Source organism: Gadus morhua, chromosome 17 (assembly GCF_902167405.1).
Source record: "Gadus morhua chromosome 17, gadMor3.0, whole genome shotgun sequence".
In the NCBI taxonomy this organism is placed as follows: domain Eukaryota; kingdom Metazoa; phylum Chordata; class Actinopteri; order Gadiformes; family Gadidae; genus Gadus; species Gadus morhua.
The window spans coordinates 8,149,747-8,293,925 of NC_044064.1; the positions used below are offsets into that span (position 1 = coordinate 8,149,747).

General features: G+C 45.6%; 5 protein-coding genes across 6 annotated transcripts in view; 2 read left to right on the forward strand and 3 right to left on the reverse strand.

Annotated features, from left to right (window-relative positions):
* The window catches only part of fgf11a (fibroblast growth factor 11a), a 74,265-nt gene extending 39,692 nt beyond the window's left edge, over positions 1 to 34,573 (reverse strand). For both annotated transcript variants that reach the window (XM_030337855.1, XM_030337854.1), the window contains exon 1: positions 34,280 to 34,573. In XM_030337855.1, the coding sequence (XP_030193715.1) occupies positions 34,280 to 34,472 (193 nt within the window). In that variant the 5' untranslated portion in view covers positions 34,473 to 34,573. The remainder of the gene's footprint in view (positions 1 to 34,279) is intronic.
* Positions 1 to 38,857, forward strand: part of lrch4 (leucine-rich repeats and calponin homology (CH) domain containing 4) — a 310,321-nt gene extending 271,464 nt beyond the window's left edge. The window contains exon 17 of the mRNA XM_030337837.1: positions 38,702 to 38,857. Within this exon, the coding sequence (XP_030193697.1) occupies positions 38,702 to 38,842 (141 nt within the window). The 3' untranslated portion in view covers positions 38,843 to 38,857. The remainder of the gene's footprint in view (positions 1 to 38,701) is intronic.
* A 38,425-nt stretch (positions 38,858 to 77,282) lies between these two features.
* Positions 77,283 to 101,469, reverse strand: tmem102 (transmembrane protein 102). Its single transcript, XM_030337986.1, has 6 exons — positions 101,217 to 101,469; positions 99,998 to 100,210; positions 86,992 to 87,333; positions 83,762 to 83,955; positions 82,180 to 82,392; positions 77,283 to 81,402 (listed from the first exon to the last, which is right to left on the reverse strand). The coding sequence occupies exons 2-6, from the start codon at positions 100,197 to 100,199 to the stop codon at positions 80,788 to 80,790; spliced, it is 1,566 nt and encodes a 521-aa protein (XP_030193846.1). The 5' UTR covers positions 100,200 to 100,210; positions 101,217 to 101,469; the 3' UTR covers positions 77,283 to 80,787.
* A 5,912-nt stretch (positions 101,470 to 107,381) lies between these two features.
* On the reverse strand, positions 107,382 to 109,970 carry tmem256 (transmembrane protein 256). The gene is made up of 4 exons (XM_030337987.1): positions 109,799 to 109,970; positions 109,574 to 109,611; positions 109,163 to 109,243; positions 107,382 to 107,853 (listed from the first exon to the last, which is right to left on the reverse strand). Exons 1-4 carry the CDS (start codon positions 109,878 to 109,880, stop codon positions 107,710 to 107,712), a joined length of 345 nt encoding a protein of 114 aa, XP_030193847.1. The 5' UTR covers positions 109,881 to 109,970; the 3' UTR covers positions 107,382 to 107,709.
* A 17,859-nt stretch (positions 109,971 to 127,829) lies between these two features.
* nlgn2a (neuroligin 2a) overlaps positions 127,830 to 144,179 on the forward strand; it is a 111,988-nt gene continuing 95,638 nt past the window's right edge. The window contains exon 1 of the mRNA XM_030339083.1: positions 127,830 to 128,877. The gene's annotated coding sequence lies outside the window, so the exon portion shown is untranslated. The remainder of the gene's footprint in view (positions 128,878 to 144,179) is intronic.

Below are 144,179 nucleotides of genomic sequence, written 5' to 3' on the forward strand. Positions count from 1 at the left end.
GCACCTGTCCGATAGTAACTAGGGGCGAGGCCAAAATACTTCTCATTAGTCCTTTTTCCATCTGATTTTCAAGCGAATTAACTCTTAAAGCGAATTAATTTGTAGCGACATAAGAAGCGCCTAAACGGTTTTCCATCGACAGAATGATTATAGCGAATTAAAATTGTGTCACATTGCCCCGTGTTGAAGCGCATTTTTCTGACCCGCTAGATGATTTTCCATCAACAATGCGCATGCGCGACATTCTATATCGCTTCAGCCGTTTTCCATTACTTTTATGTCGCTAGAACTTTCCCAAAACCACCTCTGCAGAGCGAATTAACTTAGTGCGACAAAATCGGCGTTAGAGCGATATAACCCTTTTTTCACTAACTTTTGATGCGCATCATTTTAAAGCGCATTATCTTTTTGATGGAAAAAGGACTACTTATACCTCCCTGCTAGTTGTTGGGGAGATTTGGTTAATCTACTTAATTGTCAAGCTGGTGTTGACTGGACATAGTTCTCTGGTTTATGTTCTTTAAGTTCTTGAAAGATGATTTCAAGTTGATGTTATTCATCATCATCTTCTTCTGATCATTTTCTGCATGACTATTTTGAGGATTATTTCATTTCAGCTCATTTACCTAACATACATTTTCTGTGGCTGTGTCCACGCACACGGTGTGTGTGTGTGTGTTTGTGTGTGTGAGTGAGACTGTCTGTGTGTGTGTGTGTGTGTCTTTCTGTGTGTGTGAGTTTGAGATAGCGTGAAGTACCTTGTGTACAACCTAACGTTATAGCTATTACGTAAATTAGGTTGCATCAGGGGTTTATTGTTCTTACCCATTGGTCTTTTACAAGCCTATTTGGTGTGTTGTGTAATTTCATTGAGGTAAGACACATTGCTGCTGTCATTGTGCTCTGTACATTGACCTTATGAGGTGTACATGAATGTGTGTGAGAGATATATGAAAGATGTTCCTTGTCTACCAAATAACGTCATAGTTAATAATTAGGTTGCATTTAGGTGTGTCTTTGTGTATTTGCCCTTGCAAAATTGCATGTGGTTGATCCGTTTACTGGCCTTATACGTTTTGGAAGGATTTTTGGCTGATTGGGTGGTTTTTAGACTGTAGTTTGGCTGGAAATTGCCAATCCGATCGGGCAACACTGGACAGGAATACAGGAGCGTGGGGGGGAGAGAGGGCATAGCCGACTGAATAGTAGTAATGCAGGCATATTAAAATTGAAGCAGAACGTAGTACATTGATGCACCACTGTGTTGTTTCTGATCCGTTCTTTTTTACTTTAACCGGTTTGCCGAGTTTATAATAACATTACTTCTCTTCTCTGTTCCTGTTGGAACCTGCACTGTGTGAATCTCGAAGCTGTATGTATTGCTCTGGCAGTGTAGTTAGTTCCCCTACCCACTGTGCTCATTGCAGCCTGGGTGTCACCAATAAGAACGCTTATTTGACCCGGAGTACATGAGGCTAGCATTCCCTAGTTAGCCTTTTTCTTGTTTGTTTTATATTCTGTCTTTTCAGCGTCCTCCAATTAGGGGAATTTGCTGGGAGGGGGGGGGTTCAGAGTGTTCAGTCATTTATTAGTTAGAGTTTAGTTTATTGGTTTGAGTGTGGATTTGGAACTGAATATTAGTTTTGAAATGATTTTCTATTCAGGTATTTTTATGGTTTTACACTTACGTTAAACATACACCTTTATTGGGTTTATGAAGGCAATAAACCAATATTACTGTGCTGTTCTGATGTTTATTTGGTGAAAGGGAGACCTTTAGTGGTCAACTTTTAACGCAATGTTTTTGTAGTAGCAGTCTTGCCGTAGTTCGACGATGCATGGTGAAGCAACAGTCACGTATTTTTCTCTTTTATATTGGTTGGCCAGAAAACACGTTTGCCTGCAAGTACGTGTCATACAGTTATCTTGACATGGAATTAAGTTTGTTCAGAATGTATATTTTGATCCTTTATGCTAATCGCTAGCATCTTAATGTAATTTCCCATAGACGTTAGCCCTAAGCTAAAGCATGTGTTATTTGTTTGTTATGAAACGTTTTAAACAGACAATATATGAATATTGTTCCTGAACAACGTCTGTATGAGATACTGAAAGATGTATTTTGCATCTGTCCAGTTTTACAGTGCTTCCTGAGTAAAGTTTGGAAAGGAAACCAGCTGCTTCATTCTTTATGAGGGAAAACTGTTAGCTATCTGCCGAGCTGATGTACCAGGCTAGACCGCGCCACACTAACAGCGAAGCGGGGGCAGGACAACTACATTTGAAGGTAGGATTGGCGGTACCTTGCAATGATTGGACAAAATGTTGCCTTTTCCTACACATACATACACACAAGCAAACACATATTCACACACACACTCACACACACACAAAAAAAATCACATACGCACAAGCGCACGCACGCACACACACACACACACACACACACACACACACACACACACACACACAGTCTCACACACACACACAGTCTCACACACACACACACACACACCGCCACACACACACACCGCCACACACACACCGTCACACAAACTATCATTCCCCTTACTGTGTATCCAACCCCCGGCCCCTCAGAAGGCCCTTACTTACCCACTCCCTTTCACCAGACATGATTTATCTCCTAATCAATACTTTTATTTACCCCTTCATATTCTTTTGAAACTTGTCCTGCTTACTTTGAGTTTGCACTCTCACCGCTTCAGGGATCACTTACTCCCTTCCCTTGCCTCTCTGCAACTCTCTCTCTCTCTCTCTCTTGCTCTGTCTCTTTCTTTATGTAACTTTCTGTCGACCCCTCTTTCTCTCTCTCCCTCGCTCTGCAGATTGGATCTATGTAAGTGTGAAGCCATGTATCAAACAATCACCATGGGATATTCATTACCCACCTCAAACTCCTCTGATGAGAGAGAGAGAGAGAGAGAGAGAGAGAGAGAGAGAGAGAGAGAGAGAGAGAGAGAGAGAGAGAGAGAGAGAGAGAGAGAGAGAGAGAGATGGATCAGGAGTGTGAAGGAGAAAATCCGCATGGGTGCAATTTGTTAAAAATGAAAGATATGTACAAATTTGCGTGTTCCTTTGTGCGCATATATGTGTTTGTGTTTGTGTCTGTCAGTGTATATGTGGGTTTATGTCTGTAAGTCTGTGTGTTTGTTTGTGTGCCATTCTGTGTTTGTGTGTGTGCGAGTGTGTGTGTGTGTGTGTGAAAGCGTGTGTGTTTGTGTGAGAGCACGTGTGTGTGTGAGAGACTGTGTGTGAGAGCGTGTGCGTCGAACAGTCTGTTACCCGCCACACTGGTCAGTATCAAACTGTCCTCACAATGCACTCTTTCTTGTCCTAAAGTGTGTCGAAGTGAATCAAATAGAAAAAAGATCTGTCTTTCGACACAGGGACGTTTGGCCCAACAGACCTTAACTGACCTTTGCGTCGAGTTTGAGCGCAAATTAGTATTCCCGCGAGTGAGTCTGCAAGATTATAAACCATGGTGTATTGCGAAACACTCAAGAGTTCTCTACTGCAAAGGGCTGTCTTGGGTGTTGTTTTCTATTTGGGATGTTTCACCACTCAAGCAAAGCACGACCTGTGATGCCGCGTTCGTAGCTTGACGTTCGAGTCTCTGAATTTACATTTGGGGGATTTTGCTGATGCTTTTATCCAAAGCGACTTACAAAGGTTCATTCACACAATCACACACAGACGGCGTTGTCGACCACACACAGCGACAGCCAGCTCGTCAGGAGCAGTCAGGCTGAGGCGTCTTGCTTTGGGACACATCGTCAAGGTTGCTTCTCCAGACTAGAGGTGGCAGTGGCGTCCACACTGTCAGACACACTGAACACATGTTTGGTATGGTCTTCTGGACGTTTTACCAGTGGCCATCACGGCGCTATCGCTCTGTACCATATAGTCATAGAACCGCCAACACTCACACTGGCAATGAAACCAAAGCAAAATGCCTCTATTCTATTTCTCATACCACACGACAATTTGCGTTGACGCTTGGGTAAGTGGAGTAAAATTACAAGAGTGGTTGCGCGTAGCCCAGCCCGACAGTGAATAATGTGGAGGAGTGCAGGGAGAGACGCTATGGTAATGACCATGTTACTGGGCCCCATCAATCATTGGCGAACCCACCAGCACACTCGGCCTCGTAGGACGTAAAGGAGGGAGGGGCCAGGTCTTCAGAAAACGAGCTGTCGCCCTCTTGGCCGTTTGATCACTTCTTCCCTCTCATTTTTATGGAGGGCTCTATCCCTCGCTCTCGATGGTGAATGCCCCTGTTCTCTCTCTCTCTTTCTGTCATCTCACTTCTCTATAAGGGGAATCTCCTTCTTTAATCACCATTAGCATTCTCAGTTTTTTCGCACTCACAAATCATAAATTCGATTGGCTTGGGGTATTGGTAGGCCAATGATGGAAAGCACAGCAAGAGAGGGGACCGATGGGTCTCAAGCTTGATTTGACCCAATGTTCTTTGCATTTTTGTGGCTTCCGATAATTGCCTCAGAAGCCGTGTTTCAACCACAGGTACTTTACCCCGGAACGAGGAACTATTTCCACTGCAGGAAACAGGGTCTAAATTAAGTCAGGATTTTACCCGCAATAACGTCCCTGCTCGGGATGCAGGACTTAGGTAGGACAAAGGGGGAGAGGCTTGCAGCGCTGAACATCTCTGATTGGTGGAAGACTTGCAGCATTTTATTTCAGCCATTTCAACGTCTGCAGCAGCAAACCTATGTTACTTCGACCTGCAATAGGCTAAATCACTCACAGTATTCTTATTGCTTCCATAGTGATGGATTCATATAATTCATATAATTACATTATGTTCATAATGTTGCAGTTGCCAACTTCCGATTTGATTTCATTTATTTGGTAGAGATGGGGGCAGTGATGGTGTTGTGGCAAGGGAGTTAAACTCCCAGCTGAAAGGTGCTGGGCTGAATCCCCACTGTGGTGCATGCTACCTGGAGGCAATATCATTCTGTGGTCACTGCATGTGGCTTTGGATAAAATAGTGTGGTCATTTTCAATTAATCAAAAGAGGCACGTAAAATGGATTACGTTGAGTATTTGAGATTTTTCGGTGATATCGTAGGGTAATCTACTGTTCCAAATGAAACACTTCAATGATTCATTTCTCCTTGAAGGGGGGTTTCACTTGAAAGTGTGAGTCAGCTAACCTTAAACTACACAAAATGATTATATATATAGGACATTTAGCCAAAAATGTAAATCATATTGTCTGCTAACATTGTATTAAGGGGTTGTAAGCCCTTTTTTCTTCTGCCATATGTCTACTTAGAAGTGTTCTATGACTGGTTTAGTAATAAGGTCTCTTTCTCAAAGTAGGCGCAATGCTTAAGCTCCATGTACTTTGTATGTATTCTGATATTCTATGAGATTTGCAATTATGCAATTATTCAGGGATTTCAGTTTACTAATAAACAGTAGTATTTTGCTTTTTAAAAGCTCTTAATTAGACAGCACTACCGTGAAGCTAAGCTTACTAGTTAGCACGAGGGGTTCCCAGACAAAACTTTAAATAAAAAGAATCGTAAATGAATTAAAATATATTTAACGCTCATATCATTATTGATAGATAAACAACCACATTGCTGCAAATCTGCATAGTTTGTATTTCAAACAACCATACCTATGAGGAGCAAATGTTACCATATTCTCGACATAATCAACTGTGTTTCATACCGCCCCGATGAGATGATCCATGACATATACGACCCTTAGAAGATTTAAATGACACCCTGCCTGCGATCTACCTGTGGCACTTTGGAACAACTGGCAAACGTTGGACTTCATAGAAGCCCTTCGGATAACTACAGGAGACAAGACACCCAGTTTACAATTTACACAAAGTACACACACACACACACACACACACACACACACACACACACACACACACACACACACACACACACACACACACACACACACACACACTCTTCCAGAGGTCAAAAAGAGAGGTAGGTTGAGGATTAAGTAAAAATAGTTGTGTGTTGACGAGAGAACACAGCAAGTGAGGGAAAGAGGGGTAGGGTGTGTGTGTGTGTGTGTGCGTTTGCGTGTGACAGAGAAAGAGATAGAATGATTAAACACAGAGAAAAAGAGAGTTATGAAGCAATATCTAGTTTCTATAAGCCAGCGTATCTTTTGAAAATGTTAAAAGGTATAATTTTAAACTTGGGTATCAGAATAGGGGAGAAAGAGGGCACCCTAGTATTCAGTCCATATCAGAGGAAATTCTTAAATGCGAGTTTGGGTTATTTGAAGTTATATGTAGAAGATTAATGAATTTGCAAGGAGGTTCCATATTTGGACAGAACCTGTGTTCACGTGACAAAGAAAACAGGGGGCTATGCGTTCCAAACATCGCCTTCATCCTTGGGTCTTTATTCTCTCTCTCTCTCTCCCTCTCTCCTTCTCCCTCTCTCTCCCTCTCACACCCAACCAACGATCCTGTCTTTCTTCAAAGGCAAAAAAGCCTATTTTAAAAATATGTAAAGGAAGCTGTAAGACGATGTACCGGAAGAAGATTGTGTGTTTGTAACAACGGGGTATTCCATTGGGAGGATGGGGGTGCTGAATGACTGATACCACAGCACTGCTTGGCTTCAGGAAGGAATAATCTAAACGTTTTATCAAGTTTCTTTGTGGGGCTGGCGTTCTTCTGTGTACAATTTGTTATGTTATGTTTCATAACCACTTTGTGTTATTGCAGTGGCAATATCAAATCATTTTCTGTAAGTCTAGAACATGTTCTGCTAAGTCAAATTCAAACGATGTCAACAGCAGCTGTCACTTAAGTTAATGCCAGTCGCACTGGTTTACATTTTTCCTACACTCTGAAACGCATGGTAGACATGTTCTTAAAATTTTAATATGTCTTCGCTTCTTCTGTCTTCTACTGTAAATCTCCTACTTTACTTCATCAGACTGAACTGAGCTCTAGGTCACTGTTTGATTTCATAGATGTATAATATCGACAATATTAGTCTATCTTTAAGCGTGTGGGCAAATAGTAGCCTATATTTTGTGTCCAATTGGATGCAGTTGCTGACAAGAACCGACACGCACATTGTGGTCATGTTGTGAAACGTTAATTTGTTTGTATAGCCAATCAGCCTGTAGACAACTGTGTGAAACCCTGAAGCCAATTGTATATTTTCAATTGTCTAAACCACGCAAAAGTTACAAAAAATTAGGCTATGATAATCAGTCGATGATGCAAAATCGTACACACACCCCTACCGCGCGCATGCAGTGCATGTTTGCGTGCATTGTGTGTGCATGCACGCAAACATGCACACACAAATATACCTCCATCCTCTCTGCTCTCCATCCTCGTCTCTTAGTTTTGCATTGCGTTACATCTTTCCACATTCTGCACACTCACTCACTTTGTCGTTTCCCACACCTCTCCATTACAGTCTTCATGAAACTTTGCATAATTTCTATAGTGTCACATACACTACCAAATTATTAGGAATATCCTGTTATAGGACTGTTATACTATCCTACACAAAATCATACAGCAGTATTGCAGTAAGATCAATACACACATCACATGTATGGATTGGTTGAATGATAATGTAGTATTTTGGAATAATTATCTTGATCTAACTGCAATACTTCTGTATGATTGTGTGTGTATGTGTGTCAAACACACGCCATTGTGCACACACATGCTTGCCAGGTTAGGTCAGTTGCCATGACGGTGTGTTAATCCTTGGAGAAATGTTAAAAACAGAGCACAACCGGACCCCAGATGTTGTGAGAACAGGAGCATGCATGCATGTGTATTCTTAATTATCTGTTGCCAAAGTGTGTAGGCGTGTGTGTGTGTGTGTGTGTGTGTGTGTGTGTGTGTGTGTAGGCGTGTGTGTTTGTGTGTGTGTTGGCATGCAAACCCTTCTGTAAGTGCATGTGTGTGTGTGTGTGTGTGTGTGTGTGTGTGTGTGTGAGAGAGTGTGTATTTGGCTGAGGTGCTGACAGAGATGGATGAGGCTCGGTGACTTCTGTGCATTCACCTCTGCGACCTTTGAACCTGGCAGGGTGGGCAGCGGTCTCCCAGCACACACACACACACACACACAGACACAGACACAGACACAGACACACACACACACACACACCAGTATTTCCTTATACATTGCACCAGTGTACTGCATCCGTTAGCTTATGTGTGTGTGTGTGGATTGTGACAATGACTTGACGAAACTTAACGTCCTTAAATAATCTGATGCATAATTAAATAAAACTATTCTCTCTCTCTTTCACACTCTTGATCCATTTTTCTCCATCCCGTCCTCTCTCTGTCTCTCTCTCGCTCTCTCGCTCTCTCGCTCTCGCTCTCTCGCTCTCGCTCTCTCTCACTCTCTCTCTCTCGCTCTCTTTCTCTCGCTCTCTCTCGCTCTCTCTCGCTCTCTGTCTTTCTCTCGCTCTCTCTCGCTCTCTCTCTCTCGCTCTCTCTCGCTCTCTGTCTTTCTCTCGCTCTCTCTCACTCTCTCTCTCTCGCTCTCTTTCTCTCGCTCTCTCTCGCTCCCTCTCGCTCTCTGTCTTTCTCTCGCTCTCTCTCTGTCTTGGACTGGCTCCAAAACGTGTCCAATATAAAAAAAAGAGAGGACAAATCAATTTGGGTTCGGCATTTATAATCGGGACGATCCCGCACCACCCCTCCCGCCCCCACCCCCCCCGCCCCCACCCCCAACAGCCATTCAAGGCCGCGACATGATGAATGGATGCACCGATGTCCCTCCACCAACGCGGGTCCGTTTCAGAGTAAACCCGGCGTGGCATGTCGCAAGGACACGCCTCCGCCGCACCTTTTTCGGTGATTCATCTCCAGCTGAGAGACAACGAATACTACGGCTTTTGCATGTGCGTGTGTGTGTGTGTGTGTGTGTGTATGTGTGTGTGTGTGGGAGTGCATGCATGCATGTTTGTGCGTGTGTGTGTGTGTGTGTGTGTGTATGTGTGTTTGTGTGTGTGCTTGTCAGACTTGTGTCATTGTGTTACGTGGTTGACACGTGTCTTGTTTCCCGGCGGGCGCGCTGTGATATCAGCGACTGTGTCTCTGTCTGTCAGGCCCGCCCCGTCTGGGGGAGGAGGGGGGAGAGAGTAGAAAAGATGCCCTGAATTATGGAGTTAAACAACATAAAGGATAAAAAATGGCAAAAAGTGGATGTAAGAATGAACACATAAGGGATAAGCAATAACATGATGAACAAAAGAATGCATCAGACAGAGCCAGAGAAAGGATAAGGGGGGGGGGAGTTAGGAAGGGGTGAGGGGGGGGGGAGTTAGGAAGGGGTGAGGGGGGGGGGAGTTAGGAAGGGGTGTGGAGGGGGGGAAGCGGTAGCCCTAAAAACATGCAGCCCGATGACATTCAGTGTAAATGTCACCGATCGGACGAGGGACAGCCAGTCCCACAGAGGGCCAGGCATGTGGTGTGTGGTTAAGAGAGAGAGAGAGAGAGAGAGAGAGAGAGAGAGAGAGAGAGAGAGAGAGAGAGAGAGAACATGTGTGTGTGTGATGCAGAGCAGTAGACACTGAGGGAGAGAGAGAGAGAGAGAGAATGAAAAGAAAGTGTTTAACCTCTTGCGGCCTCCTGCCATTTCTGCAAAGCTTACTCTCTCCCCCCCAACATATATATATATATTTTTACTTCACTCCTTTATCTTCCTCTCCTTGTCTCTTCTCCCCTCCTCTCTCTCTTCACTCCTTCCCTGTCTCACTCTCTCTCCTTCTCTTCTCTCTCTCTCTCTCTCTCTCTCTCTCTCTCTCTCTCTCTCTCTCTCTCTCTCTCTCTCTTTGGTGGTAGGGTGCTACAGCAGTGGGACATGGAGCGAAATACTGATCAGCCCCAATGATGGCACACGGCCTCTCTAGCTCCCTCTCTCTCTCTCTTCTTCACTCTCTATGTCTGTGTCTATCATTCCTCCCTGATCCCCATCTCGGTCTCCCCCTTCTCTAATGGCTCACGATACTCTCTCCCCCTAACTTGACACTGAACTATTATAAGTCTTGCCACGGTGTGATAAGACATAAAAGGAGAAATGACCCCAGTTGGACGGCACTAAGAACGATCTGTAGAGCACTACAGAGCGCTATGTGATAAAGGCAAAATGTATCGCTGTTTTGACCGTCTAAATATAGGCAGTATTCTCTGTTCTTTCATGTACGCGAGGTGTTCTTGGGGAGTCCCAGCATGGACATACTGAATGCGCACGTCAAAAAGTACAAAGCGATTGAAAAACACAACGCTTCACCATGCGGGGGATCAAAGAGGGCTTTGTAGCCCCGGGGAGGTGCTGCTTCCACTCCCATGAAGAGAGGTGTCACATAAAAGAACCGCCACCATTCGTAGGAGTACAGCGAGGCGTGGATGGGAAGGAGGTAGCGTGTCTTCAGGACTCCAGTGTTTTGTTCGTTATTTTGTCTTTGGTTGGTTTTATGGTCGCCCTACGCACTAGGAGTTGATTGTATAGCTATATATGTAAAATCATTTTGGATTAACCAGCTCCTACTAAATACTTTTTGAATCGACCGACTGCTCTGATGCTTGTAGCCAATAGCTTAACATTCTTGTTCAGCACAAACTACAAATGCAGTTTGTAATGTCGATGCTGTGCTTTGCTTGTTCTCGGCCTCAACTGTGAGTCACTTTGCATAAAAGGCGACGCGCAACGAGTTAAGGTCAACACAGGGTCAGGTTAATGTTTGAACAAAATGTAAAGTTTCGGTTCAAATTTGTAGAAGGTAAAAAAGAATCCGTATTGATGCATGCAAGTGATGCATCGGATGCTTTGTTATTCTAATGCATTAGGTGGCGCTCCATCGCACCCTTTGATTGTAATTTAAGTTAGTACCGGCTAGTAAAGCAGAGTTAAAATGGATACCGATGCCTCTCCCTGCATTCTTGTGTCCCTCAGTTAATTACACGTGTCTCATTATATTATATGACCAACATGATGCAAGAGGCTATAAATATTGAATGTAAAGGCGATGGAGGAGTCCATCACTCTAACGCCGTCCCATCTCTCTGTCCGCCTCGTCCTCTGTCACGCAGCGACCTTGTGTGTCACTCAGGCCTCAACGTTATCGCGCCGTTCAATTATTCAAGCTACGCTGAAGTGGCTTCAGTGGGAAGGAACGCAGGAAGTAGGAAGTGCCACCGCCCAACGGTACGCTTTAACTTCCTGTAACATTCTGACCTGTTTAGATTTTCATCTCCAGTCTTGAAACATTAATATCCCAATTGTTTTTATCCTTAATCATCCTCGTACATTTGGGGGATAAGGGTTTAAAACCAAGCGTGTGAGTACGAATGAGTAGGAAGGAGTCTGAATGAAAACAATCAACCTTTTTGGGGATTTTAGGCTGCTTATAGTTTGCAATAAAAAGTAAAAAAAGTGTTGTTATAGAGAGGGAGAGGTGGGAGGGAGAACACGGTGTGTGTGTGTGTGTGTGTGTGTGTGTGTGTGTGTGTGTGTGTGTGTGTGTGTGTGTGTGTGTGTGACGTGTGTGTGTGTGTGTGACGTGTGTGTGTGTGTGTGTGTGTGTGTGTGTGTGTGTGTGTGTCTGTACATGACCTAGACTTCCCCAGTAGTTGCGTCAGCAGATTCTGAAGGGAAACGACTAATTAGAGATGGTTTAAAGACAGGCTTTCAGAATCACACAATAAAACACACACATACACACACAAACAAATACACACACACTGGCACGCACACACACACACACACACACACACACACACACACACACACACACACACACACACACACACACACACACACACACACACACACAAACAAGAAAACCTCCTGCAAAACTGCTTCGTCAATACAGGAAGGAATCTCACTGGGAACTGCGGCAACACAATCACAACACACAGACACCCTGTTTGACCCCGGAAAATACCCTGACACCCTGACACAGGGATTTCCCACCTTTTCCCTCTCTGTATCTACCGCAGTCCTCTTCAGCCACCATTTCAAAGAATCCTTCCCCTTGTCCTAGCCCTCTCTCTCTCTCTCTCCCCCTCATTCCTACTGATCCCTATCTCTCTCGCTCGCTATCTTCAAGCGTTCTAACGTCTCGGGCTGCGTAATCGTATCCTTTACACCATAGGCTGCTAATGTAATATCACGCATCGCTGCTCTTTAATTCAACTGATTTACTCAACACTCCCGATCCCTCCCATTCTGTCCTCAGTTCATCCAGCACTCATCCTCACACACACACACACACACACACACACACACACACACACACACACACACACACACACACACACACACACACACACACACACACACACACACACATCAACAGACGCACACTCACACAAACTTATAAACACACACACACACACACACACACACACACACACACACACACACACACACACACACACACACACACTCATAAACACACACACACATCAACAGACGCACACTCACACAAACTTATAAACACACACACACACACACACACACACACACACACACACACACACACACACACACACACACACACACACACTCAAAAGGGAGGCAGATTTTCCGTATCAGGCTTGACATTTTTGTGTTCGCACTCCCCTCTTTCTCTCTCCCCTCCTCCCTCTCTTTGTTCCTTTCAAGGATGCAGGTGAAGACAGATGAGTTACATTTATTTGGTGGTTTCTTGTTCTTTTATCTCCAAAACAAGAGCATGGATCGATTAAATTTAACTTTGATACAAGCTCTAGAACATGATGGCCAATAGTGTATCAATTCTAAATGATACATTCATAACTAGGTACATGCACAGCGTTTTTCTGGTCATTGTCGGCCATGCCCCTTTACATGAGGATTAACAATAATCAACGAGCAGCCAATCAACAGGGGGTTCCTCTGGGATCGAAGGCCGGTGGGCGCTCATGGGGGGAGGTTGCGTCTGAGGGTTTTGAGACGATGTGGATGAAGAGAGCAAGGTCATTATGGGCAATGCTTTAACGATAAATCAATATAAGGAAAAACGTATGAAGCTGGTGTGTGCAAGAGCCTATGTGTGTTTGTGTCTGTGTAGGTGTATGTGTGTGTGTGTGTATGTGTGTGTGTGTGTGTGTGCTGTCATTGAAGGGGTACAAGGGCATTGCTAAAAGCCCCAGTTTATGCAAATGGAACCGAGATGACTGTGTGTGTGTGTGTGTGTGTGTGTGTGTGTGTGTGTGTGTGTGTGTGTGTGTGTGTGTGTGTGTGTGTGTGTGTGTGTTTGTGTGTTTCTGACAGACAGGAGAGATATCTCGCTATGATAAAAGATTTCTCCAGGGTGAGATACAGGAGCAGAAAATGGCAGCATAATAGACACTCAAAGCCTCAGACATACAAACACACACCTACACACAATACACCCAAACAGTTACTCAATCTGTCCGGTATCTTCTCACCGAGTAATGGCTGAGGCCACGGCGCCTTGCATGCAGCAATCATTCCAACCCTTTATGCCGAGCTCTTGATAATGTCCTCCCTATGGGTGTGTGAAGCCCCCAAGCTGCCATAGTAGACCCCAGCTAGACCCCCAGCCCCAGCCAGAGTCCAGATCCAGGGGAACAGGCATATATTCGTGAGTCCTAGCACGTTTAAGGATTCAAATGTTGAAATGGGTGGCAGAGGGCGGGTTGACTGGTAACCGGAAGGTTGCTAGTTCAATCCTCGGCTTGAGGTGTCGAGGTGTCCCTGAGCAAGACGCCCAACCCTGACTGCCCCTGATGAGCTGGCTGTCGCCCTGCGTGGTTGGCTCCGCCATTGGTGTGTGAATGTGTGAATGAATGTTTGTAAGTCGCTTTCGATAAGCGTCTGCAAAATCCCCTTATGTAAATGCAACTGGGAATGACATTCAATGACAAGTACTTTACATGGTTGTGTTATTACTTTTTTAAATCCCTGGTTTAGGTTATTTAAACGACAGGATAGGATGTGGAAATGGAGATTGAACCCAGTGCCTTTATGTCCTTAAGGCATAGCAATTGCACAACACTACCTCTTAAAACCTTAAAGTCCTTCCATCAGTTGATGTAATTCCACTTCCTGTCCCCCCCCCACACTCCCCGCTGCATCCTTCCAGCCATCCATCCCTGTTCCCTATCTGCCTCTATCGCTTTCAAGCACACCGAGACATAAGTGGCCCTTATCTCACGCAACCCCTTTCTTCTCCAAGCTGAACGGCAGCAGTCCAGAGCTGCAGTGCTACCGCCATTGCACGTTACAGCATTGTTCGGCCACACACAAGAAGTGTTATTGGACTTCATATCCAATTGTCTGTTTTGGTAATTACCCAATCTTTGCCATCTCTTAGTCTCATCATTGTATTCATCTTTCATTTTGAGGTCCAGAAAAGAAAACGTACAAAACGAAATTTGCCCTTAAGGTCTAACATGCTAGGTTACAAATTGAAGAAATATATACATCAGTCAAATGAAAACCTTGAGGAAAAACCCAATGACGTCTCCTCTAGTACCAGAGGACATGTCACAGTCAGGGCTGGTATACATCAAACCATGGCAGCCACGCAGGGAATATCAAGTCACCACAAGATGGTGCGTGAGTCACCCTACAAAGGGAATGGACTAAATCGACGTTGGTAGCTGATGCACCCTTTACACTCATATGTCTGAATACCCTCACATACCAAACACAATTTTTCGACATTCACATTTATTTTTTTGCGTTTTTCGCACATTTGAATTCCCCTCGATCTCAATACTTGATACTTAAGCACAAAATGTCTGCACTCCACCCATCATGATACAACACTAAACAACTGCACAATCAAACATGTGGAGAAAAACAAAGCCAAGGCATAAGCTCCATAGTTTAGTCAGAATTCACTCAGTGTGGCAGGATATCCCTCAGGCTGTTCTCCACCGGAATAGAGATGTAGCGACACCAGCTGGGTTGAAGCTGTTTCCCTCCTAAACCACTAAACTTTCAGGAGCCCTGACAAGAAGTCAATACCTTTCATGCCGGCTCCGACGCTGCACCGGAGACAACCATGAAGTGAGGACCCAACTGAAAGCAAGCCGATAGACCCAACCAACCACAAACACCACAGCTCCGGTGCTTTAACTCTGTTGGTTTATATTTAATGTGTGAGATTTGTTTCCACATTGACAAAATCATTAGGAGTGTTACGCTAATGAAGCTGTGTGTCTTTGGCTGTTGGTTTTAGGGGCGGCTCGTTAGCTGAACTCGCTAGTGTGCTAACCACATAGAGCCAGATGTATTTTAGGGGCCACAGGTTCCCGGGGAAAGGACCCAGGGTCCCCTTCCCTGTCCATCCCCACTGCCTTTTCCATACATGTACAAATAAAAAAATAAAATAAAAAAGATTCATAATAAATGTACTATATCGATAAAATTATCAATTGACGCAGCTTTGCTGTGGATCTCCACTTTGTTGCCAATGTGATAAAATTATCGTGTCAAACCCAACAGGACGTTTCTAGTCCAGATAACAAACAAAAAACCTCAGAAGAGGCCCATTACTTTGATTGATATTGTATAAAGTACTGCTCCACTCCACAAGATACCACTGCAAGACACTCATCTTTCCTCAATCCCTTACCACTGCCACTCTTCCTCTCTATCTTCCTCATCTCCTACCATCCTCGGCAGCACCCTATTCTCTCTCCCTCCCCCTCCCCACCCAGCCTCCACTCTCGATCTCTCGCTGCCTCTCTCTCAGTTAGAGGTCAGACGGTCTGTCCTTATCCTTTCTAATCAAAACATCTTCCAATTCACTTTGAGTCCCTGAGAGAGCCGTCGGGTTGAGGGAGGGAGGGAGGGAGGGAGGGGAGGGGGGGAGGGGGGGAGGGGGGAGGGAGGGGCTACCTTTCATTACACAAATTTCAAAAAAGAGGAATAGAAAAAAGATGAAGATAGCGATGTATTCATTTATCCAAGCCTATTTGACCTGCCCCGTAATTTATTACGACCACCATATTCTTTGCGGTGGTCATCAATTAACTTTTTCGACAGTTATTAACGTGAATATAAGTGTAGGTGCTTTTATCATTCCCACAAAATCGGCAGTGTAGGTTGAGCTGAGCGATTTTTTTAACAAGGGCAGTATAAATCAAGACATGCTTATGGATGAGAGGTTAAACCAAATGGTAAAAAGCCTGTCCCTTTATGGAGCCAACATGATTCCCTGATAGGACGGTAGACAGTGCCTCTAATGATGTCTGCACAGACACAACGTCAGACACAAAGTGTGATTTATTTGGACAGCCCGCTAGATCTCTCCTCCTGGACCAAGGACAAGAAGCCGGCTGATACCGGCACGGCCCTTCGCTGGGGAATCAAATCTCCGTCCTTTTGACTCATTTAATTTCTGACTCAAAAAACCTTTACTAATGCATTACCTCTACACAGATGTCAAGACGTCCCCCCACAGGAATGTAGGCGGCTCAGATGGACCGACATCTTTGGAAACAGTGGCACACAAACATGAGCTTACATAACTTTACATAGCGCAAAGATTTAGTTGGCCTCTTTGTACCAATGCCAAAAAACAGCAAATCTTTCAGCTAAAAGACTGGTGCAGACAGAATAGACTTTGTTAGAGTTTATTCTACCCTTCACTGTTTACGCCCAACTGTGCTTTACAACTCATTTTCCTTTCGAGCTTTTTTGTACTCTCCCTCTCTCTTGTCCGGTCTCTCGTTCTGTCTCTCTATCTGTCTCCCTACCTTTCTCTCTTCCTTGCTGTGTGCCTGATGGGAAGCTAAAATGGCGGCATGCCATAAACCATCCATGTTCCCTAGGCCTCCACAGAGCCCTACCCCCGTGATCCAGAGAGGGTGGAAACTCAAGGAGAGCCAACCCAATCTATCCTGGTCCTCTCCTGGCTCTCTCACTCGCACTTTCTCAGCCTTTTTAAACTTTCAAAGTCAAAATCCGATATATGTGTATGGTCCTTAATCATAGTTACCGTGTTTCAAAGGGCTTTACACATTACAGAAGGGCAAGGAAACACTCAAAGCCAGAAATCAGCGTGGGAGGAGGAAGGAACCTGAGGAGAAAGAGAGAGCCCTCATCTCTAGGGCGTGGGATCTATTGGTTCTGCCGATCAGTATCTATACAACCCAGTCTCACGGAAATACGTGACACTGTCACATCACGTCATTTAATCTAATCATTCATGATCTTGGACACGTAATTTAATTTCACAAATTTCAACTCATTCTAAAAAGAAGAGATGAAGCAGCTACCTTTTTTCCGTCGCGGTTTGCCTACAGAGCAGCGCACCTGCATTAAATACATCCGTGAATTGTCACAATTTCTCAGAATCAAAGGTGAAAGTAGAAACAGATGGCGAAAAGTTGTCATATTGTTAGAAATTTGTGCTTTTTGGCACGAAGAAGTTGAAATTACGTGTCCCAGATCACGAATGAATAGATTAAATGACGTGACAGTGTCACGTATTTCCCTGAGATTGGGTTGAACTATAATGGTTGTAACAATACCAATTATTAAACATTCATAAAACTGCACGTTTTTTTGTTAAATAAATGTTTCATGTAATTTGGTCTGTGCTATCAGTGTGACATGAAGAATAAAGGTCTAGTTGGGATGATTAAGAAGTTGCAGTTATCTGCCACTAAGGAATGGACTAGATCAGTGGTTCCCAATCTATGACTTTAGGTGTTGGCCTAAATTGTCATCAAGACCTTTCACGGACAACCTCATATGATAACGGTTACATTTTTTTATGAATACACATGCAGTGGCTGATCAAAGAGTACCCATATACAGATTTAGAACTTAAAGAAGGCCGTGGTCAGTAGGGTCAAGTCAGCAAAGCTGCTTATGGTCCCAGGTTGTTTATTCAGCATACACAAACTAGCACATGACATCATTGGAAAAATCATTGAAAAATAAAAACCCATGCAGTAACCACACGTACCAGTAATGCCCCCAATTCCACCCACCCATTTCAGCCACAGGTTGAAAAACACTAGACTAGAAGACATTTACAAAAAGCCTTTTGCTGCGTTCGATTATAACTCAGAGATCATAAATTTCCACTTCCCCCTTGGAGAAATAGTAGCTAGGAACTAATAATAATAGTTGTGTTATGAATATGAATTCATAACACAATTTTGGCACATTTTTGATTTTGAAACTGGTAGCTTTCAGACATCAGCATACCAATACAGATAGTTGAACTCAACATTTAAACCTTAATGTTATTAGTTGTTTTAAAAGTAAGTTTATAAAGCTAGCTAATATGTTAGCTAGCACAAAGATTACCCTGAACATCCTTCTTTTTCATACTTTGTATCTCGATGCATCGGAGACAACGTGTTTCCCACTTTCGCCCGTCTGAACTTGACAATTAAAGAACAATTCCGGTGTAAAATGGATTTGGGACATGTTTTGTATGATAACGAGTTGGAACGTTCGTTTTGGAGCACAAAAACACACATAGACGCATTCTTCAGTTGGCTGTTTTTAGCCGATTCTATCAAAACGCTATGAAATTGGAACGATAGGGGCATGTTTTATGGTAAAAACTAAATCGCTATTTTAAACCACTTAAAAGGATAAAAGTAGCCCGATACTTCTTTGGTAGTATAATAAGGGTCTTAACAGTTTTGGGGTAGTTACTCAAAAAAAGTAATTAGTTACTTATTACTAGTTACTTCTGTAAATTGTAATGAGATTACTTTACTAGTTACTGTATTTGAAAAGTAACTTCACTACTTATTATATTACAATCCCGTTTCTTAATTTACTGTAGATACATGGGCAAACATCATAGCCCTATCATCACTTAGTGTTTATTGTGTAAATCTATGCAAAATAGCATATAAAACCATATGAAAGGCAAGGCAACTTTATTTACATAGCAATTTTCATACACAAGGCAGACTCAAAGTGCTTCACATATAAACATTGTCATACAATAAAATTAATTAATAGAAAAGATGAAAGAACGATATCCCTGTCTGCACAAATAAATGCCTCACTGTAAAATCCACAAACAACAGGTTAATGTAGCCTAGGTTATGGTGAGGTCAATCAGTAGCAACACACAAGATTCAAAACACAGGATAATAATGTACGTACTATTTCGAAACAGAAGGAAATGATCCATGCTGCTTTGTTAATATCTGTCTCACTTGCCTGCAGCTTTCTTGTGGCATTAATCTAGAAATCATATCAATAATTTCTATACTGTAAATGGATTGAATATTTTATGCATAACATGTTAAATATCTGACAAGCTGCAATGAGAGAGAGAGAGAGAGAGAGAGAGAGAGAGAGAGAGAGAGAGAGAGAGAGAGAGAGAGAGAGAGAGAGAGAGAGAGAGAGAGAGAGAGAGAGAGAGAGGCCTCTGGGTGAAGGGTTAGGGAAGACGTGAACAAAGATTTGAAATCGTAAGGCATCCGTCAGTCAAAACAATTCTGATTGGCATAGCGAGAAAGTTTATATTGCGGCAATTTTATTTTTTTAACAAAACCTACAGCTTAACATGTAAGCAATGACAAAGGGAAATGGAAAAGCTTGTGACTTGCAAATCATTCAGATCTTTTTTCAGTGCTATGAGTAAATCTACATCTCAAGGTTACTGCAAAACTCTGCATTCAGTTCCCCCCCACCCAGCTAGTGTTGGATCAGAGATGGCTGCGAGGTGACAAGGCCGAATCCTACCTGCCAGTCAGGGTACATCCTTGTCTGATGCCATTTATTAGCTGATGGGACACACTCATATACTACACAGCCCTGAACAATTTAGTATAGTTTAAGAGTAAGTGAATCCCCTGTTTCATCTTTAATTCGAACACGATGAGATTTAGGACGACGCGTTTTGGGCTGAAGGACTAATAGGCTACGGACGAGGGCGTGTTATCACCATGGTAAAGAACCGTGGCAACTTTGTGTTAATTTTTTTTGTACGGTTGTTGTCTAACCTGACGTTATATTGACCGATGCTCTATATCAAATGAGCCACACACCCTTAACTTGACTCTCGCCAGATGAATTTCGTTCCACCTAAACAACCCTGCGATGCTGATGAGAGCGACGCAGCCGTTCTCTGATGTTTTTTTAAATAAAGAATACTCGCTGGATTGGACAACACGGATTAAATAGCCGCATCAATGTTGACGCTTGCTTCCTCGATGTGAGCCGCCATTGTTGTCTGAATCAAAACATTCGCTTCTCCGCCGCGTCACATCTATACTAATCCCGCCCGGCGGTCCTGATCGGCTCTACCATTGAATCTGGTCCCCAAATCCCGCCCAACGGGAGCGCTCCCAGATGGACGAGTGGAGCTGGGTGGACCGAAATTCATCTGGCGAGAGTCAGGTTAACACACCCTGGCGTTATCCGAGAAGCTTAACCCTCTCTCGGACGCGGCCATCAACATCCCGCCTCACAGACAGAGCTCCACACAGAGCTCCTCAATACACACCTTTTTCCTTGGCAGAAACGTTGAGGTGCCTTGGAAATTACATTTCAATGACCTGCAAAAAGAACGCTAACGGTGTTCGAAGCAGAGTGGATAGTTAACTGGTTGGCATGTTTTCTCTAAATTACGGGCTTATTTTAAGGCAAAAATTCAAAGATTGCTGTTTTCGCAATTTTGCCATGTGTGGACAATACACAAAAACAAGAAAATCCCCATTAAAAAAAGGGTTACGAGAACTATTGACATTCCGTGGGGTGTCTGCTTCTTTGACAGATTCCTGCTGCTCTACGTATTCCGACAAATTAAATAGCGCAGGTTGTGAGCGCGGGTTTGTGAATGTTTTCCAGGAAATAAAGATGCAGAATGTGCCTCATCATTTCACCTCATTCTCTGCACCTTCTCTCGCTCTTTAGCAATGGTCTCTTCAAAAGGAGGTCTCAGGTAAACACATCAAGCCCCTCAGTTGATCTGCAGCCAGAAAAGTTATCATGTGTTTATATTTGTGTGTGTGTGTGTATGTGGGTGCGAGCGTACGCAGTGTTAGGGTTGTGCACTGTGTTGGGAGATTGATGTCGCATTAAAGTGAAGGACTTGTCATGCACCTGTGTTCTGCAGAGGAGTATACGCACGGGCACACACACACACACACACACACACACACACACACACACACACACACACACACACACACACACACACAGTATATATGTTTATATGAATATGTTTTGAAAATGTATACGATGTCCCTAAAGGGACAAACATGTGACCCATCACGCCAAATGCGCCCTTGACTTTCTGTCTATGCGGTAACGTGCTTCCAAGTACATACACACTAGCAAACAGCTTTTTATGAATGTTCCTAGGTAACAGACAGCCACAGCAGAAGTGAACTATATTCAGTTTTTCTTTTTAATAAATGACTAAAATGGAAGCTTAATGTTGGTCATTTAAGTGAAGTCAGGACGAAGTGATGTTCATGGAGATGGATGGAATTTGAAAGCTTGGCCCTCAATCCTATTGCATCATTGTTATCTGTGTATTACTACAATTGCCTGATTAATGAATGGATATTGTTCTCTTGTACATTGTAAGGTATATGCATCTTCTAATGATCTGCAAATTATATTTCACTTTGAAGCCAAGCAGAATTGATTGGTTGGAAGGGAACAGGAATAGATTGTTGTGTGTTAATGATTTATATCATAAACAAATACATTATACACTCTACAATGTACGGCTGACTGATTGGAATATGGCCTGAGCTTGGACCATGGCCAATAATGCAGATACTTTGTTTATTTTACTCATATTTATTATTTATTTTACATTCATTGATGTCTATTTTTTTTACATTCATTTTGTTATAAATTCCCTCATAGTTAACTAACAGGATGACCAACCTCATTAAGCTTGTTAACCAACAACCTACCTGCCTTGAACTAGCTAGCTAATTAACAGCCTAGATTTATTCAGATAGCTAACCTTCGACTCATCAACAATAGCTAACTACCTTAAAACTGAACTTAGCCTAACTTACCTACCTCGCTAACGCTCTAGCTATTATCCCATCGGCCTCCCTGAGCAGACCTCCCTCCCTCTCTTCCCTTCTTTCCATTCATGCCGGTCTGTTCCCTGTGCTGTTATTGTGATATGCTGCACGTAGTGGACACGCTCCCCTCCGTACGCAAACCATGCGGCAAATTGATCATATATAAAATGCTAATGTGCGATTTACTGTCCCTGGCATTTTAATAATTGTGATTACGACACTGTTGTTGATGGCAAAAACACAAGACAGGAATGCTCTGTTTACTAAGTATGCATAAATACACACACACGCACACACGCACACGCACGCGCACACACAGAGTCTGAGCTTAGTGACATTGAACGAAGCATGGATATTAGAAAAACGTTGGTGGTGCTGGTGGTGGTGGTGGAGGTGGTGCTGGTGGTGGTGGAGGAGGTGCTGGTGGAGGTGGTGCTCGTGGTGGGGGAGGGGTTCCTACAAAGATGCTGACTGGGCGGTCGTTGGCCATTTGTCCCAGCGGGGCGTCCTGTGTTCTGCGTACTACGACAGCAGCATGGTAATTATCTGATGGAAAGTAAGACGTCTCAGACCGGACGGCTAATGTATGCATAAGTGCACAGATCACTTTTGACATTTAAACGTCGGAGCCTGTGTGTGTGTGTCGGTATGAATACACTTGGGCACAGGGGGGCGATCGAAGTGCAAAATGCATGGTCAGCTGGCGTTGTGTGATTGGATACCTTTCTGGTTAGTCCCTCCCCCTTGAGGTGTGCTGGCTCGTCACAACCTGTTGCTTACCGTGCCTACCAATGTCTGTGACACACACACACACACACACACACACACACACACACACACACACACACACACACACACACACACACACACACACACACACACACACACACACACACAAACTGCTCACTCACTGTTTTCACTTTCCCTTTCAGTCATGATGTCTGGTCTCAAGTATTGTCACGGCACAAAATGCTCACAAAAGGGAAATATCTTAAAACATTCTCATGTGAAAACAGCAGTGAAGCAAACACTAAATACTCTGAAAGATTATATTTGATTGGCTAATGATGAGTTATACCCCCTTCCCCAAATTGTTCTCTATCTTGAGAGAGAGAGAGGGAGAGAGAGAGAGAGAGAGAGAGAGAGAGAGAGAGAGAGAGAGAGAGAGAGAGAGAGAGACTTCACACATCAATCACCCCGGCAGAAGCCGCTGGCGAGGGCCATCATTGATCATTAGATGGGGCCAAATGTTGCCATCTTGCAACCGTTTATCCTGGGAATCATTTCATACACAACATCTGGTGCGTGGGCACACACAGAGAAGAGAGGACGGAGCATACAAACCCAAACGGTAACCAACCGGACGGCGACTACTAGAAAGGGATGTGGAGCACAGTGCTCTGATGTCCTCTTTGTTACAGTGCTGATAACCTGATGTAGGTTAAAGGAGCCCTATTCTATCGCCAGGTGTATGATGGATGGCCCAGCATACCAGCCCACCCAGTGGACTGTGCCAACTGGCAGACTAATCTGTCCATAATATTTCAGTGGACACTCCCCCACTTGTGATGTCACTAACGGACGGCTTTCAAAGTAGCTTTTAATGGCTAATCATCGTTACATCAAATTACAAATAACAGAGGCCCTTTGTAAAGGGTAGCGTTAACACTAATAGGCTGGCATTGGCGTCCTGCGATACAATAAAAACTCGCTCAAAGAATCGATATTAACATCAAAACAGAAGCGAGAGGAACCTCTTTTTTTTTTACTGGTGTAACTGGCTGGGGCAGTCCTCTCTTTGGTCCGGAGCCACTCAGCCGGACCAACTGCCGACCAGCCAGGGACAATACAGCCATCTTGGCTCCCAACTGTCTGATTGTGGACTCAGTGCCATCAGCATCAGGTGCATGTAGTTGAGTTAATTACTGGAAGGGTTGGAGTCATTCCAATCAGTGGCTTTTGATTTGCCCCTTGGCCGATTGAGTGTTTTTTTTATTATATATAAATAGTTGACTGTACTGCGCTTTGTTACTGGATGATGCTTTGTCTTGTAAGAGGGGAACGTGACAGTATAATGTTTAACAATTTGTTGAAATGTCGATGCATTACAACCACAGGGACAGGGCAAATATTGTGGCCGGCTGATTGGCGGAACCTCAGCAACACAGGCCACACACACAGCCACACACGCGCACGCGGACACGCACACACACACACACACACACACACACGTGCACAGGCACACACACATACACACACACACACACACACACACACACACACACACACACACACACACACACACACACACACACACACACAGCCACCGCCCGTCTCTTGGCCTGAGCTGAGCATTTCATTCGCTTTAGTTGTTTCACCATCGCAGAAGTGCACTCTTAGTATGTTGTGATACGCAGCTCGTAGTAGTAGAGTTATGAGGTTTGTAATATAATAATGAATTCAAATGTACTTTTTGTCTTCATGCCTAATATATACCTGGATACAAGCCGATGTCCTTGATAAGATGACGGGAGGGAGGGGGGGTGTAGGGGTCTAAAGTTTGCGTAACCGTGGCGTCGGGGTGGAGGCAACGTCTGGTGGGATTGTTGATTGGTGGTTGTGTGGCGGTTAATTGTCGTTGCTTGGTGTATGTGTGTGCGTGTGTGAGAATCCACTCTGCAAACATTATTGATAAATCGTTGGGCTTTAATGAGAGCGGCTGATGAGGACCAATGAATCACACCACAACATGAGCAGCACAACCACACACACACACAGACGCACACACAGACACACACACAGACACACACACAGACAGACACACAAGCGCAAACACAGACACAGGCAAACACAGACAGAACACAGAAACACGCAAACACAGGCACACACACATACACACATACACACATACACAAACACACGCACACACACACACGCAAACGCAGACACACACGCAAACACAGACACTCACACGCACAAAGAGAAACACACACACAAACACAGACACACACACACGAAAACACACACACACGCACGCAAATACAGACACACACACACACGCAAACACAGACACACACAAACACAGACCCACACACAAAACATACTGTAGTAGCATACACACAAACAAAGCAGGACCAAATATATTCAGTGACTGTACAGAGTGGATGCACAAAACCACGGAGGAATTTATATCGCCATGTAAACAAACACAAACACACACACACAGTCCCTTGGTGAGGTGCATGTGCTGTCATTCTGTCATGTTTATCTCAGAAGGATACAAACAAGACACCAGGGGATTATTGGAGAGTAAGCTATAGAGTAGACATGTGCGACTAGGCTCAGCAGGACTTTCAGTTTACAAATCTTTAGATAGGCACTCTATGAATGTTATTATTTCTTTTTTGTATGTTTCGTTTTACGTTTGTTTACCATCTAAAGGAGAAGACTGAGGCTCCGACGCAACCACACTTTACACTACACTTCACACCTTACTACACCTCATAACTTATTACCACTATCTTAGTTTATCTTATTATTCATTTATTTTATTTTATTATTATTTATTATTGTGATATATTCTGCTACTTATTTGACTTTTTTTTTATTTAATTTTTTTTACATATTTCCTTCCTAATACCCTCAGTCATTACAAAGCTTCTCAAATACTGCTGCTATCCAAACATTCCTGAAACGACCACAAATGACTGGACCATTCGATCGAATTATTTATTCATGGTAATGGCTAAATTTGGGTTTGGTCCATCTTTCATTTCATGGTTTAAATCGTAAAAAATTTTATACCCCCGCCTCGGTGCGCACAAACTCAATCAGATTGTATTATTTTGTATTGCAGAGAGGGACTTGGCAGGGATGCTGCCTTTCACAATTTGTGTTGAATGAATGATAACTTTTAAGTAGCTCTTTTATTGACCAAGTAATGCAGTAGCGTCCACACAAGTTACATTTTCTCAAGCATTTCTGAAGTTCCAGCGCAGCAGAGCTTTTTGCTAGCCTGGTCCTACCAGACTCTCTTACTTCATTTCATTTGTACAGAGAGTCTGGACCTACTCATTGGACAAACAATAACTCACATGTAGGCGGTTGTCTGTTGAAGTTTAAAACTATTGGATCTACCCAGTGCCGCTCTGGATCTGCCATAACCAATCGCTGACGTTTGGCCGGGAATCACGTTGCGCGCAGGCTGCAAACAAACCAATCACCGTGTGTGACGATGTCTGTCAACGAGAACGTCTTGGTCTCAGCCACTCACTCTGTTCGCTGAAAATTTAGACGGAGAAAACCCAGTAACATACCGCAGACCCAGACCTAGTACTGAATGGAAATTCAAATTGAGCGGAAGTACGTAGGCGGGCGGAGCCAGGCTAGCTTTTTGCTGCACTCTGAAATAAAACTCCAACATTTCCGCCCAATCTGGCAACGCTGGCGATCCCCATGACGGCAGAGGGAGGGTTATTTTCATTTTGAAATAATATTAATTATAATGTGTAATTAAACAATATATATTACTGATGGCAAATTCTAATCTTAAAGACAATAATACAGTTTTTCTCCTTTTCGGATGGTGTCCGGTGAAAACACAACCACGGCTTCACTCCTCGTCGGTTAGTGCATCCAATCGCACAGCAACTATCTGGCATATCGTTTCCACCTCAAAATACAAACTTTTGTTTCGTATGGTAAAACTGGCGATGTCCTGGCAGATCCTCGATTAGGTTACTAAGTTTCGTTGCTAGAGAACGTTGCTCTTGCCCGCCAGCCAGTCGTCGTGACGTCACATGCAAAGTTAATTTGAAATACTGCAGAAATATCATGATATTCCTACAAACCATTTTTTCAAATATTTCCAGGTCTTAGTTTTAGTAAGTATTGGTAAGCTGCACTTTCCATTTTCTACCACCTACAAATTCAATGGATGTAATACTGAAATTTGACCCTTCTGGGAAAGGGAGGCTTTGTAAAACGTGTAAAAGCATACAATACATCAGTGCCCCCACGCGTTGGATTTTGCTAAGCTGGCAAGGGAAGTCGGACTTGGACGTTTTACTCTCTGATGAGGTTACGTTTTAAAACGTATACATACCACCTCTTTCTGCATAAAACTCAGTCTCCTCCAATTCAAAGTCTTACATCGATGACACTATTCAAATGAGAAATTGGACAAAATACTGTATACTCTGGCACCAACCCTGAGTGGCCGAGGTCTCGGCAGAGTCCGCCTGGTCCCAGGCTGTGCACTTAACCAGGTAACTTTTAGGTGAGGAGTTTTGAAGTAATCTCCTACATTTGCTGTGCGGCAGTAGATCCTAGCCCCATCATTGCTGTCTTTGGGCTGTCTCTGTCTGAAGATAAACCTACTGTGTAGGCAAACGCCACGGCATTTGTTACGCTGCTGTCCCGGAGGCTAATTATTTTGCAATGGAAGTCGGTGAAGCCACATTGTTTAATCAATGGGTTAGGGAAGTACTCTCTATGATTCCCTTAGTGATATTGAGATATAATCTGAATGCCTACCGGGGTAGTGTATTAAAACCTGGGCGCTCTTTGTGGAATTGGTCGAAAGCATACCCTTAACTTTCTATAATTGTCTCTTACGCACTTCAATACACATGAGATAGCCAGTTGGATCCAATAATATATAATGTTATACAATGCTCCCATTGCAAATGCTGCTAAACAATGAACAAAACACACACACACACACACACACACACACACACACACACACACACACACACACACACACACACACACACACACACACACACACACACACACACACACACACACACAGAGACAGGGAGGCAGCCACACATGCACATGCTAAACAAGCACAATTTTATGTCCTCGGCACACACCCCACATAAACTATCATGACATCTTGTGTGTGTGTGTGTGTGTGTGTGTGTGTGTGTGTGTGTGTGTGTGTGTGTGTGTGTCCTTAGAGCATAGCTGTGTGTGTGTGGGTGAATATGGTGTACCTGCCTGTACTGTTTTATGCAATGATAGTGCTATGGCTAAGTAACCTTGTGCGTCTGTGTGTCTCCAGAAGCTTCACTTTGTGTGTGTGTGTGTGTGTGTGTGTGTGTGTGTGTGTGTGTGTGTGTGTGTGTGTGTGTGTGTGTGTGTGTGTGTGTGTGTGTGTGTGTGTGTGTGTGTCTTTGTATGTGTGTGAATGTTAGTGTGTCTTCATGGTATGTGTCTACATGCATGTGTGTGTGAGTCAGGCTGACCTTGTAATGAGCTGAATTGTCTCTGGTGCTGAGGTTGCCATTAGTATGGGTTAGGCAAAGGGTTAGAAGGTGTGTGTGTGTGTGTGTGTGTGTGTGTGTGTGTGTGTGTGTGTGTGTGTGTGTGTGTGTGTGTGTGTGTGTGTGTGTGTGTGTGTGTGTGTGTGTGTGTGTGTGTGGAAATGAGTAGCAGTGAGGGCAGGGGAGGTGATGATGGGATGGGTAGGGGTAAGAGAGTAAAGTAGTTTTTGAGAGAGCATATACAGCAGTTGGGTATGTGAGAGAGTATAGTAGTGTGTGAGAGGGAGTATACCAGTGTGATAGAGTATAATTGAAAAGAAGTTGGTTTAATCAAACAGGAAGACAGTTTAAATTCTCACTTCCTCATTGGCTAAAAGGGAAATTTGAATCATCATTATCTTTTGCGAAGTAGGTTGGGCCTCTATTTTTTTTAATTCGATATAGGCAGTACAGCAATTGTCCCAAAATTAAACAGCACATGATTTCATCACAGAGCAGACGATTAATTGCAAATAATAACAATAGGCTTCATTGATAAATAGATCAAACCTGATCCCTGAGGGGAATTTAACATGCATGCATCCATGGTTGAGAAGGAATTGGGGGGGAAAGGAACTTTGGCTTTGACTCCTTGAAGTCCAGATTGAACAGCGACATGGAGGAGAAAGAGATTGTTGCCGGTGTGGACTCCTGGAGTGTGTGCTTCAGATTGACGTGGAAGTGGAAGAACAAGAAACATTGGAGAACCAGCTCTAGGATGCCCGCCGGAGCTCCCGGATTGTTCTAGATTAGAATATTTTATAGAACACGGCCAAAAACTGAGTATAGTGGTGTGTATGCGAGATTATAATAGTGTGTGTAAAACCAAGTATGAATTATTATTGTTATTATTATAATTATTTCCTAGGCGGCCCCTCATACACAAACTCTCGCTCAAAGATACATCTGTGTGCGTGTGTGTTTGTTTGTGGTGTTTTAGGGAACGACACACATACATACAAACATGGACCAGCAAATTTCACACAACACACACTCCGTTTCTCTAAGACACACAAAAAAAAATATATATACATACACAATACAAACACAGTGTTTCATGAAGTCATATAATCCGCCTCTGCTACTGCCGAATCTCTCCTACTTTTGCCTGGTCAGGTAAACCACACAACTTTTGCAACGAAAGATGCAGTTGATACAGGTCAGAGAGGTGGGACTGTGTAAAACTCCAGAACTCACATATTTTGAAAGATAGGCGGCCTTTGAGAAATTAAAGTTTTGAATCAAGCACTGAAATTTGGTCAGTCCAAATATTGGGGGGATTTATAAAAATAATTATTTGAATTCTGTTAAAGTCAAAGAAAGCTAATTAAGGCCCAAAGAAATAATGCAAAAATTCACCTTACACACAAAAATGAAAGTTAATTAACAGTAACTAGTAATTAAATAATGAATACCTTATTTGACATGAACACATTAGTAATTAATAACAAGACCATACCTTAACTGTTAAGCTGTTCATTTCTACTTATAATTAGTATAATAATTATTATCACCTTAAATGTCAAATGTCCACAAGCACCCCAGACACACACACACACACACACACACACACACACACACACACACACACACACACGTACCTTCACACACGCACGCACACACGCACGCACGCACGGACGGACGCACAAGCAGAAATACACACACGCACACACACATGAAGAAACACACACACCCACACATATGTCCCCCATACATATCCACACACACACACACACACACACACACACACACACACACACACACACACACACACACACACACACACACACACACACACACACACACACACACACACACACACACACCTTCTCTGTCTCTGACCCTCCAGCATCCCAGATGGACTACCGGATCATTCTACACACAATCTTAGCCATGGGTCAACTGAGGCCCCAGGCAGAATCCTCCCTTGCGCACACCCACAGCACACAAATTTAACCTAGCCGGGGCAACCTTGCAGCGAAAGGTCAGAAATATTGGTTGTCTAGACACAGACACAGACACACACAGACACACACACACACACACACACACACACACACACACACACACACACACACATTCACACAGCCACACAAATTCAGACAAGTGAGAATAATGAAGACACACACTGCCACATACGGTACTTACCACCGACCCCTCTAAATCACAACCCCTATGGTTATACCCCCCTTCCTCCCCCTTTCTCTCTCTCTTCCTTTCGTTCTCTTTTCTTTTATGTCCTCCTCGTAAGCCATCTCTCTTTGCTTTCTGCTGACAGGCAAAACAGGCGAGAGAGAGAGAGAGAGAGAGAGAGAGAGAGAGAGAGAGAGAGAGAGAGAGAGAGAGAGAGAGAGAGAGAGAGACCAATCAACGGACAGGTAGAAATACATGAAGATGCTGTTCCACCCCCAATGTAGTAATTTACCACGATCAACCTGGCGCTCACAGGTAATAAATGCCATTGCAACACACACACACACACACACACACACACACACACACACACACACACACACACACACACACACACACACACACACACACACACACACACACACACACACACACACAGACAAGGGAGGTAAGTGGCAAAGCTGTACTTATGCAGCAAAGATTTAGGTGAGAGCAAGTGGTGTAATGGAGGTGTCACACGCACACACACACACACACACACGCACAAAAGCACCCTCCCACATACAGTACACAACATTTATTTAATATTATTATATTGATCTATATTATCATCATCTCAATATAAATGATTATCAGTAGCATCAACGATGAGTAATATTTGACTGCATTGATCCAACCCTCGAAAATAACAATGTTCATTTTGTCCGGAACTAGGCAACGAGGACCTGGGGAGAAGTAGGAATCCTATTCATCACCGTCATACATCAGCTCAGCAAGTCCTCCTCCTGTCCACCACGGAGCCACCGTGAGTCCACTCATCAAATCCACGTCAACAGGGACATATTCCAAACCGCTTGACTGCATCGCAATACCTTACCTTCTACAACACACACACAAGTACACACACAAACACACATACACACACACACACACACACACACACACACACAAACAGATACACACACGGATACGCACACACACACACACACACACACAAATACACACACAAATACACACACACATGCACACACACATGCACACACGCACTTACCACAACACAAATACACACACCAGAACTCGCAAATGCACACACACACACACGAATACAAACGAATACACACACACATGCACACACACATGCACACACGCATTTACCACAACACAAATACACACACCAGAACTCGCAAATGCACACACACACACACACACACACACACACACACACACACACACACACACACACACACACACACACACAAAGACACAAACAAATACAAACGCACACCACAACAAACGCACACACACACACACACACACCAGAACATGCAGTCACGTCACAAACGCTACCAGACACCAGTTACATATACTCTTAACAGGTAAGTGGAGAGGCGTGCAGTATCGGATGGTGCCGGTCTAGATTAGCAGATTAAGGTTGAAGACGAGCTGTTCTTAAAGGCACACCTTGATAGGGGTTTTTAGGTTAGCAGGGAGGTTAGCCTGGCCCTTAATACCAGAACGTCCAAGGAGAACATAAGTGGACACTGTCAATACTGAGCACCAATGCTGTTTTGATCACAGCAGTGTTTTCCTTAACAGCCATTTGATGCAGAAAGGAAAATATAGCAGAGCCGGAGTAGTGGATCCCGAATGTCCGCAGTGTGACCCGCAGTCTGCGTCCTGGAGCAAGATGCCTAACTTGCTTATCAGTGACAGGTTTCAGAATAAAAGAGAATTATATATGTCGTCATTAAGAGGCTTGGACGAAATTGACTACAAGTCTCAAAATGTCCTAACAGCTATCAATGAAAGCTTTCTACATTTGGTTTGGATAAAGGTTTGTGCAAAGTCTTAAGTTATTTTTAAATATTGAAAGAAAGTTTTTAATAATAATGAGGTTATTCATTTCTGTGTGTGTAACTGTGTGTGTGAGAGAGAGAGAGTGTGTGTGTCTGTGTGTGTGTATGTGGGACTCTTCGGCCGTCACGCAGCACCGCTTACACAGCATATTCTGTGTTCTCTGTCACAAACATAATATTGTTACGCTGACTGTAACCACAGAGCAAACTGCAATATCGCCCAAACTTATTCACACCAGAAAAAAAACAAAAACATTTGAATTCCACAGCTGCTACCACCAGCATGTCGCTGTAATATCATGAATAACAAAACAAAAGAAAACAAAACAGTTACAACAGTCTCATGAAAGGCAAGATCTGCCGACCCCACCCAGGCCACACACCCACCATGGTATTTTGTGATTCATCGTCAATGAATCATTTTGCAATTACATTGATTATGCAACAGACACAAAGACAAATTAGGCCAACCTCTGTTTCCCCACTCGCCTTCAGGGGACAATAGTGGGGTTGGGGGGGGGGGGGGGGCTGGGGAGGAGGGAGTAATGGGGGTCCCAGAATGGCCAATGAGGCTTTCTGGACGTTTTAATGTCACCGTAAATCACCTGGCTAACACACCGAGTTCATTCTATGCGTGTTTTTGAGCACGTTAGCCTGCGAGTCGACGGAGACTATGGTTATATAGGGGCGTGCAGGGGTGCACAGAGGCACACATGCGCACCACATATACCAACGCACACACACACACGATGTGTCTGTGTGTCGGGTTGGCCAGAAAGACGACACACACGCCTAATCTAATATAAAACAGGTAGCGCACACATGAAGGCACACACACAAACCACACCCACACTAACCTAGTATATAATAGGTTTGGGGGCCAACACTTGCATGCAACCCATACACATCTGCAATAACGGTCTTACTGTCAGCATAACAGCGCGTGTGTGTGTGTGTGTGTGTGTGTGTGTGTGTGTGTGTGTGTGTGTGTGTGTGTGTGTGTGTGTGTGTGTGTGTGTGTGTGTGTGTGTGTGTGTGCGTGAATCTGTGTCTATGTGCATGTGTGTGTATTTGAGTGTGCGTGAATCTGTGTCTATGTGCATGTGTGTGTGCGCATCCACTTGTTTATCAGGCCAAATGAATCCAAATCCTGTCCCATCTGACCTTTACACACACACACACACACACACACACACACACACACACACACACACACACACACACACACACACACACACACACACACGTTCTGCGGAGGCTGAGGGGGATGTAACCCCCCCCCCCAGAGTGTTTCTGGGAAGTTTCCCAACATTCCGATTAAGTTGCGAACGAAGAAATTACAGGCGGTGGACGTTCGCGATGTTCGGTACGGGGGGAGGGCGGATTAATGGAGATGTCCGGCCGAAGCCAAGATCCAAAATCCAGTTATCAATCGTGAGCCGAGCAAGCGGGGCTGAGGCAGAGCCCTGGAGGAGGTCAGGGGACAGCCAGGGGAGAGAAGGAGGAGCAGGGCGTGCGGTGCGGGGTTAAGGACACACGGCGCTGGTGCATCAACACGACCAGGGCTAAACCCGGGTTACGCCAGCTGCCCAACCGCCCGTTAATCAGATGAGGTCTGCTGAGGGCAGAGCGAATGGGTTGATGGACTGGCTTTCCATGAGACACATCCTAACACCCTCACATCTATCTTTCAGCAGAGGAAGAATGTTGCCGCTTTTCTCTGAGAGACATTTCATCGACCTTGGTATTGGTCTCTTTCTGTGCTCAAATTCTCCCCAACACCAAACGGCCCCCTGTATCTGACGCAATCCACTGGCCCCGGCATCCGGCGCACATTCTTACGACGAATTAAGTGCAGTGCAGCCCTTGCGTGTGTGTTTTGCGTGGACGTGGGTGTGTTTGGAAGCTCTTATAACCGGACTCACCCGGTCTTTTGTCCATCTTTCTCCCTCGACTGCCACATAGTCGAACCTTGGAGATCAAGATGAGGATCTGCTTCTGGCACAGCGACTTGTTGCTCTTGGGGCAGGGCTTGCGCTTGTTGGCGATCTGCCGGTTTGCCTGCGGGTCCTTGACCTCCCGCCGCTGCCGGATGAGTGAGCTGGCGAGGGCGGCCATCTTGTTGGCCCCTCAGGTGCAGAGGGTCCGGCGGCGCACAGGTGTCGGGGGGTTCCGTGGGCCACCCCCCTGCCCGCTGACCCAGGGCGACGGGAGCGGTGCTTGAGGCTGGAGGCAGGGGGGGGGGGGGGGGGGGCAGGCGGCGGTGGTGGGGCAGGCGGTGGTGGAGGCAGAGACGTCCGGGGGGAAGGGGTTGGTGAGAGGAGGGCGGGGGGGGGGGGGGGAGACGGAGAGGAAGGGACGAAGGGAGGAGAGAGAGAGAGAGAGAGAGAGAGAGAGAGGGGGAATGAAAGAGATAAAGAGATGGAAAGAACTAGAAAAAGAAGGAAAGGCAGAAAAGAGTTTGGAAGAAAGAAAGGCAGGAAAGAATCAAAGAGAAAGAAAGAGAAATGGGGCTACCTGTATCAATAAAAGAAGACCAAAAGCGTCCAGGGAACACAAAGTCCTGTACGGCGGGTCCAGCGGTGATGCCCGTACGCGACGGCCAGTCCTAGGAGGTCCTGATCTCGCGCCAGCTGTTACCTCCTCGCCCGTCCACCGTCTCTCTCTCTGAGCTGCTCAGCCCCGGCCGGGCCGCGTCTCCGTCTCCGTCTGGGCTCCGGTTCCGACGGCTCCGATCACGGCCACTCATGTCCCGTCACAATATCCACCGCGGTCAGAGTAGCAGGGGCCTAGCGTCCCAATGGTGTAGCACCCCCCCCTCCGCCCCCCGCCCTCTGGTGCCTCCGTCGTCCCCTCGTCTGTCAACACCCTGCGAGCGTCCCCACGCTCCTCAGTCCTATACCTCTGGAACGTGCCGGGGGGCTGGAAGTTGCACCTGACAGTCCTGGGACGAGGGGATCTCACGGCAGGACCTCCAGAATACAGACGGGAAAGATTTGAACTGAGAACCAGGAACCCCCGGCTGGGAGAGATCCACTCGAGTCTAGAGTCCGGCTCTCTTCAGTCCCTGGAAGAATGACTGGTCGCACTACCGGGCAGAGCAGTGTGACACCGTCCCGTCTTCTGGTGGGCTAAAGGTTGACGGGACGTCGAACGAGGCTCCGGCCGCTGCTCACGTCGTGGGGGACGCACCGCGACCTGGCTCTCCCCTCCTCTCTGTCTCTCCCTCTCACCTAGGAACACCTCCAGCTCCGACCGACAAGACGAGACACAGATAAGAGGGAGAGGAGATGGGGTGGTGGTGGTGGTGGAGGGGAGGAGGGTTTGGGGGGGGGCTGGGGGAGGATTGAGACGGGACCGGGGCTAGTCGAAAAATTTACCCAGAGCTCCCGGCGGCTGGTGGGACGTCTTCGGACGGGTGAAGAAATGCAAAAAATCCTTCTTCGTTTCTTTTGCGTTTCTTCCTCTTCGCCTGGTGTCACCCCTTTGCTCTCACCTGAAGAGACCGACAGAGAGAGAGAGAGAGAGCAGAGGAGGACCGACACAGCAAGGGAGACAGAGAGAGAGAGATAAGGGGGAGAGAGGGAGAGGTTTGATGAATCTACCGGCTTTTCCCACCGACAGGGGTGACATTCATGTATGAGAGCGCAGCGGAAGAGAGGGAGGAAGAGGAAGAGAGAGGGGGAGAGTAGAGAGGCTGAGAGAGTGAGGGAGAGATACAGTGAGTGTGAGGGAGAGAGAGGAGGAGTACAGAGAGAGTGAGGGAGAAAGAGAGGAGATTGGCAGTGCAGAGTCTATCCGCTCTTGTTCGCCCTCATCTATCTCTCTCTCCCCCCTCTTGCTCTGTCTCTCTCTCTCTCTCTCTCCCCGTCTCTCTCTCTCCCCCTTTCTGTCTCTCTCTCGCTGGTGCGCGACGCAAAGCCGTCAGAGGCAGTCTGTCCTTCAGCCAAACAGCGGAGAGGACAGGTGATCACCGGGCGAGAGAGGCAACATTTAATGAATGAAACGAGTGAGAGTCAGCAGCAGCAGCAGCAGTGGTGGCGGTGGCAGTTGAAGTGGTGATGAAGAGGAAGAGGAAGAAAGAGGATGCAGTTGTTCTGTGTTTCTAGTCGGCTCCCCTTCGCTACGCTTACAGATGCCCCGCTCCTGGCTTCTATCTGTGGGTGTGCGCTTGTGTGTGTCTGTGTGAGTGTGCGTTTGTGTGTTTGTGTTAGAATCTCCGTTAACAAGGTACTGGAGCTGTCTGTGTGTGTATGTAGTGCTCAGACAGAAGCAGTCTGGAGATCTGTGTGTGCGTGTGTGTGTGTGTGTGCGCGTCTGCGCATGTGGCGTGTGTGTGAGTGTGTTGCCGGATGAGGTCTGGGAGCGCACTTCACAATCTCTCCTTCGCTCCTCCACCCAGACACGAGACACCAGCACACACCCTCCCTCCCTCCTTTAATTCATTTCCCTCTCCCCGTCTCTCTCTCTCCCCCTTTCTGTCTCTCTCTCGCTGGTGCGCGACGCAAAGCCGTCAGAGGCAGTCTGTCCTTCAGCCAAACAGCGGAGAGGACAGGTGATCACCGGGCGAGAGAGGCAACATTTAATGAATGAAACGAGTGAGAGTCAGCAGCAGCAGCAGCAGTGGTGGCGGTGGCAGTTGAAGTGGTGATGAAGAGGAAGAGGAAGAAAGAGGATGCAGTTGTTCTGTGTTTCTAGTCGGCTCCCCTTCGCTACGCTTACAGATGCCCCGCTCCTGGCTTCTATCTGTGGGTGTGCGCTTGTGTGTGTCTGTGTGAGTGTGCGTTTGTGTGTTTGTGTTAGAATCTCCGTTAACAAGGTACTGGAGCTGTCTGTGTGTGTATGTAGTGCTCAGACAGAAGCAGTCTGGAGATCTGTGTGTGCGTGTGTGTGTGTGTGTGCGCGTCTGCGCATGTGGCGTGTGTGTGAGTGTGTTGCCGGATGAGGTCTGGGAGCGCACTTCACAATCTCTCCTTCGCTCCTCCACCCAGACACGAGACACCAGCACACACCCTCCCTCCCTCCTTTAATTCATTTCCCTCTCTGTTCCTCTGACTCCGCCCCCCTCCAGTCTGACTCCTCCTCCACCTCTCTGCTGTCTGGTCTTTCAAACTCCATTCATCCTTTACCGCGCACGCTCTGTCTCTGCCTCGCTCTGTCACCAGCATACTAAACGTCCCCGTGGAACAAGTAAGGCGTTGAGGCGTTCGCTCAAAACGAGGCGTTTTGAGCACATTTCTTTTTGCAAATGTGTCCTTTTGCAAGGCTTAGGGCTATTGGAAAACCAATTATCAGTTGTCTGATAGCTGACGCCCAATAGCTGATTTATTTTAACAATTGAAAATAAAAGCGGTGTGGGCTGGCTGACACACTGAAGATGATCACCTTCGTCTTCATTTCCCAGAGATGGTATGGTGCGGTGTAATGGGGTAAAACACACACACCACACGCACCCATCCCCATCACATGTAGACAGATACATCATACATGTTCTCCTCTAGCTGGATCTTGTCATTGCTTCCCCCTGTGGCCAACAAAACCAATTACAAACATGATGCCCTTTGTCCTCAATGACAAAACACACACACACACACACACACCCACGCACGTATGCACACACACACACACACACACACACACACACACACACACACACACACACACACACACACACACACACACACACAATTCCAGAGTCAGACCCATCCAAAGGAAATTTTAAAACCCACACCTATTAAAAATGAAGTCATTGGCATGAGATGTACGGCTAACCAATGGCATGGAGGCACTGGGCGTGGCGGATCATCATAATTAAATTCCAATAACACCCCTTCCCCCAAAATCCAGAATTTGCAACAGAAGCCGTAAAACTATTATTTGAACAACCCAATTAAAACTCAAACTATAGTACATTTCAGCAAATAGCAACTTAACTGTAGTCGTGGCTCGATAAGGACTTATGGTGCGTTTTAATATCCATCCGTCTCGGAGGTCCGAGGCCTAGCGACACGCACAAACACGCCCCTTTTCCTCGGACGGCGATCTCGCCATCTCGGTTGAACTCAGTGGTGACCGAGCGAAATTCTGAGACAGAATTCAAGATGGCTGCGCCCATTGGGACTTGAAGTATGAACTGTTTTCATTGTGCTTGGACCACTTTGGTGGTTTAAATGGTAATTTCAATCACTCGTATTACTGCAATACCTTACTGCGTCCGTATCTCTGCCTATGTACACAAAAATATTGTATTTGTGTACAGCACTTTGGTCAACTACTGTTGGCTCTAATGAAAAGCGACAAACATGCACCGATATGCAGTCCCTCACCCTTTTCCTTTCCTCCCCCAGGAATCCATCTGTGCCGCCCAGTTGATCACCGAGGACGAGGGCTTGGGTCGGCTGGCCCACACGGTGCAGGTCTTGGTGGACCTCGCGCCGACTGCTGCCAGCCACTGCCGCGCTAGCAGACCAGAGCCGCGGACAGGCTAAGCACTGCTCCATCCTTCTCTTAGCTCCACGTCGTCCACTGATTTTGCTGTCATCCAAAGGTCCAAAATGGTACCCCAAAAAAAATCAATGAAACACTTGGTTTGTAATCATTGGTTGTTGAAAGTGAAAGATGGATTTCTTCCGTGTTCACAAGTAAAAACAGGCGTTCGATTTTTTTGATTTTCAAGTAGGCCTATATAAATTATGCACTTGGCAAGTTGAAGTCGAGCAACTTGTTTTAAAGTTGATTCATACTTTTCTTTTGTTAGGATTTTTAACTTTGTGGCTGTGCAGAGTGCTAAACACTCGGACAACATTTGCGATTCAATTGTCCACATTTCCGGGAAATCATCTACGTAGAGGCACTCCTGCCGCGCCCCCATATGCCTGGTCAAATCTTCCCGCCCGCGCGCTTCAAGGAAGGTAACCAATCACAACAGAGTTGGGTTGGCAGGAGGGGGGCGAGGGGGCGGAGAAGGACGAAACCGAGCGTTGACAAGAGAATGATGATGATTCCAATGCCCAATCTGGCAACACTGGTCTCCACCACCCCCTCTAGGTGAACAACAACCTCCGCTTCCAGCAGTCACAACAGGCGGAACCGCCTGTCTGCTTGTGTGTGCTGACTCAATCCCCTGAAGAACGGTATGAATAGAGAGTCAGGAGGGGGGTCTATTTTGAGTTTGCATGATTGTATGATCATTGCTTTCTTTTATTTATCCCATATTGTATTCACCGGAGGAAGAAACAAAGTGGAAGTGGTAGTCCACAAGCCGGTGTTCACGAGAGTTTCAACTGCTACTTTGCAAAGAAAATGTTGCAGAAAAATCTGCAGCCTCATCACAGGGGGATGATGTCAAAACTCGTTTTATGGATTCGTTGGAAGAAAACGCTACATGGCAGCATTGATTGATTAAAGCCCAACAGGTGCGCAACCCCAGCGAGGCTGCTCGGTTGCGCACGGCACGTAGATGCGGCACGGCGGACTCAAAGTAACGAGACCTCATTGAATGAAGCTGAAGTTATTATTTTGCTTTTTTAAATCGAAAATTTGCTTTATGTTTTTACCTGTTTGCGACAAAGGACTGAATCTGTGATTTAATGTGACATAGTTAAATTGAAGAAGATTGTCATGCAAGTTATTGTATACCACACAATGGTGATTTAGCCAATGGCCCACTGATGAAAGCCTTTTCATTTGAAGTTTGAAGACTTGCTGAATAATAAAGTGCAATCAGGCTAAAATGTACCAATTTAGCCTGATTGCCTGGGGGGGGGGGCTCTTTTTTTGGAGCATCCTCCAGTTTATCAAAAACATCTGGAGATAAGTCAGTTTATGAACGTTAATCTATTGAATCGTGTCCCAGAGCAAGCATTAGTACAGTGCACCCTCTAGTTATGTATGCGTCAAAACAACTGCATCCAAGGGTAAATGTAGTGTATTAGGGATAAGTATAACCTCCAAGCACGCTCTGGTTAGCGTCTTGGTGGTGCAGCGGTCTATGGTTTGAGTCCCTGCTCACACGGCAACCAGCGGTACATTAATGGATATGTCTTATTTCTCTATCATGTGAATGGTAAAGTCAAGTATAACCTCCAAACAGGAACTGGATAGCGTTTTGGTGGTGAAGCGGTCAGGGCTGTTGGTTAACGTTCTGTAGACTCCGGTTCGAGTCCCTGCGGTACCTTAATGGATATGTCTTATTTCTCTATCATGTGAATGGTAAAGTCAAGTATAACCTCCAAACAAGATCTGATTAGTGTCTTGGTGGTGCAGCGGTCAGGGCTGTTGGTTAACGCTCTGTAGACTAAGGTTCGAGTCCCTGCTCACACGGCCACCAGAGGTACCTTAATGGATACATCTTATTTCTCTAGCATCTGAATGGTAAAGTCAAGTATAACCTCCAAACATGCTGAGGTAAGCGTCTTGGTGGTGAAGCGGTCAGAGGCAGTGGTTTAACGCTCTGTAGACTCCGGTTCGAGTACCCGCTCACCCGGCCACCAAGAAGGGAGTACCCCCAAACGGTCCCCAACGTGGCAGAACCCTCCCATCCCCCCCTTCAGAGGGGCTGGGGGGGGTGTTAGGACTAAAAGGGTCTTGCTACTTTTTTGAACATTCCTTGGCCCCCCACCCATTATAGAGCCATTATAGAGCCCCCTAATCACCTTTATTGAAAACTAACAAAAAACTCAATAAATACACAAAAAAACCTATTTTTTTTTTATTTTTTTTAAAAAAACAAAAAAAATCACCCAAAAAACTGCCTTTTTAAAAAACGAACATAAAAAACAACCTTTTTTCCAAAAAAAACAACACAATAAATACACACCAAAAAAAACATTAAAAAAACACAAAAGAAACAAAAAAAAAACACAAAATAAAATTATATATATATATAGGGTGGTGCTTGGTGATTTCTTTTTTTTTTTTTTTTAAAAAGCTTAGCAAAAGTAGCAAGACCCCTTTAGTCCTTACCGCAAGTAGCAAGACCCCTTTAGTCCTTACCCCCCCCCCCACCCCCCCCAGAGGACGGGGGGGGTGGGGTTCTGCCACATACCCCAACGTGGTGGTCTGCCTACCTTGGGGTACGCTTATCTTGGTGGCCTGGTGAGCGGGGACTCGAACCTGAGTCTACAGGGCGTTAACTAACCGTTAACCACCAGCCCTGACCGCTTCACCACCAAGACGCTATCCAGATCATGTTTGGAGGTTATACTTGACTTTACCATTCACATGATTGAGAAATAAGAAGTATCCATTAACTTACCTCTGGTGGCCGTGTGAGCGGGGACTCAAACCTTAGTCTACAGAGCGCTAACCAATAGCCCTGACCGCTACACCACCAAGACGCTAACCAGAGCGTGCTTGGAGGTTATACTTGACTTTACCATTCACATGATAAAGAAATAAGATGTAACCATTAACGTTACATCTTACGTTCGAGGGACTCAAACCTGAGTCTACAGAGTGTTAGCCAACATTCTTCCCGCTGCACCACCAAGACACCGACTAGAAATATCTCGGAAGATCTACTTCACTTGACAATGACAATTGTCAACTTGACAATTCAGGACTTAGAAATAATAGACTTAATTTAACACAATGTCATTGACATTCTCAGGACTTAAGCCCCAGTCTCCGGATTGAAAATCACAAGTCCTCCCTGCGGCACCAGACAATGAGTTCAGGGGCCGTATGCACAAAGGATCTTAGGGCTAAAAGTAGGTCCTAACTGGCGAATTTAGGAGTAACTCCTAAAAAGAATGGGCGTGTCACTCTTAAATTTAGGACTCCTAACTTTTTTAACTAAGAGCAATTCACAAAGTATTTTAGGCCTAAAAGTAGCACCTAAGTCTAGGAGAGCTTAAAAGTCCTCAAGAGGACTCCTAACTCAGTAAGACCTATTCACAAAGAATCTTAAATGCCTGTGAGACGAAATGTTAGGGTATTAAACTTGTTGTGGAGTTAATGCTCGATGCAATAACATCACCGACTAACAGGAATAATCAGATTAGTCCCGAAATAAAATGTTTGGCCACACTACGTTATTTAGCAACAGGGGAAATGCAACTTTGCAATGCCGACGATTTAAAAATATCGCAAACATCAGTCAGCCGTGCCATAAACTTTCCTTTGGACATTCAACAATTACACAGGATCAAAGCCAACTTCATGGCAATTGCAGGTATGCCCGGTGTGGTCGGTGCTATTGACGGGCGCACATAAAAATAATTGCGCCATCAAAAGACGAGGACGTGTTCGTCAATAGGAAGAAAGTGCATTCCATCAACACGCAGGTTGTTTTTGATGCAAATTTTAACATAGCCTACTGGATGTTGTTGCAAAGTGGCCTGGATCTTCAGCTACCCATGATTCGCGCATTTTAATGGTGAGCGGTCTGAGGCAGCTTTTTGAGATGTACCAGTTGGGTGTCACTTGCTGGGAGACAGTGACTATCCATGCAAGACGTGGCTCTAGACACCCTACCTCAATCCACAACCGGGAGCACAGTTAAAGTATAACATGTAAGTGATTACGCAGATTACGCTTAGTCCTATGCGTAAAACACATCGTATTGGCTCTTTGACGCCTTTTATCTGTTGAATCCATATTTATTATTGTTTACTGATTTCTTCCATATATGCTAGAGCACACAAACATACACGGAATGTTGTGGAGAGAGGAATTGGGCAGATGAAACGTCGGTTTCATGTCAGGAGAGGGGTGGGCGGAGATAGGATGGGGTGAGGGGGAGGTAGTAGAGGGGAGGGGAAGGTAGGATGGGGTGAGAGGGAGGTAGTAGGGCGGTCGGCGGAGGTAGGGATGGGTGAGGAGGGGAGTAGGACCCTACTGCATTATGTGTTCTGCATAACAAGAGAGAGAGAGAGAGAGAGAGAGAGGAGAGAGAGGGAGAGAGAGAGAAGTGGCAGAATAGCCAAGGAGAAGGATGAGCAAGCTGGACATAAACCAAGGAAAGGAAGAGGGAGAGAGCCAGGGTATTTTAGTTTGTGTGTGTGTGTGTTTCATCAAACATCGCTTTTGCGCACGCCCTGTCTGGATTGAGTGTCAAGCTTCGGTTACAAACACACACATGGACACACATATGTACTCATGCATGCTCGCACACACATGCATGCACGTGCACAAACACAAACACACATGTCCCGTTGCCATAAATCTCGAGCAAGTTTACTCCAGGTCACCATGGATGGGTCATTACATTGTGAGGTTCAACATGGTTGAAAAAAAACAATAACAGGAACGACAGCAAAACGTACATGTGCTCTGCATAATCTGTGTGTGTGTTTGTGAATGTGTATGTGTGTATGCGTAAGAGAGGATCTGTGAAAATTTCCCCTATAAAAAAAAAAAGTTCATCTGACACCTGTGAACATCTTCTATACACGTACGTTTTGACAAAAACATTTCACTCAAATCATTCAACTATGCCTGTGTTTATTATCATTATTATGTTGATTTTTGTGAAAACCTTGGCCTGATTCATATACCACACAAATAGCCCCATGAAAGAATGATAAATAAAACGACAATAACCTGGTGTCCTTAACATGCACTGTATACACTAACATAATGAAACACTAGAAAGGCTTTGACAGTCAGTCAAGTAGTGTTATGTTTTCCCAGAACTCTGTAGACATTTGTTTCCTCATGTCTGCATTTCTGTCTCATCCTATGTGCATGTCTCCGAAGCTTTCTTCTGCATGTCTGCAGTCCCCCCCTCCCCACCCATGTTTCTTTCTGCATACATTTGTGTCTTCAAGTCTTCGTCTCCCCCAGCGCTAGTCCGGTCGATCACCTTTGGAATACCCACGTTCCTTCGAGTTCCATTGGCAGCTAAATTATGGCTTTCTGCTCCGCCGCGACTACTTGTAAACAGAGCGGTAAAACAGGCGGCAACCCGGCATCAATCAGTCTACTGCTTGATAAACTGACCGTCATCCCCCTCCTGCCTGGTGGGGCATTGTTTGTTTGCTTCGATTAGAGTCCACGCCGTAGACAAAGTAAAAGAGTTAACATCTGAAGCTTGTTTTAGAAGATATTTCCCGGTGTTGTGGATCGAGACACCAGTTTGTGGCAAGCTCGCTCGACTGGAGTAGGCCTACGTTACGCATCATGTAGGTCAAGGTTTTCATTACCCAATGGGAATATGAACAGATGAACCAAACACAGAAAACATTAACAACATAATAAACCAAAAATGTTGTGTAATCATTAGCAAAAAGATGGCCTCGACTCAAATGAGCACAGAATCTGTTGGTTGCAAACTTTTAGCGTGGCTTGATTCCTCAAATGGGTTGTGCGTCGAACGAACGGAAAGGGAAACCGAGGGTGGATTTTGAGGCACGAATTTGTGTGTGGATGTCTTGATCGAGGTCAAAGGTCGGCTGCTGTAAAATAAAGGTCTTACAAATTACACAAATCATTGGCAGAGTTGGACAGTCCTTATTGTGTTTAGTGGTTAAAGGGAAACAAAAAGGTGGCCAATATCGTTGAGGAACCTCACAGAATCCAAGATTTAGGGTATAGTTGCTAGGGGTCGGTTTAGCTCAGGAGGTAGGGCGGGTTTATTTGCAACCAGAGGGTTTCTAGTTGGATCCCCGGCTCTTCCTTGTGCCGATGTGTACCTGAGCAGGACACCTCACCCCAGCTACAAATCTCACAAATCTCAAATGGTGTTCTCAAGGTCAAAACTCCCACTAGCTGACACCAAATTGTTCAGCCTTTTTTTTTTGGTTCAGATGACAGGTCCAGCCTAATCAAAGCCTAGACTAGCTAGACGCTACGAATGTAAAACACTTTATTTATCGCCCACATTGACATTTGACAATATGCAAAAGGGAACTCCGCTGGAGTTGAACAAAGGCTACACAACAGAAGTGGCAGCTGCCACAGAGCAGGGCACATAAACCAAGCCACTGGGCACAAAACCAGTCAGGCTCAACAACCAGCCAGTGATTTAGACAGCGTAACCACCAAACTGACCAACCCTAACGTTGGTGAGGAACGACAAGGGAAACTGTCAAGCAGCCAGCATTCAAGCATGTCCCAGATGTGGGACTGGATGTAATTGGGGGGGGGGGCAGGGGGGAGAGCAGTCCCCTCTAATCCTCCGGTGGGCAGAGCCAGCCAGACCAACTGTCATGAGCCACAACGTCTCCATGAGGTCAGAGCGCATGGTTGCAAAGCTGTCATGTAGACACACACAGGGGTCCTCACCAGTACAGTAAACCAACCAATGCAGGCACGCACACAGACACACACACACAAACAAATACATTGACGCACGCAAACGCAAGCGCGCGCACACACACACACACACACACACACACACGCACGCGCACACAGTTACACGCACACACACACACACACACACACACTTTTATTGTGAAGTCTCTAGTGCACTTCACAATATATGCCGACATAAGACATTTTCGTTTACGTTGCTCAAAAAGTGATTATATAGAGGGAGGTTGTTCAGCATAACCCAGCTGTCTCCACAATGTGAGGGTACGAGACATCAGACAAGAGAAGGAACATACAGTTTCATCAATGATTCAGCGAGCCCAAACTGTTTCACACCACTCAAAGCTGTAGTCAACAACCAAAACAGTGTTTTAGAGATTTTGTATACATTCTGTAAGTGTAGCTCGTACCAGGAGACAAAGAATAATTAGACATCTCATTTATTAAGGAATTGATAGAGTAATCCCATTTTAACATAATTTGTGCAGCTTCCTAGTGTACCCAATTTTATTGTTGGTAGCATCTTAGGGCAGGCGTTTTATAGAACATCTGGAGAGAAACTGCAAACGTGTCTCCACAGGGTCTCTGTGGACTTCATTGACAAGTTAAGTTCTATTGATTTGAACAAGTCCAGCTTACGTATGCTAAGTAGCTCGCTACCGATCGCTACACCCGTTTAGTTTTGTGAAGAATAGGCACTCTTCTCGAGGTAAACACCACAAGAGTGTACCACCAAGGGCAGAAGTCTTAATTATTCTCTCTGAAGGTCAAAGTGTTGTACAGTCGAAGGTGCTGTAAAACATGGTCATTCTATTAGGTGAGTATCTCATGATGAGGTGAGGTTAATCTGTGTGGTAAGAAGTATAAATGGGTATAGTGTATATGAGCATGAGTGCTCACGTATAGTCTCTCTCCCCTCAAACCAATAGACTCCTGGACTGGGGGGGACAAGAGCAGGAACTAGATATGGCTCAAGTGCAACACTATCTTCTGTGTGTGTGTGTGTGTGTGTGTGTGTGTGTGTGTGTGTGTGTGTGTGTGTGTGTGTGTGTGTCACAGGGTGCCATAGTAAGGCGGTCAATTGAGGTTGAGCAGGAGTTTAAATTACATTTTAAAGAGTTCATGTAAAATCCTTGGGCGGATGCACAATGAACCTACAAGAAGACAAACATAAATTACATAATATAACAGAACATTAAGGCTGTTACATGCCTATAATGGGTATACCTACGCATAAGACTTTACTCTAGTCATGTACACTTACATTCAGGGCAGTTAGCAGACACTTTTATCTTAAAATCAATACATTTGTCAGAAGAAGGAGGCACAACAATATATCTCTATCAGTACAGTAAGGTTGTTAACCCATTACCCGTACACAACAAAGATAGCTTGGATAAGATGCTAAGACTAACAACTACAACTAAGTACTGCATATTTATTTTTGTGTCAGGATGCATGTCATGCAAAAACTATATGTAGTCATCTCCTATTCAATCCTCTTAACACTGACATAAGCCAGACTTAAATAGGCTATCCTTTGGTTATCCCAACCACAAGCCAAACCCAAATCAGACAGAAATCAATTAATAATAAAGCTCACACTTAACCACATTTAACGTGGGAGAACTGTGGGTGGTATGAATGACTGACGTTGGTTTGAAGCTGATCATTACTCGTAGCTACCGAACGCTACGGTTGGACATGAATAATGCATATAATAACAACAGAGAAACCAAAATGATCACGGATGAGGATTGTCAAAGTGTTTAAAATAGTTTGTGGGCTTTCATGCCGTAGTGCTCAGTCCATAGCGCCGTCAGCATGCCTATGGGGGTGACGCTAGCCTAGCGCCACGTCACATTGTGTGTTTGTGTGTGTGTGTGTGTGTGTGTGTGTGTGTGTGTGTGTGTGTGTGTGTGTGTGTGTGTGTGTGTGTGTGTGTGTGTGTGTGTGAGAGAGAGTGAGAGAGTGAGTGCGTGAGTGAGTGAGTGAGTGAGTGAGTGTGTTAATAGGTGGCTGGTTCACAGATGGAGGGAACTGCTGTTCGAGCCTAACACTATGATACAGTGTACTCTGCGATTGTATACACACTCACACACACACAAACACACATACATACACACACGCACGCAGACACACATCAAACACACACACACACACATTAGATGTGTCTACACCCTTCTGTGTGGTTTATTTGGGGGAGTGGAATGAGAACCCAGGAGAGAAGGGAGGAGAGATGACCCGAGGAGATGATGAAAATACTAAGGAGAGCGAGCGAGAGAGAGAGAGAGAGAGAGAGAGAGAGAGAGAGAGAGAGAGAGAGAGAGAGAGAGAGAGAGAGAGAGAGAGAGAGGAGGGGGAGAGATGAACAGAGGAGATGAGAAATAATACAAAGGATTATACCACAACTCTTAGTTTAAAAACAGAAGGAAAAAAAATGCAAAAGGCAAACATCAAGTAGGGAAGAGGTGGAGGAAATGCAGAGGAGATGAAGGGGTTGGCTTTGACAAGGGGACACCGCATCTGGGCCACTCAGGTAGAGAGAGAGAGAGAGAGAGAGAGAGAGAGAGAGAGAGAGAGAGAGAGAGAGAGAGAGAGATGCAGAAGAAAGGCACTTGAATCTCTAAATACTTAAAGAGCCACAGTGGACTATGCAGATCGAGAGAACGATATAGACACGGAGACAAAGTAGACTCAAAGTGTTATAAATACCCAGTTAAGCAAAGCATGGATCCCACTGAGATACCTTACAGGATGTCAAAAAGTATCATCTCCTTAGAAAGAAAAATAAGAAACAAAGAAAGAGAATTTTATTTTAAGGATAACGAATACTTTCTCCTAACCTCAACGCTAAATATCTTTTGTTGTCATTCCCCCAACTTTTTTATATCACTCTATTTTTGTGTTTTATCCTGTGCCTATATATAAATCATAATTCTCTCCCCCGCGCACACACACACAGAGGAGAAGCCAGGCGGGAACGGAAGTGCTTTATCACTTAATATTTAATTAAAACCTGCGATGGCGCGTTACATAACAGCATTACCGGACGAATACGTACGCCCATGGGTTCCAGTGCGGCGGAATCGCTCCACATCGCTCTCCACCTCCCCCCAAAATAACAACTCTCCCCCAGCCCGGCCAGAAGGTGATTAGAAGGGCAAACTTTCCAGCGACCGCCATGCCAAATGGCAGGAGTGCAGTCGCCCTGCTGAACCTCTCCTTTTGGCTTGAGGACGTCACCGATGTGTTGGCGGCGACAGGGCAGAGGTATGGGAGTGAGGAGAGAGGAGAGTGCCCCAGGGTGGAGGCCTCTGGGGCCCCTCTCCGTGTGGCGTAGTGGGGATGGATGGGGACACTTTACCTTAACATTTGGGGTATTTTTGCTCACGCTTTAATCCAAAGCGACAAGCATTCATTCACACATTCACGGCGGAGTCAACGACGCGGGGCGACAGCCGGCTCGTCGGGAGCAGGCAGGGTGAGGCGTCTCGCTCAGGGACACCTCGACACTCAGCTAGGAGGAGACGGGGGTCGAACCAGCGACCTTCGGGTTACCAGCCGACCCGCTCTACCTCCTGAGCCACTGTCGCCCTGGAAGAGGAAGCGTTGGAGGTGAGACCGAGGGGCCCATAATAACTTGTACTCTACAGGACCCTCCAGCAGGAGGCGATGATAACGATGGGGACAACAGTGTTTTGTTGTTCTGTAATTGACCTTGTTTTCCAACCAAGATGAGACGAGAGAGAGATCAAAAGAGGGGGAGAGAAATGAAACATGGGGGGGGTCCTGTAGCTCCCCCCCCACCACAATCTTGATGTAAATGATCTGACACCCCCTCCCTAAATAAGCACACAACACAGCAGAAGCATTGGGGACATATCGATTAGACTTAATTGCGAGACACGATTGAGTCATTAGGATGCGGTTTGTTGACCTTTCGAAAGAACGCCATTAGTGGCTCGATGTGAGCCAATAGATGATAGGAGAGTCTTCTGTTATTGTCGCTCTCTGGTTTCCATGAACAAGAGTTTACGTGCCACAGTGAGGACAATAGCAGGACGACGAGAGGCACACAGACGGATCTAGACGTGGATAAACAACGTCATATAATGATAACTGGGAGGAAGGAAAGAGGAGGGGAAGCAGAGTGTCGCTCTACAATAGCATTGTGAAGACAGCTTGAATAGGGGGATAAAAGGTGTGCATGCGCACACACACACACATATATACACAGATGCAGACACACACGCAAGAACGCAAACATGTTTACTTTCTAAAGGATGGTTAAAATGATGGAAATATAATGAGTACAGGTGTCAGAACTATTTAAATTGTCAAAATCCTTAAACCAACAGTCCATAATCCAGTGCATCATCACTAATTAACAACAGTGGTTCTGAGCGAGTCATTTGATTGGACAAGAGACATTCCATGAGCTCTGCAGTAGCGCTGATATGAGCGTCCAACATCACTCGGACTGTTCACCAAACTGTAAACCAACTGTCAAAATCCCTCCGCTTTCTAGCTGTGACCAACATACTTTAACTGACACAAACGGTTGGCTGTTTTGTTTATATGTTGCTTGGCAACAGTCTGCTCAGTGGGGATCTATTTTTGTTGGCGGAAGCAATTCCATTCGTTTAGATGATTAAATAAACAAACAAATTTTGTAACTGCTGTATAAAAGCAATATCAAACTCGAGGCAAACATCGAGTAGAGAAGAGGTGGAGGAAATGCAGAGGAGATGATTCGGTCGTAGGTCTTGTACCTACGACCGAATCACAGCAGCGCTGATATAGAGCAACAACACTGCTCCCTCTCATGTGATAGTGCTTCAGTATGAAGTGAGGAGGCCAACACTTGATGGACTGCAATCTACCCAGCCACGCCTATCTCTTCAGGGCACGATCACCAGTAGAACTTTACAATAAAGATATTGTTTCTTTAGCTCTATGACATGATGTGCAAAAGTAGACCATTCTCCTCAGAATAATGATTGTTTTAAATCTTTCTTGGGGAAAATGGGAGCAGATAGTTACGTTTACATTCAGGGCATTTAGAAGATTCTTTTATTCAAAAATAATAAGAACATCTGTCAGAAGAAGAGAAAGATCAATATATTGCATTCGGTACAGTAAGGATGTTCATAGAAACAAGTGCCAAGCACTATGAATTGCTAGGTTAACCCATTCCCCATACACAATAAAGATAGATAGGATTAGATGCTAAACAGCTAAGTACTATAACTAAGGACAACCTACAATAAGTGCGTACATTAAGTGCCAGGACGTACAACATACATAAAGCATGTAAGAGGGGTGTGGGTGGTGTAAGGGGGAGGAGTCTATGCGGAGTCTAGGTGAACTCTGGGCATTGAGTCTCTTGCGGAAGCTGGGGAGTGACTCTGCGGTCCTGACATCGGCAGGGAGCTCGTTCCACCACTGTGGTGCCAAAACAGACAAGAGGTGTAGTAAGATAGTAACGCAGGTAGGCCGGGTCCGAAGGTATAGTAGAGCCTTCATTTAGCAGAACAATAAATACAGTCGCCATTTGGTGGCTGCTTCTATCCAATACATCTTACAAGACTCTGAACGCAACGTTGCACAGTTGGGTAAGACATTTAATGGACATGGTCGGAAAAAAAGGCTAAAAAGGTACCAGGATGCACAACATACAATAAGTGAGTAAGATGGGTGGGGGGGAGTAAGGGGGGGGGGCTGAATACATCACTGCTTGAAATTCATTTGTTTCCTTGAGAACAGGCTAACATCTTTCTCTCTCCCTCTATTCCTCTCTCTTCACTAAACAGTCACTGGAGAAAGCTGCCAGCTGCACCATTGCATAAAAGCAACAAAGGCAGCAGCGCTCGATCCAAGCTGCCGAACGTACGCTTGGACCACGCTCAAGCCCATAAAACCGCAAAAACAAATCCGTAAAGAGCGCTACCGTTGGCACTGACAGCCCTACAAAGAGAGAGAATCACAGGGAGCGAATGCAAGATGAGAGAGAGAGTGGGAGAGAGAGGGGGAGTGTTGGCACTGGGGTGGCATGGTGGCTAGGGGGGCTGGTGTGTGATATCTCAGCGAAGCAGAAGCGATTAGCCCACGTCCAAGTCGAGGAGAACAAAGGATGAGCGTGGAGGTCGTCGAGGAGGTGAGAGGCAGATGATGGAGGGGTGAAGGGTTGGAGGACGAGCTGAAATGAAGTACCAGGGGAGTGCTACAAAAGTCGTCAGGTGTATTCCACACGCATATCCAAACGTCCAGCCCGTCGTCACTACCACTTATGTGTCCTGCTCCTGGGCCAGAAACGGAAGTGCCCGCTGCATCTGCCATGGTGACCGAGGCGGATTACCTCCTGCTGGCGGAAAACAGCCCTGGGAGACGCACTGGAGGCTGAACCGATGATCCTCCCTAACGATGGAGAACAGAGTTGTGTACGGGGCGGCATGTGGCTCAGGAGGTAGAGCGGGGTGGACAGGTAACCGGAAGGTCGATAGTAAGATCCCCGGCGGGTCGAGGTGTCCCTGAGCGAGACGCCTCACCCAGACTGCTCCTGACGAGCCGGCTGTCGCCCTGCGTGGCCGACACCGCCGTCGGTGTGTGAATGTGTGGATGATTGGGTGAATGTTTGGCAGTCTCTTTTTTTGAGTGGCCACTGATTAGGAAAGCGTTATATAAATGCAGTCCATTTATCGTAATGCATTCTGAAACAATTTATGTTTAACAATAAAACGGGGGTGGGGGGGATAGGTTCTCCACTCCCAGAAGGAAAGTACTGGGTTTGATCGATGAGCGAGATGCCCTGCTAGCTCCATAATTACTTAATGTGTCTGAATCCACTGTACTGTGAAGTCACTGCACAGCACTGTCACTGACTTTGGATAAAAATCTGAAAAGAATTTAGATCTGCATTGGTTGCCACATAATAAACAGAGAGACGCCAGCTGCTGTTATCAGCTGGCGCCTTGTCTTGTGCATTAACCATCCCCCACCTCTGTCAGGGCCCGCCCTATCCCTTCACCCCAGACTGTCTCTGGTACAGTTTGGGAGAGAACACTCCAACGGACCCCTGTGGTGTTAAAACCACCAGTCTGATCAACACACAATGAAGGTCTAGGGAAAGATTAAAGGGATTTACATGAGCTAATCCAGGGCTAACAAGATACCTTTACATCCCCCGTCCCCTCAGCTCACTGGGTGGAAGGTGACGTTGAGGCGTGAATACAGCTCTACGGGCCGAGAGAGTTACACGAGCGAGAGAGAGAACGAGATAGAGAAAGAACAAAAATGTGAGAAACTCAGGAGTTTGGCAATTATACAATAACTTGGTTTTTTAATGCATTCTTCTTAAAACATTGATGAGAATGTGTTCACTTTTGGTTTTGTGTAATGTTTTCTCATACTTTCTAACGTTCGCTCTTAGTCAAAATCTTTGCTGGTGTTTTAATATATCGTATTAAACATATTATTATATTATTTATAATATTATTAAGGACATTACATTTGTGAAAAAAACGGTTGTCTTTCAAGTTCCCTCTGCACGCAATAGGATAGCACTACAACCAATCAGAGCAACGAAGAAGGTGACGTAGTCAGAGCGACGGAAATTTCCATGGGGAATTGTTACGAATGGTGGATTGAGAGAATGGAGACCAACGGTGAAACTTTCACCGTATCCGGTGGGCAAAACTCCGAATACATCTTTCTTTTCCAGGAAAGACTTCAGTGCAGTTCTTTGTTCATTTCTCAAACAAAATGATAACTTCAAGTCTTGAAGAGTCGCGGTCAAAGCCGAGTCGAAAGACAGCTGTTCGCCGGAAGCAGCAGCCATTATTGTTTACCTTTTACACGGAACCGTCGCAGCTCTGTCGTCATTCGGCTCGATATCGCCCCTCACGATCTGATTGGCCTGTCCCATTTTCTGTTTCCAGCAGCGAAAAACGACGATAGAAGGCTAGACCTCCTTGGCTGCAAATTAAATTTGCTGCCGCTAGGGGCGTATAGATTTCTAGGCCAGCATTACGGCACACTTTCTTGGATTTGCACCATTCCGTTTGATTTATTTTAACTTAAATTTATAGTTGCTGCTCTTCTATTTACCATGTTAATTGTATATTCTATATTGTTGCTGCTTTTTTCTACTTTATTTGTATATTGTATATTGCATTTTATATATTTCCTTCTTGGCATTCAGTTTGTGAAAAAAAAAAGGAAGAATTTCATTGTATGACTGAGAACATGTTTCTTATTGTGCATATGACAATAAACACTTTGAATCTTGAAACTTGAAGAGCTTAAGTGTCTGGGTCTAAAGTAATGTTTAGCCTTTGTTGTTTAACCAGCATCCTCCTAGTTACAGGATAGCCTGCGCATCTCTACATGCCCAACCAGCGTTTCAAGTAACCCAGGACAACCGTTCCCTCGTTGGATGGCTCGTTGGCTGAGGGGTTACTTCGAATCATTTCACCCTCTCAAACAAACTGGTACTTGTACTGGTAACACAAACCCTTTCCCGTTTGACGATCCAACGATCCCACATCGTTGGATGAAGTGATGAGAGTCAGCTATTAATCACCCTTTTCTCTATTTGCTCACCGTTCTAAATGTACCTTTATCACTAATCACTCTTTCCCCGGTGGAACGTATGCTTGTGTCAGCCGGTCCATTCTTTATGTGCACATAATTATTGACTCGTGCCCAGACCTATAGCCCGAGGATCCCTAAACAATTTCCCAACCTCAAAATGAGTTCGATTTTTCAGTTCGATATAAAAAAAGAAAAATGTAAAAAATAAATATTCTTTGTTGAAAACAAATCCAAACTAAAAACAGCCGACAATGTCGCGTCCTAATTTATCCGATCCAATTACACTTTTGATCACACCGATTATTTATCCCATCTTCAAGCAACTGAGATGAAAGCCTTTGATGGCTCTCTCGTCTCTTTGATGAGACACAATGTGACTCGCCCCGGAACCCTGATTGATATGTGATCGGTTCTGCGCTCCCAGCGAGAGAACCGGGGTCAGTCCGATTCCATGACGACAGTTGTGTATTGTTTGGCCATGTCCTCGCCTTCTTTTCTTGACACTGATTAAAGGGGATATCACCCCGGTGTTTGACATGTTGGTTTTAGGAATGGATGAGTTCTTTAAGAAAATATCTATCTTTAATACCGGACCATATGCAAGAAGAAATAACGTCCGCTTGTTCTTCGTCATTTTCGCCACACACACACACACACACACACACACACACACACACACACACACACACACACACACACACACACACACACACACACACACACACACACACACACACACACACACACACACACACACACACACCACTTCTGCTCCAAGCCAATATGTGAAAGCCAACCACCATACACTACCATTTTTTAACAGTTTGGCTGACTCAATCGTTTGGTGTTATTCCAACACCTAATGCAGCGTTTTACACTTACACTACATTTTAGATTTACACCGGCAACTCAATTCATCGTTCCCAGCCAGACAACCTTTGGCTGCATGATATTGGGATCTGGAACACTTCAATGTTTCGATGTAGTTTTATTGACTTCGAGCTCAGAAAAATTAGGCAAAACTCGATGGAAAACGGTCCGGGGTAGAATTCATGTTTTACTCAGAACTAGACTCAGTACTAGAAGTACCTTGAGCGGAATGACAGTGTATCTGTCATTCTGTACCCTTTCTCTTTAAATATTGTCATTGTTAGATCATCCTAATGAGTCAGCTCTTTGCGGTGGAAAGATGTCTAATTCTTTGTTGCATCTTACTTTACATCCCTCCCCATCTTTTTGTGGGTTTAGGTTTTGGGTCGAGGGGTTAAAAACCTCGGACTGCGCTTCGTTTTAAGTGAGGGAGAACTCTGAACCCCTGGTCCCGATCAAAGACCCCCCCCCAGTGGCTGTAGGCTGACCTGAGGCTCCGTGGTCCGCGCCGCCCGCCGGGATCGTGACGTGGCTTGCTAATCTGTGTGGACGGGCGTCGCCACCTTCGGGAGCCCCCCCCCCCCCCCCCCCCTCCCATCTGTCCACCCAGACAGCTGTGGGGAGGATCATCTCAGCTGCAGTTCAGCCCCTCCACTCTCATCCCTTCTGCACGATCCCCCGAGATAAAACCTCCAATCAATATATTTATGTTTATGTTTATGTTTATGTTTATGCTGGGTGTGGTGGTGGGGGTTTATCGGTTATAAATTATCAACCGACTTTATTTTCTTTTTTTATCGCCTGGTGTTCTCCAGGGTGGGGAGAGCCAAAGCGTGCATGCGCACACACACACACACACACACACACACACACACACACACACACACACACACACACACACACACACACACACACACACACACACACACACACACACACACACACAGACTGGGAGACCTGCTGTTGCAGCAGGTGTCCCACAGCGAGCCATCAAGAATATAAATATTCATCAATACCTCCTCTCCCCACCCTATAATGGAGAAATGTAAATAAGTCAACATCGGCCGAATTGCCGACATCTGGTCGATCTAAGCAGAGGTGAAACTCAGAGGAAACATGTTAACAGGTGAGGGAGGGGGGAGGGGTAGGGTGTGATGGGGAAGCCTTTGCTGAAGGAAAGGAGAGAGCTAGAGAGAGAGAAAGAGAAAGAGAAAGAGAAAGAAAGAGAAAGAGAAAGAGAAGGAGAAAGAGAAAGAGAAAGAGAGAGGGAGAGGGAGAGAGAGAGAGAGAGAGAGAGAGAGAGTTTGTGGGCTGAGGGGGAGAGTGAATTCCCCCCAAATCTTGTACGAGGGGGTATTAACGACTCTAGCCTTGGCCACGATAGAGGAATGTCCTCCATTCGGTTCTTTGTGTTTATAGTTTTGCGGCGGTCACACACACGTCGTTTTGGCCTCAGAAGCTTGAGGAATAAAAACTTGTGAGTGTGTGTGAGACTTCCTCACATTTGAACACATCTAAGGCAAGAGTGGCAGGTGACAGGTATTGGACCAAAAGAACAAAAACAAAACAAAGCGGGACTGAAGCACGCTATACAAGCGTGCTTCAGGGCGCTTTAGGGCGACTTTAGGCAACAGTAGCTCAGGAGATAGAGTGGGTTGACTTGTAACCGGAAGGTTGACAGTTCGATCCCCGTCTCCTCCTAGCTTAGTGTGGAGGTGTCCCTGAGCAAGACACCTCACCCTGACTGCTGCTGACGAGCTGGCAGTCGCTCTGCGTGGTTGACTCCGCCATTAGTGTGTGAATGTGTGAATGAATGGTTGTAAGTCGCTTTGGATACTAGCGTCAGCAAAATCCCCAAAATGTAAATGTAAAAACGGGCTCTAGAGGAAAGCACATCAAAGTCAGCGTAAAGGTGAGCTGGCCTGTTTAAAGCGGGCCTCGGTCGGTGCTGCTGCTGGGGTTGTGGTAGTGGTGGTGGAGGTGCTGGTGCTGGCGGTGGAGGTGCTGGTGCTGTTGTTGTTGTGGTGGTGGTGGTGGTGGTGGTGGTGGTGGCGGTGCTGTTGTCGTGGTGGTGGTGGTTTCGCTGGTGACCCCAGGGTGCGGTCAGTGATTGATGGTCCTCTCAGAAGCCTCAGGGCTTTGGGGAGCACTCCAACGACCCCTGCAGAGGTCACTGGACAGCGCCTCCTCGGTGACGGACTACCTAGCAACACAATGACACGCCGCTACGGTAGCTACCTGGAGGAACCTTCCAGATGCCTGCCCTGACCTTTCTCGCGCTGGATGGTACTTGCATGCTAAGGTGCCTCCAGTTCACGGAGGGACCAAGACAGACCCGCCTCCCCCCCCCCCCAGTTAGAGCACATAAGTATACACTGCACACACATGCATACTCTCAGCTGAAAACAGTATGTTAAGGTGCGATTAAGGTACATACAGATACAGCCATTTTAGCGCACATGCAAGCACTAAATGATGAAGGAGGATCTTGATGCCTCTGGTATCGTGGTTTCGGGGCTAGGTAACTCGAAGAGGGTTAAAGGTTCCACATGATTGTTTATTCAGAGATACAAGGTAAACGGACAAGGAGACCAGAGGGGTATTCCATCAAAGTCGCTAACGAAAGCGGTGCTTAGTTGATTAAGCCCGGTTAGAACTAACGCCACCTTCTGCTTGAGGCTAAAGCCAATCCATCAACGCAGTTCAGCCGCGCCTCGCTTAGGTTAGTTCAAACCAGGCCACTGTTATCGTGGATTACGCGCGCTCACGAGATATGTAACCAGCCCAGAACCTTGTATGTTGAATCATGGATCAAATGTCCGAAAAGGACCGAGCGGGATCTTTTCCAGCGGCAAACAGAAGCTGTTTGCCGAAGAAAGATCTTCAGTGTATCCGGCTATGGGCGGAATGGTAAGGAAGCCACGCCGAAAGGGTCTGATTTATCTCAGACCCATAAAACCTTAAGAATTGGTGTTGCCTTGACCACTTTATGTGTAGAGGAAGAAACTAGTCAGACCTGGTGTGTGGTCCACTGAGGTATAAGCTGTTTAGCTTCAATATCGCGAGGTCTAATGAGGTAATAGAGGAAATTAATTCACATAAGTAGACCCTGAAACGTCCGGTTGAAATCTGTTTGTAAAGTCAGCATTACTGAGCACATACATAGAATTACAGTCTGTGTAGTGCACATAAGTGCACACGCATGACACGCTCACACACCGAAGTGTTTAAACCCTTCATTGTCAGACAAGGGTAATAAGGCGGATACACACAACCAATCACAAGAATTGATCACGTCCATGTCACGCCAATCTCAGCCAATCGCCTCAGTCAAATGGACTACATTTATATAGCGCTTCTCTAACCATTGGCCACCCAAAGCGCTGTACAATATTGCCTTACATTCACGCAAACATTCACACACCGACGGCAGAGTCAGCCATGCAAGGCGACAGCCAGCTCATCAGGAGCAGTTAGGGTTAGGTGCCTTGCTCAAGGACACCTCGACACTGATCTAGGAGGAGCCGTGGATCGAACCAGCCTTTAGGTTACCAGCCAACCCGCTCTACCTCCTGAGCTACTGCCGCCCCGTCAACACTTCTGTGTCTGGCCTTGGACAGATGTCTTAACTCCTTAAGACATCATTAATCACTAATGCAAACCCTTGAGGTTTTTACTCTCTCCTGGTTCGCTCAAGTGCAGTGAGAGAAGTTTGGGTGAGCACACACACACACACACACACACACACACACACACACACACACACACACACACACACACACACACACACACACACACACACACACACACACACACACAGGTTAGGAAGCCGTTTGTCCTGCACGTGTGACGGGTGTCCCTAAGGTCAGACTGGCTTATGACAGCAGATAACTTCATAATGTGTGTGTGTGTGTGTGTGTGTGTGTGTGTGTGTGTGTGTGTGTGTGTGTGTGTGTGTGTGTCTGTGTGTGTGTGTGTGTGTGTGTGTGTGTGTGTGTGTGTGTGTGTGTGTGCGTGTGTGTGTGCGCATGTGTGTGTGTGTGAACCAACACCCATCTGGTGGGAGCATCGAATACACTGGTTGGATAAGGGTGGGTGGTTGGGGGGGGATAAAAAATAACAACAATGACAGTGTGAAACAAAAAGCAGCAGAGAAAAGCCGAAGGCAGAGTGGAAGCAGCAAGCGAGAGGAGTGAGAGGTAAACACACGCATACACAAGAGTATGGCATTATTGTGTATTGAGGGAATATTGAATGAAGGTATACAATGCAGGGTTCAGAAACTGAAAAACACACTGGGGACACAATGTACACCTTAGGGGCCCTATTTCAATGGTCTGAAACTGAAGTATGAAACGCAGTATGAAACGCAGTATGAAACGCAGTATGAAACGCAGTATGAAACGCAGTATGAAACGCAGTATGAAACGCAAAACGCAAGTAGCTTTGTGGGCAGATATCTAACGCTGTTGCTATTATAACGGCGGATAAATGACTCTTGCGCCCGATTGCAAGTCTGAAATGCGTTGGTCTGAAGTAGCTTAATTACCCGTAGTTGTGTTTTGGGCGTAACATGCAATAAAACCAATGACAGAGCCATCTTCCATCTCCTTTAAGAGCCAGCGCATTTGAACTTAATATTCAAAGTTGATATTTTGACAGCGCGTTCGCAGTCTCCGCTGGCGCTGAGACAGATACTTGACCACATGGATTTCTAGCTTCAATTGGCTCAGTTTAGGGCCAAATAATATGCCTAAATCACACATGGAATTGCGTTTTCTTCTACAACTTCAGAAACACTGAGTCGTCATGTACATTTCGGCAAAGAGACCTTAACACTTATATGATATGCGCGGTCATGTGGCCGCAACTGTGGGTCTATTTAATGATATGCAGCAATACATAAACAAACATTGTTTGTTACCAGTATTGTATAGATTAACGTTATTGACTTTTGTTCATAATATGCATGGGTCCCCCCGTCAACATTGACATGGACTGTATTATGCGTTCATGTTTAGTTTGCGTGTGTGTAAACAGATGGATGCACACATATTGTTGAACTCTGCGCCAAACATCACCCACATTCATTAATTATTTTAAACGCTCACTCGCGGTAAAGCTATGTTTTCTCACGATAAAAATACTCTAAAAGTTATTGGCTTGTACACGATGTCTGTGTCAAGAAAATATGTGCTTGATAATTTAACAAATGTTATCATATACCGTAAAACAGGGTTAGGTAAGTTTTTAAATTCTGGGATATACTTTGCTTGAGTTTATTATTGTTATTATTAACGCATGGTATTAGCCTACTACAGTGTTCAATCATGCAGCGCCTATTTTTTTCCACAACCCACATGGTACTTCTACAAATATGAACAATCTTTGACATCATAATATTTAAATGAGGCTAATCGTTTGCTTGTTTGTGCTTTGTATAGCCTACGTGTGTGTATGCTTATGTTGCAGCTCCGACCTGCCATGGCACGTCAAAATAGCAATACTACCAACCGCGCTATCCGCTTGTGCACTTCGACCACGCCTCTGCTTTTCGCCGACACGCCTCTCCAGGGAGCAAGTGTAGTGGCGCGAGTTTGCTGCGGGGGTAAATCAGCTTTACGCCGGTGCAATCTAGCAACGAAACATCGGCGGTGTAGAAAGTAAATTGCGCTGGGTGCAAGATAGGGCCCTAGGTCACGCACACGCACACGCACCGATGCACACACAGTCTGCGCAAATATGACGACAAGCCAACGGAGTCAAAGCTCATCCTCTGTGACACATGTTGACGGAACATGCTCGATAAAAAACAAAAGTAGATCTGGAAACTTCCCTGGTGTCGGAACAGAGGGGGGGGGGGGGGGGGGGGGGGGGGGCATCTTAGGGCTTGTCATCAGTCATCATCGGCCAGGGGGAAATCAAACGTGCAGATTGGTGCACAGCGACCGCGGCTGATGGATTGATTCCTCCTGTAATGATCTGGTGAGGCGTAAAGATTAAAGCTCTTTGATGTATATTGATGCGATGTATATTCCCTATATAGCCTGCCTTTAGATACATAGGGATGCATGAGGTGAACATTGGCGTTCAATGGCATCGTGGTTGTCCCGGTAACTCTGGTCCCAGTAAATAGTAAATGGACTGCATTTATACAACGCTTTTCTAACCAGTGGCCACTCAAAGTACTTTCGATATTGCCTAACATTCACCCATTCATGCACACATTCACACACCGACGGCGGTGTCAGCCATGTAGGGCGACAACCAGCTGGTCAGGAGCAGTCAGGGTGACGCGTCTTGCTCAGGGACACCTCGACACTCAGCGAGGAGGAGCTGGGGTATCGAACTAGCAACTTTCCGGTTACCAGCCAACCCGCTCTACCTCCTGAGGCTGTAACTCTGGCCCCCTCCCTCCCTCCCTCCCCCCAGGCGGTATTGGCATTGAATGAGTCTGCAAGCCTCTGACAGACGGCCCGATTTATTGACAGGTGGCTTGATTGATGTGGTAAATTGGCCCCTCATTAAAAAACACAGCCGACACACCCTTGAGGTTGAAGAAAATATAAGTCAATATGAGTCAAAACTTCCCCACAGGAGTAGTAAATGTGCTGTACAAAAAGTTACAAACAGTATACAATATAGTGTTTACAGAGTATGCGGGTATTCCAAGGCCTAATATATGATGTAGGATGTATAATATATTATGTGTACAGAGTATGAATGCGTTTCTTGGCTTCATTCTCTTAAAACGAGATGCAGCCCAAAAAGCTACAACTACAGCACACCAGCAGTGGGAGAGACCAACGACAGATTCACCAGTCCATCTGTCAACGTTGCTTTTACGGTTAGGCTGTCCTGTTTTGTGAGCATATCTGAGAGGAGGAGTCCAACTCCCCAGCCTCCCTGATTCAAAGAGACCGCGTTTCAGAGAGGGGGCGACAGTAGCTCAGGGGGTAGAGCAGGTTGACTGGTACCTGGAAGGTTGCTATTGGACCCCCGGCTCCTCCTAGCTGAGTGTGGAGGTGTCCCTGAGAAAGGCCTCACCCTGACTGCTCCTGAGCAGCTGGCTGTCGCCCTGCGTGGTTGACTCCGCCGTCGGTGTGTGTATGTGTGAATGAAGGGTTGTAAGTCGCTGTGGATAAAAGCAAAATCCCCTAAATGTAATGTAAAGAAGATCCTACCGCTCTGCAGCGGCGCTTTGAGCCGGGCCAACCGTATTGACAGGATAAAACATCCCCCCGCCCTCTGCCGGTGCCCCCCAACCCACCTCTCCCCGTTTGCTTGTTACACTCACAAACCGCATGCAGGCTGAGATGACTCATCCCCCCGGAGGAGAGGGCCGGCGACGATATCCCCCCCCCCCCCCTCCCTCCCAGGACTCCCCTCCGTTTCTCCTTTCCCCCAGCGGTGCCTTCACGCTTACAACGCGCACAGATGCATACACACACACGCACGCACACACACACACACACAGACACTCAGACACACACACACACACACACACACACACAGACACACACACACACACACACACAGACACTCAGACACACACACACAGACACTCACGCACACACGCATCACGCATGCAACCGCCTTCCTTCTCCTCAATACATCCTTTCTCCGATGCTTTAATGTATATATTTTTCTATAATTCTTCTTCGTCTTCGTTTCCTTGAGTCCTATTACGGTCATTCACTTCCTGCGGTGGCACGCGTCATCTCACCTCTGAGCCCTGAGGTACCAAACTCGAAGGGCAGGAGGAATACGCAGCCATGACAACAAAGCACAATATATAGACATTTATACATAGAACTATACGTACACACACAGATAATATTGCAGCTGCAATATTATTTGCAAATCGACGCCCGATGAACTGAGGTATAAAAACAATCAACAACAGTCAGTTTCTTCATTCTTAACTTTTAAAATGAAAAAGATTAAAGTTTAAATGTCTTTTATTTTTCCTCCGGAGAAAATAATAACTACGATAACAATTGCCCTGATGTTCCATGCTTCTTCCCAAAGAACGGATAGTGAAAAAATGTTTTTCACTACTCAGCTCGGGGGCTGCGATTGGACGGTTTGATTGGTGCACATCTGCCACTCAGTGGACTCTGGCCAGAGAACTGCTCCCTATTGGATGAGGAATAACCACCCTAAAACAATCCCATGACAACAGTTAGGCCTAAAAGGAGGATTTACCTTATGAAAACTCCCATTTTGAGTGGATGGTGGAGAGATAAAAACAACAGTGGTCGTACATTCTGGGGGAAATTAATACCTGTTTATAAGTTTAGAACATATTTTCTGGTTATCAGGGCAAATAAACAAAGGAATGCTTAGTAAGGCGTTTGTGCAGGTTTCAACGATTCTCAGTGGAGTAAAAAGCCATAAATTGGTATCGACCTCTATACCATAGTTTGGTTCATAATATAAAGCCTAACCAGGGTAATGAAATAACTCATTTTTTGAAGTTCAAAGAAATTGCTTCATTGGTTTGGAAATAACGGTAAAATAGATAAAGAAAGCTGGGTACGAATCGATAATGCAACTTTAATTTTAGCTACATTTCCTCTTCCTTTGCATTTAAAGGCTGTACAATTGCCAACTGCAAACAAACACACTCTCCATGAATACATAGTACCATGTCTTTAAATACCATTGCATGAATATACACACCATGTTCTGTCTGTTCAGAAGTGAATTTCTATTCAACGTGAATGAACGCAGTAGGCTATTGATGCACAGCACCATCAGCCTCAATCAATGCACCCTCTTTAGCAACTTTGTTTTGAACTGATTTGGGCTTTTTCACACTTAACATGACAGTGATATGGATGAGGAAGTCTGTCGACTTCAGTCGCTCTATGAAAATGTAGGATTTTTTGAGTTTTGCTACTTGAAGGGCTTAGGTTGTCATTCACAGCAGGATGAGTGACACTGAGAATGATCAGAGAAACACTTTGCTACTTTCAAAAATAACAAATATGCCAGGCTTTCTTGCGAGACTTGACCTCAGTGCCAATCCATCAATCACCCGGTGACTTGACAATGTCACATGTGAGAATATATATCTGTCTTTATTCTGATGAACTCAAAATGTGGATCCCCTCCTTAGTAAACAGTGTGCAGACCCAGGCCTCGGCGGTATGATCGGACGCGACAGGGAAGCAAAGCGTGCACAACCGACATTGCCTCCTCCAACTACAAACCACAGCGACATTTATGCAAGTGAATGCAATATTAAAGTGGAAGTAAGAGGGACTGCAGTGGGTAAAGTTACTGATCCTACATGTTAATGTGGCTGTCACACACACACACACACACACACACACACACACACACACACACACACACACACACACACACACACACACACACACACACACACACACGCGCGCGTGCGCACGTGTGAATACCGGAACTTCTGTAAACCCTCATGTGCATGGGTACATATCTGAACATTTGTGTGTGTTTGTTTGTTTGTTCGTGTGTGGGTATGTGTGTCCAAGCACGTGCTTCTGTTGGGGAGAATGTTTCTTTCATAGAATCTTGTGTGTGTTTCACTAGGCGTACGTGTCTGTGTGTACTTTGGTAAGCCAAGCATGTGCCAGACCTATGTACACACACATGCACACACATCCTACACACACCTCTTCTCTACTCCCAGCCTTCCCTCTGCGTCCCCCTTGTTCCTGCTTTAATAACACACATCGACCTGGATGTTCCGATAGAAAGTAATATTTGATTCAGAGAGCATTACTCCCTCTCCACATGTCCCTGATGCCTCTGTTCCTCACCCCCTCCCTCTTCTCGTCCGTTTCCATTATCTCGTCCCAGCGTATGACCCCCCTCCCCCAGCCGAACCGAAAAGACTGTTGTGTGCGTGCGTGCGTGTGTGCGCGTGCGTGTGCGTGTGTGTGTGTGTGTGTGCAGTTGTGCGCGTAAAAAACGGATTGCCGGACCTTTGTATCTTTTCATTCCTAAAATGGCAGATAGTTTTCGTACGGAAAAGCTCCTGAATAGAAGTACCGTGAATCAATTTGCGCATGTGCGTCTGTGTACACACACATTTACAGACCCATGCAAACATACACACTCCCATTAGCTTGAAGTCACTTAACAAAATAAAAAGTCACACACATGTATTCATACATTTACAGACACACACAATACAACACTCGTCGTCACAAAACAATGAAAATCTCCCACACATGCACACAATCACCGACCCGCCACACACAGACACAGCCATTAGCTCTATGTCACTCAACAAATGAAAGCCTGGGTCCTTCTGCATGGATTGGGGTCGTTGTCATTGTGCATCCCATTAGGTAATCCATTTCACTGCTTAATGTGCCTTAGTCAAATTCCTTGGGTTTTGCTTATCTGTGTGTGAATGCTTTGGGAGGGGGGTGATAGGTTGGGGGACTTCTTTGTGTACAAGTGGGTCACAGGGTACATTTCCAGTCTCGTCAATCAGCATGTGCGTATCTGTGACTGTGTGTGTGTGGCTATGAATTCACAGTACAGTACACACACACACACACACACACACACACACACACACACACACACACACACACACACACACACACACACACACACACACACACACACACACACACACACACACAGCTGGGGAGAATTAAACTGCCGGTCCTCCAACGTTTTTTATGAATATATCGGTCCTTGGAACAAAAACGCTGGGAACCCCTGCAATAGAGAAATTGGATTCCTAGTGCAGCCGTGGTTCACCATGCAAGTCTCCCTATAGACCACATACATAGTGTGCATGGAGAACAGGACACTATCAACCTGTTGATGGTTCAGCAAAACATGCACTAGGGCGGTCAAGGGATCATCAAAATTTGAATTTGAAATCTGAAAAAGTAAATAAATGACAAGCTATTTATCGTGAGCATTCTGGGCCAGCGTGAGCCTGCGCTGCATGACGGACAGGATGGACAGAACAAGAGGAAACAAACTCAATAATTAAACAACTGTGTTTGAAAGCTGCAGAGTTCACAACCTAACTGGGACAAAGAGAGATTTGCTATCCGAGCGGGTTGAAAAGGCTGGCAACAGTTTGGATTTTGGCCAGTGGACAGCAACATTGTGGAACCTCGTGGCAAAGTGGTGTGCAAGCTATCAAGCCATTATTATGACATTGTCTCATGTCTAGGAAAGGTATTTTGTTGTCCAATGGTTCACAGCAGAGCTGGCTTGGAGAGTTCAATATCCTTCAACTGAAAAGGAGCTATCTCTCGGAGGGGGATTAAATTAATGATTGGTCATTTATGTTATTTTATTAACTCATTCTAAAGTTATTGCCTAGGTATGGTGATATTCATATCGGTTTAATCAAACCATTTGATAGTATTACCGATAACAACTCCACAAAGGTTCCTTTCGCACAATACTCATTATCAAATCGCTCTCTTATGGTAATTGCGCAATCATAGATATTCAAATCGGGTTTGAACCTATTTGACAGCCATAACCTGCACACGCAACTTGAGAAAGTTTCAAGTGCAGGTGAGAAACTCAAACTGCATACAGTTTTGCTTGCTCACTCATTGGTGAATATATGAGGAGTAGTGTACTTGATGAATGAAGATTACATAAAGATACGTTTTACAAAGTCATCATCCAACTGCACCAATATCTCAAAACTTTTTCTTTTGCAAAGGAAAAAAGGAAATTCCCTTACAGAGTCTAACCAGGAATGTAAACTTTAGAGAAAATAGGGTTTAACAATTGTGTGTAGTTAGAAGAAAAAGTGCCAGTGAGTGATGTAAAGCTACAAAAACAAACTACTGATAGGTGTTTTCAAGAAGTAGGTGTCCATCAATGTGGCGGAGAAACAACTGGCTAGACATTTTTGCAACTGCCGCTGGCGCAAGCGCTAGCTCAGCATCTCCAAGGTTATTGGTGGCTTATTAAAAAGTTAATGGAGGAATTTGTGTTTTCTCAATCCTTTCATGTGTGTGTGTGCGCCCGCGCATTGAAAGACAAGGAAAACATTTCCATAACTGTGTATGTTAGCTCAATAAAGCTTCATTAACATTAATGTTACGGAGATCGAGGCAGCCTTAAAGTCTCTCAGGAGAGGAGAATGTCCAACTCGTATAATGTTCCCCACGCCCAAAGCCCAGCATGAGGTATTGGATTGGAGGAATCGTAAAAAAGAAAGTGTTGTTTCAGCAACTCCTCATTAAATAGATCCATGGACGAGGAAACCACAAGGCCTTATTCAGGAAGAGTTGTGCTCCTGAGTTGTCCTTCTTGTTGGCAATAATATCTTAATGAAACAAGCCAAAGCGACAGTTTGATTGGTGTAACAAATAAAAAGCCATTAAAACTATCGCTAGTTCAAAAGATGTTCAGCGAGACCAGAAGGGGTTCCTAGGTAAGGGGTTCCTAGTCAAGGGGTTCCTAGGTAAGGGGTTCCTAGTTAAGGGGTTCCTAGGTAAGGGGTTCCTAGTTAAGGGGTTCCTACCTAAGGGGTTCCTAGGTAAGGGGTTCCTAGGTAAGGGGTTCCTAGGTAAGGGGTTCCTAGTTAAGGGGTTCCTACCTAAGGGGTTCCTAGGTAAGGGGTTCCTAGGTAAGGGGTTCCTAGGTAAGGGGTTCCTAGTTAAGGGGTTCCTACCTAAGGGGTTCCTAGGTAAGGGGTTCCTAGTTAAGGGGTTCCTAGGTAAGGGGTTCCTAGGTAAGGGGTTCCCAGGTATGGGGTTCCTAGTTAAGGGGTTCCTAGGTAAGGGGTTCCTAGGTAAGGGGTTCCTAGGTAAGGGGTTCCCAGGTATGGGGTTCCTAGTTAAGGGGTTCCTAGTCAAGGGGTTCCCAGGTAAGGGGTTCCTAGGTAAGGGGTTCCTAGGTAAGGGGTTCCTAGGTAAGGGGTTCCTACCTAAGGGGTTCCTACCTAAGGGGTTCCTAGGTAAGGGGTTCCTACCTAAGGGGTTCCCAGGTAAGGGGTTCCTACCTAAGGGGTTCCTACCTAAGGGGTTCCCAGGTAAGGGGTTCCTACCTAAGGGGTTCCTACCTAAGGGGTTCCTACCTAAGGGGTTCCCAGGTAAGGGGTTCCTACCTAAGGGGTTCCTACCTAAGGGGTTCCTACCTAAGGGGTTCCTAGGTAAGGGGTCCCACGTGATCAGGGGAGTTTCCCTGCACGCTACTCTGTCCATATATCTTTCTCAGTCTGAAGAAGACGACGACATTGGGAGTCAAGGTCACGTCTAATCAAGGACCCTCTGCAGCGAGACCAGGAGAGACATGCGTGTCTTCATTGTGGATTCCGGCCGTGACGCATCGATAGAATTACGACAGCGTGATCAAATCATTCACAAAACTAAAGCGGAAGAGAAAGAAAACCTGGAGAAGCGTGTGGCCACGTCCCTCGGCTCTCACCACGGCTCGTTATGTAGGTCGTGTACCTGGGAGAGGAAACGACGTCCAAGTCAATTTCATTTCAGAGATTCAGAGGCCATGACCAATTCCCTCGTTGGCCTCGGATTCCCTGTAATTACACCCCTGTTTAATTAGTCTGGGAAGAGGAGGGGAGGGGGAGAGCCCGCTTTGAACGGCTCTCACCCAGTAGAGAGAGAGAGAGAGAGAGAGAGAGAGAGAGAGAGAGAGAGAGAGAGAGAGAGAAATGAGTGGGACAAATGCAGCGATAAAGCATGAGTAAGGGAAATATACCACAGGGATAAACTACAGTGAGATAAAGCAGAAACCAGAAAGAGACTTGGAAGAAAGTTTGAGTAAAAAGAAAACACCAAGTGAGATAGAAAAATTGAGGAAAGAATAAAAGCAACGGCGAGGAAGAGAAACACCAAGAAAGCGGAAGGAAAGAAAACAGAAATAAGTCCAAAATCCAGACCTCAACTTTTCATAGCTCCGCCAGTGACCCGAAGACAACCGGGACAGGATGCAGAATGTCACCGACCCCGCCCGCCGCTGACTCACTCCCTCCCTCCTCCTCTTCGGCCTCCTTCTCCTTCAACTCCGTCACTCCTTGCACCGGTCGTCTGTGAGGCCTGAGAGGTTTTCTCCACCTTCAATAAAGCACACAGGGTCCCTCTGTGCCCACTGCGGGGGAAGGACCAGCGATGGATTAAGGAGGAGAGGGAAGACCTCAGTGCTGTGTCAGCATCCACCCCCCCCCAGAGGATAATGAGCCTAAACAAAAAGGGAGGGATAATTCAGCAGCTAATGGGGGGGGGGGGGGGGGGGGGGGGGGAGGGGGGGGTAGGCGACGGATAAGAGATGGCCGTGTGTGTGGAGGTGAACTGTATCGAGGGGATGGGGACAGCTTGTGAAGAGGTTTAATGATCGTTTTAACCATCTTAATGAGTTTAGTTTTTTTGTTATCGCATGCCAACCGAGCTAAACAGAGTTCTGCTGCTACACTCGACTGTGGTGTGTAAGTCGACCCGGCTGCTATCAGGGGTGTATATCATTATATTGTGTGTATCATGTTTACACAATGTATTTGTTTGCATCATTTTTTGTACCAAAAATGTATACCATCATGAACCAAACACCCAGCAGCTGTGTTTATGTTAATTAGTTACTAGTAGGCCTAAGTGTCAACACAATTCTGAATTTGTATTATACTCTGGTTCACATTGTTATTGTAGTTTTGCAGGTGCATCGTTTATTTCATTGTATTCAGTTGACAGTATCCAAAGCAAGTAGCAGCACTGAAGAGCGAACAACTCATTTAGAGCAGAACCGACTCCCGTAAAGTCCATTCACACACCACAGGAGTTTACCAGCTGGAAGGAACACAAAGAGTAGGAATGACAGCGTCAAGATGGGGTAGTAACACACTGGAGTACTAACACACTGGGGTAGTAAGTAACACACTGGGGTAATGAAACACTGGGGTAGTATGACACTGGGTTAGTAACACATTGGAGTACTAATACGCTTGGATATTAAGTAACACTCTGGGGTAGTAAGTAACACACTGGGGAAATAACACACTGGGGTAGTAACACACTGGTGAGTAACACACTGGTGAGCAGTAACACACTGGGAAAGTGACACACTGGGGGTAGTATCCATCTGGGGTAGTACAAACTGGGTTGAGTAACACTCTGGGGTAGTAAGTAACACACTGGGGTACTAACACACTGGGGTAGTAAGTAACACACTGGGCTAGTAACACACTGGGGTATTAATATACTGGGGCAGTTACACACTGGGGTACTACAGACTGAGGTACTACACACTGAGGTAGTACCACACTGAGGTAGTACCACACTGAGGTAGTACCACAGAGTGACTTGTGGCGTAGCACAGAGAGGGGCGGCCTGGTTGACGCTGCCACGAACCGGAGAGTCACGATGACTAAATGTGACGCACAACAAGACACCAGAGCTCAGCACCACATGCTGATTTGCAACCTGGTTAGGGAGCTGTACGAATGAAGTCCATTTACCATTCAGCACCAACCAAGGGGCTGTCACAGAGAACCCATATGGGGATGCCAGTTCCCTGCGCAGACCTGTAGCTACAGTCACGTCTTCAAACACAGCAACGTGTTAGTGGGTCGGTATCAGCCATACAGTGCATACATTAAGTTAGGTTTCAAACGCACAATCACAATACTTTTTGGATAAATGAACGCAACATGTCATGTAGAGTATATAGGAAGCATGCCACGCACACACAGTACACTTTATATTATGCATCTCAAGTCGCTTATCCAACTCAGACAACCACTTGCCACACACACCTTCACACATACTGTGGTGTGATGCTATTAGTGTCATAGAGGCTTAACCGTCTCTCTGACACGGAAATCCACATCAACTGCTGAACAGACAGAGCTCCACACACTGACACACATACACCATAGTGTTGTTTTTTTTACAACCATATGGCTTGTAAAAAAGATTTTAAAAAAAATCCTAGAAGCGGGAATATACATCAACCGTTGGCAAGACCGAGCTCCACACTCCCACACAACCCATGTCGAGGAGTATTGAGAGGATCAGATAATAATGGAATGAGGGGGATTATGATGAATGGGTTGCATTCTTTAATGTATTCATGTATTGGCAATGTTCGTTTTTTCAGATTGTTTCCCTGTTCAATAACTCAAACTAGGCTGTCAATCTGTCAGAGAAAGTTGGTATCGAAAACCGTACCACACTGCAATTAAACATTGGCTTGTAGACATATAACAGATTATAATATAATTTTAGGTCTGTGGATGTAGTTCAGCCCTATGGAAGTAATGAGAGGACTTTGTGGGAGGAGCATCAATCAATAGGCAGCTACCTCGGCCATGTCCTTAAACATATACAGTGACTATGGTGACCATACCGATGGTGAATGGTTGACACATTCGCTGGTAAGAGCTGTCAAAAAAACGACCTTGGATCAATTCAAATGAATGTTGCTTTTTGGCAAAACCAAAAAAAAAACACTGGCACCTTACGCAACATAGGCCAGTACAGGCCACCATATTGTAGGAGAGGGAGGGGCTGAGGGGCCTCATGCAGTGGGGTCAAATCTGAAACCCCAACACTAGTTGCTAGTACATTTTTTAATTTAATGTACATTTTTAAACATCTAAATGTAAATATAAATAATATAAAATAAAATATATATATGAAAATGAACACCACCAAAGGCGGAAGCCCTGTTCACACCAAAGCCAAGCGATTTTTTCGACTCACGTTACCCACTAATATTCACCCTTCTTTAGAGGGGCTCACCTCTTGTGAAAGAAAAATAGTTAATTTCCGCCATACTTGTTTTTCAATCAGGATTTTTCAAATTCACGCAGAAGTTCAAATAGTTCACCTTGAGTTGCAGGAGACTGTGGCAACAATAGAAGGTAGAGCGGGTTGACAGGTAACCAAAAGGTTGCTAGTTCAATCCCCAGAGTGTCGAGGTGTCCCTAAGTGAGACGCCCAACCCTGACTGCTCCTGACTAGCTGGCTGTCGCCCTGTGTGGTTGACTTCACCGTTGGTGTGCGAATGTGCAAATTAATGGTTGTGTCACTGTGGATAAAAGCGTCTGCAAAACCCTAAATGTAAATGCATAGAATAATGCAAAATGTGTGTAATTTTCATGTTTTGCGCTGTGACATTCACATGGCGCCACCACCAATGCATGGCGAAAGATGTGTGTCTATTTGTGTCTTTGCATTGACTTTGTATGTTCTCGACCCACGCCAAAATGTAGTTTTGCTTGCAATCACAAAGTCGTAGTTTGATCATAAAAAGTCATGTTTTCTAATCAACACAGGTGACACACACTTCAATTGCGACACAGGAAAGACTACAAGTGAAGTAGTGGCATTAAATAGATTCAATCTGGTGTGCGCATAATTCTCTAGTTTCATGTTCATCTTTCGAGAGAGAATGTTACTAGTGTTTACAACTATCTGAACCAGATTTAAATAACATTGAATAATTAAATAAATGCATACCAATATTGAAAGAATAGGCCAATAGCAACAGAAAATGTCCTCATTTCTACCAGTTCATCACACTGATAATCTCACATAATACAAAGAACATGCGGCTTATGTCAGCAGGGGAGAGCAAAGTCAAGTTTATACGGGAGCAAAGGAGTGTGGGAATGTTTTCCGGTCACCGTGGCGATCCCAAACGAAAGTCAATACTTAGACCAACTCCATCTTCTGCTTTGTCTTACTCATACACGCACACACACGTGTAAATAAAAACACACATACATACACACACACGCACACACATGCAATTGCATGCGTATGGACCGACACACACTTTCGCACACGCATAAACACACGCCATTTTCATAAACACATGCACCCGACGCATCCACCTTTGATATGGTAACAGAATCAGGTGTGAGAGAGAGTGAGACAGCCAGAGAGTGAAGCAGACAGAGAGCACGAGAGAGGGGGGACCGAAGAGGCAGATCAATAAAAGTAATTGTGTTCAATGATGGACAAGACTGCCCGCCTCCCAATCAAAGCCAGCACCATACGGGATGTCCTCCCTCCACCGCCTGCCCCTGCAAGCACACTTAGGGAGGGGTTTATACACACACACACACACACACACACACACACACACACACACACACACACACACACACACACACACAAGTGCCTTCAGTGAATAGAGATGATGGTGATAAGAGGAGGAGAGAGTGACTGATGCTCGGCTGGTGTTAATAAAAAGAGGAGACCAGACGGTGATTCATTCTTTTTGCGTTACTCTTTACAAACACAAAAGAAAAGGGCTGAAAACACACACACACACACACACACACACACACACACACACACACACACACACACACACACACACACACACACACACACACACACACACACACACACACACACACACACACATAGCATGCAGGGCCAGGCTTTGCAGCGGCGGCTAGCTTGATGACAGCCTCAAACTGAAAGGATCCCAAGTTAACAAAAGACGACGGAAAATAGCTTATATCCAAAACAGCCGTGGAGGGGAGGGAGGAGCAGGCTAGGAGGGAGTTGGGGGGAGGAGGGCTTGAGGTGGTGGGGAGGTGGTACTGCTGTCAGCAGGACATTAGCTCACAGGGGACTCCCAAGGTGTGCATTTTTCCCTCTCCTTGTAGGGAGATAAATATTTATGAGGGCCGCATTTCAACTTGGGCCAAAAAGTTTAAATAAATAAATAAATAAAAGCCTGTTTGAGGATTCATGTGAAGTCTGTCGCCGGGAGGATAAAGAGTGCTCTTTGGTTTGATTTAACAGTTTGTCTAAGTGGTTAGCTCTATGCTAATAAGACAAACAATACTGTTTAATTTAATGACACTTTGCAAAGTTACATATATCGACAGACAGACAGACAGACAGACCGACCGTAATACATAAATACATCTATATAGATCTATACACACATTGATATGACCCTTTTTTGATTGCTATATTGGTGTGAAGCGGAGTAAAGAGGGTCAGGTTACTGGCTGGTTGCCCTGCGTTGGCCATAACAAACTAAGATATATATACACAGTATATACATCTACACATTATATATATGTACATTCTTGTGGCTATCACAACGATATTCATTATATAATATTCTTGGTAATGAATAACACAAAATTTAATAAGTGGTATCCACCAGCGTTTGAATAAGAAACTGTTCTTTGTTGAAAATGGAAAGGGTGAGGTTAAGGTGACAATGATTGTTACTGCAGAAGTTCAAATTAAGATCAGACACAAGGTAGAAAACAAAGTACACCAGCAGGAGTGGTGATCTGGCTGGGGTGGGGGGTTAGGAAGACCCCCTTTAAAAAAATAAGGGTGTTGTATGAATGAAAATGCTGGAGACAATCTCCCTTCCTATCACTCCACCTCCATCCCTCTACCCACTACACACTCTCCCCTCTGTCTCCTTCTCACTCCCTCGTCCCAAGAAACCTTTGAGCACACCAGACTAGGATGGAACAAAAATGGATGGACAACCTCCCCTACATTCAATCAAACACCAAGGGCACCACGCACTAACATGGTGTGTGTGTGAAACCAAACTAGCTAATCATCAACTGCCATGTTATTCTGTAGTGGTATGAGTGTTGAAACGGGGACACACATGTAGGACACCAAAAGGATGACAAAATAAATCTGAATTCTTTAATTACCAACGGCAACTTCCGGCACTGGCAGGCATACACACTCTCACACACACTCTCACACAAACTCACCTTTGGAGCCAATGCTACTAGTTATACACTAGTGTGTGTGAACACATGGCATGTCCTGCTTTCAGCTCCAGTTTCGCGCTGACAGAAGAGACCGCCGCAGGGCTATTGAGTAGCAGCCTGGCCTCGTTGACGCAACACACACACACACACACACACACACACACACACACACACACACACACACACACACACACACACACACACACACACACACACACACACACACACACACACACACACACACACACACACACGTCTGAGTTTGCACTGGCCTATTTACATGGTAGATTGGGTCAGAGTCGTCTTCCTGTGGGGAAGGAACCCTCCGGCAGGTACAGTGTGGTTGGTCAAGATAGGCTGAGTGACAGGATCAACAGCCAACACGCTGAATGTAGTTTTATTTAGAGCGGTGCTTTGACTTGAACTTGAACCAATGCACTTTAACTCACAGCAGAACATAGACAGGAGCTGCAGGGCCTGGGATCATACGCTCATATTCTTCCTTTAACTGTTGTAAACAAATGTAGTTAAGATGTCTTGAATGAAATAACCACGTTGATTGCCTTTCTGCTCTTCCTGTATCCCTATAGCTTGGTGTAGTGTAAAACAAAGAGAAAAACCTCAAAGCTTTACATTTAAAGGAGACCTGAAAGCTCCATTTAAAGGAGAGCTTAAAGCATTACATTTAAAGGAGACCTTAAAGCATTCCATTTAAGGGCAGGGTTCAACGGACTTGGCTCTTCATCGAAACAGGATTTGCGTGTGATCAACATTATTGATAGTTTGAATGATTATTCCCGCCTGCTTGAACTCCATGACACACTCAATAATAAACAATAGTTTTAGGCAAACAAGTTGACAAAAGGGAACTTGAATATCTAATTAAATTTCCTTGTTGTGTTTTCTTCAAAGTGCCGGCCATCTGTGCTCTCTGTGCAGCGGGTTGAGACTAGCTGAGCGCATATGGACGGGGGTCACACAACTGGGAAGTCACGCAGCAAAACTCCACCGCCTCGTAATCATCTTTAATAGCCATCAACAGATTGCAGCTGTCGCTAGGTGTGTGTGTATTTGTGTGTGTGTGCGTGTGCGTGTGCGTGTGTCACACTCTGTATTAATGGGAAATGATGCCATTACTGTTTGTGCCTGAAACATATGCCCCCTCATTCAGATAACGAAAAAGTGAATCACTTCCAAATATATATATAATATAATGCTGGGGACTCTACCCTGGGGTCAAAAACAAAAGACAACAAAACATTTTCAATGTTTTAGATTAGGACCCCAGGCATAGTTTCTGAGCCTTACGTTCAGAGGAAAATAACACGTAAATGGGTTAGTAAATGGACTGCATTTACACAGCGCTTTTCTAACCCGTGGCCACTCAAAGCGCGTTACAATATTGGCTAACATTCACCAATTCATGCACATGTTCACACACCAAAGGTGGTGTCAGTAATGCAGGGCGACAGCCAGCTCGTGAGGTGTCTTGTTCAGGGACACCTTGACACTTGAACTAGCAGCCGGTTTCCAGCCAACCCACTCTAGCTCCTGAGCCAAATGCCGCCAAGTAAATTGGTTACACTTTACATAAATTAACCATTAAACATTATATATATATATATATATATATATATATATATATATAGCATTAGCATTGTGGTTATAGTTTTACACTAACACTATTAAATAATGTAGACATCAATACCTTAGTAAACATGAACACCCATACCTTGGAAAACATGTGCGCACCATTCGGAAAATGATTCCTACACCACTACACCATTTAACTCTTAATCTGTGCTTGTTACTGCATTAACTTTGAAGTATTGTTAATTCATGGTTAATCAAAATACCCTCATGTATAGTGTTACCACTAAGTTTCATCATAGGAGGCAAAAGTGGACCAGAATTAAACGATTTATAGAGAAAGATTCCCTTGAGTCGGGGATGGGTCCATTTTATTCTAACCAACCTTCTCCTTCTGGTATTATGAATGCAGTAAATAGCCTCAGCAGTAAGGTAGCGTAGTGGTGAAACCATAGTAGGCCTACATTTGAATCAAATAACAGCAATTATTTCACAAAGTGTGTTCATGTTACATGACTTGAGGAGCCCCTTCTTAAGGGAACTACTTAATTGGTGTTTAGGTGATGCAATATGAAGTCAGCAGGGGGGAATTGAGGAATCACATTTAAAAATAAAAGCCAAATAGAACGTTTTATATTACACCGATATCTACCTCACTATAGAAACACAATAGTATTAGTAGTAGTATATCTAATTATAAGCTGCCAAAGAACTTTTTGACATTCTTCAAATTATAAGTCCCTGGCTGTCACCATTCTCAACAACAGTGTCACGTACACTGTCCTAGAGCACCCTCTGTTGGTAATAAGGTATATTACATGCCAATTCAAACTACCATTATCTCACATCTGATGATGTAAACAAAATAATGGAATTACTTTGACCATGCAAGAGGAAAACACAGCATATAATTTTAAATGTAGTGATTTATTTCATGCTACCGCTGTACCATTCAGGATTAAAAAATATCAAACACAGCGCACCCCTCCGTCACAGCATTACAGAAAAACGTTTGTGATACAGAAAAGAAAAACTATGTTCATACTCAATTCGAATAAGGAAGAACAGAATTCATAAAACGGATAGAAATATAGTACACAAGAAACTGGAGCGATTCAATACAATGTGAGCATAATTTCAACACACATTTTCAAAGTAGCAGTACTATTGGAAAAGTCAGTATAGGCCTCTTGTTCTCAGACAGATTCAGATCTTTACATTAAGGAAGCTGATTCAGTAGCAGGGTTTTGATTCAGTAGACAATTTCCTGATATACATTCATTGTATTTCTTGTCACTTTTGAAAGATATCTTAAAACAATCTTCAGTAGTTTGAGCAAACAGCAAAGATCACAACAATCACCAATCAAGATTGGCTTTCATAACGATATGATTTGTAAATAATATCAATAACTATGATAATAAAAATGAGTGTTTAATTGTAGCACTTTTTCAATGCCTTTGGGGTTGTAAACCCAGTATTTCTCAGTTTTTCTTTCCTTGCATGAGTCTATCAATCCAATGAGGCAATAGACTTTTGCATATTTAGAAATCAAGGACAAACAAATTGTTAGCTTAACCCATGAATACATAGATTGTGGTAGTGTTTCATGTTTACAATGTCTGAAGCAAGTGGAGCTGTCTATTAGCATCAGAGGAGGGACATCTCTCTCTCTCCCTCTATATATATATTTATATTATATATATATTTATTTATTTTATACATAGTTTGTGTATATATAAGCTAAACGGCGCGAAATGTTTTCTCATCAGCGATCCAACTAGGCTGTGGTGCATCCATATTTAAAAAGTGCTGAAGACACACTCTCACATTTCAAATTCTGTCCAGCTAAAACAACTTGCTTTGGAAATGTTTTTTTTGCATTTTTTTTTACACGCACGCACGCACGCACGCACGCACGCACGCACGCACACGCACACACACACACAAAGTGCCAGTAGCCTTCCGAGATAACGTCGACCACCTGATTAAAAATTCTCAGTAATAAAACACGCACACGCTTTTAAAAACCATCATTTTGAAAAAGTACCGACATTACATAAGCAGTCCGATCCAGCCACTGGTCAGCCGAACTCATCGTAGCGCACCCAGGAGAAATACAACCTGGTTACAAGCTAGCTTACACCCAGCATGGTTGCAACTAAACGCACTAAAACACAGTAGCCAACGGTCCATTCAGCCAGTTACAATAAGTGGATCAACATAAGCCAACAACATCCTTTTTTATGTGTGTGTATGTGTCGGTGTGTATCGGTCAACATCGCTGACTTAGAAAGGGGGTTCTCAACGCTATCGAGCAAGGCAGCAACGACACTCTACCACTGGATAGAACGGTAATAGGCTGGTCAAGAGAGCGACTAGCAGATCAAGACGAAAGCCAAATAATGACAGAGGAAAAGCTTAGGCCAATTTGAGGTGACAAAAGGAGCGCGAGAGAGCGGGAAAGAGGGAGGGGGTAAAGGAAGGGACACAGAGATAAGATGACGACTGGAAGGGAAGAGAGGACAGAACGAGAGAAGGAGTACAAGACATAACGAGCAGACAGAAAAGACACAGAACGACAAGCAGGTGGGGGTGAAGAGAGCAGGGGGAGGGTAAGAAAGAGCGGGATGAGGGGGAGACACTGAAGATGGTCGCCCCCTAGAGGCACACGACGGCCTCCAAACTCTCTCTCTTGTTGCTCTCTCCCAATCCGCTCCGTCCATCGCCCGCCCAGCTACCCTTCACTCCCTCCCTCCCTCCCTCACTCCCTCCCTCCCTCCCTCCGACTCACATCTGGGGAGACGAGATTGCAACCAGAGCCCAAAAGTCCCTCACCACGGGGGGGGTGATATTTCGTGTGAGGCGTCTGTCCGTGTCGCACCCCGCTGTGGGTTTCCCTACACACACACTGACACACACACACAAACGTTACACACGCCACACACCAGCCTGTAAGAAAGCCCAACCGGGCCGACGAGATATAGCGCAATTATCAGCAGGACTGATCTCCCCCTGCAATTACACGTGAAACTAGGCCAAAAAAATAAGAATTAGTAAGGTAAGAAAATGAAACACAAAAAATAGAATACCTCAAGAGCAAGTGCGTTTTCTTTACTGCGCACGAGTCTGAATTCACGAGTGACTGAATATTTCTACACTGAAACACTCGGGCAGCCACTCCTACCAGCAGGCATGGGGCCCTAGCTATGTGGAGTCCCTAACCCCTCGCTCTCTCCCTCTCCCTCTCCCCGGGCTACGGGATGGGATTGCGACCGGGGGTCGACTGAGCTGGACGGAGGGCAGAGGCGGTTAAGACTTTAAGACTCTGGGGAGCAGTGGAGTTCTTCTCCTTCCCCTGACGTCGCTCTTTGGTGCGCTCCGCTGTACGATGCAATGAGGACACAACGGAGAGGAGGGGGGGGGCCGAGGAGATAAAAAGAGACAAACGGGTCAGGGGGGAAATCACGGCCGAGGCGATAGGACACGTGGCGTCACTCACACCAGGGGACGGCGACGTGAGATATACCTGAGAAAGAAAAGGAAAGCAAAAAGGGAGGACGAGGGGAAGAGGGAGAATGGGAGAGTGGGACTAGAGGGGGGCAGAAAGAGAGCAGCCTTTGTTGGCCTGTTTAAGTCAAATAATTAGCCAACGTTACAAAGGGTTGCATCAGCCACACCTCCGTTTAGCCTGGCTTCTCTCCAACTTTCTTCTTTACATTCACAATCTTCTATCGAGTGGGTCCAAATAAAATAAAATACAAAGGATATTCAGACACTTTGCGTCGTCCATCGCCCTTTTCGTCTTGAGAACAGTTCATCAAAACCCAGACAACAAACACACACACAAACACACACACACACACACACAACGTTTCTTCTCCATCGTTTCCCATTACCCCTGCTGGCACCCCGGTCTCAAAGCACCATCTGAAAGGTCTCGTTAAGGCCGGCTTGTTACCGTGGTCGGATCGACGCCGTCTCGGTGGCGGGGTGCTCTAAATTGGGTGTCTGGGGCGGAGAGATGTGCTCCGTGGGGAGCGGGGTTTGGTACGTCTTCTCCTTTGTTATTTCTTTAAAGGGTGCACTCGGAGGACACACACACACACCAACGCTTTTGGTTTAAAAAAAGAAGAATTCTGGCAAGCAGCAGTGTTTGGTCGCGTCAGCAGAGTTCGCTATGAGCATCGCTCATCGTCGGCCGGAGTTGACGAGCTGATGGCGATCACGCGGGTTGGGACGGAAGAGTCGTCGGCCCGCGCTCCGAGAGAGATGCGCGGGGAAGAGCGCGGGGGGGGGGGGGGGGGGGGGGGGGTGTTGCAGTGTGAGCTTTGAGCGGACGGCCGTGGCGGGACAGTCGTGCGGCGGCGGGACTCGTCCGCGCGCGGGGGGGGGGGGGGGGGAGGGGGTGCCTCAGTAGAACTTGTCGTCGATGCGGAAGTGCGGCCGCGTCACGTCGTCGGGGTTGAGGAACACCGAGATGGACTTGCCCGGGTTCTCCGTCACCAGCTGCTGCAGCCGCTGGGCCAGCTTGTCCTCGCACGGCGAGATGATGCCGTTGGCGGGGCCGTGGCCCGGCGACCCCGCCTGCCCGTTGGCGCCGCCGCCGCCGCCCGCCAGCGCCTCCTTCTTCAGCTGCCCCGCCTGCCGCGCCTGGTCCAGGGCGGCGCGCAGGTGCTCGGCCGGGTCCGAGCGCACGTGGCCCAGCTTGCGGGCGAGCAGCAGGGCCTGGCCGTCCGACAGGTGCTCCAGCATGTTGCACTGCGGCAGGAAGTAGTTGGGGCAGTTCTTGCCCAGGATGCAGTGGGCCAGGTCGTCCAGGAGGCCGAGCAGCAGGCGCCCGGGCGTGTCCGTCTCGGGGGAGGACAGGTAGGAGGCGGGCAGGCGGTCGCAGGCCCAGAAGAGGAGCGTGCGCAGGTGGTAGGGGCTGAGGCCCGTGCGGGGCCGCGACAGCAGGCGGGACAGCACGGCCTTGGCCGCCTGGAAGGCCTGCGCCATGGGGAAGGGGATGCACTTCTTCAGCTGCACCTGGAGGAGGGGGACGGGGAGAGAGACAGAGAGAGAGAGAGACAGGGAGGGAGAGGGGTGGGAGACACAGAGAGAGAGACAGGGAGGGAGAGGGGTGGGAGACAGAGAGAGAGAGACAGGGAGGGAGACAGAGAGAGAGACAGACAGAGACAGAGAGAGAGAGAGAGGGGTGGGAGACAGAGAGAGAGACAGACAGAGACAGAGAGAGAGAGAGAGGGGTGGGAGACAGAGAGAGAGAGAGAGAGAGAGAGAGAGAGAGAGAGAGAGAGAGAGAGAGAGAGAGAGAGAGAGAGAGAGAGAGAGAGAGAGAGAGAGAGAGAGAGAGAGAGAGAGAGAGAGAGAGAGAGAGAGAGAGAGAGAGAGAGAGAGAGAGAGAGAGAGAGGGAGAGGGGTGGGAGACAGAGAGAGACGGAGGGAGAGGGGGGGGAGACAGAGAGACAGGGAGGGAGAGGGGGGGGAGACAGAGAGACAGGGAGGGAGAGGGGGGAGAGAGAGAAAGACACGACAATGGGAAGGAGAGAGGTCCAAGAGCATGTAAAATAATGTGAAACACAGTATTACACCAGATATAAAAAAAAACAGCTGAAAAGCTGATGAATAAATGACCGTAAATGAATTAAAACCCAAGAAATAAACGACAACAAAGGAATACAAATCAATTAAAATGAAAGAATAAAACCAATTCAATATTACATAAAAATAAATAAATAATGAAATTTACTTCATTATTTATTTATTTCAAAATGTCCAGATGCAATTGAGCGTCGCGGGCGGTACCTCGCTGCGGGAGAAGGCCAGCCTCCACTCCCGGTCGGGCCTCCCGGCCAGCGGCGAGCAGCAGGGCAGCAGGTAGAAGCCCGAGATGGCCTCCTCCTCCGTGATCTTGCCGTCCCAGAAGTGGTTTGCCGTCAGCCAGCCCTGGGCCACGGCGGGCCAGCCCCGGAACGACACCACAGGCACCAGGTCGTACAGCACCCGGCTGGAGCCCGCCTGGGGGGGAGAGGGGGGGAGAGGGGGGAGAGGGGGGGGAGATCAGGTAGGTGGGGGAACAGAATCCATCTCAATGGGATCCTTTTACTGAAGTACTGCTCTGCTCGATTTGAATGCTTCATATTAATGAAGTGATGACATTTACATTTAGTGCACTTAGCAGAAGCTTTTAGCCAAAGCGACGACCGGACATTAAGTACATTTGTCAGGAGAAGAGAAACAACATTATATCGCTGTCGGTACAGTAAGGATGTTCCTAGAACCAAGTGGCAAGCACTATCAACTGCTAGGTTCACTTATTCCCCGTATACAACAAAGATAGCGCAGATAAGACGCTACACAATGCCATCTATTTTTTTTTTTTTTTTATATATTAATGCTTCTGAAGGGGTATCAGCCAATCAGTGTTCACTCCCTGAGGGATGTAACATAACAGCCAATCAGCGTACACTCCCAGAGTGAATCGCAGCAGGAGGAGAAAGTGATTGTTTCCGTTTGCGGACTCCGGGAGCTCTATATCTAAATAATATAATATAATATATAGGTATCTATATAATATGATAAATAATATCACGGCCAACAGCTGTTTGCGCCTCCGGATGATATTATGAATTAAAGACTGCGTGGGGAAGTACCTGAGAGGTCTCGGACGTCTCTGGTACTTCCACAACAAGTAAAGACTCGTATTGGGGGTTAACCCGGCCATGGTTGGGAAATAATTGGGGGAAAGAAACTTTGGCTTGGACTCTCTGAAGTCCAGATTGAAGCGTGACTTCAGATTGATGTGGAAGGACCAGAGACGTCGGAGAACCCAACGCAGTCTTTGAGATTCACAATATCATCGGGAGGTGCACACATCTTTTGGCCGTGATATTATAGATTATATTATAGATGTTTAGATTATATTATTTAGATGAAAATGCTAAAAAAATATATATCCTTCCGAAACAGAAATAAAGAAAAGACTGAGTCGTTGCTTACAGATTATGGATTAGTGTTGCATGATATTAGACGCTGAAGGCGTCACTCCTTGTATTCCATCTGAAACATCCAAACACTTTGTTCCTGCCATCGTTCTTTTCCGGGGACAAATCCATTCCATTGGATTATTTCTGTTTCGGTATCCCGTTTGTCTGGTGCTTAGAAAGCAGTCAGTTGAGGTGATTCGGGCATCTGACCCAGGATTAGGGTGGGAGACGATACCTCAACACTGGCCTGGGAACGCCTCGGGATCCCCCCCCCCCGTCAGCTGGACAATGTGGCCCCCGGGAAAAGAGAAGTCTGGGGCCCCCTGCTGGAGCTGCTGCTGCCCCGCGACCCCCACCCCGGATAAGCGCTTGAAGAGGAGGTGAGAGGTGAGAGCGCCCACCTGGAGGATGATGGTGGTGAGGGGCCCGTTGCGCTCCAGCCTCTCCGGGACGGGGATGCCCCTCTTGGGGTTGCGCCGCAGCTCCTCCACCGCCTGGCTCACCACGGCCCAGAACCAGTCCGTCACCAGCGCCGGGGAGAAGTAGCAGCCGTCCAGAGACTGGGGGGAGCCGGGCGAGGAGGCGGAGCCTCTGCCTGCAGATCCAGAGGGAGGAGTCACGGGGGTGGGCGTGGCCGACCGGAGACTTCCGTCAAACAGTTAGCACTTGAGAGATGCTGAGCTTTGAATTGGAATTTTTGGCGTAGAGCAAGCATGGAGCACGACTGGGAATAAACAAATAAAGGTCTCTTCTAGGGGTGGAAATCACAGGGTACTTCATGATACGATACGCGATGCACAGCCCGCGATACTGTTATTTTCGCGATACGGCGATTGCGCAAAAAGATATATTGTAAGACAATCCTATAACGATACGTATAGCGATATGCGTCTAACGATGAATACAAAATGACTGTGAAAAGTTCTGGATTTCGGTCTTTATTCATGGTCCAAACTGAGTTTATCAGTTGGTCTTCTTTGGTAAGTTAACTTCAGGTGAAGCTTCCTTCATTCATTTGTTGAGCGCCACCTTGTTCCGCAGGGAAATCTGTTTAGAGCGCCTTATTTATAATTAAAATGTCCTGTCTATCTCTTCAGGAATAAAGCATAAAAATGCTCAAGAAATTCTTAAAAAATAGACAAACATATTGATATTTGGCTTCAGTGTATCGATTCTCCTATCGCACGAAGGAGGGCGACACTATATCGCCGTATTGATAATTTGTACCACCCCTAGTCTCTTCCCAGCATCACTTAAAGCTTCGGGGAAAGCTTCAATTGGACACTAAGGCTGTAGGAAAAGTTGCGAATTGTAGTAGTGAGTTACCAGATTAGATGTCCTTCGTTGTTTTATCTCTCTTCTACTCTGGCTTCCTGAGATTTTGAAGAGATACTCATAAATGTTGAAATGTTTTTCAAGGGAGCCTTTGGCCTGTCTAACCGACAGAGCCCAAAGTACAGGAAGGATGGAGGAGGATGAAGATAGATATAGATATAGATATAGATAGAGAGAGAGAGAGCATATATATATATAGAGAGATATATCTATATATAGATATATATAAGCACACAAACACATACACAGACACATATATTGTAAGAATTGCTTTCACAATTCTAATTCCCCATCAAACAAGATCCCATTCAAATAAGTGAGAGTGTATCTGTTTGTCTGCCGTGAAACCATACATAAAACATATTGTTGCTTTGCGTTAGGGGGCGTCTGCTCTGCTCTGTACAAATCATGCTTCTCTTCTTCACAGCCAGACCGCCTGAGCAACCAGAGGCTTTGGCTGCGAGCGCACCATATTCAACCGTCTTTCAGGCTTTGCGTCCAAAACCCACTTGCCTCGAAACTAAATGCCAGGAGCAGAATAACAATCGAGCAACAAAGATGAGAGTAGAACAAAGATAGTGGCATGTGTTGTTTGATTCATAACAAGCATAAAAGCTGTTCGCAAACGGACATTTCCGTTTGCAAGGGGAGCTTTGCCTGCCCCACCCCACCACCATGGATGGGACGCACCCATTCTGAAAAAGGCACGTGACGTTCACATGGGAGGAGCGAGCTTTATCCCAATCCACTACCCTCTATTCTTTAGTCATTTGCATCCAGCTTTACCTAGGAGCTGCATGGACTTTACCCACAGATTACCTTGATAAACCGAGGGTGTAATTTGGTTACATTTCACACACGGATTACGTAAGGATGAGTGAGGGGGAAGAATCAAGGCAGATTTATGAGGAGTGACGTAGCGCATTTGGCTTAAAGATTGTATATGAATCCAATCTATAAGGGATTTATGTTAATGAATGCTAGCATGATATGCATCCATAATTCTCCTGTTCTTTTCCTCCCTTTTTCCCCAGGGAACAAAGTAATGTAGAGAAGCGAAGTTGAGGTATAATGCGCTTCCAAAGTGCCCAGTCATCTACCCTATGGGGGTCTCGAAGAAAAATTAACACTTTGAACAGAAAGGGATTGCTAGGGGGGAGATACATTGAATGATGCAAGATTTCAAATTTACATTAAAAATAAAATGTTCATAGGACCCTTATGCTTGCTGAAATGAAGTCTTACAAAGTCCATTGCAACCTTTTCAGATTTTATACAAATTGCTTGCAGAGACCACTTACAACAATCAATCCCATAGTTTCGCTGCCTTGAGAAGTGTAGCATTTGCACTCAGGTGATTGACAGGCACCGTGAAGTCCCTGGACAAATCAGGGAAGAGCTGACCTGAGGCAGGTGCCGTCAACTACAAAGAGCTATTCTCCTTCACTAATAGCTGCCCCACCGCCCACACACTTAAATCTAACCTACAGACAATTTATTTAAATATTCATTTTTGTTATAAAATAAATATAAAAAAATAAAGAATGATGACTCAAAACCAACTAACACTGTTCTTATCTGTGGGGGTTTGGGTCAGGTTGAATGGTCTTTTTGTTGAAATGGCTTTTGGGAGATTAGGCTGGAGGATTAAATGCTTACCGCCTAAAAGTCAAACATCTTTACCTACGACACAATTAAATGGGTGATATCAGGCTTTTTCGACATATATGCCGTATGTATACATGTTCTACGTTTGCTAAACTAGAAAAATCGAAGGCTGAGCCAGGGCGAGTATTTGCACCCACCTAGAACGCCCCTCAATTAAGTGCGTGTAACACCTTGTTTGCACTCAAACTTTTCTTCTGTAATAGAGTGACGTCAGAATGCAGTGGGCGGTGCTGCAATAGGGCTTTGACTCTGAACTTCGTTATTCGAATATGATTAGAATATCAAAAAATAAATCAAAATTCGAACAAATATTAGGCAGCCCTTAATATTCGAACCTGTTATGGGCAGGCCAAGAGGGAGAGACGTTGGAGAACCCGACGCAGTCTATTCATAATATTGTAATGACCACGGAAGAGGCAGTGAATGAAGTATTGATTATACAGCGATTTATTAGAAACCTAATAAACCGTTGGAACACGCAAGACCGGTAACCATAGCAACGTGGTAAGCAAACCTCACGAAGCCCAATCCAGGTCTTACTGAAGGCATTTAATGGTCAAAATATTATTAATAAATATTCAAATATATTTGAATATTAATATTAATAAACAAACAAACCCGGGCCTACCCAGCTCCTCCTCGTACTCCTCCTCGTCCTCGGCCGGGTGCAGCAGGTTCTCCTCCTGGCAGCAGACGCTCCAGCGGGCCAGCGTGGCCGAGTCGCAGAGCCTCAGGCTGAGCCACGAGTGGCAGGGCGGCGAGCGCCTCATGTCCAGCGTCACCGGCTGGTTGCGGTCGTGGAGCTTCAGCGCCGGCACCAGCAGGGTGAAGTCCAGGTCGAAGTCGGCGCCCTTGGCGTAGTCGCCCAGGTTCTCGGGGTTCAGGTCCAGCACGCCCTCCCGGGCGCCGCCGGACAGCAGCAGGTACTCGTTGGCCACCGGGAGGCGCTGGTCCACCTTCTGGACCAGACCTGGGGAGAGAGGCCGCCGGCGTCAGGCACCTTCCTACCACCTTCTGCGTCTGTGTGTAATATGTACGTTTGAATGTCAATGAGGGCAACCATTGCACTGACCATTGACCATCCCTGAAGGAGGGGTCCCCCACTCTGTGTTGCTCCTCTAGATTTATTCCTTGCTGATCAAGGTTTTTTTTCCTTGCCCTCTGGGGGCAAGGGTCAGGGAGGCGGTGTCATAAAGATGTGGCCTGTTAAGCCCTTTGAGACTGTACCAGTGATTAAGGGCTACACAAATACAATTTAGTTCAATTGAATTTAACCTCCTTTTAGGGTTTTTAGTGGAAATCGCTCTTCGAGACAGATATTGGGGCGAGGGGAGCGGGGGAACAGGGGTCTTTGGGATTTGGATGTCTTAAAAACACAGGGAGATGAAGTATGTACTTTTTTGACCTGGTTAGCTCGTTTCCTCAGCGAAGAGTTTGGGTTGGAAACTCGTACGCCCTTGAAAATGTACGACACACGTCGTATGCCAATGGACTCGTTTCCAAACAGCTGCCCTGATCCACCGGACCGTGACAACAGCACCATCACGCAATAAATTCCTACTTATGCCCAGTGACATCACATATTCTAAGCAATCAGGTGACAGAACTAGCCTAAACTGAAAGGCATTCGTGCCTAAACTGAAAGACATCTTCTTTCCAGAAGTTTAGGAAGAAATGTCCACATTAAACCGAATTAATAGGTCGCCATGCGTGAACTGTGCAAACTGTCAACCAACCAAACATGGCGTAATCACAGCCCGGCCCCCGTGCAGGGATAATGGGGCATTTTTACGCATGTTGGGCACTTCTGAAATGTTGGAGCTCAGCAAGTAGAGTGCGTGTCCACGCCGATGTTAACGCCAAAGTGCTACTATAAACTGCCTGGCCATTGGTAAACTGCCGCCTCATGAACGGAAACTATGAATTGCATTTTTGTCCCCACTACACACAGTGGGGATCAGAAACGGGGACTTTCAACGGCATCATTTGATTTGTAATACCAAAAAAAGGAGAGCAGAATCTGTGTGTAGTAAACAGTAAGCTGTGTGTACACGTTATGGATCAAACTGGCCTGGGTTAGTCTGATGTTCAAAAGGTCCCAGTTGCAAGACCACTTACAGCCAATGTAATGAAGACATTTAACCGCTTTTTCTATTAGCATTTGGCCATAAAAGTAGGCCAGGAAAAGCTGAAACACCTTCCTCATTAGTTGACTCGCGGGGAACACTTCTAGAGAGAGCAACAGGGAAACTGAAGAAAACTTGGAGATGGTTAAAAAAGAAAATAAGAAATTCGAGCCGCTGACACTTATTTTCCACACATATCGCAACCATGTCAGGCTAAGCTTTAATCTCTCCTGGGTAAATAGAGAAAATAGAGGTCTCTGCACAACTCCTCCGTTCTAGTAACTGTTCAGAAGAGGAGAGCCCTCGAGCCCTCCAATCCTTTTTACGGCTACTTAGCTGTTGTTGTACACTTGCCGCCATTGGGAATCCTGTGGGAACCTTGTTGTTGCTCACCAGTAGATTGTGTGTTGCCAGTTTAAAAGAACCACTGCTGGCCAACTACCCGAATCAGCTTCTCCTTTGAATAAGCTCTCGTAGCGGTGAGCATTGGGAAGGGAATATCGGTGAGAGAGTTGATATGTTGGGTCTGTGTGTGCGCGCACACACACACACACACACACACACACACACACACACACACACACACACACACACACACACACACACACACACACACACACACACACACACACACACACACACACACACACACACACACACACACACACGTTGTGGATTAGGTCATGGAATTTTGAGAAGATAGTGAAAGAAAGTGAATCTGTGAATGCCGTGTTTAACTGGAGGAAGATCCCAAGGTCAGACAAGGGAAGTGCTGATGTACTAAATACATGAACAACCATGAACTTTGACACGATGATTAAAGGAAATACATGACAAGCAAATTAATGCAGTGTATCATTCAAGGGAATTAGATAAAGGAAACTTTTTTTTTTAACACAAAAAGTGGAGGTAATATTTATTTCACCCTGGCACAGAAAACCAATTATCTACCAATATGGTAGCAACCACGGTTGTGCCAAAAAAGAAAAGTGTGTGAGTGTATGTGTGTGTGGGTGTGTGTGGCATGTACACACAAGAGTGAATCATTGGCGCAGAGTCAGACTCGTCACCCCTTTCCACTCAAATTGATTAAAAATTGCCTTTAAGTAGTGCATCCATGCGTCCTCCATTTTGGCCTCTTTTCAACTGAACGCTCAGCCGAGCCAATAGCAGGCAGAACTCAAGGCACCGCGGCGTGCACTATCCTCCCCTCACTGTTACTCACAGCCGAGCCACTGGCGCACCTGACTGCGGATGGGCCTCGGTCTTCAATCACGGAGTGGGATCGCTTCTGTTCTTGCAGGGGACACGTTCCCCCCCCCTCCCAGAACCCACGGAGGAACCCTGCCGAGTGAGGACGACTGATCTCCTTTCTACCTAACGTCAGAAAAGACAGCGGCGTTCAGCAGGGGAGACGCCGTGAAGTCAGCGAGTCGGAAAGCGGAAATCGCTCTTCGAGACAGATATTGGGGCGAGGGGAGCGGGGGGGAAGCAGGGTCTTTGGGAGTTGGTTGTCTTAAAAACACAGGGAGATGAAGCATGTACTTTTTGACCTGGTTAGCTCGTTTCCTCAGCGAAGAGTTTTGAGTTGGAAACTCGTAGACGGGAAGAAGCACGACACAGGTCGGATGCCATTTTACTTATTTCCAAAGAGCAGGCGTGATCAACCGAACCTTGACAACAGCACCTTCTCTGGTTGAACTGTGGCTACACTAGTCACACTTCTAAACGGCACAATCACCTGCGTGACACTTTAAACGCCTTCTTATGACCAGTGATCGTATGCACATATTCTAACCATTTGGGTGAAAGAACTAGTCTCAACTGAAACAGCCACCCCTCCAATTAGTCTTCGTCACCAGCTGAGCAAACAGGACCCCCTACCGACAAGGGATGGGTCCAAGATCCTCTATCTTTACTCACAAGGGGGGAAACATAACTCAGGAGTACCCAGGAGAGTGGTTGCCACTCTTCTGCTGCTTTGTGACCTGTCCCCAGAACAGATGTTTGCCTCGAATACACTTTCTGTGTGTGTGTGTGTGTGTGTGTGTGTGTGTGTGTATTATCTAGTCACATCAGAAATGCAGTGCACAATACTCAATTAAAATATTCTGCATTAAAGACTAACTTTATGTTTATATTTTGCATTTTAATGTCTAGGCAAGACAGTGGCTAGGCTAAGTATATTATAAAATAAATGAATATATCAATATGGGTCGCATAGGGATCATTGTCGTCAACATTAAATTCCTTTTTAATTACATTTTCAAAGCCCTGTATCCTTCTTCGACCCACTTACACGTACTTCCCAATATTTACGTTGTTTTGAGTGTGTTTCTGTCAGCACATAGCTTATGGAAGTAAACAACAACATCAAACATTGCAAAAAAGAAAAGTGAAAACAGAAGTGCAGATGGGAATTTAGAGAGCCTCAAATAATGATGAAACCTGGACGAGTGATGGATAACTAAAGCAGAAAGAGCGAGAGAGCGAGAAATAGAGAGAGCGAGAGAAAGAGAGACAGAAAAGGGAGACATTTGTATTTTTTATTTGTATAATTAAAAGTTGAAACTACCCTATGGTATATTATTGTACTCCATGTGCTTTGGCCATGTACATTTTCATGGCCAAAAAATAAAAACTTTAAATCTTGAATCTTGGGACTGATTGGAAAAAGAGTGTAAGGAACAAAAAGAGAGTGAACGAGAAAGAGAGAGAGAGATGACAGACGGAGAGCGAACGAGAGCGAGATGAGAGACGGATAGAGATGATATTAGCGAGCTCTTGGGCTCTGCGATGCTGTTCACCCCCCTGCCTTGTGATATCCCCATTTGTCTAATCTCCAACGCTCATAAATCGGGTTAATAAAACACGTGACAGGGGAATAGGACCAGGGAGGTGGAGGAGGGGGGGGGGGGGGGGGGGGGAGAAAAGGAGGGAGAGGACGGGAGCGGGGAGGGGAGAGGGCGCTACTTAAAAGAGAGTGTTATCTCTGCAGTGGCGCCTTCAGTGGGGAAAGTGTTTAGATAAGGACGGAGGGGGTGGGACGCAAGTCAAGTGTGTCAATTTATGAGGCGGCTGCTGCGGTCGGTTTGCTGTGTTTGAGGCCGCTCCAACACAAGCCAATCTGGGGTACGATGGCGGCGGTGTTTCTGCTTAATCAAGCCCTTTAAGTCACTAGTTTCCAACTGTGCTCTTAAAACCCTGTCAGTACACTGGTGCACACGGAAGGAAAACGGGGGTAGGGGCGGGCACGGACACCATCACACACACACACACACACACACACACACACACACACACACACACACACACACACACACACACACACACACACACACACACACACACACACACACACACACACACACACACACACACGGCTGGTTTCACAGATTAATCTCATAATCCTATAAGAAATGGTGATTTCAAATAGAGAGAACTTATTTCCATATACAAATCGACTTCGAGTGTCAACCAGACTGTAAAGTTTCTGCACTTAATACATGCAGGCTGGGAATCACAGGCAAGAAGAAAAATGTAGGCACACATCTGAGATATAATCAATAAATGGAGCTTTTGACTATTGGTAACCTGTTGCTGGCCAGGGGTTGATGATGTCCTCCTTTTGGGCCAGCACAGAGAGGGCTCAGGGTTTTACCTCAAAATCCTACCCACGTCTAACATTCACTGCCTCTCTCGTGCCATAGTGCAGTGCAGCAACAAAAACACATTGTTGATTTCCTTTTCGTCCTCCGTAAGTTCAGCTATTCATCTGTGTACGTTTGTTCGGGATGCCGCCCTAAATATAGCCGCGGAAAGCTCCAGAAAACGGGATTTCACCAGAAGAGCTCGGGACGTACATCTGAGGTCTATTGCACCAAGGATGTTTTATTTCCCCCGTGTGTGTGTGTGTGTGTGTGTGTGTGTGTGTGTGTGTGTGTGTGTGTGTGTGTGTGTGTGTGTGTGTGTGTGTGTGTGTGTGTGTGTGTTGGGGGGCAGCTTTCATTTTGTGAAGTCAGTACCAATCCCAGGGGTGAGTCGCTGCATGTTCCCGCTGCAGAACACTAATACAGGGCCGGCTGGGAGACTCACCAAGGCACTTCCAACATTGACAGCAATTTTTCCCACTGGAAAAAAATAAAAAAAGTCGGTTGGGGACCATGAAATGCTCTTTCTCGAAGCACAAAGGGCTAGGTGGGTTGCTCTTAGGGCACCTCGTCAACATCGGATCAGGTAGTTTATTCCCCCTTTTTCCCCATCTCCCCCCGGCTCTCCACTCCTGATAACCCTGAGCAAGCAGTTAATTAAAAGAATAAAAGGACTAGTGATTAGTGATGGTGATGGGGTTATTCCGCTCCAAGCCAAAAGGTAGCCAGTTCGATCCCCTCAGGCCCGCAGTGTACCTATTGGGTGTCCTTGAGCAAGATGAGCTCCTGTAATGTTCTGCCAATCGTCAAACACTTTCATTTAAAAAGTCCCGATGTTGGCGGTAACGCCGCTTTGAAGACCGCCCCTCGCCAACAGCCCACGCTGCCTAATATCAGGATAAGGCTCCCGAGGCTAGCGGCGGAGCGTTGAACTGTTGCCGCCGCCACCGCCGCCGCCGTCGCCCGCATGGCGTTCCTGGGCCTAGCATCAAGGCGGGGAGATTAGCCTGAAATAGGCATCTCCAAAAGGAGGCGGATACAGACACGCTCCGAGTTAATCCCTTTGGTTCGATGCCTCACGCCGCTGCGCTACGTGTGATGTGCGAGCGTGGTCGTGGTTGGAAGTGCTGTGTTGTTATATTTGAGAGGTATTTTGAAGGGGTGTTGGTGTGAGTTTGTCGTTTTAGCGGGGTCATCACTGTCACGGGTGTTAAGCACGGGTTTGCCATGCTAGCCACTAGCCGTCGTAGGATAGCATTCATTTCAACTCCAACTATACCTACTATTCCAATCTCATTACATGTGTGGTATAACATTGTGCACATGAAACACTAGACCAGGGATGGGCATCTTTCATGATAAAGAGGGCCACATAGCCTCGTACTTCAACTATTCGGATATGAGAAAAGCTATAAATTAAGTACAAATAAGAACAAAATATTAATATATATATGTATGTCTATGTATATATGTCTGTCTCTTCAATTTATGGGTGGGGCGTAGTCATGGCTAGGCGGTAAATGTTGAATTTGGGGATTTCCTTTTGAAAAATAAGTGGAAAATTATCGCAAAGGTCTCTTCAAGATGCAGATAAAAACTGCATAACAATGAACAATTTCTCGAGAAGTGTTACACTGTTTATTAAAAAGGCATCAATGCTTTTAGAAATGGATTTGTCGATTTAAGTGAAATCAAAATCATGTTTTTTATCTTATGGCCTTGATGCCCTGGCATGTGGCCTTTGTGCCCTCAAAGAAATTGCCACGCTGCAGGCCAAGTGGCCTTGCCCCTAAAAAATAAGGAAATGCCAGGCCTGGTGACGAAGCTCGGATAGTAAATAATGAGTAACTCCTTATCGTCATCATTTTATTGTGTGTGTGTGTGTAGAATAAATAGTTCAACTGATTTACTGGGTGTGCCTTGGTGCGATCGCCAAGGAATCGTGTGCCTCTGCACGCTGGTCATAAGCTCCTCCTACACGCTACCGCCATGTTGCCGTGGTGTGAGGAGGGTGTGCCTGTTCGGGAGTCCATTAGCACGGTGAACGACCAATACCAGAGTACGGTCATCGGCAAAGGTGCCTCTCCAACTGGTAGCCATAGCCATCATCTAGCAATTTTTAAAAAGGATGAGTTACCGACACTGAACACAGTGAACGTCAAACCAAGCTGGCAGTACTAGTATTACATTTACATTTAGGGCATTTAGCAGACGCTTTTATCCAAAGCAACTTACAATAAGTACATTTGTCAGAGGAAAGAGAAACAACTATTTAATCGCTGTCTGTACAGTAAGGATGTTCACAGAACAAAGTGCAAAGCAGCCATTATCCGTAAAAAACATCAAAGATAGCTAGGATAAGATGCTACACAACTAAGTACTATAACTAAGTATGACATACAATAAGTGCGTACATAAAGTGCCGGGACATACAACATACAATAAGGGGGTTGGCTATGCAGATGTAGGTGAACTCAAGTGAGTCTTGAGTCTTTTGCGGAAGCTGGTGAGCTACTCTGCGGCCCTGACATCAGCAGGGAGCTATTATCCAGTTTCTTCCTTTGCACTTCAAAAACCCCATTTACATAATATTTCCCCTTCAGTTGAACTCACTTTGTAAGAAACATACATTGAATATAAAATATAATGCAAGTTTGTGTTTACCCAAATGTAGATTGAACTACACTTTGAAATTGTTTGTATGGTCAATATACACAAGAAAAGGGATTAACGCAAAATAAACCCTGCGGGGATGTTATTAAGTAGTATCCAAACGGCTAGGGGCTGTTTATGGCTTTCTGTTTGCACGGGTCAGTGCACTGTCAAGGAGGCAGAGAAACACTGCAATAAAACACCCGAGAAGGTATGAATATTCACAAACAAACAAACACCTCCGCCCACACAAAGCTTGTGTTGGGCAACACATGCTGTCTTTGTACTTCAAGGCAAACTTTTGCAGAAATTGACTTTTGATTGTCCCTCCAACACACACACACACACACACACACACACTCTCTGACAGACACACACACACACACACTCTGACAGACACACACACACACACACACAAAAGAGCTACCTCAGACACACCAAACATAAGGGGATTCGAGGGGGATGCAGCATACAAACAGTACCCCATGTGTGGCACACAGCAGGACGCAGAAGAAGAAGAGGGGGAGGATGAGGAAGAGGAGGCAGCAGAGGGGGAACAGAAGGGCGAGGGTTGGATGGGCTGGCTCCAATATGCCGACGCATGTCTGCGCACCTCCCTGCTGTGTCGGCTGCCGCACAGAGGCCTAGCGCGCGGCGCCAGATGCGAGTGTCGAGACACCGGGAGTTCACGGGCATTGTCTCCATGCTTACCTCACACATGTATGCGATAGCAAGCGCCACGGCAACAAATAATATACTAAACAGGGTAGATAAAGGCTCCCCGATTGGCTCGGTCTGATTACAAGTTGCCTGGTTTTGTGTGTTTGTGTGTGTGTGTATATAGGTGTATACCCAAGACTGCATATGTGAGTCTTTAGTTTTCCGTCAGTTCCCCGACAGTGTGAGGGCTCCAGTGCAACTTCAAAAACGACAGAAGGGTGGCAAAAAAAACTTTCAAAGTGCATGCACAGGCATACTCACACACAAAGGTATAATAAACCGCCAAGCAAAGGTCCGGCGGACCTAAGGGGGGCACAGGGGGGAGGAGGGAGGTGTTCCAGCGCATCCTTTACCCCACGAAACACCAGCCGCGGACAGACATAGAGTGAAACCCATCTACAACAAACAGGCTATTCATGGCCGAGAGAGCGAGAGCGAGCGCGAGAGCGAGAGAGATGACGGGAAGGGAAGGAGAGAAGAAAGGACGAATACTGTCCTGCACTTCTACTGCTGTGGCTCCCGAATTACCCATCTGGGATTCATAAAGTGCATCTCATTCTCATCTTCAAATGCAAACGCAAGAGAAAGAAATAGGGAAACACTCTATAGTTTGAAGTCACAAAGGAAGAAAAAAACCTGCATACATTTGGGGTAAAGCATTAATTGGATGTGGCTGTTTCTGCTCTGATCGAGACCTCTTCGGTTGAAAGAGAGACGACCACACTGTCTAGTGGGCGATCGAATGATCAAACTGAATCAACTCAAACCCTGCACAGGCTTTTTTACACGCATCAATAATAGATTCAATACTCATTCTAAAGGCTGCCGTATGCATGGTATGAAGAGCTTCTCTGTCCCCGTCAGTATTGTAATACGTTGGAGGATGGGGACAAATGAAAAAGTAGAACCCCAAGTCCAGCAGTTACATTTTACCAGAGGAAATGGAGGGAGGGATTGAGATGAAGGAAGGGAGATGGAGAGAGAATAAGATTAGGTCATCGAACGGCAATAAATCCTCATCCGCTGCCACCAGTCAGAACTTTGAGTGTAATATAATAGCTCAGCCATTGATAGAGCCATTTGTTGTTTATTCTGTCTTATTTTAACAGTAAGACTGACTTGCATACTAAACACACATAAAGAAGACACTAAAATGATCTTAACATTATAATTATCTGCCAGTCAATACAGGAGCATCAACATCTCGTGTGTGTGTGTGTGTGTGTGTGTGTGTGTGTGTGTGTGTGTGTGTGTGTGTGTGTGTGTGTGTGTGTGTGTGTGTGTGTGTGTGTCAATTGGCGCTGAGCCTGACCAAACACTGCCTGATGTGTACCAAAAAAGACATGATGAATCTCTTTGGTGTACGGCGGTGGGAGTGTGGGAAGAGAGCTGTGAACCTGCCTCACCTTGCATCAAATGACTAGCTGATAGAAACAAAGGTCCAAGCCATCGGGCCTAGATGACCCCCCACGCACGCATGCAGATACGCACCTCGTATACACGCACACACAATGACCCAGGGAGAGGGTTTTATGATCTGTTGTCAATCTGTTTATTTCAACAACTGTGCCATTAACATTCAACATCAAAATTATTTCAACGTGGGCTTAGGCAGATAGGCCTACATGCGTCGAAAACAGATCGCTATTTATTTTACTGAACACATGACGGTGAACTAGACACGTCTTAAGCATATGGAAACTGTGGCAAAAACTTCACACAGTGTGTCTTTTTACAATTATTTTTTCGTAGTGTTGATCAGCTGATAAATAGTCTGCCAAAGATGTCGACGTCGCTTAGCAACCGAGGACGCTTGCGGAGTGATGCGACAGAAAAAAAAAGAAGCAGCCAATGCATATGTGGTTTATTTACAACTAAAAGTGAAAGAAAATGTCAGTCGTGTGGGAGTATTTCACTGTCTCGGAGAAAGATCAGCGATATGCAGTTTGTATGACATGATCCAGTGACATTTCAAGAGGAGAAAGCATTAAACATGTAAACATCGGCCACTGCATTGGTGAATGTCATCTTATTTTCCGATAGGCCGACGGCATTCAACAACACGAATATCGGCCGTTCCCTAACAGAAAGCATAGGACATGGAGAAGGAGTAGGGGCTAAGCATCTCCTTGAAGGTTGGGTCAACACTGGGGACCAAACCCGGAACATTTGGGGTGGGAATTTCAGTGCAGAAAAAAAATACCTAAGTATTGAATTGTTGAATTGCAGAAGGGGGAGAAAGAGGGGAAGAGAGAGAGGGAGGTCAAGAGGTGGGAGGGAGGTTAGGGAGAGAGGTTAGAGAGGGAGAGAGAGCAGGAGGGAGGGTGGGAGGTTGCAGAGTGCCACCTATTGGAAAAACATACACACTTCACTTGCAAGTGGTATGGGAGTGCATGACCCTACCATGCCAGGGTGCTCGAGGGCATTGGGTACACATTTTTACAACACACCTTTGTATTTCTTGGTATGTACTGATAGTCAATGATGCAATCATATTAACAAAACTTTGCGCATGAATGAATATGCAGATTCCTTGTGAGGCAAAGAGACACACTGCAATAAAATGCAGTAAAGCCCAACTCTCTGAAAGGTTATGACGAAACTCCATCTCACTCGTTATCATTCGTTTTCAATACTTGCATGCTTGACTGAGAAAGCTGGATAATATGTGTAGCAAGGTTAAACAAGGCCATTCACATTAATCCATACACCCCCCGGAACGTCTGACTTCCATATTAACATCAAAGTACTCCAGTATTTCTACTGGACCGGAGAGAGTGGGGGTTTATAAAAAAGAATGGGCCTATATTAAAACAAGCTAGACACACATTATCAAAACACATCAGGCAATTATAAATTAATGTGCCTTACTTTAGATTGTGTGCCATTTCCAAAATTTCTAGCAACAGGAACAGTTGATGTATTAGGTACACTGCTGCATGTTAACATGTAGTGATAAAGAAAAAAATGATGGAATATACTTTAGATTGTGTGCCATTTCCAAAATTTCTAGCAACAGGAACAGTTGATGTATTAGGTACACTGCTGCATGTTTACATGTAGTGATAAAGAAAAAAATTATGGAATATACTATCATTGTACAAATACCCTAAATTTATATTAGTAGAGTTACAATAAATGATACAGACTGATGACCTGCTGAAATACGCAGAATAATCACTGTTATGTTGTGTATACTTGTGGATGTAGACTTAAAAAGATACAGATAATTTACAGATAATAATTTAATAATTTACAATATAAGTAATGAGTAATTTTTTATTAAAAGAAAAGAGAATCTCCATGGTGTAAAAAACACAGAGAAAAGTAAAGCACTGGTGGGATTTAAACACAACAAGTTCAACCTTATGGTGTTTGTAGTCACAGCCCAAAACACCCTGCACTGTCGTTTGGAGTTCACGGTGGGTACCACTGGTGACTCATTGTCAATTTTAACCCTGCGCACTTAGCAGCCATTAGTAGAACAGCATCTTAAAGCCACTCTCCACTTCGCCTCAGAGCCAAGCCCTGATAGTAAGCCACTGTTTAGTGCTTCTGATGCAAGCTCCGTGAGTTCATGAAACCATGTGTTTGTTTTCGACCGTAATGGAGCGACGGCGGTGGTGTTGTCAGGGAGACGGGTGTGTTTTGTTTGGTCTGCAATGTTTTCTGATGTGTCTGAACAGCACTTTCTGAATATTGTTGCCAATCCCGTCCAAAATAAGCAATTCTGAGCTACAGCTCATCCACGCACTCGGACGGGTACTTGCAGCTATGGTGCGGCACCATGTCACTGTATACACACACTTGAAGGGAGCAGGATCATTGGACTTCCAGTCAAAAGTTACTGGGTTCGATCCCCCACCATTAAACAGCCGATGCATTTGAGCAACCTGCTCCTTAGTGACTTGTATCTGAAATCGTCTGTAAGACTGTTTGGTTATTTAAATAGTAAAACACATAACTATTTCATAGTCGAATGGTTCAGGATCATGATGGTGGTTATTGCTTTGTGAGGCTTGCAGCCACAGTCGTCTCCTCTCAGAACTGTCAAGCTGTTATTGCCAAAGAAAGTGGAAGAGAGATTTGAAGAGTTTTCTCCAGTGTATCATAACTAATCAACCGTTATTTCATCCCCTATTTCACAACTTCTTCTGAGCCCTGACTATTTTTTGATGCTGGGCTGGTGATACCTTTCATTTCATAATTCATCGACACATTGCCAAAATAGCCTTTCAGATTCTTCATGGGCTTCTTTGCATTCGTCTTCCCACGATTGCAATAGATCTTAAAAACCTGACAAGGAGACATTGAATAATGAGCATCAAACTATCGTACAAGTCATTTTTAACTTGTTCATTCCATGAACTAGCGACCCATTCAAGGCATACCTATCCATCATCTCCTCAACACTGTGTGCCTTCCCCCCCCGCCCACACCAAGCAGTCCCCATGTTTGGGACAACACAGCTCATCCTGGTGCCTACCTAGCATGTTGAAGATGAAGTCTTTGGCCGTGTGGACCTCCAGGGCCGTCTGGTCCCCAAAGTCTCCCTGCTCCAGCAGCACCAGCTCAGACGCCTGCAGGGACAGCTGCTCCAGCGTGGCCCCCGACCGGAAGTCCACCTCAGAGGGCCTCTTGACGATGGCTGGGGAGCGAGGCGCCACTGCGCTGATCAACGACTCCATGGGTCAGTGCCCTGACCAATGGAGAAGAGAGACAGTGTTCGGGTTAAGATAAGGCAAGACCTAAATAGGATGACTGTTTTAAAAACTGTTTGTTTATTAGAGTATGTACGTATAATAAATGGTTAATAAGTGGATTGTGCCCATTCGGTCATGATCTAATGCTGATTAGATGGCTGGGTGGATTTGCGGTATGGTTTAATCTTTGCCTAAGTCCTCAACGAGAATACCTAACTTAGCCAACGCCTAACTTAGTAACTATAGTATAGAAGTCATGCCCAAGGTTATTACGGAGTGACTTTGAAAGCATTGCAAACATCAAAGACATTGGCCTAAAATCCTACTTCCTACAGGCCAGTGTATTGTCAAGAGTTAAATACATCACTGTTACTGTAACACTGATTAAAACCGACAGCCGACACAGTCCATCTTTAACAGTGAAACCTATATGAAAACCAAATCGATCTACTTTGAGAAGTGAAACGGGTCGTGCCCTCACTTTACCAATTAACCAGGGCAATTAACCAGCCAGCTCTCGCGAGACTAAAAACCAGGCTACAAGTATGGCTAATCATTCACCCTGCCCTCCTGTTCAATAGGAAACCATTTCCACCAGTAAATCATAAACTCAACATGTAACAGCGTTATTGGTTCTTCCAGGCCGCTCCTCAACAAATAATAAATCAATTACTCAAATGAATCGATAAAGAGCAGAAGAAGTTTACACCTGGTTTATTAGCCGGCTAGCTGCATCATGATAGCTCTCCTTGGCTAACATGACAGGTGGGAGGGCAGGGATTAGGACATAACACAAACACACACGCAGACCCTGACACAAACACACGGATAGTTGCACAAACGCATCTACACACACATGCGCGCAAGTACACACATACACGCACACACCAAAGCGGGTGCATGTGTCCGACTAGCTTGGTGACACCTGATCTCAGTAAGAACTAATCATTAGCTATATTAGCTTAGCATTACATCGGTCACGTTGCGCGATCACACACGCACCCTTTTTCTTCCACAGTGTTGCGAGAGAAGGTTTCTTCGCTATCTGCGGGGTTTATTGTTTAATCCGCTTTCTTCAGCTGTCATCTCCAACAGGTCCCCGACGAGGCCACCTCTCCCCTGGCAACACTGGACCCGGAAGCAACGGAGCCAGGGAGCATCCTGGGAGTAGTAGTACCTGCATAGTACTACCTCTCAGAATACAAAGAGGATTGGTTTGAATGGTGAGGGCCACTTGGGGTCAGGCTTGTGTGTGTGTGTGTGTGTGTGTGTGTGTGTGTGTGTGTGTGTGTGTGTGTGTGTGTGTGTGTGTGTGTGTGTGTGTGTGTGTGTGTGTGTGTGTGTGTGTGTGTGTGTGTGTGTGTGTGTGTGTGTGTGTGTGTGTTTGCTTCCAGCAGCCTATATCGAAGAGGATTAGTGCCAAGTTTATGATTCTAAACAATCCTTATTCATCAGGTTCAGCGCTGACACCTGAGGTGATAATTCAAAACACCTTTCCAAGTCCACTTAGAATTTTATTTTTATTCTTTATGCATTCAATTTTCTGTTAGTTTTATATATTTTTTGTAAACAAGACAAAACAGAGCTGAAGAATAGAATGAACAATAATATGTCACTACAATTATTTATCTTTGAAATTGTAAGCGAATGGGCCCCATATGTTATGTAGTTTGGCGCTTTATTTTTGTAGAAGCGTATTCTCTCCATCTGTATGATGATCGTTACGTTGAGCCATTTCTGAAAGGAGGGGATTGTAGGCGATTTACAATCTAATAGAATACATGTTTTTGCCGCAGCCATAACAAGCATCCATGACGTCTGATCCTCAGATAGCTTGAAGCAGACTCTGAGCATCCAAGGAGTGCAAGCTCTGGATCAGGAGGAATGTCCCAACCATAGACTCCGAAAAGCCAGTGGTATGTTCCAAAAATGTTGGTCGATGAGCACAGAGCCAGGAGAGATGTGTTACGAGACTTCTGCACATTTGCATCTGTCATACAATGGGGAGAGGAGACCAATGGATAAATTCAGGTAGTGTAGTTTAGGTTTTGAATAGTGGAGCATATGAATGACTTTGAATTTAATCAGTTTGTACCAGGCATTAATTTAGCAAGTTTGGATTCTCATTCCAAGTGTCGTCAGACACCTCAAGATTCAGCTCAGTGGACCAGGCTTCTTTCAGATGGTTAGTGGATACGGAGTTCGCAAATAGGCGCACAAAGCGAGCTATCAGGTGCTTAGAGTCTGGAGGAAGCTTTTGCAGCTGGTAGAGTGGTGGGTGAATCCCTGGCATTGTTACAAAGTTTTAATTTTGTCTTTGACAAAGTGTCTCAGTTGAAGATAACGGAAGAAGAGAGAATAAGGGATGATCAATTTGGTTGCTGGTTCAGCTGATTAAATGAAGCAAACTGTTTGTCTGTGTATAAATCTCCAAGGGTCACAAGTCCCCTCTCTCACTACATCTGTCTGAGATGGCAAATAGTAATGGTGATGACATATGGGAGTGTGTATAGAAACACTTGGCCGTTTGCTAAAACTTCATATCTGATTCAGAATCCTAATTGAGTTTCTTCAAATACAATTATTACCAATTCATTTATTAGGGGATTCCATCCTAGAAAAAAGCTAAGTGCAAAGGGAGGAACCATTTGCTGATGCGGTTTCAATGTTTAGCCACAAGGGAGGATTGTTAAATGACGTCTCATCTGGAAGTCAAGGCCCTAGCATTGGCTGCCTAATAATAACTCCTAAATACTGGAAGGCCTAACGCTCCTTCATTTGTTGGCTTTTGCAGGTGCCCTTTTTATATGTGATGGGCTTTATATCCCCAAACAAATGGAAATGGAATCTAGATTCTGAAAAAACAATGAAGTAAGGAAGATTGGTAGACTCTGTAAAAAATTCCAAAAATCTAGGAATAGACCCCATTTTGATTGCATTGATAGGGTGATACAAAAGCATATGTTTTCGGTTTTTAGGTGTGTTTTTTATAGGTTTCAACATAAAAATGTTACTACACAGAGTAGCTATAAATAAATATAGTATTTTACATTCACATAACTTTATGACCTAAAGCCATTTGATTAATGTAGTATAATATAGTATGTCCCCACTTAAATGTTCTACATATATATTATTATAGTAAAGCAGCCTTCTGTATAGTGACAAACATATTCTGATTTATCCGTATGTGGTAACTCTATAAGCTTTTAAAATGACGAGGAGGCACCGAAGACCATACGTTGCTCCTAAGTGGTGTATTGGGCACCTGCTCAGCCAAATGAGAGGTGACTGCATCCTCGAAAAGGACTTCCAAAGTTATTACAATGGTTCAGTAAAAAGAATTACAAAGCAAAGGAAATCTCACAATTTAAACTCATTCCCCATTTCTTATCCCCCTTTTTATTCATGAGCAGCTGGGGGACATGATTAAACACACTGTGTGGCCCCAGGAGATGTAGGTGCAGGAATAAAATTGAGTCCTAGTTTGCAAGTTTTCAGGAACCTGGACTCGTATACCAGCGCTTGGATATTTCCCTCGGCCTGGCGGCTTAAATCAAAACCTAGTGCCTGGATCAAACCATCAGGACATAAGGGAACCCATTTATCTTGCAATTGCTGATTGGTTCAAATCGGTGCCAAGTGATGTCACTTGTCACAGGGCACGAATTTGATCCAATCACAAACAAGAAAAAGAGAATGTAATAACCGGTGTTTCACCAGGGGACTGTGAATGCGTCAGCGAGGTAATGCTCACATGTAGGGGTTGAGGTAAATTTTGCCTGAACTTGTGTCGACAAATGTGCTGTGGATTTTAAGGTCAAATAAAAATGGTTAAATACATATTTAAATTGGGTCCTTTTCCTATACCTCCTACTATTTATTGTGCTATAGACGACAGAGCATGTTGATGCTTATGTTTTGCTTATTTTCTTGTGACAGGAAAGACAGTACAGGAAATATAAAATACCATTCTACAGGTTTGTTGCATAGAACATTTGCCATTGGATGCTTTCATTGGGGATATTTGTGAAGGATTTCTTCCAAAATCAACTCGGGTAACCCATCCTTGGCAGAAATTAAAAAGATCCTTACAAAAGAAAAATACATTTTGAAATCACAAAATATAGAGGGGGAAATAAAAAATGTTGTTTCTCTCCACACTGGAAAATAGAAGTTAAACAAAGATCCTTCATAGACTAAATATGATCAAAACCTTATAAATCCATACATAATGTATGATAGGGGGTAGGATGATGAAGCTGCTAGTGTTCCCAGCCAAAAAAGGCTACTGGTTGAGCATCCCCATGTCCACGAGATAGCAGGAACAGTGGGTGTGATCACACATCGTGGTGTCTCCACAGCTGGGGGAGGAGAGCTCTTGTTATCACCATGGCGATATTGCCCGACAAACCCACCCGGCTTGCCAATTTTGTTTTTTACTTACCTCCATGCTTCGTTGACGCATGAAAATTCTCAACAGGGGCCCAGATGGGGGACTAAATGATCAGAGACACATCGCTCTGTCATCCACCATGCGTCTATTGTGAGGCTTCAGTCTCTGCTGAAGTGAGGGAGTAATCTAGAGTATGTGTGTGTGTGTGTGTGTGTGTTTTAGCAGTAACCATCCTTTAAGTAGCTTGAAAGGTCAACAGTAGGGGAAGTGGGCTGTGGCAACACTCCAAATGGCAATTACGGCCGTTGTGTGAGCTGCCAGAACGTGACGGATGCCTGGGAAAGAAGGGAGCGATTTTGCGTCTCTTCTTGTGTATTTGTGTGAGCGTGTGTGTGTGTGGTTTGTCTTTTAATAGCATCGCGTCAACACAATGTTTGTGTCTGTGATTAATACTTTTTCTCCGCTCTCGTGTGCGTTCTGGATCCGTCTCGGTAAGCGAGGACTAGGTCTAGGTTGATGGAAGGCTCGTGAATAGGCATCAGGCAATGGGTTTTATATTCCCCACAATATCGTAAGACAGCCAATTCAAGTTTCATGTTTATTGTAATATGCACATTTCATAATGAGCAGCAGGCAGAAACAATAATGGAAATGAAATGCTTGAGCTTCAACAGTGTTTGATTAAATATCTATAAATATGGTATTATGAATTATGATAAGTTATGATAAGTCTTATGAAGTACTATTTCCGAGTTTCTCTTGTGGGAAGTACAACTTATCTTATTTGAAGTGTGAAGAAGAAACCTGTTCCAGCCTGTTTTTCCCAGTAGCTAGCTAGCAGCCATCATCCTCCTCCTCCCAGTTAGCCCCTCTGTATCTCTGGTCGGTGAATGACTGATGACTCTCGGGCTACCAGTTCTTCACAAGTTCAATTTCAGCCCAGATACCAATCTAACCGAGCGGCTCCACGACTGGCTGCCGATGTAATTATATTCCGTCTGCCTGATTTCGGAAGGAGCCAAGAGGGAGGTGTTTGCCTAAATAATGTATTCATGAATAGAGTAATAAAAGAGCGGAGAAGCTTGTGAAGTTAAGAGAAGAGTTCCCCCGAGGTACAATTAACAATATCTGCCCTTGGTTTATATACGTGTTTCTTTCCCTCCTTCACAGACGCCCACGACAGCGGAAGACACTTTTGTCTGTGGAGTTCATTTAGAACGTAAACCTACTTCACGGCCCGTGTGTTTGCAAAGCAGCATCTTCCTCTCTTTCGATCAATAGTACTAGTGTTAGTTTTTTCTCTCTTAAGAATTATGTGGAAGTATTTCAAACAAAAACATATGACACTCTCGCTTTTTTCCTTTCACACATGATGGAACCAACACACCACCACATCATTTGATGAGCCAAGGACAGTTGGATATACATAAACAAGAGCAGCCGAGAACGACTCTGCATTAAAGTCTCCCCCAGACAAGTGGAGAAAATAGGACGAGAATAAAGACTGCGGGGTGAAACCGTGGCTTCATTTAAACGCTCCATTCCATAAGTGGGAATTCGCTCAGTGCTTGTGTCAGTGACGTTGAATGCACAACATGTCCACGTCACCACTGGTTAACTTGTGACTCAGAGTCAGGAGTCTTTTAGCAAACGCCACACGCCATTTCTCACACCTCTATATAAGGATGCCAATTAGGCCTCGAAAGTGTGTTTTCAACGCATCGCCTGCTTCTCCCACCACTTCATGTGTAGCGATCAGGTCTATGGCACCTTGTTTAAGAAGGGGGAGATTCTCGCTTTCTACAGACTAAGTCCCCGTCCACAAGGGCGAAAAACAATCTTTTCTCCTCCGTTTTCCTTGGTTGCGTTTCAGGAATATCTCCGTTAAGTCGGACTCATAGCGAAAACGCATCTATCTGTAGAAACGCTGTAGTACACATTAAAGGTCACTGTGGCGCTGATTCGCCACCAACAAAAGAAGAAGACGAGGCAGAGCATGCGCAACAAACCTGCGCATTGTTACAAATACAGTCCAGGAGGCGAAAGCAGTTATTAAACCTTTTAGATTGAGCATAAAATACTTTTGAATGCACAGTTAATAATTCAATCTACCAAGGTGCTGTATTTAAAGCTACAAAAATAATACAAATCAAATAAAAAAAACAAATATGACAGAACTCTTACGTCGCCCAGCTGGTTTGGGGGGCGATTACTGCATAATTTGCGTATCAGGTGTCCACACGAATGCCAACACCAAAACGCATAGGGAAGTTTTTATCTTAAGAGCCACAGCCATAAAAACCAAGCTTCCTTTGGAAATTGCCATTTAAAAAATATGACAAACGAGCATCAAAAGATAGGGGATCAGGCCCACGTATGATCTTCAGTTGTCAAGAGAGCCAACATGGTATACAGTTATAGTAAGGCCACCAGTAATTGACTCTTTTTGTGTTTCGCCACTCGGAGCATCAAGTGATGTAGGTCACAAAGACAAAGGGGAACAACTGTCTTTACACCCCAGACAGAATCGTCTCAGTGAAGGAATAGTCAAACTCTTGAGTAATATAAATAGCTAAGCCTTAGCAGAATTTGAATTATATTGAATATAAATTATGCTCGCCTGTGTTTATTTATAAAATTCAAGTAAAACAATTTTATGCATCTGTTGAGTGGGCACAGCAGAGTAACTGTACTCTAGGAGTATAGTTATTGTGTACATAGTCGAGGAGACGAGTTCACAGCCCATGAAACCAAATAAGGGTCAGTAGAAGTCCATCACGACACATGTGTTTATTGATTTAATCTAACTTTATTTAATTTTGTAACAAAATACACACATACATTCACCCCGTCCACTTCAGATGGGCTGAGACAAGGTTGTGAACCCGGCAAGTCGGGCAGAAATCCAGCGATGGTTTGGACATTTTAAATAAAGATAATCCCTCCAAACAGCCTTATCTCGCGGCGACACGTAGGGGAGGGGCGGCGGGTCCACCCCACCCCCCTGTGCTTCTTATCTGACATTACATTTTCAAAAGCTCAACTTTTTGACCGTTTTAACGTGACATTGCATCCCACCCAGAGGTGACCTGACAGGCTTCAGAAGACCAAGGCCAGCCACCCGGCGATGAGCGCCATCCCCCCGAACGGGGCTGCCTTTCGCAGTTCGGAGCTTTCCGTCAGAGCCTGGTGATACAGGGGCCCGCAGAACAGGCCAATGCCCGCCGCCAGGAGGGCCCCCGCCTGGAAAGAAACCAACCGTCATTTAGCAGGATTACTTTGGTTTAACGCAACATAAAGGCCAAATCAATGATAATGTCTTTATTAATGGGATTTTTAGCAGGTGATTTCTTCCAACAGTGTGTTAAGGTGTGTCATTCAGGAGCAGGTTTGGGGTTAGGTGATTTGCTCATGGATGCTTAAAGGGACGCCACAGACATTGGGGATCTAACTCAGAACGTTAAAGAGTCCAACACTAACTAACACAACTAACCAGGTACTCACTATCCGGCCCCAACCAGCACAGAACTAAATAGTGTGACAATACTCAGTAGAGCTGTTTAGGTGGTTTATTTATTGAGCTACATATTGGTCAAGAGGTGGCAGGGACATGGATGCCATTTATCTATTTTAGTTCTTGTGATTCCCTATTTATCCAATACATCATTCAGAATTAACAAGTAGGTTCAAGAAGAAGGGGTTCCTTGTAAAGCTGGAGTGGTTTTTAAAAAATAGCATGAACAACATTGTTTGACATTGTGGTTAAAAGTCTTCTTTGCTCTTTTTTAAATAAGCATGCATTAAAGGAAATCAACGTTTTTACAGCAACCCTGCACCAAGAGTGAAAGCCGAAGAAACACGGATTCAATTCATTTTTCAAATTCCTCCACAGAGCAATAATACCGGTTCAACCCTCACATATTTATGCACACAAACACATATATATAAATGAAAATATTCTGCTTTACCAAAAACGCACTGTACCCTACCGAAAAGTGTGAGCCCGAATTGTGTTATGTTATGAACCGAACTGTGAATTATGCAGGGGTGGAACATTATAACAGTTCCACCCCTAATATTTACTATTTTATCTTGATGTCACTAACGAGCAGGAAGGAGTTTGACAACTTTATCAGGAACACAGACAAGTAGACTGTGGAGATTAAATTCAGTACTTTTCATCTAGGGATCCAACACCCTAGCCTCTACAATATCCTGGCCCTGTCAATCACTGAAATCTATTGTTGGTGCTCCCTGAATATTTAGCAAATTATCCACCGTAAACACGTAACAAATAGCCACTTATATTCCTGGTCTCAGGAGAGCGTGATCTTTGACGCCTTGCTCAAATGTACAGTCCATGTACACTCATACAGCTAGTGATGGCAGCTGTAATGCTGTAATAGCATTGGTAATGGTATGGATTCTAATACATACACAAGTGAGAGGCGGGGTGAGAAGGCTACACTGCCAGGGTACTTAGATGTGAAAGGGACCCTGGAGAGAGCAATGCCCCAGGCTATCGAGGTATCAGACCCACTAATGCACTCACCAAGGCGGGCTTTCCACAGCGAGAAGCTCCCAGCAGAGCGAGACTGTGGTAGAAGTGGTACTTGTTGGCCGTTTCATACAGCTGGGGGGGAGGGAAGGGATTGAGAGACATAGACAGACAAAGAGATGCATTTTCATGATTTACTTATTGAAATGTCCAGTAAATATAAAACAGAAATGTAATGTAGCATAGAACATGCGTCTTATCAAATCATTCTTGGATTTTTGTAAGACGCAATGGATGATCAAATTGACAAGGCTTTGTAGACTAATATGTTTGTTTTAGACATTCAATTAACTCCTTGATTGATCTATCCTTATGGAGTTAGTTTGAAAATATTGCAATTAATCCGTCAATCAAAAGTATTTCTGACTGAATAAAATGCAATTTAATCCAATCACTTGCACGTACATTTCTCTGGTAATCTTCGGGGTCTTTGTTTTTGAAACCTAAAGTGGGAGTAGAGGCAGTTATGGTAGTTGGACTGCATTTATACAGCGCTTTTCTAACCAGTGGCCAGCCTAACCTTGGCGTTGCATAACGTTTACCAACAAAAAGACGGATGAGGAAGTTGTCGCACGGGTCTCTCCGAATGAGTTTTATAAAATATAATAATTAATTGCTATTAAGTATTACCGTGAGCTCCATAAGCCCCAGCGGCCACGGCAGAAGCCCCCGCGAGGGCAGCGACCCTCTGGACGACAATAGACGCGGTCATGACTGCTGTTGTGGTCGAGCTGCTTGCGGAAGAGTTACGGAAAAGCAAAGAAGGTGACTACGTTCGTTCCGGAAGTCAAAGTAGAGAAGTACATCCGGTTAGCGCGGTTCACAATGTGTTTTAGGGCGCAGTAATGGTTTATTTATAAACAGTTTGGGAAATGGTGAGTGATTATAGTCATAGTTTGTCGATTTTTTTCGACAAACGGATTCATTATGTGTTTGAATTAAATTAAACGAGTGTTTTAAATTATTATTTATATTTATGAATAATACAGAATATCATACATGAATCCTTTTTCATAGTCTTTATAATGTGCGTAATAATTATTAGATATTTCAGATTCAAAGTTAAAGAAGCTGTATGTAACAAATCCTACTGTTCTTAATAATAAATTGACCACGATGTTATCAGAGATAAGAGTGATTAACTTCATTTACAAGGTTGATTCCCACTGTAAATATTTAAAAAAATGTGTGTGTGTGTGTGTGTGTGTGTGTGTGTGTGTGTGTGTGTGTGTGTGTGTGTGTGTGTGTGTGTGTGTGTGTGTGTGTGTGTGTGTGTGTGCGTGAGAAGAGGAGGAGGGCGGGGTAACTTTAATCAATGGTGGTATTGGGTTATAGCATGTGAGATTAGTCAATCGAGGCATGCGATTTGCCCCTTCTCCTCTAGTTGCCCCCTTCTCCTCTACCAATACATCCTGGAAGCTTTTTTGTTTTTTGTTTTGTTTCAAAAACATGTGTATACAGCCTCTGACCCTGGCCTTCTGCTAGTATAAATGTAGTACAAGTGTGCCCAAAAGTCAGCCCCGGAAGTATTGGCCTGCTTTGTCCACTCATAGGCTCAGTCACTAGTGCATATTTATTTATAAGGCAATACTTGGTGTGCTACCTAGCTATTTATGTACCCTTATCTTGCGGAAAAGTGCTGGTCCACACTTTTTACGTTCACAGGACTTGGTGTTGCTTTTTATCCCCAATGTGGGGACAGAACAGGGTAAAAAGGCTTTTGTATACTCTGCCCCCACTGTGTGGAATATGCTGCAGAAAGACCTGCAGATTTAGACAGAATGCAATGGCCATAACTACACCTGGGACTCATTTTCCCAGAGGAATGATGGAGTGCAACGTTTCCTTCACTGCAGCTAGTTTTGCCCTCGCAATGAGTGCAGTCCATCTCTGGTGGATACATGGCATTCTTGAGGTGTTCCAGTCTGGTTTAAAAACCCTTCAAAGCACTGAATCTGCCCCTTTTATAAGTTTTTAACAATGTTTTATTATCTACTGACTCCAGGGACTTTGCCCTTCATTTGCTTCCAGATCTGACAGCTGCATTCGAGAAAGTATACCACTGTATCCTCATCTCACGCCTGGAGCGTTGTGTTGGCATTAAAGGCACTGCGCTGGAGTGGTTCAGGTCTCACTATTTGCTTCCCTTAGGGACCATGCTAAGAAGATATAGGGGTCTCTATCCAATGACATGGATGACACACAAATTTACCTGCCGCTGAAACGGAATGATGCAAATTATTGTTGGATTGTCTGAAGAACATCAAAGCTTAGTTGGCCTTAGTTTTTCTAAACTTTAATGAGAGTCTGCGGTGATGAACTTTAGAAAGATTTCCAATGTGTTCCAAATAGTAGTCAAAATGAGACCCAGTAAAAATACAACAAAATGTCGTTGTTTGTCTATAACCCTTTCCATCGTAGTTTGTCAACAAACCTACAGATAATTCTGCAACCTCCTCAGGGGGATCAAATGTTAGAGACAGGGGAGGCCGGGGTCACACCAACTTAAAGGGCATTACAGTTGTCATGTCGGGATGAGACAAAGCATGTATAACCCTTTCCACATCATAAAGCGATAAAAATAACTTGCCCTTGGACAAGAGCCTCTGCTGGAAAAAGCTTGACTGAACTATTGATTTTATCTGTTTTTCCAATATAAAATGTCCAATACCACACCCAGATTGGGTAAAAATACCAGGATTTAAGTTTTACAAAGTACCAAACAGGAGCAAGGATTTTACAACTCTGCAAGTCTCTGGCTCGGGCAACAATCCTTGCCAAAAAGCCAAGCTCGCCCCGTTGGTGTCAGAAGTGTGATTTAAAGAATGGAGAGAGTGAGATCCAGTAATTGGAAGAAGCCATTAGGCAAGTCCAAAGGCACCTAAAGAGGCATAACAGGCTAGGGGAAAACTCGGTGAGGCAAGAAGCGGCGCCCAAACATTTGTGAAGAATTAGCATGGAGTGAGGGGAGCAGAGGGAACAAATAGACGCAACAACATAAACACAGGTGTGAATAACCGGTCCATTAGTGTCCGGTGTCCGGTAGGGATCCCACTGTGCAAGGCCGATAGAGCACCTAGATGTCGCTGAAGCTCCGCTGTGTGAAGATTCCCCACCTCCGACGAATGGATCCTGCCGTCTCACTGAGGTTCCTCGGAGTGATCCCTTTGGTAATGTGGTGATGAGGGACGAGTCCATGATGTGGCGCCTAGGGACCCCATGATCGCTACTCAAGACCATACCCCTCCCAATCCACTAGAAACTGCAAACCCTGCCCGACCGTCGACAGAATCCGATACACGGCAGACACCGGTTGTCCATCGAGGAGTCACAGTTGGGGAGTAGGGGAGGGGCAGGGGCCAACGGACTAGACCCGCATGGAACAGGGATGCTGTAGACCGTAGGTACCTGGGGTGATCTAGTGGACCGTTGAAGCATGGGGATAGTTTCCTGGACTCACTCCGAAGAGGAAGATCCCTGGTAGAGAGCCAGGCTACTTCCTGGCCCGGACGGGTTGGCGGGAGTGTGCTGATGTCTGCCAGTTTGCCTGGTGCTGGGCAAAGCACGAAGCCCGTCGCGCACCTGCATTGGCCAAACTGAGGGCACCTCCGCCTCCATCTCCATCCCTGGAAACAGGGGGGTGCTGGTAACCATATTGGCACTGAAAGAGAGACCGGTAGCAGAGCTGACCATATGTTGTGTCATAATCAGGAGACGTTGGCTCCAGGATGCCAGACTGTTTGACACGTAGCAACTTAGTATCTCTAGATTCTGGTTAACGTGCTGTTTGGCTATTCGACTGGGGATGAAAGCCAGACGGCAGTTGGCGAAGGCCTTCCAAAACGAATTTAGGTCATCGATCCAACACAACGTCCTGGGCAAGGCCGTAGATACGGAACACATGTTGCACCACCAGCCTGGCGGTCTCCTGGGCCGACGGATGTTTGGGGAGGGTTATGAAGTGTGCCACTTCGGAAAACCGTTCACCCACAACCAGAATTGCACAGAATCCGTCCTGCTACCAGCACGCACTATCCCCTGTGCTACACCATCACAGCTTCCCAGCAAATGGTCCAGACCAACCTCCATTATCACCGGGACGCCTAACCCGGAACAACGCTGCATCAACACGGCCAGCACTTACCTCAGCTTAACCGCTTAACCCGCCGTTCCCCTTTCTGCCGAGGCGGCCGAGGCCACCCGCGACCTATGGCAGAGCAGCAGTCACAGACTCGACCCACAGGAAATAGCACAATTCGAAACACCTTCTAGACAACTTCGCAGACGCCTTCGCCTGGCACTCGCATACCAACATTTAGTTGAAGAGAAGATTTGTGAGAAGGGCACTGCTGGAGAGAGTCAGCCCTCCGACAGATAATGGGTGGCTCGGGCATTCGAGGGGAAGAATTGGGACGCTGGCTGGCGTTTCTATGAGGACAACCAACGCCGAAATGCAGTCTCTAAAAATGACTTACCTTGAATCGACGATGCCCACGACCACCTCACCGGGTACAGCTGGTTCGGTTCCCCTGGCCTGCGTAGCGGCTTCTGGCAGATGGCGCCAACCCCCAATGTGAAGCAGAAGAAAGCTTTCCCCACTGAGCATGGTCTGTGGCAATTACGTCACCTTGTCGGCTGAGGGATGGTCTCCAGGTGGTCCGAGGCAAACCCTGGGATGCGGCAGAAGAGGGGTTACGACGCCCGGCGCTGGATACAGGCCTTCCTGCCAGTTGCCTCTCGGGCATCATTCTTTTCCAAAAAGCCGAACTTTCCTTTTTCGGAAGGACAATCTCATCAAGACTGTGACCCATATAGGATACACAAAACGTTATTTTTCATGGGACTTTATTTAAGACCTTTTATTTAACTGAATTATTCATGAGTGAAACCAATTATCAGTTGCGGTGTATTTTCTATGAATAATTAAGTTGCTCCCATTTCCAATGAGAAACACGACGGTCAACACCAATTTGCCAAATAATAGCATAACTAGACAGCTAATTTGCCATTTCAATAAGTTTTGATATCAATTGTGGGTGAGCATTCCTTGCATTTTCTGGAAAAAATATGTAATATGAATTATCTTTTAAAAAAATAAAAGATAATTCAAAGTGAACCTCACCAAGGGAGGGCGCTGTTTGCAACTGTTTTGGAGTTCAGCGAACAAGATCGATTGCAGGGCTCGCTTTACGTTCTCTCCGATCAACATATTGGAATTACACGGGTCACGCTACCTTACCAAAGAACACTTTGTCCCTGTCCTTGGCTGACATAGACAAAGCATTAACACAATGTTTGCTGTTCACAAGCTTTCTTGATCATGTAAGTAATTAAAACAACAAGTTCACACAGCCCTATAGAGCATCATCATCACCATCATGCTGAAATAAACCCCTTGTTTGTGTGTGTGTGTGTGTGTGTGTGTGTGTGTGTGTGTGTGTGTGTGTGTGTGTGTGTGTGCGTGTGCGCGTGTGCGTGTGTGTGTTTGTGTGTGTGTGTCCAAATTATAGACATTTTTCAGCTTACTAAGCTATGTGGGTCAAGTTAGATAGCACACTCAGACTATTCTATCTGTTTCTTTCAAGGACATAAATTCTCAATGTTGTTGTAATGTTCTTACCCAGATATTTGCTTTGTTTATGTGTGTGTGTGTGTGTGTGTGTGTGTGTGTGTGTGTGTGTGTGTGTGTGTGTGTGTGTGTGTGTGTGTGTGTGTGTGTGTGTGTGTGTGTGTGCATAACGGATGGGTGTGCAAATGCGCATTGAAATGGACACAGATATGTTGTCTCCATAAGTTTTTTTTTTTAATGGGAATCCATCTTCATGGCACCGGGCGTTTTAACCTGTCCTACATATCTCCTGGTCGCACATGTGCACCAGTCACGCTTCACTGGCCTCCAGACAGGGTTCATTCAGGATGATGTTCCCTTCTTCCCCTCTTTACCAACACACCACATTACACCATCACATAACCACTAGACACACACACACAAACACAGGCAACATATTGCATCACAAGCACACGCACGCACACACACATACCACAAACATACTGCATACACACGCCACACATGAAAGGTTCAACTGTAAACACACCCACACACAAATCACACACAAACCGTAATTGCACACTCACGCACGCACACACAAACACAAGCACACACACATACCACAAACATACTGCATACACACGCCACACATGAAAGGTTCAACTGTAACAAACACACGCACAACAAATCAAACACATACAGTAATTGCACACTCACGCACGCACACACACACACACGACCACACACACACACACGCACACAGGAACTTCAACAAACTCGTACCCATTCACACATGCAAGGACACAAAAATACCATCATAACACACATATGCATCATGCACACATAAACAATCACAAACTGTCGGACAGGTGATGTTCCGTCTGGACCTGACCAAGGACAACAGGGAAGTGCAGCTTTACATCTTGTTTTCCCAGACAAGCGGCAATATTATATAAGTCCCAGCAGCAGCAGCAGCGGTCTGCCCTGAGCCATCTCCTCGGAGAAGAGACCATCAATCTCTCTCCCCCACCTGTCTCCCCCCTCCTCCCTTCCAGCCACAGGGTCCCTGCCCACTAAATCTACAGCCTACCTGGGTGTGTGTGTGGGTGTTTGTGTGTGTGTGTGTGTGTGTGTGTGGGTGTTTGTGTGTGTGTGTCAGTGTGTGTGTGTGTGTGTGTGTGTGTGTGTGTGTGTGTGTGTGTGTGTGTGTGTGTGTGTGTGTGTGTGTGTGTCTGTTAGCATGTATGTGTGTTTTGTGTTCACATATAAGCTTGCACGCGTGTGTGTGTGGGTGTGTGTGTGAGCCTGTGTACACATATTTGCTCGCCTGTGTGTATTTCTGCGCCTTGACCTTTTTTTTTTTTTATTGTGATTGAGCTCCCGTTCAAGAAAACCTATTCAACGCTCGGGTACAAAAAATGACAAGAAAAAAAAGCTGAAACAAAAAAAGAGAAAATCAAGCAGGACAAGCAGAACATTGGTTATTTTAAGCCGCTCTGGTGCAAAGTGAGTGTGACGAAGTGACAGCACGACAGCCTAGCCCCGCATCCATTACATGCATTCCTGTTTTCCCCCTCTGCCTAGGGTTTTACCTTTTACCATGTGCCAGCTCTGAGACAATCACATGGCAAGACAATTAACAATGAGATGTCCCCTTTTTTCCCTTCTCCAGAGCCGGGATGGAAGGCATAATACCCCTTTTTCCATGGGAGACCAAAATCCAAATGCCAAGCCGTCCTGAAATCTATACACACTGTGCCAAAACCTTTTTGTTTTTAAACCACACAGCCCTGTAAGGAGATCAAAACAACCCATTAAAGCTACATTTCAGTTAAAACCTTTATTTCTTCCTCATTGTTATATGGTCACACAATATCTTACATAAATAAGGACTGAATGTTTCAGATTGCGCCATCCGTGGCGACCATTGCGACGCGTTCTTTTTTACTTCCCATATTCCTGAAATACATAGTCCCCAGAGCACAGCTTGTGTTGGTCGAGCCAAAGAGCGACTACACACTCCGACACTCTGTATTTCAGCACAAACATCCTGGTGCCAGATTTTATTTTACCTGACAGAACCCGGGGCCCCAGTACACCCTTCAATGCTGAAATCAAGTGTGTAAAAACTTGGAAACGCACCCAGTATTACAGAGAAAACCTGCCACCACCTACTGTGAGCTGTGCCCAGAAAACAATGTAACTTATACCAATGACTACATCCGTAGCCCCCACTAAAGTTACTAAGTCACTTATCGATGTCAAACCCTCTATGCACAGCTCAAAGGCTGCCTTTTACATTTTATGACATCACAGAATGGTCCTGCATTGAAAGGTACGTTCTCTCTAAAGCAGCTTTCACACCGCCGCGCGGCAACTCGCCGCCTCCATTCATTTCAAAGAGGGAAAGGCGGCAGAGGGGAGGCGGTTACAAAAGGGGCTGTTGACCAGGAAGCGGTTGCCGCCCACGTGAACGCGCACAGATTTTGCCCTACCGCTCAGCTTTCCCCGTGTTGAAACTTTCCGCAGCAGCAGCCACTTTTGAAAACGCCTGGCCCTTCACACCTGCCGCGCTGAACCCTCCGGCAGCGAGGTGGTTACCAGGGCGGTTGCCGCACGCTGGGGTGCAAGCACCTTAGAGGTCAACCTTTTCAGATCGCTTCTGGAGCAGAACGCATCACTTTGTTTATCGTAAAAGCCCATTTTTACGATCTGTCATGTCTCTACGTGGCCACTAGGGACGGCGCGCCTACCACTGCCTTTGACACGCCAACCTTATCAGTGGAAATGTATCTCACCTGTCTTCAATAACGTTGACCAGAGAATCCTCTCGGTGTGACTTGCTCAATCAATAACGTGTAAGGAATCTTTGTGCCAGTTAACAGCCGGTGGATTTCCCTTTTAGTCATTTTCTCCTCTGAGTGCAGAGATTCATTTTCCACCAAATACCTGTCACCAATGAAATGTATTTTCTTTTGTTACAGCATCAGATAATTCGCGGGATTGTGTTCAATGTTCACATCAGTGACTAAAAGAAAATATGTACAAAGAAGGGACACATGGACAACACAAGAGTTCACCATGGCTGGGGAATCCTGTTCAGTGCAAATCGTATCGCAAACAAAACCAGGAGAAGGCTGTTATAAATACAGCTGTTAACACAAAGTGAAACTAAATGTGTAAATAGTGGCACAACATGAGAGAGAGGATTCACTGTTTGGTCATTAAAGAACACCTGGTGGTGGAGGCCTCACTAGACTATCCCATCGGTAACATGAACATAACGTCACCCATTACATTGAAGATTGGTGGAATCAACATTTCATGGAATCGATCCCTGATTCAAACGCCACCACTGCCACACGAGCCGACTCCAGTCTTGAGAGTGGTGGGTGTTGCTCGCTGTACAAAGTGAAGGGCTGCAATTAGCCCAGTTGTTAAGCTCATCTGCATCTCTCTTCAAAGAGGATCAATGTAAATTGGTGGGGGATTTAGCCACTGGCAGCAATTAGGGATGGGGGGAGGAAAAATCACAGCTTGCTAGAGACACTTGGTTGTGGCGTTTTTTTTTTTTGTATTGAAAACAAGTTTGGTTTTTATTCATTCTCGCATCTTATCAAATTCTGTTTAATTAGCTCTGAGTGTGGTATCTCCAGTTTCACTCTTCTTCTTTTTCCCTTATTGGCATACATAAAGTATTCTAGAATAACGTATCCACATGCCATTAGGAACACATACACTCACATAAGCACTCGTGTTAATACACACACACACACACACACACACACACACACTCACCAACAGACTCCAATGGACATATTCAACCACATGCATAGAAATGTTCACACACACACATACACACACACACACACACACACACACACACACACACACACACACACACACACACACACACACACACACACACACACACACACACACACACACACACACACAGGTAATTTACGCAATTTAAGTATTTTCCTGAAATGACCGTAGGACATTTTTGTCTTAGGTTTCCTAGATAGGACACAACATGCTTACCATTGGAAAGTCTAACATTGGCCTGTCTGTAACAATGGAATTTGTAGTTCCTGAGTCCTGTTAGAAATCATGAGGAACGGTCTGATGTCAGCTGAGGTGGCCAACCTTCCACCCCAGCCATGAACACTACATCCAAACGTCAGCTGTTTCCCTTCTGCTCTGTGGTGTGTGTGTGTGTGTGTGTGTGTGTGTGTGTGTGTGTGTGTGTGTGTGTGTGTGTGTGTGTGTGTGTGTGTGTGTGTGTGTGTGTGTGTGTGTGTGAGCGGGAGAGGGATAGAGAGAGAAGAGGGATAGAGAGAGAGAAAAAGGGAGAGAGAGAGAGAGCTTAGGAGACAGAATGAGGATTACCAGTGGAGCATGGGGTATATTAATCAGAGTTGTCACATGCCGTGTGTACCGGACAATTGATGATCCAATCACAGCTCGGCGTCGTCCCAGAGGCCCGCCATGACGTTGCGTCATCTGTCTCATTCACTTTGCCTTGCTTAACAATCTCTCTCTCTCTCTCCTCTCTCCCTCTCTCCCTCTCTCCCTCTCTCTCTCTATCTCTCTCTCTCTCTCTCTCTCTCTCTCTCTCTCTCTCTCTCTCTCTCTCGCTCCACCTTACTCTCTCACTCTCTCTCTCTCTCTAACTCTCTCTCTGTCTCTCTCACTCTGTTTCCCCATCTCTCCCCCTCTCTCTCTCAGTCAATCGTATGCTGTCTTTCAAACTCACGCCTTCAGAGTGAGTTTGTTTTGTCTCTCGCCTCTGACTCCCACTCATACCATCTCACGGCAACTCCACCTATTCCATGAACGCTCCGTCTGTCTCTCTGTCTGTTTACATCCATCACATCCACTCCCCATCTGAGTTTTGCTTGCTCCAACAACAGCAACAGCGCCTGCTTGACCCTCCAATAATCCATTTGGTGTCTTGGATGCTGCTCTTGTTGTTGACGATCAACGCATCCCATACGATGGATTGAAAGGCATGCTAGTAAAGGTAGAGCGATTCATCCACACGGTGACATAGACGAAGGGGCTGAGTGTATATAATCCACAAGGCTAACCTCTATTCATACAGCGATCGCCGTCCCTTAGGGCGAGGGGAAACGCTGGATATGGATGAAAGTTGTTGTGTACCCCTTGCGGTGTAGTGTTCTTACCAGCTTAGGTGACTTGCCCCGAAGAAGGTGTTAGGGGCATTGTTTAAACCCTGGCCGTCGGGGTGCCTGCTGGTCAACGGGGGCGGCAGAGGCCTGATAAGATGGGAGTCAGAGATGGTGACTGCCGGTGTTCACTCAGGCCCTGTAGCGCTCAATAAAGCCAAGGTTGCAGAACAGGGCGCCCCAGGGCCAGCAGACCAGCAAGCTGTCAATTTGTTTGTTTTAGACACCGTCCGACCACGTTCCCACGCTGATCGTCAATACCCAATTAGATGTCTTGGAAAGCAGGTGCCAGATAGTCTTTCTAACCAGATACCACTCTGGGTGTTGCTGTCAAGCCATCAGTTCAAAGATGTAAAAAAGTAGCAAAACCTCAAGAATGTTATTAAAGAAGCGCATGACCAAAAACCCACGATAACAGCTAACGGTAAGCACAAACAGTTCAGCGCGTCACAATTAAAAGCTAATGTCTTGGTTTGATTGGATGTCACACAGGGCACTATCAGATAAGGTATCTTCACTTGACATGTGGGGGCGGGATGTGGCTCAGGAGGTAGAGCGAGTTGGCTCTACCTCGATCCCTGAGCGTCGATGTCCCTGAGCAAGGCACCTCACCCTAACTGCTCCTGACGAGCTGGCTGTCACCTTGCATGGTTGACCGTCGGTGTGTGAAAGTGTGCATGAATGGTTTATTTTAGGTAACATGGTAAAGAGCTTTGAGTACCCACTGATTAGAATAGAGCTATATATATCCATTTACCATTTACATGTGCTCCTAAAAAGGAAACACCCATACTACTATGAAATGCTACCTTTGCTGAGAAATTACAACTGCTTGCTAGCTTGGCGCACAGTGTACTAAGACGACGTCAGCCTGATGTTAGTATGACTAGTATGACTTCAATGGTCATTGGTATGATTACTGGGTTCATCAAAGCTCCTTTCCGTGTCATCGTGTACGTCTATGCTAAAGCAATGTACTTTTCAGAATTGCATTAGCATTTAGCCTTAAGGCAAACAAGAGTCATCAGTGGATTATATATTCCATTAATTCATGACGACCACACACAGAGACGGCAGTAACCTCACCGATGGTCATGACTGCGAGGGAGTACATTTCCAGTATTTTTCAGTTTCAGGTTTCGCAGTGGTCGAAGTAATGAATGGAGAAATATGTTGCCGGCTTCAAGGATGATGTTCGTATATTTCTCAGATGAGATTGGTAGAAATTGATTTTCTTCAATATAATCTCCTGCTTGTTAGGTGGAAATCGTGTCTGAATTTGGAGGTCAGAATAAGGCATTAAAATAAAATCAGCAGGATCGATCTACAGACAATTTGTTACATTTATATAATATTAATCACGCTGTGGTTTTATTTAACACGAACAGACAGCCTTCACTTCACCCTACGATGTTATCATTTGCTTTCGATTAACGGCCCCTACTTTACCGTCAGTTGTGATGGTGATAACCATTACAAGCCATTTAACAATGTGCCTGGTTTGCGACCTCACACATGGGAGTACAGCAGAGATCAGTGATGGATGGCTCCACCCATTAGTTTAATCAGTTGGTACTTTTCACTGGATGGGCATGTAGGTGGACCTCTGAAACAGTTTTAGAAAGAAGTTGGGAGGGGGTGCACCAAAAATGTGCAGGTAACGTGTGAAGACCTTTAGGTGGCCTCCTCGTGATTTCACTTTAATCCACTAATGGGCTTTAAGAGATTTGTTATTTTTGGAACGCATTTGCAATTTTTCTGCAAGCGTTGTATTTAGATAGGAGCCCAGCATTGCACCGTCAATCTATATACTTTACTAATTGCAATCTGCTATGACCCCTTTACAAACTGAATTTTCTGTGTCACTAACCAGCCAAATCTTTTGGCTAAGGAGTTGTAATTAGTTGTGTCAAGTTCAGAGGAAAAACTACAGGAATGCATCAGAGGAAAGACAATTACATGATGAAAACTGAATTCCATTTAAATTGCACTTCTGATTAAGTACTCATGGTTTTTTCCTCATCAACTATATGTGTCGTTGTGTTGTGTTGAAACGTTATATGTAATATTGTAATTGCGGCCATTCCCCTCCCTTGCACCTCTCTCTCTTTCTCTCCTTTGTTCAATATTTTTTTAATGATGATAAACCATCATCATCATCAGCTCAATCAACGCTGTTTTTTGTGTCATCCGGAATCGAATCGTTCTATGAAGCAAAAGGTGAGAAGCTCAAATGTAAACACGTGAGGGAAAGTCCCTCTGAAAGTGTCCATGGTGGCAGCCTTCTATTGAAAGGCCCAGGACAGGGTTGGATCCCCAGTAGTTTACTGTTATAATGACCATTCATTTCTCTCAGCGCCAAATCTGCTCTCCCTGCCCATCTGCCTGAACCTGTGGTGAACTGCTTAACTCCATCAATTCCAGGTTATTAAATATGTAACTGCACAGCAGGAAAAAACAACTCTGCCCAGTTGTTGTGGAATTAGGCCGACCCACTGTGTTCCCAGATGAATCACCGGAATTAGTTTCCACAACTGGTTTAACGGTTAATAGAACCGATGGCCGTACCGTACGCGGACCAAAGAGCCATTTATTTGACCGATTTTCATCCCCGCTTGTCGCCAAATTAGATCTCCGTTAACGACGGCTGGAAAAAGCATTGAACAATAATTGCCTCAAAACAATTTAGATAGGAAACGGTTGCCGGACGATTTGGGCCACAATGACGGGAGGCGGCGGATGGCAATGGTGTCGTTCCTGCCATTAACTTTCTGACAAAGTCACATAACGAGCGGAGAGCGAGGAGATAAGAACGTCATGCGATGGTGGTAAATTATTTGTATTTATTTTTCTAGTTTGTGAGAGAAACATGTCCTGACAAAAACACATTAAGTGAATGAATATCAATGTTCAATTAAACCCGGCACGATGGCTAAGCACACCACATAAAATGTACAATAGTAACCTTGTTGTGGTCGTCTTATTTTACAACCTTATTACACGTTACCACCAGGGAAACTCTCCTCCAATTGGCTTGCCCTCGATGCTTGTTCAGCTCCATTGTATCTCGAATGGAGTCAAATAAAAGTGGGCACGTTCTACTTTATTCTATCTCACTGTGATCCTCATGCATAATGAAATATCTCCCATCAGGGCCCCTTCACCAACACACGCAAACACAGATACACACACACACACACACAAACATACACATACACACTGGCGTGTACACACACGCATGCACTACACCCACACAAATGATGTTTCCAAATGCAGTCTACTTTAACAACCTCTCAACTATGTACAGTGTAACTACATACATGTAGTACATTTTGTAGTTTTACTGGAAACAACAAGCATGGCACAGATTCAAAGTTATAGATGAGCAGAGAACGACATGGAGGAAGCAAGGGGGAGAGAGGGGGAGGAAGGGGGGTTGGACCGATGACATAACCGAACTGATCAGCACATTGTTTTTCTTAATTGAAACTGGGGTGGCCCAATCCCATCTTTAAACCCCTCCCCCTATTTGGCACTCTTTTTTTTGAAGATGCGCTTTTTAATGAAGGCATGAAGTCCACTCATGCCTTCATTAAAAAGCGCATCTTCAAAGAAAAAAGAAAAGTGCCAAAATGGATGTTTTTTTTAACTTATCTCTTTTTATTTACCTTTAATTCCTGTGTTTGGAGAATGTATTTGGTCAAACTGTGGACACTTGCGTGAATAGGGTGATGACTGAATTGTTAACTAAGTGCTGGCTGTTTTGACCTTGCTCCTCCTCGCAGAGCCTAGTCTAGGTAGGTGTGAAGTAAAGTGAGTCAGATAAATGCAGTGAAGTGCGTTAGGGCTTAAACAGGGCCCTGCAGCCGCCAGAATACACAGAGAAGGCCAGGGCGGGCACAGCGCCATCACTTTGCCAGGGCTTTGCATGCGGGCGAAAGATTGTGGTGGGCTGGTCTGGGCCAAAATACAGATTTTCTGTCCCAGTCCAGCCCTTGGAGAGAGAAGGGAGAGAAAGGCAGGAGATGAGCTGTAGTAACGCTCTGTGTGGGTACTACAGACACAGCTTTAGGTCCGGAAACTCCCCACGCCTTACTACAGAGTTCTCTTATGGTTTTGAGAGCACAAGGAAGGATTTTGGTTCAGCCTTGGCTGTATCTTTTGTGGCAAATTCAGTTGAGCATCTCTGGTCTACAGATGAGGTGAAGTTACGAGCTGGAGAAAGCGGAAAGGATTCTTTGAAATATAGAAGAGAAGAGGAGAATTGTCAGCGAAGGTTTTTTTTCATCTGTCTTCCGTGCTTGGACAAATCTCTGAACCCTATTTTTGCCTTTGTTCTTTTGTACAAAATCTTAAAATATCAGCGTGTTATCGGATAAAGTGGTTTACCAGAAACAGTTTCAGAGAGAGAGTGTTTGTGTAGGATTGAGTCAACATTTAGTATAACATGAGTTGTATTATTAATATTACTGTTAGTATTAATAGTAGTAGTAGTAGTAGTGGAAGTATTAATTGTAAATGTACCAGTACCACTATGTACTAGTGGTATTCTTAGTCATAATAAACAAGCAGGTAACAACAAATCAATGGTTTCTGTGCTAATAAACTGACCGCGAAAGCTAATGGGGATTGGGAATAGTGTTCACACGTTTGGAGATCAGCTGGGCATGCTCATTGGAATCGGAAAAAGCAAATGAGAGGGTGGGAGAGAAAGTGCTTTTTTGAATACTATGGGTAGCTTGGGATTAAGGTTAATGGTTTTATTAGATTGCAACTGTACATTATTGCGAATACCTTGGAGCGAATACTTTATTTGAACCGGATGCCATGGGATGTACCTGTGGCGATCTCTTCTGCATTATGCGCTCCAAGGGAATATGGTAATGGTCTTGAAACAGGAAACATGAAACAACAAACAGCATTATTGCCAGGGTGTGTTTGTACCCCCATGTGTTCACCCAACATGGAATGTGATAATAAACAACTTTCAAGAGAAATATGTTTTGTGTGTGCATGTGCGTGTGTAAGGGTGCAAGTGTTTTGTGGAGGAGAAAGTGAGGTGAGAGAGAGAGAGAGAGAGAGAGAGAGAGAGAAGGAAGAAGAAGAGAGGCCTGAGGGGCCGTGGGGCTGTAGCCAGGGCCTCCCATAAAGGAAGCTCCTGGAGCAGACCCTGTCAACGCTAACTCAAGCCTTGTTCCACCCAGGAACTTTACCCAGGAACTAGGAACTTTTGGGGGAACTAGGTGACACTAGGTGACACTCAATTAAGTTCTGGAGAAATTATTTTGTCCCCAAAAACTGGGGTAGGACTTACGAAAGGTACAGCTGTAATTGAGTACTCAGCCATTTCAACATCTGCAGCGCAAACTTTTTGTTCACTTCGACATGCACACACATCAATCCCACACAGTCCTCTTATTGCATCCATAGGTGTGCGCCATTCGCGTCTAACTGATAGTAGACACAATTTTATTATTCGCTTTTTCCATGTATTCGTTATGCACCTGATTGTAAAAGGACCTTCATTTGTTTAACCTTCACGGGGCTTTACACCGCGGTGGGGACGCAGACAACAAGGGGCCGAGGGGACCTTTGAGGCCCTTGAAATGTAGTTAATGGGACTAGAAGTTGTGGGTCATTTTGGTGGAAACGCTGCTTTGTAGCACAGGGCCATCCCACCAAAAACAGGCTCCAGGATGAACATACACAGGACGGAGTAAACACACTCCAGGGCCCTCCACAATATCTCTCCACAAACTGGGAACTATTTGTTCCAGAGATAATGGGTTTGTGTGTGGGATGTGTGTGAGTTTTGGATCGAGGTTGTTTGCATGCCCTACGTGTCCTGTGTGTGTGTCCTTTTGTGTGTGTGTTTGTGTGCTCCTATGTGTGAGTGTGATTAAGTGTATTGCTCTGTGCTGGATAAGGTACGGGCTTAGGTTGTGGTACACATTGAGTGAGTACTGTGTGTGCGTGTGTGTGTGTGTGTGTGTGTGTGTGTGTCTGTTCGTGTATGTATCTTGTCATGGTACACATGTTAATGCCAGTATCTATCGTTGCATTTTATTACAGACGCCCACAGAGGGCACCTGTGTGTGTGTGTGTGTGTGTGTGTGTGTGTGTGTGTGTATGTGTATGTGTGTGTGTGTGTTTGTGTGTGTGTGTTTGTGTGTGTGTGTGTGTGTTTGTGTGTGTGTGTGTGTGTGTGTGTGTGTGTGTGTGTGTGTGTGTGTGTGTGTGTGTGTGCGTGTGTGTCTTACTAAAGGCTCAGCTGTCGGGGGTCCCTCATGGCCCATTACCTTTGATGCAGGCTCAGGGTCTAACAAGGGCACACATAAACACAAACACACGCACACACACAGACACACGCGCACACAGTCATGAAAACGAAAACATGCACTTACGCACAAATACACATCGACAAGCAAGCATGGACAAACATACATTAAACGTTTCACAGACACACACACAGATACACACACACACACACACACACACGACGCCCACTATAGATGTCACTCCCCCCTTCCCTCACCTTGGCTATGATGAGGTGTCACTGGCCTAGTGAGGTGGGTGGGGGCCAGGTGTTGGGTGGGTTGGTATGGTGGGGGCCAGGTGTTGGGTGGGTTGGTATGGTGGGGGCCAGGTGTTGGGTAGCATGCACAATGTTGCTTTTACCAGCAACATGTAGGTTTAATCTGTGGATTTATTCACAACAGGGGGCTTGTCGACAGACGACAACAAATGAGATGCATTGTTTTCCTTCCAGCAGCCGCCAATAAATACGCAGCAAATATAGTCACGTGCAGAGTTTTAAGAGAGGTAATGATAACACATGAGACAGGTGCTTCACCTGTCGGTGTCTGCATCTGCTGCGGCTTGTTGCCGTGCCGATTGGCCTGTCAGGGTTCTGCTCTGTAGACGCATGCTCACACACACACACACACACACGCACGCACACACACACACAGAAGCACACGCATGCACGCACGCACAAACCCTCACAAGCACGCACACGCACATACACAGGCTCACACACATGAAAACACGCACACACACACACATACACACACAAAATCACACACACACACACACACACATGCACAGGCCCACTCACACCAAATCACACACATGCACACACACACGATATACAGACTAGATTTAAGCATTAGCTTTGGCTATCTCTAGATCTTTAGCATTATATCTCAATTTCCATTGGCTGAATTTGACCAAACATAGATATGTTTGCGTTACACAGTAATGCATGCAATGGATTAGTTTCTTGTTTGTTTAGGAGATATTTCCCCTGATTTTTTTTGCAGACGTCAAGTGGATTAATTTGTCCGTCTACAGAGGTTGGCTTCATATTCAGACGGAGAGAGAGAATGTTTTGGGGTGGGCCTCTGTCATCACCATCGTAATGTACCAGAATGTCATCACCATGGTAATGTAACAGACAGGTAGCCGCCCGATTCCCTTTCCCACAGGGGCAGTCACTGCTGATTAACAATACCATATGCAACACTTGGTGTGTCATGATTGTTGTTTGAAATACAGCAAACAAACAAACAAACAGGAGAGAGCGAGCCAAGCCCGAACCACAACAAACAACCAGGGGGGGAGTAGAGGAGAAAAATAAAAGCCCTTACTATGATTTGGCAGGTAAAAATAGAAATGAAAAATGGTGATGGATCACTCTCCAGCAGAATGCTCTTGGCCTACATTGAGATTATATGGGCAGTGTGGAAATGGGTGTGGGGGGGGGGGGGGGGGGGGGGGGGTGTAGTGGGGGTGTAAGGATCGGAGTGAGAGAGGGGGGGGGGGGGATGAAATGGGCTCGTGGCGCTTTAACGTCCTCTGACGTCACGCTGATGCAGATCTTCAAGGCTGACGGGGGGAGGCTGAGAGAGAGAGAGCGAGAGCGAGAGCGAGAGAGAGAGAGAGAGAGGGGGGGGGATGAAAAAAAAATCCTCAGCACAAAATCGTTCCTATCCTCCTCGCCGCTGGCCGCGCGGTTGACAACATGGCTTGATCGACGCCGACCGCGACGCGGGAAGGACTGCCGGATCTGTGGGTGACGTCGACAACGACATCCGTGCACGCGACGCGACCGTGCATCGAGGGACAGAGAGGACGCGGGGTGATCCAACCGTTGTCACAGCGACAAACTTCGTAATAGGAGGACAGTCTTTTTTTTTTTATCATTGGGACTGTGTACGGCGCGCGACCCTCGGAGAAGACGTGCGTGTGTGTGCAGCGTGTGCGGGAGCGTGAGAGCCAATCGCACAGAAAGAAACGGGCGATTTTTTACTGTTTTATTTTTTGACTGCCTTCACCACCTTCGTTCTGCAGAAGAAGCGGCCGACCACGCAGCCTCCTCCGTGCCGTTACCGGAGCGCTCGAGGCGCGCACTGCTCCCGGTATCGCCCCGTGATGCTGATGCTGAGCTGTGTGCAGGATTCCATCACCGCGCAGCATCCTCAAGGGCACGCACGCGCGTTGGAGAGGGAATTGCGTGCATCCTAAACGGTGCCCCCCGTTGTGTATTGGGGGCAGCAGCTCGTATTGAGGGCTCGAAGACTCGAAGGTTTTCTGGGGTATAATCATTGCAGGATCGTTGCTTTTAGTCGATTGACCTACCTATATGTAAAGAAATTAATTGCATTAATTGCATTTTAGTGCTGTGCTGGAGGAGAGCGCGTTGTCACTGACACATAGCGTGGTTTAGTCGGAGAAGCGCCTGCCGTCGGGGTCAGCTGGATGCGACAGCTTATCGAGGGAAATCACACACGGGGAATGTGCAAATAGCCGAACGTTTTATTTCACTCGACATCTCGCTTTTCTGGAGGAGAAAAAAAGCGCGTAGACTGTGGAGCCGAGGAGAGGACGACGTCCCATCCTTCCCGCTGCTTGGGGAGAGCAACATCAGTTGGATTGTGCGTCCATCCATCCGACGACCACCGATCACGGTAAGGTAGTCTGCTGACATCACATCGTGTCTTTTAAACCATTATTATAATGTTATTTGTAGACGTTGAGTGTTTAAAGTATGGTGTGAGGCAGATGGACTGATCACTTGATGATGTATAACATGGTGATCCAAATCGGCTATCTTCTTAAACGTGATGGAAATCATGTCATCATGTCAATCATAGCCTATTCAGACACCCTATTGTAAAACCTGCTCCTAGCTGGATGCTCCAAAGCACCAAATCCTTCCCACGGTACCGTTATCATCGAAGAAGAGCAGCAGTATTTAAAGACACAGAGGCTTCTCTGGGTGTACCAGATCACATGTCTACTCCTGAAGATCAATGCTCAAATGGTTGCATATTAATTAAGGCGGTTGCCTATGCCTATATCGCCTAGATCACCGTGTAGATCTCTGTGCGTCTGGCATAGGCTACTCTCTCAAACATTAAAAAAGGGTACTCAAGTTGTGTCTTGGACATGGCTACTCCAGAGAGACCCACTATGTTTTGCAGTCAGTCTGACGGTCGGATGTACAACTGAGTTCTTGATTCTCACGTACACACACACAGAGCCCCCTCACCCCCATCCCTCCATCCCCCCTCGACCCCAGCCCTCCATCCCCCCGCCTAGACCAAACCCACACAAACGCACAGAACTTCCTTGTAGTCGTTTCCCATCAACAAGGAAAGACATCCCTCTGACGCTGTTGTCTTGTGGTGGTGGGGGTGGTGGTGATGGGGGTGGTGGAGGAGGTGGTGGTGGGGGTGGTGGTGATGGGGGTGGTGGAGGTGGTGGTGGTGGGGGTGGTGATGGGGGTGGTGGTGGTGGTGGCAGTGGAGGTGGTGGTGGTGGTGGTGGCAGTGGTGGTGGTGGTGGTAGGGGGGAGGGGCCTTCCTAGCCGGCTGTTGTCTCGCAAGAAGACTCCATAAGAACATATATGCTACTTCGCACACACAAACACACACACACACACACACACACACACACACACAGACACACACACGCACACACACACAGACACAGACACACACACACATGCGATACACGCAACACACATATATAGACCCGCACGCACACACACACACACACACACACACGCACACGCACACGCACAAACACACAAACACACACACTCTGTAAGAATAGGGTGCATTTATATGCTTGGGTTGGGGGTCTGGTGGTGGGGGGCATTCCGATGTGGGGGCCGTGCTAGATGATAGAATTCAGCCGAGACAAGAAGCTCTCTGTTCTTATCTGTGGCCCTCCTCTCTCTTCTGGCCCTCAGTTCTCGCCTCTTCTTTTGCGTCTCCCCTGGTTCCCCCTCTCCTCTCCTCCCCTCCTCTCCACACTCTGTCCTCTGCTCTCATCTCGGCCTTCTCCTGTCTTCCTCTGCTCTCATCTTTTTTGGGAGGAAGCTCGGCCATCCTCCTCTCTCCTTCTCTCACGTCCTCTCCTCGTCCCCCCCCCCCCCCTCTCTCCCCCGCTCTCTGCTCGTCTCCTCTTGTTCACATCCCCCCCTCCGCTCCACTCCTCCTCTCCTGTTTCCTCCCCTCAGCTCCTTTCTCTCTCTCGCTCTCTCCCATCTCATCCCTCCCTCTGCATCAGGTCTTCGAGAGAGAGAGAGAGAGAGAGAGAGAGAGAGAGAGAGAGAGAGAGAGAGAGAGAGAGAGAGAGAGAGAGAGATCGTGAGAGTTTTAAACATGTATGCAGTGTTGTGGGGTGGGGGTCAGACGACTGTGTGTGGGTGTGTGTGTGTGTGTGTGTGTGTGTGTGTGTGTGTGTGTGTGTGTGTGTGTGTGTGTGTGGGAGCGTCGCCGCTCACAGTGACGCACACACCAATCACACGGCAATCATCAAAAAAAAGAGAGAATCAGAAGTAGAGCTCTAACAAATGAAAGGGGAGGAGAGAGAGGGCGAGCGGGTAGAGCGAGGTTCACGGCGACTGGCCCAGCTTGGCCTGTGTATTCATTTAGGCACGGTGGATCAATGGGCTCTAATTGATCTTCAATGGGGTCGTTAGAGGCGCAGAGGACAAGTGGCCTGGCCAGGGAGGTCTGTACCTAGCGCGCCTCATCGTCCGCGCGCAGCAATGCGCACGTCACACGCGCACGTCACACGCGCACGTGTGAGTGTCCTCAGTGTTGCGTCCGAGTGTGTGTTCACACGCAGCGCCCGGTCCTATCCAACGATATGCAAAGCAGTTCCACCCCCCCCCCCCCCCCCCCCCCCCCTCCCCTCTTGCCCTGGCCCTCCCCTATTTTCCTCTCTAACAAAAAAAGAGCCATAGATCAGAGGCATATCACCCCCCCCCACCCACCCCCCCCTTGTGTGGACTGATGGTGGCCGGGTCGTGGCAGTCAGCAGATGGAGGACGTGCGTGCCCTCGCCGGCATCCTCAGACGCACGCCCACCGCCTACGTGGCTGCGAGGCTAAATTTGTTTTCAGGTGTGGAAGTGACAGTTTGCTTGCCGTTCTATTTTTAGGATCCAGGGGGGTGCAGAGCAAGCGATGAGAAGGTGTTGGTGGTGGTGGTGGAGGTGGTGGTGGTTGTGGTGATGGAGGTGATAGTGATAGTGGAGGTGGTAGTGGTGGTGGAGGAGGTAGTGGTGGAGGTGGTGGTGGTCGGGGTGTGGAGGATGGGGAGGAGGGCCGGGGAAGGGGTTGGGTTGACAGCGATCGATACATCGAGTGGCAGGTGCGGTCAGCCTCTGTTTTTCTGTGTGGATTGCAAATATGAGCTGGAGGGAGTTTTGACTTGTTGTACCGGACGCACGGACCCGTATATCTTGTAAACCAAATTCATGTTGTTATTTAATATAAGGGTTTGTTGTTTGAATCCCTGGGGAAAGGAGTAGTGTTTACTAGAGACAGTGGTCTAACACTTAGTATCAGCAGATCACAACTTCCTTGTGCCACATGGGTCAATTCACCAAGGCTTTGATTTGGAAGGGGTTGATTGTGGCACTTAAAAACATATATAATTCTGTTTATTGTCTATACAAACTACAATATTTGGCAATGCTTCTCTTGTGTTTTTTTTCCCTAAATGCTCTGGTTCATTTTTCAAGGGAATTTGATTAATCTGAAATGAGACGATCCTTTTTGTGTTGGACATTGATTCTGAATGTTAATATGTTGCTTGTTGGATGATGACAAACCCTCTAACCCTCTCCGTAGAGGCCGTGAGACCCGCTCTTATTTGACATAGGGATAGACGCTGTGGTTTAACCAGCATCAGGGCAGATTTACTTTTGTATTTATTTAAGGTTAAACATGGTACACCCCAACATGCCATGTATTGTGAAAACATTCTGTTGTGTTTAAGCGCTGCTAGCATTGCCACAAACTAATGAGTCCAGCTCAACCTAAACTGTGAACCCACTGCCTACGCCAGCAATAACCATTTATATTATAAGCCCCGGAGTAAGGCCCTGGGGGGGAGGGCTTTTTATGATCTTTTATAATTATAAGAGTTATAATTAGCTTTGTTTCTCGCATATTAAGTAAAGAAACAACTGCGGCCGAAAATGTGTCAACTTTCTTTACAGTAGGCTGAATTCTTGGATCAAATATCAGATCAGGATGATTTTAATGACCATTAACATGGGTAATGGTGCGTTAACGGCAGTCTCGTCGCTGTTTGCGTTGAAGGGAGACGTTGGGATATTAGTTTGTTGTTTCTCCTCTCGACCACTGAGTGGCTAAACCTTGGCCCTCAATCTTGTGTGGATTGAAGTTGTTAAAAAAACCTCACACATTTCATTTGTTTATTGCGAGTGCACAAAAAGTAATTAACAGGTTTTTTAAACGTATATATTATTCACATTTCTCAATTCATTTGTAATTTGGTCCTAACTGCTGCTCACAGGCTCGTCCGGTTGGTTCTTCTAATCTCAGAGTTCTGTTACAGCGCAGCCCGCCGTGGTACAGGGCTAAACGCACACACTTCAAGTTCATCCCGTACAAATCCCTGAAGCTCTCTGCTCCTCTGGCTGATTAAAACCATACAGTCCTGGGCAATCTGATTCTCCTTTCTCCCTCTCTTGCTCTATTCTCCTCAACTCCCCGCGGTACGGTAGCGCAAGCTGTTCACCATGTCAGCTAGCCTCCCCCTCCCACCGTTTGCATTGAATTCTGTAATGGTTTCTTGGTTTGGTTTGAGGCCACCGGTTGACAGGTGGTTCGGATATAAACATAGACGTCTAAATATACATATACTCAACTAGCACTGCTCCACACCAGGTACTGAGATCAATCTTTGTCTTTCTGGTGTTTTAGGAAAGCAAGCACACACACCATGTTTCTCCGAAAAACCTGAAAAAACTATCGAAACAACGTGTCTTTCTATCGAGCTATCGGGTTGCTGTCAGTGCTTCAAGGAGAGGAGGCGTCCTCATGGCTCTTCTGTGATAGCACTGCTAGCAGCAGGGTGCTAAGCTGCAGACAGGAGATCCAGCGAGGAGAAGGAGGGGGGGTTCGTCAGGCTTTTCTCTCTCCCCCACAGGTAATTAATGGACAGAAAAGAGAAGTTTGACTACAAAGCAGTGTTTGAACACATCGCCACCAGCTCCCCCATAACCAACACATGTTGACAACACAATTCATTAGGGAAAAGTTCGGGGAGTCCACTTGGGGCATGGGAATGCAAAAAAGTAATTTATTTCCTTTATCATTAAGTTCAAAAGGGAATTTCATCTGCTTCAAAAGTAGACTCATAAGTAGTCATCTTTACAAGTTTAAAAAATTAGACCCATCGATCATGAAGAACAACATGGCGTTTATTTATACTCTAATGATCTGACCGACCTCCCAGTATGTGCAAGATAATGTTGCGAAAATCTTCGATTACCCCTCGGCCAAACCACAGATGTGTTGTTTGGCCGAGGGTGCCATCGTGTTGCCACCCACGTTTGCTTGTACTTTTCTCAAAGTTCTCCTTGAGCGGATCCCAGCTGTGCTGGAGAGGAGGAGTGTGCAGTTGCTATGGAAGCGATGCTTTTCCCCAGGACGGACCTCTAATGAAGACCCCACTGCTCGAAGCTCGGTCTCTCCGCCGATCGATCGGGACGGACGTGCGCTTTCCAAAGTGGCGCAAATAATTGGATAAACAATTGCGCCATTAGCATTGACGACTGCATTTGCGATAATACGCGAGAGGGATTTCATCGGCTTGTTAGTTTATTAATGTATTTATTTGTTTCGTTTGAGTGCTCCTTAGACACCATTCTCTGCAGGTGCCTGCTGTGTGCAGATCAAGCAGAAGCGGTGAAAAGACAATCTCTTTCATAATCCTGCGCACTCCAGTATTATTTTGCAGAAAAACAAAAAAAGCTGAGGCAGAGGATAACACTATTGTTAATTCTATCCCAGTGCCTAACCCCAATACAGATATATATCGAAACAACCACACTTCTTAACCACACAAACAAAAAGGAGAAATAATGTACATTTACGTTACGTTCAACAGAATCTCAGGAACAAGCACTCTTTCGTACACCAGCGTATCCGCAAGGTCAACTCCTTTGGAGTTCTGAAGCGTGATACCATCTGCATCAGTCGATGTCTAAAAATAACAACCCACACAAAACATACCCCAGTGGTGTATTAGTGAGAATCCTTGTCTGGCTACGCTCTCTTCCTAAGCAGGCATCCAGGGAGCCTTTCTTCTGGTCAATTCTATTAGACTACAAATACACTCACACACACACACACACACACACACACACACACACACACACACACACACACACACACACACACACACACACACACACACACACACACACACAACACTACCAGCTCTCTGCATTGTGTCAGTGTCTCTTGTTGGCTGAGATCTGTGGTCTCCAGGGGGTCCGAGGGACAGACAAGACGAGACGGTTAGTCATTACATGTCTTGCCACGTCTCGTATCTGCAGTCTCTCCCTCGGTCCCTCCAACTCGCTCGCTCTCTTTCTCCTACTCTCTCTCTCGCTCCCATATACTCTCTCTTCCCCTTTCGCTCGCTCTCTCCCCCTCTCACTCTTTCATACTTGCTCGCCCTTTTTCTTCCTCACACTCCTAGCCCCTCTCTCTCTCTCTCTCTCTCTCTCTGTCTCTCTCTCTCTCTCTCTCTCCTCTCTCTCTCTCTCTCTCTCTCTCGCTCTCTCTCTCTCTCTGTCTCTCTCTCTCTCTCTCTCTCTCTCTCTCTCTCTCTCTCTCTCTCTCTCTCTCTCGCTCTCTCTCTCTCTCTCTCTCTCTCTCTCTCTCTCTCTCTCTCTCTCTCTCTCTCTCTCTCTCTCTCTCTCTCTTTCCCTCTCCTGCTTCATCCCCGACTCCAGGTTTATTTTGGCGAGGTTTTGTAGAGGAAAAAGAGAAAATGTCTCTTTGTCGTTTGCCCCCAGAGGCCGGGCGTTCCTTCGTGGGCTCATTAGACGTCAGTTTGGATCGAGAAAAATTTGCTGTTAGCTTATAATGGGGAATTGGGAAGGGGGGTGTCGGGGTACTCTCTCTCTCTCTCTCTCTCTCTCTCTCTCTCTCTCTCTCTCTCTCTCTCTCTCTCTCTCTCTCTCTCTCTCTCTCTCTCTCTCTCTCTCTCTCTCTCTCTCTCTCTCTCTCTCTCTCTCTCTCTCTCTCTCTCTCTCTCTCTCTCTCTCTCTCTCTCTCTCTCTCTCTCTCTCTCTCTCTCTCTCTCTCTCTCTCTCTCTCTCTCTCTCTCTCTCTCTCAAGAACTGTCCGGAGTGAGCAACACACCCCAACACCCTCCACAGCATCTGAATCAGTACACATTTCCTACTACAACAGTACAATGGGTCATTGTTGGACGGAAATATGGAAATACTGCACTATGCTGAACTGATTTCTCCAAACTACTTTTACAATATGCTACAATACCGATTTTGGAATCCAAATGGATAGGAGGCCGGTTCAATTGACTGGGTCAATGGTGGAGAATAGAGCTTGGTATCGCCAGTGATTCCCTGAATCGATTCGTACATACAGACTGGAATTAAGACAGAGTGATGGCCGATAAACAGACAAACAAAGAAAGGACAGACGGACCAACAAGTGTGGGCCCTCTTCCTCTGCCCTTTGTCTAAGCACACAGAAGGGGGGAGGCAGGGCAAGAGAGGTAGAGGATGTGTCCTGAAAGTCAAGTAGACCTGGTTGTTACAAAGAAATCGAAGGAGAAGGATTACAGGCTGAGAGAGAGAGAGAGAGAGAGAGAGAGAGAGAGAGAGAGAGAGAGAGAGAGCGAGGGACGGAGAACAGACCACTCCTAGCAACACCGGCGTTGTCTACATGTTTTGTTTGGCCAGCGACGGCCCCACACTCTCCTGCTATCCCGGCACATTAGCATGGCTTGACACAACGCCACATGCATTATTATGGTCTGTCAGCAGTAGCCCATAACAAGTTGCCAGAGGGGACACCGGTCGAATGGTTGTGCCAGAGGAAACAGGAGACAAGGTCCAACACCACCGGCCAATACAGGGTTATCATCTGTAATGTAACAATCAATAGTAGGAGGGTTGAATGTATATGTGTAGATATGTACATATATATATCTCTATAATAACCTTTTTTTAGAGATTATCTCTGCATGTCTACATCTCTCTCTCTCTCTCTCTCTCTCTCTCTCTCTCTCTCTCTCTCTCTCTCTCTCTCTCTCTCTCTCTCTCTCTCTCTCTCTCTCTCTCTCTCTCTCTCTCTCTCTCTCTCTCTCTCTCTCTCTCTCTCTCTCTCTCTCTCCCTCTCTCTCACGCTTCACTCACTTAGCTGTAGAGAGTAATAGCCCAGCAACAAACCATAGGTTGCCCGTCCCAATGCTATGGACAAGGTTGTTTGATGGTCACTTGTTGGCGAGCAGCCATGAGTCGGATGGCCACAGCTTTGACACTTTTTGTTAGAACTGACCGCTAGGAACTGCTGCTACTGACTTGGTCAGACTACAAGTTAATCAGTAGCGTCAATAGCTTCTTAGTTGGGCTGCAAGCTTCTTAACAGCATTGCTATCTTCTCGGTATTGTAATAAGCTTGTTCGGAGCATTTCTCAGATCTTAGTTGCATTGCTAGCTGTCAGTAGCATTTTTAGCATCTTGGGGGCATTACTAGCTTCTGGGTAGTGCATTAAGCTTCTCAGTAGTGATGCTACGATTCATACTAGTCTCAACCATGAGCAAAAACGACTATGTATATGCCATAAAGATAACCTATGCTTATTATGTTCTCAATATAAAACTCCTACTTTCCTACTGCTGTCCTGCAGCAAATGAGGCTGAGCTTTACAAACTCTGGCAATTAAATGTGTTATTTTGCCAATATTGATTGTACACTCTTCTTATATTTGAGTGGAAGTGACTTTGGATAAAAGCCATTTGATAAATATGAGAAAATCATTCGCCGGGACGATGTAGGATATTTATCTGGCCAGGTTTACATCAAGAAATGTCCAGTTTTGTCCCCCGTTGGTAAAATTGACGTGTGTGCAGAGTATGCAAGCTTCCTCATCCTCCGCCCACACATAAAGGCGTAGCTGTGAGCACCCCCTTCCTCACACCGTACGGAGCAGCCCCAGGGCCTCCCTCACCTCCTGGATGGGGTTGATGCACGGCTGCGCTGCGGGTTGACGGTGTGGAGCACTAACCAATAGCAGGACATCTGCTGTAAATAGGAAATTAAGATGTCGGCCCAATCGCCACCCAGGGCTGCAGCATACACTGTGTGTGTGTGTGTTTGTGTGTGTGTGTGTGTTTGTGTTTGTGTACGTGTGTGTGTGTGTGGGGGTGTGGGGGTGTGTGCGTGTGTGTGTGAGTGTGGGTTTGTTTGTGGATTTGTGTTGGGGTAAGTCTTAATCTGGGGGGTTGCAGTGGGTCTTATTTATTTGTAAGTATTATTATTGCTTTTTCCGTGAGAAGGAAACGAGAAAACACATACACAAAAACAATGGGGGTTTCTGTAACCTGCAGCGTATAACTATCAATGTACTCAATTTACAATAATTCTAGTACATCCCATGCCACAAATCAGCTCTCTCTCTCCACCTTCCCTTGGTAACAAAATAAGTACACCCTGAAACCCTCCGACTCGGCGATTCAGTTACCTCCGTTGCGGAAAAGCTAATCCCTTCGGAAAATGGCTAGCGAGAGGAAGCCACCAGAAGATTCTGAGCCAATCTTCTGGGAAAGCTCTTGGAGACGAGGGGCTGAATTCATATTGACTCCTCGGTCGCCCAGGGACGGGAGGCCGATGATGGAGCGGGGGTTGGGGGGATGGCGGGGGATGAGGAGGAGGACGGTACACGTCAATGTCCTACCCCCTTATTTAGCATTCTACTGCGCTACCTGGAAGCTATAGGAAGTTAGGGGTGAAAAATTTGCCGCTATCCGCTCCGAGGAGTCGATCCCCTTCAATAAAAGGCTAATGACAGAAGGGCAAGGGCCCCGCAGGAAATTGCAGTGAGGAACTTAGGGCGACAAGGTATTTAAAGAAAATAAAATAAAGAAAGAAAAGTGGATGACTGAAATGAGCGAGTAGGGGAAGGTGGGAGGAAGAGCTGGGGTCTCATTTATAACCGTTGCGTACGCACAAAACGGGGCTGAAATTGGCGTACGTGACTTTTCACGCCAAGGTTGTGATCTATAAAAAACCAACTTGACGGGAAAATGTGCGCAGCCCTAAGCAAACTCTGACCCATGCGTACGCATGGTTTGGAGGAAAAGGAGAATTGGCGACACAGACGGTGTGGTGGTGAACTGAAGTCAGACCGAAGAATTGCAGAGTGAGAAGAACGATTATGTTTTATCATCGCCCTTCATCAATTTAATTTCAACCCGTATCATGCGTTAAATCCTAATCAGAATAATTTAAGTCCACTGCGTTATTTCTCAGTTATAACTCCAGAAATATCTCCTTAGAATAGAAATAAAAAGAAATTCTCTATATTTAATCCCGTCACTCCATACTGTCCACTGACGGCGCGACTGCATGGAATAAAGCATCTGTCCAACATGTGTCAATAACATAATATTTTTATGTGACACTGTAAACACATGATCGAATGTCAATTAAATCCCAAGTGTGAAAAACCAAGCCACACTCATCACAATCGTTGTCCGTTACTCTTGATGCTTTTCATGACAAATCAGGCATTAAAAAGGGGTTATGTTCAAGAACATTTTACGTGGGTAATTACAAACTGATTATCCAAGGCGTTCTCGTCAGTCTTATTACCGTAACCCTATAAATACAGAGGTGAGCGCCGTGGTAATGCTGCACCATATGGCACTTCTGGCGGACCATGCAAATGGCAGGATTCGGAGGGAGAGGGTATTTAGGGAACATAACGATTTATTGGTAGGCTAGATAAAAATATGTAACTATGTCAGACCACTTATTTTTTTAATTCTTGGACAGTGCGCTCCGTGCTACTGACAGAGTTCACTGCTGCAGCAACATGTTGCCACTCACTCTGCTTTTTGTTGTTGGCGATCCCAATCCCGTGACCGCCGAACAAAACTACCTTTCGGGCCTCCATCTCACCCACAAGTGTCTCCACTTCAACCTCCGTGAAATTTCGCTTTTTTGATTTTCTCAGTACTTCTGCCATTGTTTCCAACAAGACATAATACCGGCATCTGAGTCTGTTTTATATGCAGATCGCATTCATGAGGTCATTTGCATTGACCATTTATGGTTAAAAAGGGGCGTGTAGAGGGCGGAACGTGAAGCTGATTCAGCTGCGCACAATTGTAGTCAGTATGTGATTTATAAAGCAAAGATTGCGTACAGGTGTGCGTACGCAGTGTTTTATAAATCTGAATATTTTTTGGCGCACGCAAAACTTGGCTTCTGGGCGTACGCACATTTTTAGTCACGATCCTACGCACAGTTTTATAAACGAGACCCCAGGGGAGCAGGAGAGGGGGGGTTCAGTTCTAAAAAGCGATGAGAAGAAGAAGAAGAAGAAGAAGAAGAAGAAGAAAGGGAGAAGCGGTGTCGCTCTGATGAGCGGGGGCAGGAGAGGGAGTAGCCCTGATTGCTCGCTGCTAGCACCCAGGGCTAACGAGCGCCCAGATTGGTTTCGTGAAGGGTGTCGGCCCTATCCTCCTCGTGTCTGCCTATCTGTATCTATCAGTCTGTTGTCTATTTATCTCTCTCTCTCTCTCCCTCCATCCATCCATTTTTCTACCTCCATCTCTATATATATACTTTTTTCCGATACCGATGCCGTAGATTGGCTCTCAACATCCCTGTAGCCGTTTTCACAAATGTCCTCCGTTTTTCCTCCGCATTTGTAAATCAGGAGGTTCGACTGTGAGGGTCATTCACCCTTATTCACACTTGATGCCCGATATGCGGACATCGGTGTCGCTCAGACATCAGTAGAGCCGCTGTCACTCTAGTATGTTTTGGTTTGACCGCAGACAAAGAACGGAGGAAGAACGGGCAAAACTCATCGCAATCATCTTAAATATTGCTGCAGCGATGCATCATATATTCCGTTGCATCCACAACATCCACTCGATCGATGGAAGATTGGAGCATGAGTTAGGGACAAATAGAAGAAATAACGAAGAAGAAAGGCGTCGCGAACGACTGCATTACTGGAGAAAGAGAGCTTATTTTTTTGCTTAATTTCACATCTAACAAATGTCACAGCCCGGCTCAAGGGAATGACACACATAGCTTTAAGTTTAACAAACATAGTTTATTCAACCAACTTAACGTAAAGTAAGTTAAAGTGATGTGTGTAAATCAGTAATCAGTAAGGTGTGTGGAGAATGTGATGTATGTGCAAAGCAAAGTAAACCAAAAACCCTAAACCAACCATACGCCAAAGGAGAGAGAGAGCAAGTGGCTGACTCCTACATTTTATATAGCTGAGGAGCTCAGCCCGCATGGCTGTTAGTCATTACACTGATCACTCAATCAGGAGGTGCCAGAGGGCTGTCACAAAAACACTGGGACAAATGTAGTTGATTTCTGTGTTCAACTGAGAAAACAGGGAGTGGAAGGCCATGACCCTGTAATGTTCAGCTAACTGTTGTAAATAATAATTGTTGCAAGTGTAGTGTATGTGTGTGTGCGAGAATGGCAGTGTGTGTGTGAGTCAAGTCAGTGAGGCCACGTTTATACGTAGCAGGGTATTCATAGAAACAAATATTTCCCCCCCTCCGTTTTCAAAAATAACATTGTGCACACAACATCGTTTTCAAAAAAGTTTACATCAAAACGCAAACGCTGTCGAGCACCATTATAACTATGCCAAACCTATGGGCGGCAGTGTAGGGAGAAGGATAAAGCCATGCAAGCCAATCAGAATCCTCAGAATCTACAACAACGAATTACACGAGGGTCTTCCTGTAAGAAACAAACTGTAAACATAGGGCGCTCATATGACGTTAAGCATTTCCTGGCGCATAATGTGACGCTTCAGAACCTAAAATCCCGTTTCTCCCCGTTGACACGACAACACATAACCAGCGTTTTCAGAAATCTCCACTTTGGCCGGAGTTTTTTAGAAGTCCTCGTTTTCTGTGATAAAAACTGTGTTTTCGTGTAAATGAGAGGCCGAACCGCGTGGAAATATCTGCGTTTTCCCTTCGTGTAAACGGGGCCTGAGTGAGTGGACGGTAGCGTGTGTCAGTTTAGTGAAGTAATGAACGAGTCCGGTTGTGTCTGTGCAAACATGTACTGTAAGGTTAGCGAAGCTAAGAATAAAGTACCCAGCCTGTCAAAAATCGATGGCTGCCTCATTCCGACCGTATTCCTACCTATAAGTAGACCCACTGCCGGTCAAAGTGAAGGGTGTTATCCCTGAGAGAACATCAGCCCTGGAGGGAACATCTCCCCTGTGCTCCTCTACTACGGTCTGGGAGCCGACAGCAGAAAAGGTGTAACATAATAATAATAAAAAACATTTGCGATATACGCGTGCAGCTGTGAACTCATGTATTGTCATTTATTTTATGATGCGTACTTTTAAGGTTACGATAAGACCTATCATTTAGCGTTCACCATGAATGATTCTCGTAAGCAGTGCCAACATTTAGATATGTTTAACCATTCATTCACAGGCTGATTAACGTTTAGGGGTGCCACTCAATGACATGCAAATGTAGAACGAAGTGTCATCAACCCACCCACTCGATGGTGTGAAATGCCCACATTCTACTCCTCATTCACCTATAAGGTAATTAACATTTCTGCCGGCTAAAATACTACCTCAGGGGTAGTATTTTCTCAGGATGTTTTTAGGATACCAATGTCAGGATATGTCGTTCACATATACAGCCCATCAGGAGAATAGCAGGCTAAAAGCAGGACGTACGTGTATGTGTGAAAGCAGCTTATATCTATCTTACTCGATTTCTGTAGCTATTCACCCATCCATAAATCAATCCATCCATCCATCCTTCCATCAATCAATAAATTATCCATCTATCCTTTCATCTATCTAAAACCTTGCTGATCCAATTCCAGTGCTGGAGTAGGCAGGATTTGCAGTGAGGTTGTGGGGGGGAAGTGTTTTGTACGTGTGTGTGTGTGTGTGTGTGTGTGTACGTATGGGTGTGCTGCTTCTTTTGTGCATTTGCCTGTGTATTTGTGTGTGTGGGTTTAAGAAAAGCCCCCTTCTGCTACCTGAAGTACGAAGACCTGGGGAACAGCGAGTGGGAGCTTTGGAGATGAAGGATCTCTCCTTCGCTCCACTCTGCTAAACTGTGAGGAGCTGGGAAGCGGGTCGGGGGGCCCAGGTGGGGACGGGCACGGGGGGGACGTTGGACGCTGTTGGCGGAGGTACTCCCGGAGATGCCGGATTAGAAAGACGCAAGTCTGCAGGATTTTCTGTCCTTTCTTTTTCCCTTCCCACTTACTCACCCTTCTATTCTCCCCGCCCCCTCTCTCTCGTCTGGTCCCCAGTGACCGTCTTAATGCTTCAGCCGATGATCTCTGATCTCTCTCGTACTCTCTATATCTTTCTCTCTGTACCTTAAACAGGGAAATAGTGTGTGTGCGAGTGCTCGCCTCCTATCCCCCCGAGCGTTTCCACCACGAGCGCTGCGTACGGCGGTTATTTCTCCTCTTACATGCATGAGACTCCCCAGCCACGTCCTAAGAGAGATCCGGCGGCTAGGCAGAACATTCCGGAGCGCTTTCAAGCCCTCATTGCGGGCGGCCACGCTCTCCGAGGGTCTCTGTTGGAGTCCCTGGCAGTCTTCGAAGTCTTCCGAGACGTCCCGTAAGAGGGGCAACGGTGGTGTCAAGTCGATATGATGTGTTGAGGGCTCGGTGGTGCGAGGCTAAACTCCAGCGTGATGCCGCCCGTCACTCTATATCTCTGATCCAGGCCTCTGCCTTATCCATCCCTTCTCCTCTTCCCCCTACTCATTCTCTTCATCCTTTCCCCTCATCTTCCTCCTCCCTTCCCCTCATCCTTCTCCTCTTTGTGCTCCTCCTCATCCACCTCCTCCTTCTCCTCCTCACCCACCTTCTTCTCCTCTTCATCTTCTCGCCGGGCTGACCGTGCCCTCCTCCTCCTCCTCCTTGTCTTCCTCCTCTAGATCCACTGTGCTGCTAAGCTTCGGCTCCCTGGATATTTATCTGTGTGTTTGTTTGTGTATGTGTGTGTGTGTGTGTTTGTTTGTGCTTGTCTCATTCTCCCCTTTCAAAACTCTGTGTCATTTATTTTGCATTCTTATATTAAGAAGAATCGTCTTCTTTTTTTTTTCTGCCGACAATACAACAGGAGGGAGTGGAAAATGCGAGCGGAATGCGTTGGAATAAGTGGAATTATGTTTTGATTGATCCGTCCCCTTTCATATTAATATATGTTTTCATTGTCAGTAGGCTGCAGTCTTTCTCAATCAGATTCTTTGATGCCCTGTTAGAAGATATACCAATATACATGTGGTGCAGTAGGATCCTCCCATACGCTATGGACTGACACTGTAAAAGCATGAACTGGGCTCCTCAAAAACCAGGAAACAGGATGATGAGGTTGAGACTAGAGTTTCAAACCTGCTCTATATAGAGCACATGAACCATGATGCCATGCAGAAGTGTTCCGATGGATGTTCTAAGCTAGGGGTGGGGCAAAATATCGACATGGCGATATATCGTCGCCCTTAATGCGGTACGAGAATCGATACACTGGCGTCAAATATCGATGACTTTTATACACATTTATTTAGCATTTTTAGGCTTTATTTAGAGTTAAATTAATTAAGAGTTAGACAGGAAATATTGCCCAAATATCAATATTTTAATTAATAAAATAAGGCGCTCCAAACCGATTTCCCTGCGCCTCGAGGTGGC

What these genes read in the sequence shown, in the direction of transcription:
- tmem102 (XM_030337986.1), bottom strand. Translation starts at nt 100,199, where the DNA reads ATGGAGTCGTTGATCAGCGCAGTGGCGCCTCGCTCCCCAGCCATCGTC. An exon ending in CTTCATCTTCAACATGCTAG is followed by an intron (nt 87,334 to 99,997) that starts GTAGGCACCAGG and finishes CTCTCTCCCCAG; the next exon opens with GTCTGGTCCAGAAGGTGGAC. An exon ending in TCACCACCATCATCCTCCAG is followed by an intron (nt 82,393 to 83,761) that starts GTGGGCGCTCTC and finishes TCTCCCCCCCAG; the next exon opens with GCGGGCTCCAGCCGGGTGCT.
- tmem256 (XM_030337987.1), bottom strand. Translation starts at nt 109,880, where the DNA reads ATGACCGCGTCTATTGTCGTCCAGAGGGTCGCTGCCCTCGCGGGGGCT. An exon ending in CCGAAGATTACCAGAGAAAT is followed by an intron (nt 109,244 to 109,573) that starts GTACGTGCAAGT and finishes CCTCCCCCCCAG; the next exon opens with CTGTATGAAACGGCCAACAA. An exon ending in GCTGTGGAAAGCCCGCCTTG is followed by an intron (nt 107,854 to 109,162) that starts GTGAGTGCATTA and finishes GTTTCTTTCCAG; the next exon opens with GCGGGGGCCCTCCTGGCGGC.